The 144,179-nt window shown below is 38.4% G+C and overlaps 5 protein-coding genes and 1 pseudogene across 5 annotated transcripts; 2 read left to right on the forward strand and 4 right to left on the reverse strand.

Annotated features, from left to right (window-relative positions):
- The first annotated feature begins 23,437 nt into the window (after positions 1 to 23,437).
- Positions 23,438 to 30,246, forward strand: LOC149829105 (protein NRT1/ PTR FAMILY 2.13-like). The gene is made up of 4 exons (XM_090017900.1): positions 23,438 to 23,661; positions 24,089 to 24,306; positions 26,395 to 26,942; positions 29,168 to 30,246. Exons 1-4 carry the CDS (start codon positions 23,478 to 23,480, stop codon positions 30,060 to 30,062), a joined length of 1,845 nt encoding a protein of 614 aa, XP_089874026.1. The 5' UTR covers positions 23,438 to 23,477; the 3' UTR covers positions 30,063 to 30,246.
- A 19,118-nt stretch (positions 30,247 to 49,364) lies between these two features.
- Positions 49,365 to 53,340, reverse strand: LOC149829106 (uncharacterized). The gene is made up of 2 exons (XM_090017901.1): positions 52,785 to 53,340; positions 49,365 to 49,609 (listed from the first exon to the last, which is right to left on the reverse strand). Exons 1-2 carry the CDS (start codon positions 53,253 to 53,255, stop codon positions 49,604 to 49,606), a joined length of 477 nt encoding a protein of 158 aa, XP_089874027.1. The 5' UTR covers positions 53,256 to 53,340; the 3' UTR covers positions 49,365 to 49,603.
- A 4,405-nt stretch (positions 53,341 to 57,745) lies between these two features.
- Positions 57,746 to 59,216, forward strand: LOC149829107 (pentatricopeptide repeat-containing protein At5g03800 pseudogene; annotated as a pseudogene).
- Positions 59,217 to 62,495: 3,279 nt separating this feature from the next.
- On the reverse strand, positions 62,496 to 97,872 carry LOC149829108 (ARM repeat superfamily protein). The gene is made up of 10 exons (XM_090017902.1): positions 97,705 to 97,872; positions 95,770 to 96,225; positions 93,008 to 93,073; positions 68,566 to 68,705; positions 67,844 to 67,970; positions 66,023 to 66,171; positions 64,605 to 64,740; positions 63,417 to 63,501; positions 63,098 to 63,342; positions 62,496 to 62,744 (listed from the first exon to the last, which is right to left on the reverse strand). The coding sequence occupies exons 1-10, from the start codon at positions 97,801 to 97,803 to the stop codon at positions 62,622 to 62,624; spliced, it is 1,626 nt and encodes a 541-aa protein (XP_089874028.1). The 5' UTR covers positions 97,804 to 97,872; the 3' UTR covers positions 62,496 to 62,621.
- A 2,275-nt stretch (positions 97,873 to 100,147) lies between these two features.
- LOC149829109 (agmatine coumaroyltransferase-2-like) lies at positions 100,148 to 101,500 on the reverse strand. Its single transcript, XM_090017209.1, has one exon. The coding sequence runs from the start codon at positions 101,441 to 101,443 to the stop codon at positions 100,148 to 100,150; it is 1,296 nt and encodes a 431-aa protein (XP_089873335.1). The 5' UTR covers positions 101,444 to 101,500.
- A 16,904-nt stretch (positions 101,501 to 118,404) lies between these two features.
- LOC149829110 (agmatine coumaroyltransferase-2-like) lies at positions 118,405 to 119,700 on the reverse strand. Its single transcript, XM_090017210.1, has one exon. The coding sequence runs from the start codon at positions 119,698 to 119,700 to the stop codon at positions 118,405 to 118,407; it is 1,296 nt and encodes a 431-aa protein (XP_089873336.1).
- Between the last annotated feature and the right edge of the window lie 24,479 nt (positions 119,701 to 144,179).

Consider the following 144,179-nt stretch of genomic DNA (forward strand, 5'->3'; position numbering starts at 1 on the left):
AGCCAAAAAAAAGGGAAAAAAAACTAAACAGAAGGCGGAGCCATCTTCTGCAACCGATTATTGCTGCCATCGGTCTCGCCGGAGTCATTTTCTGCAACTGAGAAGGCGGCGGCTCTGTTTTCACAACATCAAAAGGGGATTTTTTTCTCTTTTGCTTCCGCTGGGAGGTCGGTGGTGGCTTATAGTGGTCGTCGTCGCTATCGATCGACCGTCAGGGCCAACTGCCCAAGTTGGCGACTGGCATCCATGATCTATCGTCGGTGGAGGGAGCAACCTCGACGAAAACAAAAAAAATGTGCTAACCCTTACCTTTGCTAGGATTTCTGTCATGGGTCATCCTTCGAACAGGGGGTGACCTTCATCGGGGGTCGTCGATTCACTGGCAGCCTAGCGTTTCGACAGACAGAGGGAGGGGGCGATCGACGGAGAGCGGCGTGAGAGAGAGAGAGAGAGAGAGAGAAAGGCGTGGGTGAGAGCAAAAAAAAAAGAATTTGTATCCTAGGGTGTTTTACATCAAGATTTAGTGATAAATGGGCGATGAAATATTTCCGTTGCAAACATCGTCGCTAACTAGCGACAAAAAACAATCTGCCGCTATATCTATTACTAAGTACGACGGATTTTGCGACATAAAACTTTGGTAACGAATCCGTCGCTACTTAGCGACAGAATGTTTTGTGTCGCTAATTTCGTAAATATTTACGAAATTAGCGACACATGGTTTGCTCTCGCTAATCCATCACAACGTTGTGATGAAAAAAATCCGTCGCAACGTTGCAACGAAAAAAATTCGTCGCAAAGTTTCGACGCTAATTAGCATTTTCTTGTAGTGTTGGGTTTTTATAAGTTTCAAAAAATCAACAATTCAAAATCTTGGCAAATTTTTGAGGCTTCAAATATCATTTTTTTCATCAAAAACACATGATCCAAGTGTAGATTCCTCGTAAATCAATCATGCCCAACACATTTATGGGGTCGAAACTGTGAAAAAATTACCAAAAGAGCAAAAAAAACCATTTACCATGGATCATTTAGCATCTACCCAATACTATATATAGGATAAATATTGGCTAATGATGAATAAGGTACAAAAGTAATGAGCTTGAACTCATAGGTACAAGTTGTACCAACTCAATCCAACCACATAGATGTTTTCAGCATGGTTTATTTGCTAAGGATCATGCCTTGGTTCATGCCTTTCTAACGTAAAAATATAATTTTTTGAGTAATAAAATTTTGGCACATTGTGTGCCATTGATTTTTGGACCCCCTTTAAAAACTTAATTATTTGTCATAATCACATGATTCAAAACAAGTTTTCTACTAAACTAACCATGTAGATCACATCCATAACATTTGATCTACAAAAACTTAAAACTTTTATAAAAAAAAAAGTGATTTCTACTCATTAGTTCACGACCTTCATTAGTAGCCAATATTAACCTATATATATATTGCCAATATGAGGTTTGTGTGACATGGATATTGGTATGGATACTGATACGGATATGAGATACGGGATGCAATACTTGATTTTATTTATTTGTATGAAATATAATGTGCAAGGACACTGATAAAAAATAATATTCTAATAAATACAGTGAATAGTAATCTTATTTATCAAAATCAGGCCCCATGAATTGAGAATGACCGGCTGGCCGGGGTCTTGTGAAAGGTGTACATGTAAAAGGTGCTGGGATTGATTTTCACTGTTGGTGTTGGTGTGAGAGTACCCCATTGCTTTATCAAGGTAAGCCCTTTTAAAGCTGGGAAGCAGGTTAGGGTTTCACTTCATGGAGCAGTGGACCCATATTAAACAACTTGGGAGGGGTTTGAAGATAGGGATGGCACAAGGGATGAGTGGAACCGATTTGCCCATTAATTAAGTGACCGGTGTTCTTACAGAAAGGTTTCCACATCAAGGGGGTTGAATGAGACAGCTGGATGGTTAAGCTGCACTATCATAACTGAGGGGTCTCAATTAGGAATCCCCACAAGAGTTGTCCCCAAGTTTACTTATATAAAGAAAATGAGATTTTAAAAAATATAAGTAGTGTCAAACACGTGTCCTTAATGTCCCTGAACTAGGGACTCAAATCAGGTGTCCTGTGACATAGGAGGAGGATCTTTTTTATCTTTTTGTGCTCATACTCCACTGATGAACATTTAGTCAATTGAATTCTGTCAAAAGTTTTTACCGGCGCTAACGGCACTTTTACGGACGCTAGTGTAGCGCCAGTAAAAGTTTGAATTCTTTGGATGCTGTCAGTAAACTAGCACTGTCAATACGAAGTCTAGCCACTTTTCTAAACTGGGTCCTTTGCCTTATTCTCTCTTATTCTAAGCCGAGTTGGTTTGAATAATTCATGGCAACCTGGCTTATTCATATAAATTACAGGGGAATTTTCTTTCCATTTTTTATGACGCAAAACCCACTAAGATTGAACCTTCGTGCCCTATAGTGGTAAACCCTGAGAGAGTGGACCAACCCCACAGACCTCAATGGGGCCCTCACACAGATCCAAGGCTTGTCAAACATTGTATTTCAGATCCCAAGTTTTTAGGGTCTGAAATACACATTATAAAGAGAAGAATTATTATAAGTTTTTTTAACCAACAAGTATCAAAAAGCTTAGGAATTTGTTAAAAATCCAACCACAACCTAACGCATATTAGCCAGCTTAATCCCCCTTGATCAGGTTAATTAAGGGGTAAGGTAAAGCAGTTATAAATGCCGAAGCCAATGAGAAACTATCTTCAGTGGGCAGAAACAAGGCTACGGTCAATGCAGCAGCTCTCAGCAAGTACACAGGGAGGATCAGATGCAATGTGATTGCATAGTTTTAGTGCAATGCCCGCCATCTTTAGGATACAGCTAAAGGTGTAGCTGGGTCGGGTTCAGGTCTAAAAGTAAGACCCAAACTCGAGCCAATCTAGTTTGGGTTCAGGTACAGCTACAAACTGTGGAGCTATATGGGTTAACGGGTTCATGTATACATAGGGTTGGGTCATTAGTAGACCCATTTTGATTCGGGTCAGGTTTGGGTCTGGGTATGGCTAAAAACACTAGACCTATATAGGTTAATGAGTTTGGGTATTAATGGGTCGGGTCTCAACGGTTTCAGATTTCAGCTCGAGTATTGATATGATCAGTATGCTAGACCTAATTACTTGCCAATAAAAAATATATAAATTAATGGAGTGAACTGTTTAATAAGAAGATTATATGCTAACAAAATAAAATCTTAATAACCAACAGGGGCCTCCACTTGTGTGGCAGTAGTAGTTACATGGAGTCACCTTGTGTTGGGACGTTGCAAGTTTGAATCTCAATGGTATAGTTGTATAACTGGTAGGGGTCTGCCTAACCCCAGCTTTCTTTGTCGAAAAATAAAAGCTTAATAACAATTTTAAAAAATGTCAAAATATGAATATAAAAAGAATATATCCATGCCAACCAAACATTTTAAGTTGAAACAAAAAAACCAATGATATATCATGTTCAAAATGTATCAAATTCAATGAGTTCTCCAGTATTATTCTGGTATTCACTCAAATATGACAATTTTCATCACAAAAGGGGCAATAAGAAGTATATGCAAAAATGAATTAAAGTTTAGATTATCAAAATACAATGCACATTAATTCTAAGTTTATCAACATCTTTAAATGTTTAACTGAATATATAATATTTACCAATTTAAAAATTTCTGATGGATTAGGGCTGGGGTTCAGGTATCGGTCGGTTCATGTATATAATCAGGTCGGGTAAAGGTCAGTTACACCCCTAGACATAGCCTAACAGCTGTGGGGCAGGGCCCAACAGCAGATAGTGGGTGATTAGTGTGCAGCAGCATACTTAAAGTGTGCAATCACATGACACCTAATCTTATTTTGCATGTAACAGGATGTTCAAACCAAAATAGCAGTTTATTCTTTGCAAGAAAGAAAAAAGGAAAAAATAAGAAGGAAAAAGAAAGGCAAAGCAGTTACAAAGCGGCCACCATCACCAACAACCCCTCTCTTTTATTTAGAAAAAACTTTCTATTTTTAACAGATCTTTAAGTTGAGCAGAGAGTAAGATTCAATTTTGGTCTTGGTAATTTTCTAATGGGAGGTTGATGCTTTTCATGAGTTTAGTCCTAAAACTTTTGCACCTTTGGTAAATTAAAAAGTTAGTGAGATGATTTGAATAAGCTCTAGCTGTTTCAAATATCAAATAACCATGGATCCCAAAAGTACAACTCTCAAGATGCAAACTTTCAATATTACAAGCAGAGGACCAAAGGTGTAATTCAGGGTAAGTATTGAAAAAATCTGATCCATTAACATCCCTACACCGGACCATCTATAACATAATCACATATTTTGATCTTGGAAAAATATTGGTAAGTAATTAAACTTTTTCCATCATTTTAAAAACCTAGTTTTTTTAGAAAATCTGAAAATATATGCACATATAAAAATATAAAATATCGACACCATTTATAAAGGCGCCATTAGGGGTAGTGTACAAAAAAAATCTTTCATTGCAAGGTTTTTAAAATGACATGATTGTTAGCAACAGTTTTATGATCATATTGATGTAATCAACATGATTTGTTTGCTAAGAATGAGATATTTGATTGTCTTTTCAATGTAATAATATGATTTTTTGAGTCATTAAATTTTGGTACATTGTGAGCCGATAAATTTTAAGTCTTTGATTGCTTATGTGACAAGCACATGATTCAAAACTTTTCTATTAAACAAGCCATGCGCATCAAAACCTCTCTCTCTCTCTCTCTCTCTCTCTCTCTCTCTCTCTCTCTCTATATATATATATATATATATATATATATATATATATATATATATATATATATATATATATATATATATATATATATATATATATATATATATATATATAATGTAAAAAAACTAGATGTGGTATGAGTTTTCACTGTTAGGATCCCAATCAGTTTAGTGAACATTGAATTAGTTGGTATGTTATCGGCTACATCGGACCCTAATCCAAACCGTTCACATCTATCCCTAGTACCCGGGTCCTGTGCTTTTGGTCATTTCACCTATGAATTGCCCATAATATCTCAGCTATTTTGTAAGTGAAAAGATCAGGTGCAATATGATTGCACAAATATTTGTGCATTAAGCACGATCACCCTCCATCTTGGGTACATGCCTGTCAGTTGTGGGACCCAAAAACTAATGGAGGGCGATCAAGTGCTTAATGCACAAATTTTGTGCCATGTGATTGCACCCAATCTGGACTAATTTTGTAACGCTTTGTACCAAGATGGTTCACTTGTCTTTTACCTGCCTATAAATGGAGCACAGATCATGTTCAATCACATTGGAGTTGCACAAATGCATTGTGGGTCAAGATGATACAGAGGCCATCATGAATTTTTCTCTGACAAGTAAGCTGCTAAGGAGAATTAATTGTATTAATATAGTTCTTATTTCAAAGTGTGACCCTATCAGAGTTTAAACTTACTGGTCTCATATCTAAGATAATGGTCAACAGAATGCATCCTATATTAAATCGGATCATCAGTAAAAATCAATAAGCTTTTATACAAAATGGAGCATCCATGACAGTATTCTTTTGGCCCATGAACTAGCCGACTCTATGTACAATAACAAAAAGAGAAGTGACATCTTCAAGACAGATCTGGTCAAGGCCTATGACAAGGTGAATTGGGCCTTTCTTCATTAATCCTTGAAATACTTTGGTTTTGATAGAAAATGAACCCAATTTATTATGGCCTGCGTGCAATCGTCATCTTATGTAATGATTGTTAGCAAGAAAAAAGTTTTGGGGTGGTAGGGAATCATACAAGGGGACCTTATCTCCTCCTATATATTCTTACTAGTTATAGAAAGGTTGACAAGGTATGTGAATCAGGAAGTTGAGAAGGAAAAATAGCAACCAGTCAAACTGGAAAGCCAACATCACCACTCCTTTTATACAAATGATTCATTATTCTTTCATCAAAGACTTCAACTTCTCCATCCAGGAGTTCATTCAAGCTATGGGCAATTTCGGAAAGGTGTCAGGTCTACAAATTAGTTAAAGAAAGTCGATCCTTATGTCCTTCAATCTATCCCATTAGAGAGAAGAATATATGTAGCAAGGACATGCGGTTGGAAAGCAAAGAAACTCTCAATCTCTTATCTAGGACTCTCTTTTTACAGATAGACTAAAGAAATATTTTTGTGAACCCATGTTGTCAAGGTTCAAAGATAGACTTTGACACTTGGTCTGGCAAACAGTGTTGTCAATGGCAGGTCAGATCATCCTTATTAAAGCAGTTCTCCAGTCTATCCCGTCTTACTGGCTAGGTGCATTTGCCTTACCTGCTTCCATCACTTCTACAACAACAACAACAACAACTACGCCTTCATCCCAAAACAATTGGGGTCAGCGATATGAACCAAAAAAGAAATTCATTTTGGGTCTTCCACATGAATCCTTTTCCTCCAATCATTTCTATCCAACGCCATGTCCTCGGTGAGGTTCAAAGCATTCATATCCTTTCCTATCATCTCCATCCAAGTCTTTCTAGGCCTACCCCGACCTCTTTTAACTAATATATTTTCCCATTTCTCCAACCTTCTAACTGGAGCATCATTAGGCCTTCGCCGAATATGTCCAAACCACCGTAAACGATTCTCTCGCATCTTATTTTCAATGGGTGCAACACCTACCTTCTTACGTATCTCTTCGTTCCGAATCTTATCTTTTATTGTATTTCCACACATCCATCTAAGCATCCGCATCTCAGCTACACTCATTTTTTGAATATGATGTCTCTTGGCAGCCCAGCATTCCGTACCATATAGTAAAGCGGGTCTAATAGTCGTCCTATAAAACTTTCCCTTCAACCGCAATGGCATTCTACGATCGCACAGCACTCCAGTAGCACTTTTCCATTTCATCCACCCAACCTTTATCCTATGATTTACATCTCCATCAATTTCTCCATACTTTTGAATGATAGATCCCAAATATTTGAAATAATCATTCACCGGTATATCTTGCTCACCAAGCTTCACTACACTCCCATCACTACTTCGTTGCTTACTAAACCGACATTCCATATATTCAGTCTTACTCTTACTCAACTTAAAACCTCTAGCTTTCAATGTCTGTCTCCATAATTCTAACTTAGCATTAACCCCAGCTCTAGACTCATCAATCAAAACAATATCATCAGCAAACAACATACACCGCGGTACATTATCTTGAATTGATCTCGTAAGCTCATCCATCACTATCGCAAATAGGAAAGGGCTTAAAGCAGATCCTTGATGTAACCCAACCGTTATCGGGAAATTGGTTGTCACCCCTCCACAAGTGCGGACATTGGTTACTACTCCTTCATACATATCTTTAATTATACTAATGTACTTGAGAGAAACACCTTTCTTCATCATTGTCCACCAGAGAACGTTCCTAGGTACTCTATCGTATGCCTTCTCTAAATCAATAAAAACCATATGCAAATCTTTGTTCCTCTCTCTATATCTTTCAATAAGTTGTCTAAGAAGATGTATAGCTTCCATAGTTGATCTTCCAGGCATAAAACCAAATTGATTCCCCGATATCATGACAACCTTCCTCAACCTAGACTCAATCACCCTCTTCCAAAGTTTCATAGTATGACTCATGAGTTTTATACCACGATAGTTTGTGCAATCTTGTATATCACCCTTATTCTTATATAAAGGCACCAAAGTACTTTTCCTCCACTCATTAGGCATCTTATTTGTTCGCCAAATCAAGTTAAAAAGATTTGTCAACCATTCTAAACCTTTCTCTCCCAAGCATTTCCAAGCCTCGATTGGTATACCATCCGGGCCAACTGCCCTTCTTGATTTCATTTTCTTCAAAGCCTCTGCAATTTCTTTCTTTTGAATCTTGCGCATGAAGTCACGATTTATCTCATGAAAAGGAATGGAGAAGTCTCCAAGATCTTGAGCATGACTATCATTAAATAGCTTATCAAAATAATCTTTCCATCTCTCCTTAATCTCCTCATCTTTGACTAAAACCCTTTGCGTTTCATCTTTGATACATCTAACCATACCCAAATCCTTCGATTTCCTATCTCTCATCTTTGCAAGCCTATAAATATCCTTCTCGCCTTCTTTGGTATCCAACTTGTCATAAACCTCCTTATATACCTTAGCCCTCGCGTTTCGAACAACTTTTTTAGCTGAAAAAATACATATGCAGATTTTTGTGGAAAGGTTCGTCTGATTCTCGACATCTTCATCTTATCGATTGGAGTGTTGTGTGTTAACCAAAAGAAAAAGATGGTATGGGGCTTCGTAACATGAGTGATCTTAATAGTGCATTTCTAGCCAAAACAATATAAAAAGTAGCATAAAACCTTCATTTTTCATGGGTGCGATTAGTCAAATAAAAATATTTAAAACATAAAGCTCTATGGGTCCCTCTTCTCCAAAACAAAGGCTCACATGGATGAAAGCACGTCAAAAGAGATGCCAATAACATTCGGGATCACATCTGATGGAGCATAGGAGCGGAAGATCAAGCAGAGTTTTGGTTTGATCCTTAGTGTAGCCAAGGTATTTTGATTTACCATTTACCATCTAATTCTAGCAAAGTGCTATACAACAACCTTATAGGTATATTAAAGTTTGGGATTGCATTGTCTCGTCCAGAAACCCCAAATGAATCTATAGGAGTTCTACGTTGGTCGTTCCAAGATCTATCATGAAGGTAGTGAACTCTGAGAATTGGGATCTAAACAAGGAAGTTGTTTAAGTTGACTTCTAAGTCAAATTTTTTTAATCAAAGCAGTATGGAATATATGATTCATTCTGCCATCACAAACTCCCGATTATGCAACTTATATGGACCAAACTCTATCACCCCATGTTGTTTTGACTCTTAGATGGGCTATTAACAGCAGACTGATGACACAAAATCGTTTGCAAAAGCTGGGGCATTATCTTCCCAATAGATGCCCCCTATGTGTTGCAAACAGTGAAGATGTCCACCACCTGTTCCTAAAGTGCAAGTTCAGCAGAAGAATGTGGTCTCAAGTGGTAGAGATGTTTGAAATTAGATGGTCCCCCTAGCAGTAATATCAGAGATTGTCTTGTGTCATGGTGCAGTCTCAAAATAATTGACAAACACGAAAAGTGGTGTTGGGAAAGGATTTTTCAGATCCTGGTTCACATGGACCTATCAAAATCAGGTCATCTTCAATAACAAAACACTTAATATGGCGAGTTATCAAACGAAAGGCAGACTCACTGTGAGAGAACAACTCCTGCATGTGCTTCACAACTCTACGAGTATCACTGCTTCTTGGTGGCACAAACTATCAACATGGCTCCCTCTCAGGCCGGACTGGTTACAGGTTAACTATTGCGGATTGTCACAATCAATGACATTTTGGATTCCATGACGTCAGGGATAATTCCGATTGGTTCATTTTCGCTGAATGCTTCTCCATAAATTAAAGCCTCTCTAGAGTATAGCGATCGAGTGGTGTAGATGGATACATTTTTTTTGAGAGGTTGGACCCAAACTCTAATATCAACATAAATTCAAGCAGATCTGTGGACATAGTATCCACTGCTGTCAACGTTATTGAGAGACGGTGAAGCTCAGGTACCATGTCTGCCCAACTGCGGGACACTTTGTATAGATTTAACAGACTTACAATGTTTAAAGTCAGATATACGTCAAATAGTATAGAATTTTTTTTGGCTAAATTAGCTAAGGGGTATCCACAAGTCATGGAAGGATCACTCCACTGGTCCCCTTTGAGGAATAATGAATAATCTTTTCTGTAATTAGCCCATTTTATGATTAATATAGCCTTGATAAGGGTTTGCCCAACCCCAACTTTGCCTTATTCAAAAAAAAAAAAAAAAGAAGCTACGACACGCTGCATGGAAGCCAACTAGTTTAGTGATTGGGGTTGAATGAAATAGTTTAGGTCGCACTATCATGGCCTGATATAAGCATTGGGGTGCTGATTACTTAGCAAAGTACTCAACTCTTATTGGACTAAGAGGGCACATCATTATGGGAGGTACGTAGGCTCAAGCTCAAAGATATGTGTCAACTGCTTGAGAGAGGGTGGAATAACATATAATCATTTACTTGATTGTATGCAATATGATTAGGGCTGGACACCAGGCCGGGTAGACCATGGACTCTCAGTTACCCAGACCGACTCGGATAGAGCTCAGACGCTCTTTTAACAGCCTGACAGTTGTCAGGCCGAGTCCAACCCGATATCTTATCAGGTCAGGCTCAGGCTCAGGCTCAGGTCAAAGTTCAAGTCGAGCTCTTATGGGGCCCATTATAAACTAATAAGAAAAATCCTTCATCAATTGGTTCACGCAACGGGTCATGTTTAACTAAATTCACAATCCAAACCTGTTTAATGGGTAACAAGTGTTAAAGTGGTGTTTTTGTTTTTTTTAGCCAATGGAGAGCTCTCCACTTCCTGCGAGCCATCAATATGGGACTATTCCCACACGAGCCATAAAACAAAAGTTGCCTTTAATGAGTATAGTGCAATTAATGTTCTCTTTCTCTTTCATATAAATGCATCTTCTCAAGAATGAAAATGAGTATTCATTCTTTTTTTTTTACCTTTTAAACATGACATTAAAGGCAAGTTCGAAAACAAGAAAAACTTTCATAGGAAAAGAAAGTTTTGCCTAAGAGAAGTTTTGATATGATAACTTTTCTAAATAAAAAGTTTTCTCTTTTTTGTGTAGTATTAGAAAAAAAATTCTGAATTGTGGATGGGTAGTGATGGTAAGATAGGTGGTGGATAGTGTAAATCACCATTTTCACTTGATAAAAAAACATTCCTCCACCCCTTTCTAAAGAATGTTTCTTATAAAAAAGTATACTTTAATTTAAAAAAAACTCTCGCAGCGAAAAAGTTTTTCTAGTTTGGAAGGGTTGAATTTTTCATTTTGCAACTTTCTCGCTTTCAAACAAGCCCTAAAAATATATGTTGTTGGGATTACTCTTACATCAACAAAGGAGAAGATATAAGACCTTTCCTAAATAAATAAATTGAGAGTTCCTAAAATATAGCTTTAGGTCTTTCACTACAAGAAAAATGTGTATTAGCGACAGACGCTATCCGTTGTGAATCCGTCGCTAACGACGGATTACTATATAATAGATACAAAATGTGGCATTTATGTTGATATTATGAAAATATATCATGTGTCCGATTTGGATTCTCCATTTAGTGCTTATTGTGTTGTCACTATTGCCAATCAGTTATACCCTGTAACTTCAGCATTTTGGAATTTACACTTGAGTAGCATACACTTTCAGCCAATTGTCTATAGAATCGTTAGTTCTGCTTACCTTTATTGCTTAATATGTTTGGTTTCATTTCAAAACATGAATTATTTCTCCTGGGCTTTTCAGGCCAGTCAAGCTATCAGTGGCTTATGTGCACAAAAGGAGTTGCAGAAGCAAGGATGCAACTAATTTAAGATGGGACAAACAGTATCACTATCCCGCAGCAAGATGGATTTCATAATGATTATCATGAAGATGTAAGTACTAACCTAAAGACTGTGCTAGTTGATTTTGGTTATTCTTGCTTGCACCTTGTTAAGTTGTTCTGTTTGCCTTCTGGTGAAGGGCTTTGTCAACGAAGACTACAATACTCCAACAGACCATGGTAAATTCCAAACTAGACTTAGGTACCTTAAATACATGGTTCTGACCTTTGCATGATTGAATCACCATGGTATTATACTATTTAGCAGTATCATATGTTTTCCTTACAAGAGGGGAGTCTGGGGTTCCCCCCGGCGCGGGTCCCTCGATCCTGCACCCAACCAAATTTTTTCTTGGGCTTATGTTTGAGACCCGGTTTCTTATGGATCATACCCGACCAAGGTTTTTTTTTTTTAAATTTTGCGAGCCACCGTCGTAGCCCCACACAGCTGCAGAGGAAGGAGCGCCTCGCTCGATCCTGCACCGTTCGGAGCAACATCGCTCTCATTCTCAACACTGGCTGCGTGACGGCTGAGCCCTCGTGGAAGCCACCGCCTGCCGTTAAGGAGGTACGCCTTGGCGCGCCTCAAGGCGTATGAGGTGCACGCCTCAGCTTAAGGTGTGCCTCGCCTCAAGGCGTGTGCCTTAAGGCGTATGAGGCGTATGCCTTGGGGCTCTTTTTTTTAATTTTTTTTAAAAAAAATTTGCGACGGATATTATCCGTCGCTAATATTCAACGATGAATATTTGATGTTTTGCGATAGATTATATTCTGTCGCAAATCCATCGCTAACTTGCCGACCAAAAGTTAGTGACGGTTTATATCCGGATATAATCTGTCGCTATGCCATCGCTAAGTAGCGACAGAAATAAGTCGTCGTTAATTAGCGACGAACTGATGATAGATAAATTTTGTCATAATTTAGCGATTAGGATTATGCGACGAACGCTATTTGTCGATAAACACGTTAGTGACGGAGTTTGCGATGGATTCGCGACGGATAGCATCTGTCGCTAATACGCATTTTTCTTGTAGTATAGGGTTGGACACCAGGCCAGGACCCAGGTAGCCCATGGGCTCTCTCAAGTACCCAACCTGACTCTGATCGAGCTCAGACCCTTCTTTTAACTGCCTGAAAGTTGTCAGGCTGAGTCCGACCCGATGTCTTATCAAGTCGGGTCAGGTCCAAGTCCAAGTCGAGCTCTTATGGGGCCTATTATAAACTAGTAAGGAAAATCCTTCAGCAATGGGTCATGTTTAACTAAATCCACAATCCAATACATGTGTTAAAGTGGTGGGAAGCTCTTTTTTTTTATAGCCAATGGAGAGGTCTACACTTCCTTCGAGCCATGACTATGTGAATATTCTCCCATGAGCTATTAATGTAAAGTTGGCTTTAACAAGTATATTGCTATTAATGTCCTCTTTCTCTCTCATATAAATGCATCTTCTCTCAGCTTTCTCAAGAAAGAAAGTAGTATTCATATGCTTTTTGACATTTTAAGCATAACATTTAAAATGTATGATGTTAGGATTATTCTCATTATCTATAAAGGAGGAGATGGAAGACCTTTCCTAAAACAATAAATTGAGGGTTTCCTAAAATATCGCTTTAGGTCTTTGGGGTTAACTTGCTCTAACCCAACCCAACTTGTTATCTTATATGGCACGTACCGGGTAGGGTACTAATACCCGAGCATGGATGATATCGAGCCAAGTTCAACCCAACAATTGTCGGGTAGGGCTCTCGGTGGACTGACATTTGTATTGGGTATGTTGGGCTCTAATAGGGTCTGGATCAGACTTGGCCTGATGTCCACCCATAAATATGACCATACCTAGTGTGGACACTTGAACAAAAATGGGTCTGAAGTTGGACATTTCAAGGAAACCAGAATACAAAAATCGAGGTTCTGTTGTGGAATCTTAGTGTGGAATGTGAGAGGTTTGCGAAGGATTCACGCCAGGAGCGAGATTGCATCTAGGGATGGCCGGGGGAAAACGGGACTCCCACCCCGCCTTGCCCCATCTGAACCGTGGATGGAGGACATGAGACAGGGAATGGACTGGGGATTGAGGTTAAAATCAAAACTCATGTAAAGATGGAGGCAGGGATGAACGCCCTACCTCACCCTGTCCCTGATCTTTGTTAAAAAAATTACTATTATATATATATATATATATATATATATATATATATATATATATATATATATATATATATATATATATAACCCCAACATAAAACCCTTTATCGAATCTCTTCTCTCTTCTTCCTCTAACGAGCTGCACGAGCTCTCATTTCTCATCTCTCTATATACACACACACACATATATATATATATATATATATATATATATAACCCTAACATAAAACCCTTTATCGAATCTCTTCTCTCTTCTTCCTCTAACGAGCTGCACGAGCTCTCATTTCTCATCTCTCCTTTCTCTAACGATGGAAGGTGGCATCAATTGAAGGACCGAAGAATGGGTCCCACCTCACCCCGTTTGAACTAGGGATGAAGGACATGAAACGAGATGAAGGGTATATATATATATATATATATATAACCCTAACATAAAACCCTTTATCGAATCTCTTCTCTCTTCTTCCTCTAAGGAGCTGCACGAGCTCTCATTTCTCATCTCTCCTTTCTCTTACGATGGAAGGTGGCATCAATTGAAGGACCGAAGAATGGGTCGCACCTCATCCCGTTTGGACTAGGGATGAAGGACATGAAACGAGATGAAGGGCAAAATTTTGAAACGAAGCTGGGGTGGAGACCTTGTACCCCGCCTCCTCCCCCGTCCACTGCCATACCTAATTGTGCATTAGTCAACCAAAACCAAAGGCTTTTGCCTGGAAACTTGCTCTTTTAACTACTCTAAGAAGAACTTGCACTCACAAGGATAAACCCTTGAACTGGTTTTGAATGGCGTCTAACACTTTTTTCATGATTTACTAATGAATTGTAGAGAGATGAGAATAAGGGGCTATAAAAAATGGAAATATATAAGAAAATTAAAAATATAATGTAAAAGATACGAAATATAGATACTTTTTATCTCACTGGATTAGGGGGGCACATGGGGATGTAGGCTCAAACCCCAAGATATGTGGCAACTACTTAAGAGAGGGTGGAGTACATATAGCCATTTATTTGATTGTATATAATATGACTAGGGTTGGACACCAGGCCGAGTAGCCCATGGTCTCTTAGGTACCCAGCCTGATTCGAATCGAGCTCATAACCCTTTTTAACCATAGTTGGCAAATTCGATGAGTCAACTCATGACTTAACCGAGTTGGCTCAGCCCTAACCGAGTAAGAAAAACCATATGACTCGGTTAGGACCAAACTCCGCCGAGTCAGTCAAGAATCCCTGAGTTTACCATTGACTCAATCGAGTCTTGCTTACTTTTTGTCAATATATCATGATATTTGGTAAATTTATATTTTGTAAATTTAGACTCACAAAATATCTTAAGTAAATATCAATATATAATGATATTTTTGTAAATGTAAAACATAAATATCTTAAGTAAATTTATATTTTGTCAAATATATCATGATATTTGGCAAATATCATGTCATTGTACAATTTAAAATAACGAACTAACATATTTTATTTTGTCATATTTTGAAAATATTTCCAATATTTGTCACCATAATTTTTTAAGTTATGTATATTATTATATGTAATAAATCACACTCATATATTAATTTAACAAATTTTGTTCTATAAAAAATATATTTTTTAATAAATTAAATAAAAAACTTTGACTCACCTGAGTCACCCAGTTGCTGAGTTGCACGATACCGAGTACTGAGAATGCCAACCATGCTTTTAACTGCCTAAAAGTTGTCAGGCTGAGTCCAACCCGATATTCTTTTAGGTCGAGCTCAGGTCCAGATCCAAGTCGAGCTCTTATGGGGCCCATTATAAACTAGTAAGAAAAATATAACGGGTCATGTCTAACTAAATCCAAAATCCAAACCCGATAAGATTTTAATGGGTTAATGGGTTAATGTGTTAAAGTGGTGGAAATCTCTTTTTTTTTTATAAGTCAATGGAAAGCTCTCCACTTCCTTTGAACCATCAATATGGGACTTTTCTCCCATGAGCTATGAATGTAAACTTGCCTTTAATAAATATATTGTTATTAATGTCCTCATTTTCTCTCTTATATAAATGCATATTCTCTATCTTTCTCAAGAAATAAAGGAGTATTCATATGTTTTTTTTATTTTTTATGCATAACATTAAAAATGTATGCTGTTGGGATTACTCCCCTATGGATAAAGGAGGAGATGGAAGACCTTTTCTAAAATAATAAATTGAGGGTTCCTAAAATAAATAAATTGTAAGTTATCTTTGGAATTTTGAGGCAAAAAAGGCAAAAGTGTCAAGTAAATAAATTTGCCATGTTTGTTATATTTTGAGTTTTTGCAAATTATTCGCCACCTTATCAGATCTTTGCAAATGGGTCATGCCCGCCGGGACCGCCGTGGGTCAGTTTTGGGCCATGACTTTAGGTCCGGGTTCGTTAGGTACAGAGCTGAAACCTGGCCCGTTACATACGTGGGCCTATGCCTGTCCCGAGCCAGCTTGATGGGATTGAGTTATTTATTAATTTTTAATAATATAAATTTTTTAAAATTTAACTGTTACATAGTAACTTGGATAACTAGTACTATTTACCTAATTAGTTGCATGACAACTTGCTATTTGTTAATTATTATTATGAGTATAATGCTACGGTATTCCTGGAGCACCTGCTGCCACATACTAGGAATAATAGTTGTAGGTTGTATCTTCTCAATTAGACTTTATAGATGTACTCAACATAGTTTATTTGATAAGAATCATGCTCTTGATAGTGTTTTCTGGACATATAAATAAGATTTTTTTAAGTCATAAAATTTTGATATATTGTGAGCCATTGATTTTTAAAGGTCTTTAAAAACCTACATGTATGCTATAATGACATGATCCAAAACTTATTTTATACTAAATAATGCTTGATCAACAAAAAAAAAAGTCCAAGAAATTTGAAAACTTAAAGCTTTTAATAGGTGGGAGTAGGTGTTTCGGGAGCACCCTATCATTACTATATTACTATTTAATTACCTAATTTGTTGCACTAATTAAGAATTAGGTTTTTGTGTCATGCAAATAAAGAAAAATAAATGGGTTTGAACCTGATTAGGCCAGACCTGACCTACTTCACATTGGCTCATTGGGCCAATGGGCCAGACCATGGGCTTCTCTTTAAACTCGAGTATGTTAAGAATTGAGCCAAAACCCGGGCCATTAATAAACGGCCCGGCCTGATGCTCACCCCTAACGTTAACCATACTAAAAAGTTAAACACGGTTAGCTATGGACTGACCATGCCCCTCCTCTCTCCCTCTTTCTCCGATGACCGGTGAGTCTCTCTCCCTCTCGGCAACTTTCTCTCCCTCCCCAATGACCGGTGAGTCTCTCTCCCTCTTTATGCTTCACACATCACCACTAAACCGTGGACTGGGAAGATCTAGGATCAAGAACAAGAGTGGCAATGCGTTAGGCAGCCGTTAATGGCTGAGCGTCCTTCCACGTAAGTGAGGAGCAGAGCATTTGATGGCGGAGAAATAGAAAGAAGAGGTTCAAGTAGAAGAATACCCAAGAAAAAGAAGACAAAATAAGGAAGGAGGAGAAGTGGTAGTTGATAAACGGAGGTAATGAGAGAGAGAAAATAGTCCTTGATGATAAGGATGCATACGGTCGGGATTGAATCAGGCTTGGCATATACAAGTTCAGCCCACCCAAAAAGAAAAGATGTAAAGGCTTGGTTCAAGCTCGTCTCGAGCCGAGCTTGAGTGAATGTTTTGCACTAAGCACACTAAACCAATTTGGTCAAGATTTAGTCCAGTCACAAAAGGCATAAAGAAAGAGAAAGAAAGATTGAGATCATACACACTAATGTTATGTTGAGCCACCACTGTCTTTTTTTTTTCTTTTTCCTTCTTCCTCTTTTTTTTTCTTATTCTTAGTCTTCCTCGTCCTTCTCCCTTCCCAAAGAGAAAAAGAAAAAAAGTAAAGAGAGATAGAGAAAAGGCAAAAAGGAAAGGAAAAGAAAGAGCGAACAAGAAAAGAATAGGTGATGCAGAGCATCATGAAAATTCGCACATTGAAGGCAAGTTGAAATCATACCCAACTCATCAGATCTAATTCGGGATGTGATCCGTGGCAGATCCAAACGTGCAGGACTATCTGGTTTCAATTGGATCTCCGCGTATCTAGAGCCACTTTGAATATCACGTTCCAATTTCTGAGATATTTTGTTTTTTTTTTAGAAATTACATTTTTATGTTTGATTCTATTTTATATGTCTGGAATCATTTAGACTTTTTTTGTATTTTATTTCTGTTATTTTTCTTTTTTTTAAGTGCTGGATCTGGATAGTTCTAATACCCTGTAAGATTATTTTTGTGGTATTAGTGGGTGTGTGGGGATCAAGGGTAATTTTTATTTTTTATTTGTATTTTATTTTAATGCAATTTTGTGCAGGGTATGTATTTCAACATTTTTTGGATCTAGGGCAAGATTCAAACCCTAAATAGACCCATGGGTGGCACCACCTTGTGTGGGCATCCATAGTCCTTAGTATGAAATCCAACTTTGACTCCAAAGTTAAGACAACTGTTGGAAATTTATTAAAGGCTGAAGTGTTATTTTTAGTGAAGTCAGTCTTGGGAGAGCCCTAAGCATCGGGAAGGGCTCTCTCTCTTTATGAGGCCCCTTCTCCATGTGTGTTTAAGGGGGGAGGTCGACCAGCTTGGAGGGAGCTTTTGCCTTTGAAGAAAAATTGAAATTGTGATGAGACGTGGAAAAAAGGTTGGAGACTTGAGGAGGAAAGATTTTTGTTTGATGGTGGAGTACTGAGCATGAGCCTCGATTGCATTTGTGGAGTGTTCTTCAATCATGTTGCTGGAAACAAGATAACATCTGCAAACTTAGTTTCCTTGGTGTTGTTTGCTTGTGTTCTGTCACTTTTCTGTTATACTGTGTATGAAGCTTATGAGGTTGTTGTTCAAGTGAATGTGATACAGTTATAAGTTGTTGATTATCCCAAATATCATTTTCGATTGATGCATATTTGAGTGTTTGCTTGAATCTCGTTTATGCAATAATCATGTTTTTTCTGTACTTGGGTCGGTCTGACACAGTCACAGTGGTTAGACTGTATCTCTCTGTATATCGGTCTGAATCATATGATCTTTAGCTTGTTGGAAAGCTAAGATATAGGTTGTCATCTTTGTTGTTTATGATTTTGCGTGAATCACCTTATTTAGTCCGCCAAAATTGTTGGCAAGTTTCTGATGAACAGACCAAATTCGAGCCTTGTCCGGTGCAGAACACCTCTGCAATTGTTCCGTATTTTCAGTATATCTCTTTGTCTACTAAACAAAAATTTACAAATTTTATTTTGTTAGAAAGTTAACACATAGGGCTACAAGTTTCATGTTTATGAGTTTTCTTGAATCACATTAGTTGTTAGCCTAAAATAGCCAACAACCTCTACCTGCAGAAAATTATTTCCCTGTGTTCTGTTTGTCTTATTTTTTAATAGATCTTCGTATTTGCTGGATAGTTCTATCATCTATGTTTAGTTTCTTGATCTAAAACCTATTCTGAATAGATATCGCTATATCAATTTTTTTTCATGTTTTGAGTTTCTATTGATTGTTTATTGCGTACAAATCCCGCTTTCTTTTTTGCATGCTTGAAACTTTGTTTTCTAATTTATTTATCTGAGAAATGAAGATACAAGAGTAAATTAATCATAAATCTCAAAATATTTGCCCCAAAATTACAATTTTTGGTGTTTTAGAAAGATCATGAGACGTGATCTACAATTCGTTAGTTTGGAGTTTTCTGAAACTCCTCTGTCAGAGGGCTCGAAGTCCCTCTATAAGTCGACTGATTGCTTGTTCAAGCAGCCTATCAAACACTAGTTTCGCTAGTTCAGACATTTGCCCGTGGATCGGATAATCCAAATCTGATTCTAGTGTTTTTGGATTCATCAGAAAGATGTGTGTGTTGCGCAACTTTATCGTGTTGGTCACTTCTGTCGAATCAGAGTACTCAGGCCCTGAATCTCTGCTTGTTAGAGTCGTGTTCGGATTCGCCATACTATTATTAGCTTCCGCGTATGTTGAGATCCAGTTAAATCTTGGATCGTGGATCGGCTCCTATACCGACTCTGTACATCAATAGGTAAGCAAGGTGGGACGGGTTCGAAATGCCTGATAAAGCTTAACTGATCCTTATTTTGGCTTATCGAGCTCAGTAGGACGATCAAACTTGGCTCCTTCGCTTGAGATAGAACAAGCTCGGTTCATTTACGGCACCAGCCTGACCTCAGCTCATTATACATCTCTATTTGACGAGGCCAGAATAGTAATGTTTACACATTTTTTGCAAATTGGTTTGACCTTAGTTGGTATTTTCAAAATAATTTTTATGAGGGCAAAACTATCAATTTACCTGCCCTCAACAGTTTTGATCAAGGAGAGAGGTGGCTGTTAACCACAGTGACCAATTTACAAGGGTAAACCAAAAGGCAACAACCAATTTGCAAATAACTAATAAGGCATAGACTAATTTGCAAAAACTCTTATGTTTGCTTGTGGTTAGTAATGGTATTTCTAACAAAAGCAAGGGTCATCTATGTAATTATCCGTTTTCAATAAAATAAGCTAATTGCTTATCATAGAAAGTACCACGTCACGTTCTTATTCATTGGCAGGGAACACGTCGATGTCCATCGCAGAAGAGAAAAGCAATTGCAGAATGTAATGTCATCATCATATGGTCTCTATCTCTACGTGGTCCAGTGATTCACAAATTCTTGATTGAGTGCTTTTGTTTTTTTGAAAGGCAAGCTAGACCCTACCAGTTATACAACTATACCATTGGGTTTTGAACCTGCAATGTCCCAACACACCATGACTTGCACTAGCTGCTCCTGCCAGATAAGCAGAACCTTCATTGGTTCTACGGCCATTGCTTGGTGCAATGATAAAATGACAAAGCAGTCCTGCTACCGATGAGAGATCATGGGTTCAAATCCTGGCACAACCACTTCTTGCAAAACGCAAGTTAGGTCAGTTTTCAGTCTGTCCCTCTTCAATACCTTGAAAAATAAGACTGCACTAAGTATGTTTTTCTTTTTTTATTTTTTATAATTTAGACTCAGCCATCATGAATTCATCAGGATAACTTAGGGCTGTCAACGGGTCGGGTTTCCCACCCACAGGGCATAGGTGGAGCTGGGGGGGGGGGAGTGCAGCCCAGTCCTGCCTCCCGAAACAGTTAATTTTTTTTTTTGTAAAAGCCCAGCCCTGATTCCATATGAAATAGATTTTTATCTATTTTTTTAGCCCAGCCCTGACTGCAGCAAATAGTTTGATTTGTCCATATGAAATAGATTTTTATTAATAATTGTAGCCATTTTTTATTTTATCTCAAAAAAAAAAATCGGGGGGGCGCTGCCCCCGAACCTCCGACTATCAAACCAGTTTTTTTTCCTACACCCCTGTTTGCCCCCCCCCCCCCCCCCCACATGAATCCTAGCTACGCCACTGCCACAGGGTATACCCAAACTCGCCCAAATAACACATCACCAGGTTCTGGTTTGGTCGGGTTACAAAAATGGAATCTCAAACTCGGATTGGGTACCGGGCAATGGAAACCCAGCTTGCATATTGCTTGGATAGGATTCGGGTCAAGTTGGGTACCGGGTACAAACATGACCTGTTGACAGGCCTAAAATAACCAAATGGAATTTCTAGAACCAACAAACGAAGATCATATCATAATAAAAATAACAACAATAATAAAGAAAAATTGAAGATAAAGGCATGCTGCATTGAACATCTTACCACATGGCGATTCTCTCGTAGTAACGATGAGTGATAAATCCAAAATAATAAAGACAATAATACAATCGTGTGGTTTTCATGGGATCATTGAATGCTTGGTTGATTATTCATGGGAGAGTGCTAACTGAGTTAAGGCTTCAATGGTGTGGTTTTCACCTGAGAATGACACTCATTCAGCTATGCCACATGGTTGCGGAGGTGTGTGGGGGTGGTGGGGCACTTTAAAAAACCTTGGGTGCAGGGGACAGAGATGCGGCAGGACAAAAATGTAAAAAATTATATATATATATAATTTTAAAGTTTTAAGAGTTGACATTGTTATATCATTCATCATCCTTGCAATATATCAATCAAATAAGTAAAACAATTACATAAATCAATCTAAATATCAATCAAATAAGTAATGCAGAAAAAAACTAAATTACATGCTAAAAGTATATCCTACAATATATATGACGATGAAGTAATGAATCTTAATAATTTTCTTCTTCATCATCAAATGCATCATTAAAATGAATATTGAGCTCCGATAAATTCATGTTTGCTATGTTGAAATCATGCTCTCACTCAAAGTCATACTCTTTTGAGTTTACAAAATTTTGTCCTAATCTTTTTCGTAGCTCCTTTTGATCGGGCAACAAAATTTTTTTATATTAAAAAATTGAACAAAAATGACCTTAACTGCATTGACTGTACCGAGTGCCGCACCCGCATGCGTACCCACATCATGTTGCATCAACATGGGTACAACACCTGCTTTGCCGAGTCCTTGTGACTTAGTCATTTAGCAACCTTAGGATGACCTTTAACATTTCTTGGCGTGGGAAGGTTTTGATTGCTGATTTCTTCCCATCTAGGGGTTTTGGGTGGTCGCTGGTCCCTGCTGGGTGTTTTCCTCACTTCCACTAAGGTTCTTAGTAAAAAAATATATTTTCTTTTTGTTGCTGCATTATTAATTTGCGTTTCATTTCATATATTTCAAAAATATATATATTAATACATTGACATAGCCCTATATAATACATGCTGTCAGTTGTACCAAGGGTATATTTCCATAAAAAAAAAACAAGGGTATTATTTGGACCTAGGAGATAAAATAAAGGAGTACTTGGACTGAAAAAATCTGTTAACATGATAAATACACTTTATATATATATACACGTATATATACGTGTATATATATACGTATATATTTTAATATCGACGTTACCTCAAACCCGCGTGCGTTGATACAAAATATGAGCTTTAGCGACCGCCGCTAAACATCTTTTTAACTACACTTGGACTAAATATCGACGTTACCTCAAAACTGCATCTGATTTTTGCCCGAAAGGGGGTTTGACGTTACCCCTTTTCGTATACATATAATGTATATTTTTATATTTAAATATATGCAGATATTTTCCAGTCTTTTTAAAAAATAACATACTATTTGTATTTACTGATATTTTCCTCAGAAGATGATTTATGATTATTTTGGGTGCCTGAGCTTTTAGTCATTTCACTTAGGTGTGTCAACGTTTTGGGCCCCCACTAAAATGGGTGGGTCCAAACCCGTATCCGACTCAGTAATACCAGTATCAGATTTGGATTTGGGTTTGACCAGATTTTTCTTATGAAAAGTCATACCCAGATCAAATAAAAACTACATAAATCAGACCCGGTTCATACCGGATAAAATAATATTTTTTAAGTTTTTTACATTGAAAGATTGAGGATCTTAACCTAAACTCATTCGGACAGAGGTTAATTTAATAAACCCACCTCATGGGTCTGAAGGAATAGTTAATTGGACCCTTTTTTTTTCTAACTAAACCCTGACCCGATAGGATCGGGTACGGATTATGATGTTGACACCCCTGAATTCACTAATGCACCCCAATACGGCAATACGTCAGCCATTTGCTAATGCCTCTTGTACATGCTTTGGTGGTTTCATGTATCGTTCACCCGTCCATAAATGCTCACGTTCACAGACAAAAAGCTTAAATGTGGAGAGAGAGAGAGAGAGAGAGATGGAGAAAATTAGGAACAGCCACAGACGTCTTCTCTGCGTTATGGGATGCTTTGCTGTTTCTCCTTCGTCGGCTACGATGGACTCATCAGAGAAAATGTTAGAAGAGAAACGAGGTGATGGAACGAGGGAAGAAGTGGACGTCAGAAAACATGGTGGTTGGAAAACCATGCCTTTCATTATAGGTCTTCTTTCTCTCTCTAAAACGTCTACTGTGAGCTAAATTGAGATCAGGGCTGCCCTCAAATTTCTTTTTTGGCTGCTTTTTTTTTTTGGATAATGAGGAAAAATCTGCCTCACTACCTGAGTTCATTGGCATAAAACCCTGTCCCCCTTACTCATCAACGAGTACACCCAGCCTCCTGGCAAATGACATACCTTTGGTTTCAAACTCATGATGTCTAGCACCTCAACTCGGTGATGTTCACGAGTTGCCTTTCTGGCTGCCAGAGATTTGCTAAGTTACGATTAGACTAGTTTAAGTCTCTCTTTCAATATATATTTAAAAGAGAAAAGTAAAATATGTAAACTAGTATAAACCTAGATTTTCATGGTGTGTATATGCTGAGCAAGTTCAACATGAAACTCTAACTTGTGTCCAGCACTTTTCAGGAAACGAGACGTTTGAGAAGCTTGGGACGTTGGGGCTGCTGGCAAACTTCATGGTGTATCTGCTGACAAAGTTCAACATGAAGCAAGTGCATGCCACCAACGTGCTCAACATATTCTCAGGAACCACAAGCTTTGCTCCTCTCTTGGGAGCCTACCTCTCTGATGCTTATCTCAGTCGCTTCCTAACTTTGGCCTTCGCCTCCGTGGCTTCTCTAGCAGTAAGTAATAAAAGGTTCCTAATTTTCCTTTAAAAAAAAAGTTAATTCCTGTTCTGAAATACAAAAATTGAGAGCAGACCATGTTCAAGGGATATTGGACGGTTTTTTGTCCAAGGTCTCTTGGATGCCATCCATCATCAAGATGAACCGCACCCAAAAGCTGTCAAAAATGATGGTCCCCACCTAGATGAGTCTCACAAAAATTTTGGATGCCGTTCAATTTGTAGATGGACAGCCTCAATGGATGAAAAATGGACGGCTGAAATTTGTACAATACCAGAAGGTTTGGATTGTTTCTGGGTGTCGTTCATTTTGATGAAAAATGGAATCCAAAACTAGAGTAGTGTTTTTGTCACTTCCCCTTGCTTCATATTTATTTTTTTGTGTTTTTCATATTATTGTTTATTTTTTGGCTTTCACCTTGCTTCATTCATCTATGCTTTCCACTAATTTCTTCATTTCCTATGCATTTCCCTTTTCTCTTCTCACACGCTTCGACAGTCACTTCCAAAACGAGTTACTGTTCATGCTTCATACTACTTTTTAACACTCACTTCTCATCATGGCTTCCCGTTTCATCCATTCCATTTAGCTTGACTTCAATGATTTTCACTGAGCAAATGCTATCTCATATAATTTTTTGCCTCTTTTAGGCCTTGGATGAAAACCCTTGGGGTTCTTCTGCCCACGAGGGTACACCCAACTTCAACTTTACAGTAAAGAATGCTTGGCTTTCTAAGAAACCATAGTTATCCCATGTCGACGGCAAACTACGGTCATCCCTAGCCAGGAAGATGGAGCACTTGAGCGTCTGGGTCGAACCGAATGACAAGATGTTCATCTTATTCCTATGGCAATGGAACGAATCAGCCCAAAAAACTATACCTGACCCATCCCGATACGATTGTAGCATCTGAATAAATCTTTTTTCGAACTTACAGATAAGACGTGATCGGAGTATCTACATTCCTGAGATTCGAGCGTTCCCTTTCGAAATATAAATGAACAGTATCTCATTACTCAACACATTTTTTGAGCAAAAACCTGATTGTATACCACAGAGGTGGTATCCCATGTGTTAAGCGGGGTCCTGTGTAAGGCTGAAGGCCCAGGATCGAATCCCTCTGTCACATGGGGCACATGGGACGGCTGTTGTTCTGGTAAGGGTCCGCCTATCCTAGCTTGCCTGTCAAAAAAAAAAAAAACTTATTGTATGGATAAATAAAGGTAAAATGAGCAGCTCTAATAACACCAAGATATAATTGTAAAAAAGTTCTTTCACATAAAAAAATGATAGATTAAAACAGGATGCATAATGATAAACAATGATAAACCCAACTGTAAGGTTCAATCTACTTGAAATGCATGAGGCTAAATTGAAGTATTTATTGATACTGTACGTTTTTTTCTTTGATGACAAGGAACCCTCGCTGAGAACCGGGTCACTTAATGGAACCACCTGTGAAGAAAACCCCGTGTGGGGTCACTGACCCCAAGCCCTAAAGGAGCCCACCAGTTAAAGGCACCTGCACGCATCCATTTTCCACATATGAGATGGGAAAGGTGATAAGGTGCCAGTTGGATATGGTTGTCAAATACAAAAATAATTTTTTTGTTTCCATCACAATGAAAAAAGTAAGGTTATTATGAAACAAGGTGTTATTAGCATGTTATCTTTTTTTGTGCTGAGTGGTGACCAAGTTCACTGACAATGGCTCTATCTGTTTAATTATCCACATTATTCTTTTTTGTGGGATGCTGTTGCTTCATGTTATGCTTCAGTTGTTTGATACATTAACCCCTTTAAAATGCATTCAGACAAACCTTTTTTATACAGTTTAATGCAATTTTAGAAAATGTTAAGGAAATTTATCCATATTTTCTATATTCCCGACTGTAGATTTTAAAAGTATGTGTTGCTTTGTAGCTAATTAACTCATTAAGAAGAACATGCAAAATTTTGCATGCATTAACTTAAAGATCTCTTGGTTGGCTGATATTCCAATACACCATCAAACCAGACTCCAAAATTTCTTTAAAAAAGAAAAGAAAACAGAGTCCAAAATGATCTCTCCTTTTCTATTGCAGGGGATGTCAATATTAACTCTAACTGCAATGCTTCCACAACTAAGACCTCCAGAGTGCACCAACTACAACAATGGCGCAGGCCAATGCGCCGGGCCGACTCTTATGCAGCTCAGCATCCTTTTCATGGCACTGGCTCTGCTGGCAGTTGGTGCTGGGGGCATCAGGCCCTGCAACTTAGCATTTGGACTGGACCAGTTTGATGCTGCAACTGAGAAGGGCAGGAGGGGAATCAACAGTTTCTTCAATTGGTACTACTTCACCTTCACAGTCTCTATGATGGTAACACTCACACTTGTGGTGTACATACAAGACTCTGTGAGTTGGACACTGGGGTTAGGAATCCCTACCCTTCTCATGATGTGTTCCATCATAGTCTTCTTCCTTGGAACCAAAATCTACGTCATTGTGAAACCTCAGGGCAGTGTGTTCACGGGCATCTTCCAGGCTGCTGTGGCCTCTTTCAGGAAACTCCATGTTCAGATGGAGAAAGTTGTCTACTTTGATCCACCCTCCCCCACATCCAAACTCCCACTCACTGACAAATTCAGGTATCAACTTTTTTTTTTGGCTTTTTAATTATTAACATTTATCAAGGAAAACCCACGGTTCAGGCAGTGGGGCTCGGGAGAGATTGACAGTTTGGTATATGGCCCATCCCCAAGTGGTTAAAATCCCATCACTGCCAATTTTTACTACTTGTACCAGGGAATCACTATGTGGTTTGCATGTATGCTGGTGGATTCTTTTAATCTCCCTTTGTTTCACTAAATTTACACATGAAAATGGGGGTTTACATAAACCCCCCATTTTCGTAATCAGGTGAAACAAACGTGACAACTCTATTTTCTTCTGAGTTCTACAGTCAACAAGGGTTTCCTTTAACATTGACCCTGCATTTGACATGAAAATCCATTCATACTACACTCTCCATGAATGGATTTACAAATAATTTTCTTTTTTCACACATGGGATGGCCTTCCCATCATGGGATGCTTTTGCCATGGGAGTCTTTTCTTGTTGGTGTGAATGAAACAAAAAGTGAGGGGACCAATATGCATGGTACTTGTATACCAGGCCGGGTTGCTTGAGTGGTATCAGACCTGGGGAGAAGGTGCTGAGCCTTTCATTCTAGGTTCGACTCCCACGCGGTTTAAGGGTGCCTTTCACTGGTGGGCTCCTTGGGTGTAGGTGACCACATACAAAGATTACCCACTTCTCTGGGAAACTTCGTCATCAAAATATGCATGGTACTCTTGTTGATGTGCTGGCTCCTTCTAGACCTATAAGTTGTACAAAAATCTGTATTCATTTCACCCATAATATATTATCTTCTTCTTTTTGAAAGATAAAATAGTATAAAATGTAGTTGTTCGTGAAAATCTGTGAGGAAAATTTCATGATATTTTGGAAAATATAGTTTCTCTCTGTACACTTTCGGGAAGAAACATAAATAATTAAAAAACTCAATGACTAAAAACCTGATATTTCAAAATATGCAATATATACATTTTGAAATATAGCATTTTTCAGTATAATCTCACTGTTTGAAATATTGCCATAAAATCACAATGTTTTCAAAATACAAGCAATATTCTTTTTTTGTTTTTTGATAGGCAAGCTGGAGTTAAGCAGACCCCTACCAGATATCTCTTAAGCCCCATGTGGCAGAGGAATTCGAACCTGGGCCTTCAGCTTGGCACAGGACCCAGCTTACCACATCGGTGGTAAAATTTAAGCAATATTCATGTCTATGAATTCACGAATTTTTTTTCTTTTAGAAAAAACATGCATTTCACCTACAATTGATTTTATAAAATAAACCCACCATAAATTTGGAGCTCTGGGTCCCATAAGAATGCAATGCATCTCTTGTGAAAATAATTAAGATGTTCCTGGGGGCAAGGGCGTAAGCTCACAGAGTTTTATGCTGCCAGGACATGGACCATAAGTAAGGCAGGCAGAGCCTAGGCGCGGTTAGGTCTCTGATCTTATGGGCGGTTTCTCCGTGTAAATATCAAAAAAAGTAAGAAGTTCTAAATTAACGGTGGTCCCAAATTAATGCACCAGATGAAAGATATATGTTTGTTCACTTTTCCCAAGTACTCATGCCAGCCACTTTTCAAGGGAACAATCCAAATTGTTGAGAACCGTTCATCTTATGTGTTTTGGACATGTTGATTTGGTCGCTTTAAAGATGTGATATATTTGTCGAGGATAGTGACCATTTTGTTCATACTATTCAATGGGATTGGTCTGTATTGTCTTCTATGAAAAGATACAATTCATGGGCATGTACGTATGGGTAGTTCGTGGAATACGGATCCCATCATTTGAAATGGGATGGGTTCGATCCTACATTCAATCCTATCCATCCAATCAAATGATGGGATCCGTGTTCCTTCGCCTTGTGCAGGCCAATGCACCGGAGAATTTTTTTTTGGTGGTGCAGTCGATTTCTGCACCAATAAATGCAACTTTACAATGGCGCTACCGCTGAGGTGCGCCAACAAAAGCTGGTTTTCTTGTAGTGAGGGCAAAGGGTGCCTGCATGAGGTCTAAAACTTGGGGTATGGAGGAAGCTCCCTATCATCAAGCCCGAGGCCATGTGGGCAACCCCTTGGGGTCTATAGCGTTTATAAAAATGTTATTGCACGCTAAAAAACATTTAACATGTATATTTTCTTTTTTTCAAAGTTTCTTAAATTGTTTCACTTTGCAAAGAGACATTTCACAAACAATGGAATTTTTGATCTCCTCTCAAATGCTTCTTCAGGTTCTTAAACAAAGGTGCCATGATAGTCTCGGAAGCCGAACTAACACCAGAAGGTTCACCAACTAATCCTTGGAAGCTTTGCTCAATACAAAATGTGGAAGAGCTGAAATGCTTAATTGGAGTGTTCCCCATATTGGTTTCAGCTATAGTTTGTTTCACTGCATTTAACCAACAGGGCACATTCTCAGTTCTCCAAGCCCTCAAAATGGACAGACACCTTGGTTCAGGGAGCTTCCAAATCCCTGCAGGATCACTTGGGGTCATCTCCGTTCTTACAATTACACTGTGGATACCCATTTATGACCAACTAATTGTCCCAATAGCCAGAAACGTTACAAAGCAAGAACAAGGAATAACTCAACTACAGAGGATGGGGGTGGGATTAGTGTTAGCCATTCTATCAATGTTGGTGTCAGGAATGGTAGAAAGCAAGAGAAGACATGCAGCTCTACTGCATCCAAACATCAATGGAATTGCACCCATCTCTGTTCTGTGGTTGGCTCCCCAGTTTGTGATACTTGGTCTGGCTGAGGCCTTCTATATGATAGGGCAAATTGAGTTTTACTACAAGGAATTCCCTGAACACATGAAGAGTATTGCTGGTTCAATACTTAGCTGTGCCTTTGGTTTGTCAAGCTACCTTACTAGCCTTATGGTAACAGTGGTTCATAGGACTACTGGAAAGAAAGCAGGAACCAGCTGGTTGGAAGATGATATCAACAAAGGTAGAGTTGATTACTTTTACTACCTGATTGCAGTCATGGGAGGCTTCAATCTCCTCTACTTTTTTATCGTTTCTAGTAGATACAAGTACAAGGCTACCACTCAAAACATGTACATGGATGTAGAAGAAGGGGATGCTAAAAATGTTGAGAAAAGTCCAGATAGAAATTGAAGATTTCTACCTTTTCCTACACATTAGAAGGATACCATGTTAGGAGGCACTCAACACCACCCATGATCAGTGCAATATATTGGTGTGCATATCTTCGTGTGCTTGTATATGTATAGCATGCACAAGGGAAGGAAAGGGAAAACTCATGCCAACTATATAAATAAAAACTTTAGATTTCTTAGTATACATTTACTCTCTCTCTCTCTCTCTCTCACACGTGATATTCAACAACAATCTGCCTTGAAGGATCACCAAGGCATGATCGAACCCTCAACTTTTCCTTATCTCCGATTCCGTTTGTTTGATGAAATTCCCTGTTCCTTTTCGGAGATGGATTTTGCGTCTGGAAATGGAGAAAAATTTGTTCATTTCTCCCTTGGGGCCATAGGGTTTTCCTTTTCTGTTCCAACATTTAGGGTTTGCTTTTATGTTCTCGTGCCTTCCACTAGATTCTTTGTTTAATTTGTGATTTATTTGTTTCTTAGAATTGGAATTATTACGTCATGAGGTTAGCTTAGGACATAGTTGTTTTGATTTATTGTGACCCTGTAGCCTATAGATGTGTTCAGCATAAACCATTTGTTAGGTATAAACCCTTGTGCCATGTTTTAAGTCATGAAAATTGAAGCATTTACAACCATTGATTCTTTTTTTCTATGAGTTTTTCACCGAAGCAGGTATTCTCTGAGTGGTTGTCAATGACACCCAAGCCCTTACAGAGCCCACTAGTTAAAGGCACCCTCACATCTAGTCGAACCTGGGAGGAAGGGGTTAGCACCTTCTCCAAGCCTACTACCAGACAGGCCAATTATCTATTTTTGAATCACCAAAAACCTACACCTTGAACAGCTTGGGGTCCTGCGTTTTGATAGATGCATAAACCACTGGTTTCCCTTTGAATGTAATTCGTAATTGATTGATTGATGTAACCGCTAGGGGTCTGCCTAATTAACACTAGTTTAAATATAAAAAAAAAACAAACTCTACACTTTTACTTAGGGCATGTTTGAAGGTGAAAAAGATGTAGATAAAGTGATGAAAAATGAAAAATCTGTATGAATTTTTTGACCCTTTCAAATTGCTGAGAGAATTTTTCTAAATAGTTAAGAAACATTCTCCCATGGGAGTTGGAGGAATGTTTTCAAAGAAGAGAAAATTTACTTTTACACTCCACACGACCTCATCTCTCCACCACCACCACTCACCATCACCACCACCACCACCACCCATCTCACCTTCGGCAAAAAAAATTCATATTTTTCTATATTGTTTTTTTCATGCTTCACAAAGAATTAAAAAAAAAATCTTTAGAAAACTTTTCATATTAAAACTTCTGGTAGGCAAAACTTTCTTTTTCTGTCTGCCTTCCAAGCTTTCCCTAAAAGAACCGTCAAAATCATATCTATGGAGCTGGATTCATGAAAGACACCAGTAAATAGGATATTCTACGTACAAGGACGAATGATAAAGTCAAAACAATAAAGACATTAATACACATCAGGCATGGAAAAGGACAGTGATGAAAATCATGGAAAATGACATTTTATTCCTGTGATTGCATTTGTACTTGGTATATTTCTACCAAAAAAGAAAAAGAAATCAAAAGTACATACAACTGGAATGAAATCTTTTCATCAAAAGGTCATCGATGACAAATTTGACTGACAACTCTTTTTTTTTAAAGGCAAGCTGGGGTTAGTCAGACCCCTGCGAGTTATACAACTATATCATTGGGTTTTGAACATGCAACCTGCACTACAAGAAAAATGCAATGTAGCGATGAATATTAGCGATGAATTTTTTCTGTCGCAAATTTGCGTCAGATTAGCGAGAGAATCTAATCTATCGCTAAAATTTATAATATTGACGGATGTAGCGACCAAAAACCTTATGTCGCTACGTAGCGACAGAGTAGCGACAACACGTTTTTGTTGCAATACACGCAACGATTAGCGTCGGATTTGGCGACGGAAGGTTTTCTGTCACTACTTAGCGACGAAAATATTTTGTCGCTAACGGCTCCTATAAATTTACGATGACTTGGCGACGAAATAATTCTGTCGCCAAAGCCGTCGCTAATTTTCGCGTAAATCCCTAACTAAAGCCCTTTCCTCTCTTTTTCTGTTTCCTCTCTCCCGCCCTCCCGACGCCGCTCGACGCCTTCCTCCATCGCCTGGCCCGTCGCCTCGCCGCCCAACGCCTTCCTCCATCGCCTGGCCCGTCGCCTCGCCGCCCGACGCACTCTCGGCCTGTCGCCCCTCGTTCTGCCCGGCCCGACGCCTTCCTCTGCCACCCGGCGCACTCCCTAGCCCGTCTCCCCTCGTTCCGCCCGGCCCGTCGCCCTGCCGACCGACGCACTCCCCGGCCTGCCGCCAGTCGCTCCCCGGTCCGCCGCCCGTCACCCCCCGTCCGCCTCCCGTCGCACCCCGCCCTCCGCAGGTAAAGTGTTCTTTTTTTTCAGCAGGGGGGTCGCCTCGCGCCTGTCCCTTCTATTTTTTTTCTGGCAGGGGGGTCACCCGTCGCACCCCGCCTGCCCCTTCTATTTTTTTTTCCGGCAGGGGGGTCGCCCCTTGCCGCATTCTATTTTTTTCGGCAGGGGGTCGTCCCCTGCCGCGTTCGTTCTATTTTTTTCAGCAGGGGGTCGCCCCCTGCCGCATTTGGTTTTTTCCGGCAGGGGGCCGACCCTCAGTCGCGTTCTATTTTTTCTGGTAGGGGGTCGCCCACTGCCGCATTTTGTTTTTTTCGACAGGGGGTTGACCCTCCTGCCTCATTTGTTTTTTTCCGGCAAGGGGGTGACCCCTGCCGCGTTTTGTTTTTCCCGGCAGGGGGTGTGGACCCCCTGACTCGTTGTTTTATTCGGGCAGGGGTTGAGCCCCCTGCCTCGTTGTTTTATTCGGGCAGGGGGTCGCCCTCCTGCCACTTTTTTTTTGGCACGGGGGAGACCCCTTGCCTCATTTTTTTATTCGGGCAGAGGGTCGCCCCTGTGCCTTCTTTTTTTTTCGGCAGGGGGTCGCCCCTGTGCCTTCTTTTTTTTTCGGCAGGGGGTCGCCCTCTGCCTTGTTTTTTTATTTGAGCAGAGGGTCGCCCACGTGCCTCTCTTTTTTTCGGTAGGGGTCGCTCTCATGCCACATTTTTTTATTTGGTAGAGGGACGCCCTCCTGTCATTTTTTTATTCGGGCAGGGGGTTGCCCCCCAACCCCCTGCTTTTTCGGCAGGAGGGCGACCTTGCCTCGGGGTTTTTTTTCGGCAGGTGATGACTTCATTTTAACACAGTGTCTCTTGCAGATTTCTCAATGGAACCCGCTTGTGCCTCGCCACTCATGGTAAGTAAGTGACAAAAACAATGCAAATCGGGTAAATACCCGTGGTGAGTAAGTGATGCAAGTGCATCACATGTTATTTAATTTATTGGATGTAACACTTTATTGTTCACACAGTCACTTAGTTGTTGATATCTAGAACTGCTTTGTTGGAGTTTGGAGAGCATGTTGAGCATGATTTTAATGTATGATAATAGAAGTGTTCTTATTTTTGGAGTACGGATTCCATGCTAGGCATGGTAGTAGTTAGCGGGATATTGAAGTGTGTTTGTTGCAGGTACATGTTTGACATTTGTTTGATATGAATGATTTCGATGTATTATAATGTTTGATGTGATTATATTCATGCTTGCATGTAGTTACTTTCAATTTGATTATGACTTTCATGTGAAATTGTATAATAAAAGCATGCTTCAAATGAATGTATCGTGTCATGAATAGTTTGCACATGAAAATATTAAGTTATCAATGCATGCATCATAATTCTTGTGATTGTATGACATCATATATTGCATGATAAATTTGATATTTTCTTCATCATAGCATTCTAATGGTTCTCTTTTAACTGGTTAGGATACTATTTGTAACATCATATGATAAAATGACTGCAAACCGTGAATAGATGTACCGTAGGATAGTTGACAATGAGTTATCACATGAATATATGGATGGTATTGAAAGTTTTATTGAATTTGCAATGGCAAGTGTCAGTACAGTGGATCTCACGGGTCGGATTAGGTGTCCCTACAAGATTTGTTAGAATAATTGATTTGTAGAACCTCATGGCGTTAGACATCACCTATACAGGAAGGGTTTTGTGAGTGATTATCAGAATTGAACGTTTCATGTAGAAAAATTTAGAAACAATTTTGATACACGGGTGAATATGGTGCACGATAATCCATATATGGATTTGATATTTGATGCCGCAGGAACAGAACTAGGTTCTGCTATGAGTCCTAGTGATGTAAGAACTGCAGTAGATAAAGAATCACCAAACGATGCAACTAGTAGATTTTATGATTTACTTAGAGATGTTGATGAGCCACTTTGGAACGGTTGCGAGAGTCACACTATCTTGTATGTAGTTCTTCAACTAATGAATTTGAAGTCCGAGTATAATTTGAGTCAATCATGTTTTGACCGTTTGTGCATGATTGTGAAGAGTATGTTGCCCAAAGATGAGAAATTGCCATAAAATTTCTATCGTGCGAAAGTTATGGTCAACGCTCTAGGTATGGGGTATAAAAAGATTTATGCTTGTCCAAATCACTGCATGTTATATTTCAAGGATCAGGAAAACAACATATCATGCCCGTCATGTGGGCATCCTCGGTTCAAGCCAAAGACAAGAGACAATGGTAGCATGAGATCAAAGAAAGTTTCATAAAAGTCGATTTGCTACTTTCCTATCACTCCTAGATTGCAACGATTGTATATGTCTTGAAGGACAGCTAAACATATGAGATGGCATGCAAATAAAGTTCAACACAATGAAAACAAGATTACGCATCCTGTTGACGCTGAAGCTTGGAAGCACTTTGATCGTACTCATCAGAACTTTGCAATGGAAGTGAGAAATGTTAGACTCGGTCTATGTACAGATGGATTTAATCCATTTGGGGATAGATCAACTCCATACTCATGTTGGTCCGTATTTATAACTCCATACAACCTTCTACCAAGCTTGTGTATGAAGCGTCCAAATCTTTTCTTGTCTCTATTGATCCCTGGTATGACCTCACCTGACCAAAATCTTGATGTATATTTAAGGTCATTGATTGATGAACTAAAAGTACTGTAGGATGACGGTGTTACCACGTATGATGCTCACAAAAAACAAAATTTCAATATGAAGGTCGCAGTTCTATGGACAATCAGTGACTTTCCTGCATATGGTATGTTATCTGGTTGGAGCACACATGAGAGGTTGGCATGTCTGTACTGCATGGAGGATACCAAAGCTTTTAGATTGATGCATGGAAGGAAGCATTGCTGGTTTAAGTGCCATCGTTGATTTCTACCCAGCGACCATTTGTTTCGACGACAAAGGAATGCGTTTAAAGCAGGTACAACTGAAATGGAAGGTTCATCCACAAGATTGTCTGACATAGAGATTTTAAAAAGATTACGATACTTTCTAGATGTATTAACAGATGCCCGCAGTCTGACACCCTTCCTTGGATTTCGGAAGGATCACAATTGGACAAAGAAATCTATTTTTTAAGAACTACCATATTGGTCGACCCTATTAATACTACATAATTTGGATATGATACATGTAGAGAAAAATGTGTTTGATAATGTGTTCAATGCAGTAATGAATGTTAAAGGGAAAATAAAGGATAATCCGAAGGCCTGTATGAATTTAAAAGTAATATGTAAATGACCAGAATTGGAACTCAAAGAGTATAATGGCAAAGTACTGAAACCAAAGGTAAAGTACGTGCTTGGACCTGTTCAAATAAAGCAGGTATGTCAATGGTTGAGACAATTGAGATTTTCAGATGGATATCTCTCTAACATTGCTCGGGCTGTGAAGATTGAAGATGGACAGTTATATGGGTTGAATAGCCATGATTGTCATATCTTTATACAACGATTGATACCCCTAGCATTCCATGATATCTTAGACAAACCTATATGGGGGGTATTGTCTGAGTTGAGTAGATTTTTTAGAACAATGTGTAGATCGAAAGTCGTAGTATCTGATATAAAGAATCTCGAGGACTCTGTCATCACTACTGTTTGTCTGCTAGAAAAGATTTTTCTACCAACATTTTTCAATGTTATAGAACATTTGATCATACATTTGCCATATTAACTAAGGGTTGGTGGTCCTGTGCAATATCGGTGGATGTACTCATTTGAAAGGTATATATTTTCTTATATTTGTCTCTTCAATGACAGATATTTCAAATTTGAAATGTTTATTTTTGACAGATGCATGTTTGACCTCAAAAAAAATGTTCGTAATAAAGCAAGAGTAGAAGGCTCTATTTGTGAGGCGTACACTTTAGAAGAGATTTCAAATTTTTCATCTATGTACTTTGAACCTCACATTCCAACACGTTACACATGCCCGCCTCGTAAGGATGATGGAGAACAATTTACTGTAGCTAACAAGCTGTCGATATTTCAACCACTTGAGCTTGGGCATGCATTTGGTAGTTGTCGATCAAGACTCTTGACAGATCGAGAGTAAGACGCAACACATATCTATATTCTTTTTAATTGCTCAGCGATCGACCCATACATCGAGTAAGTATATATAGATGCAACATAATTATAAATCCTTTTATGTTTTATACGTACATACATGGTTTGATAATATAAGTATTTGTGGTTTGCAGACGATTTGATTTGGAGTTGCGAAGAGAAGTTTCACATCTCACTGATGTAGAAGTACAAAAAGAACGTAAAACTAAGTTTATGGAGTCGTTGAAACAGTTGGTAATGACGCTAACATAAATTGTGTACTTGTAAACAACATTAAGTTACTTAATTGATCGTGATCACAATCATTGTTTATGTTTGTGTGTAGGTCCGCCATGGTGATGTTAAAGATCAAGGAATATGTGATTTAGAAAATGGTCTGACCAAAGTTGTGAAATGTTACAATGGGTACATCGTAAATGGTTATCGATTCCATACAAAAGATTACGGTATAAACAAATCAACGATGAATAGTAGTGTGTGTGTCAAGGGTAGCAGCTACGGTGAAAATGAACATGATTACTATGGTGTTATAGAGGAAATAATGAAGTTGACTTACTTAGGCATAAATAATATGGTAACTTTATTCAAGTGTCATTGGTTTAATCCAACTACAATAAGACTCGACAAAGCCTCAGGCATTGTGGAGGTGAATCATAAATCAAGGTTTGGAACATATGAACCATTCATATTAGCCTCATAAGCTCAACAAGTTTATTATACTTCATATCCGAGTACAAAAAAGTCAAATAGAAATGAATGGTGGGTAGTTTGCAAGGTAAAGTCCAAACTATACCCTGAGTATGACCAGTTACAGGAAGATAAGTTAGCTTAAGACAGTGATTACTATCAATCAGATGATATCTATGACTTCTCTTATGGTCACGATATTGCGCATGATATGCATGTCATATCTCTATTGGTCGATGAAACATTCATAGAAGAATATGATCCAAATGATATACCAAGTGGATGGGCAAACAATGAAGAAGAAGAAGAAGAAGAATATGAAAGTCAAACAAGTGATAAGAAAGAATTCTCAAGCTAGTAAGCAAAATCTTGTAATACAAACATCTATTTAAATGTATTGCAATACTCGATGTGAATGATTTGGATTATTTGAATGTATTGTAATACTTAATGCGAATGAATGGGTTGTATTGCAATACTTGACGTGAATGATTTCAATTATTTGAATGTATTGTAATACTTGATGTGAATGATTTGAATGTATTGCAATACTTGATGTGAATGATTTGAATTATTTGAATGTATTGTAATACTTGATGTGAATGATTTGAATGTATTGCAATACTTGATGTGAATGGTTTGAATATATTGGAATGATGTGAATGATTTGCAAGTATTCCAATGATTTGAATTATTTGAATGTATTGTAATACTTGATGCGAATTATTTGAATGTATTGTATGACATTTTTTATTTGTTAAAATATGGTTTGTGGAGCTTACAATGGTCGTTCATCCAGTAGTAGCCAGGCCCAGCCTTCATCTTCACGGGCTCTTGTGATAGGTATATCATTTAACTAATTGGATGCTTGATTAGTTGAAATGCGCATTATGAAAATTTCTAACATATTTTTTTACAGATGATGTTTCGCCTGTACATGACCTACCTACACCAGTTGATCATACAAGTCAGAAGCCAACACAGGATGCAGTGTCTTCTCAGTCTGGCACAAGAAGACTCATTCGAATAGTGTATATCGATAATCGACCGTAAGTATTTCGTTTTCACTTATTGCATATCTTATAAATATTTTATATTGATATTTACTGTGTATCAATTCATGTGTAGCACGAGGTTTGGGCCATAAGAAGTGGTACGCGAGATTAGGAATTCACTTCTTCAACATCTACTAGGATCGGTCGCTTAATGAAAAGAGTATCCAAAAGAGGTGATAGACAGATTGTGGTCCTCATTCACGGTATACAGATGTTTGTCATAGTTAATGTGTTTCATATTTACTTTTTTTTAATAGTCATGTCTACTAACTTTCTGAAAATATACATAGGTTTCAAATCGCTTTGCGACTACGGTGGAGGAACATGATGCAAGGAAGGTGTGGCAGAGGGTGACTGCCAATCGATTTGCAGACATGCTGCACAATATGAAGACTGTAGCAAAAAAAGTATCTAGCGGAATAGATGATCCACTACAGTGGAAGGGCCATGCCCCTATTACTATTAAGAGAGATTATTGGGAGGGAATATACGACAAGTGGGTTGGGGATGCATTTTGAAATCGCTCTGAGAAGGCTGCACAAAATCAAGCGAAAATGCCCAAAGCCCATCTACACACAGGTGGATCTAAGACTTTTGTGAGTCACCTGAAGAAAATGGTAACTCATCAATATATATATTATCAATTTTATAAGTATTGTTGCAAACCTGTTAACTAAATCTTTTATCATTTAACTTCGCAGGAAGCAGGAAAATGAGGCATTGTACCATATAAGGATGTGTTTGTTGAAATACATAAACGGAAGACCACGGAAGACTTCATATCAGAGAAGGCGAGAATGACAATGGTATGTATTTATTCTATTAATAACCATTATAATATACAAGTTATCATAAACATTGTAATTCTTAATTATTAATGCATACTGTAAACATTATTTTGTAGGAGGCATATGAGCAACAGATGGTAGAGTGATATGACGATGACTCTACTCAGTATCCATCATTTGATCCTGCAACATGGGTGACTGCAGCAGGTGAACCCAAAAAGGGTTGTGTGTTCGGGTTTGGGAGTAATATGAATACCTCACCTATCGTTGCTTCCTCCAGTCACGGCTCACAGACTTCTTCCGTCGACATAAGCTCCAAGCATCCTATTTTTTCCGGTGATGATGTACGCCAGATCGTTAAGGACACAATGCATGACTACTTTCATGAAACCATCGTCGACGTTCTCCGAGCTGAGTTCAACAGTTTTTTGCTGAACAGAGAAACTTTGATTACAGGTGCCTCTCAGATATGAAAGTTCCATGCGATATATTGCATGTCGTTAGATTTCATATAACTTTGATTGCCTTAACTTAGGTGTATTGGATATAATTTATTTCAGTATAATATTTTTACTGCCTTTGAACACATATACAACACGAGCATGGTAGAATCACATATACAACTTTTTACCGCCTTAGAGCACATATGAGCATGGTAGAATCACATATAAAGTTTTTATAACTGCTTTAAAACACATATGAGCATGATATAATCACATATACAGTTTTTTGCCTGCCTTAGAACAATATGAGCATGATAGAATCACATATAAAATTTTTGCTTGCCTTAGAGCACATATGAGCATGATAGAATCACATATACAGTTTTTTTGACTACCTTAGAACACATATGAGCTTGATATAATCACATATTCAGTTTTTTGACTGCCTTAGAACATATATGAGTATGACAGAATCACATATACAACGTTTTCCTGCCTTAGAGCACATATGAGCATGGTAGAATCACATATAAAGTTTTTTTTACTGCCTTAGAACACATATAAGCATGATATAATCACATATAGAATTTTTTTACTGCCTTAGAACACATATGAGCATGATAGAATCACATATAAAGTTTTTTGTCTGCCTTAGAGCACATATGAGCATGATAGAATCACATATAAAGTTTTTTTGACTGCCTTAGAACACATATGAGCATGCTATAATCACATATTCAGTTTTTTGACTGCCTTAGAACACATATGAGTATGATAGAATCACATATACAGTTTTTTGCCTGCTTTAGAGCACATATGAGCATGGTAGAATCACATATAGAGTTTTTTTGACTGCCTTAGAATACATATGAGCACGATTGAATCACATATATAGCTTTTTTTACTGCCTTAGAACACATATGAGCATGAAAGAATCACATATACAGTTTTTTGCCTGCCTTAGAGCACATATGAGCATGGTAGAATCACATATATAGTTTTTTTGACTGCCTTAGAACACATATGAGCATGATATAATCACATATTCAGTTTTTTGACTGCCTTAGAACACATGTGAGCATGATAGAATCACATATACAGCTTTTTGCCTGCCTTAGAGCATATATGAGCGTGGTAGAATCACATATAGAGTTTTTTTTACTGCCTTAGAACACATATGATCATAATATAATCACATATTCAATTTTTTGACTACCTTAGAACACATATGAGCATGATAGAATCACATATAAAGTTTTTTGCCTGCCTTAGAGTACATATGAGCATGATAGAGTCACATATAAAGTTTTTTTGACTGCCTTATAATACATATGAGCATACTATAATCACATATTCAATTTTTTGACTGCCTTAGAACACATATGAGCATGATATAATCACATATACAGCTTTTTGCCTGCCTTAAAGCACATATGAGCATGGTAGAATCACATATAGAGTTTTTCTGACTGCCTTAGAACACATATGAGCATGATATAATCACATATAGAGTTTTCTTACTGCCTTAGAACACATATCATTCATGATAGAATCACATATAGTGTATAATTTATTTCAATATATTTTGTTTATCAATACTGACCTTTCTTTTCTTGTGTAGGTTGCTAGCGATAATCAGCGTAGTGGAGCTGAAGGGACAGATCAACGCAATGAACAAAAAGACGCACAAAATCTTGGCGATGATTAGATTAATGTATTGAATTTGTTTTACTTTCTTTTTGTTTCGAAAATGTAAATATTGAATTGTAAATAATTAAAACTTGCGAATTTTAAAGTGGAACGATTAATTGTTTTAGTTTCCTTTTATATGTATTTTTATGTGTACTTTGTTTTTTATTCATAGAAAATATAAATTGTACAAGAAATATAAATTATAGCACAAGAAATTTTTTCTCGATATTTAATTTTTAAATATTTTTTTTATTTTTTTCCTTATTTGCGACGGATATATCCGTCGCTATTTATTATTACCATTAAAGTTAGCGACGAATTAGTGACGGCAGTAAATCTGTCGCCAAACCGAAGTTGCCATTTAGTAACAACGACCTTGCGATGGAAGTTGTTATTCGTTATTTCGTCGCAACTTAGCGACGGAACTGGCGACAGATACAGTATGTCGCTACTTAGCGACGGAACGGGCGACGGAACGGGCGACAGATATATGTCGTCGCTTATTAGCATCGAAAAAATCGCGATAGAAGATATCCATCGCTACTTCGATGCTAAGTCATCGCTAATCTGGTTAGTGACGGATTAGCGGCAGATTAGCGACGGATTTAGGTCATCGCTAATTCAGCGGTTTGTTGTAGTGGTGTGACGTGCAATAGCTGCTCCTACCAGACTAGCGGAGCTCCGTTGGTGACTGAAAGCTTTGATGAGTATACTTGGCAGCCTGGGACTTTAACAAAGATATCATCTTTTTTAACGGTGGAAAACCACCTCATTCATTTCGTGTAAAAAATCCAAGTCCTCCTTGTCTACCTACCAGTGAGTGCACCCAGATTCAGCCCACTGAATTCTCTCACAACGGGGTTATGCTTGTTTGGTAGGAGCAGTGAGTGCACATCATCTTATGTTGGGACGTTGTAAGTTCAAAACTCAATGGCAGGTTGTATAACTGGTGGGTGTCTGACTAATTAACCCCAGCTTGCCTGTCTAAAAAAAATGTAAGTCTACATCATAGCGACAAAAGTTTTTATGGGCAAAAATCTCTTTTTTCAAAAACTTGTGAGAAATTGAAAAATTTTCATAAAATCTTGCATTTTTTTGGCAAAAATAAATAAATAAATATAAAAATTATTTCTTATAATATTAATAAAATTATTTAAAAATAAAAATACACATTTTTTCACGATAAATAACTATTTAAAACATAAATATCACATTTAAATTGCGGTATTTATGTTTTTTTCATAAATCTTGCGATATTTTGAAAATCTTGCAAGAATTTGCCATTTTAAACTTTCAGGCAATTTCTCGCGATATTATGGCAAGATTTTCATAAATCTCGTGATATTTGTCACTATGGTCTACAGACATAGTTGGTGGGAAACCGTATCTTCAAATACTTAATTATCTAGAACTTGCAGAAGCGGAGGTGTAACCAAGTCTAGACCAATCACAATATATTTTAAAATGTTCGGACATTTACGTGATAAAGAGCACTTTTTGCATAGTCCATTTTATATATGTTTATATATTATACATATAGTTTATATATATATAAATAATTTTCAAATTTTATAAAAAAAACTAAATTTTTAAAAATACTGCAAGATTTTTACCAATTAATATTATCGATCCCAAGAACAAAATTTGTGATTATAGTGTAGAATGGTCCTGGGAGCCTTGAAAAAAGGACACACTATGCTGCGATCCTAGCTGTCCAATATGCATCCTAGCCATCATTACTCTCACTCATTTGTGCATATAATCCTAGTCGTTCAAATGATGTGATTTAGGGGGTGATATGAGGTACTTCTAAAACCTTTTCTTATGTGTATCGTTGCATGGAATAATATGGGGTTGGGGGAGAGAACAAATAAACCTTATTTGCGAATCTTATAAAACAAAATAAAGTAGATGTTTGCATTGCGAAAACAAAGATGGAATCTTTCGATGCGAGGTTCCTTGCCCAGATTTGGCAAGGGTGCCAATTTGAGTTTATCCCATCTATCAGAAGGTCGGGGAGTATGATCATGGTAGCTTGAAAGGGAAGCTTGAGCAGTAGTACTCTAGTGAACAGGAGCCGGTTTTCAATCTCAATTGCCTTTGAAAGAACAACATTGGGAGATGTTTTCACGCTCACATCAGTATATAGCCCAGCTACTGTCACGGGCCTATTTCTTCAATAAACCAGTGTGGCGCGACGGTCCTTCCTTACATTGCATTTGAAAAGGTCTTTTTGGAAGGAGTTGGATGCATTCATTTGGTTAATTGGTGCATTGGAGGGAATTTTAATTGCCTTTTTCTCACCTATGAATCCAATTGAGAACAAAGGTATACTAGCAGTATGAGGAGATTTGTCAATTTTTATCAAGAAATGGGACTTTGGTGGACCTACATATCTCGTGTGGCCTTTTCTCATGATCGAATAGAAGAAGAGACCCTTGTATGAAAAAATAGGATAAATTTATCATAAAAAGAGAATGGTAAGAGAGATTACATGATGGAAGAGTGCCTACTACGGGGCCTATATCTATATCGGTCCATGCTTCAATTATGCTTGAATGAGGAGTTAACTGGGCTAGTAGTCAAAGGTTCAAATTCGAATTATGGTGGTTGAGGGATCTGATATGAAGGTGGTGTTGGCCAACATTGTAAGCTGGTGGGCTCACCTGCAATAAGTTGGTGAAGAAAATGAAAGACATACGAGCCCATTTAATTGAATGGGACAAAGTGGAAGGGGCTGCCAGAGATTTTACGAAGTAAAGGCTTGGGAGGAGGAGTTATGTGTTCTGCAAAGGAAAATGGCATTGCGATGAAATGACACCCTTGAGGCATAGTGACAAACATTTTTATTGGCAATTTCTCGTTTTTCAAAAACTCATGAGAAATTGAAAAAATTTCATAAATTTTGCATTTTTTTGCGATAAATAGCCGTTTAAAACGTAAATATTGTGTTTAAATCATGGTATTTATGTTTTTTCATAAATCGCGCGATATTTTGAAAATCTCGAGAGAAATTGACGTTTTAAACTTTCAGGCAATTTCTTGCGATATTATCAAGAGATTTTCATAAATTTCACGATATTTGTCACTGTGACTTGAGGTGGAGGGAGAAAGCGAGAGGCCTAAAGTTTTTTATTGGCATCTCTGAGTGGAGGGCAAGGCAGGAAATTAAATGGTCTACAGGAATTTTTGCTTATTAGGAAGATGGGGGTGAGTTCATATCGACGACCCCAATTGTTTTGGGATGAAGGCGTAGTTGTTGTTGTTGTTTTGTTGTTGTAGGAAGATGGGGGTGAATCCCTTTTGATGTTGTTGGTCCCCAAGGAACAAGTGGTGGACGAGATCAAAATGTTTAGGCCAATCTCCCTAATGGGCACCCCGCTAAAAATAATAACATGAGTACTAATCGTTTTCCCAGGGAAGCCAATTCATGAGGGTTGCCTTCTAGCTCGTGAGGTGGGGCATTCGATGCATGATGCATCACAGAAGAAATATTTTTTTCTTAGATTGGACTTTCCTAAGGCTTTTAACTCTTTTAAGTTGGAATTTCCTTTTGAAAGTTCTAAGAAAGGTTGGAGCAAGTCAATGATGGGTAAGGAGGGTGAAAGTCATTGTTGAGTCTTATATTTTTGTATGTATCAAGCAATGAACATTTATTTGTAAACATTAGCTGATTCAGGAAACTACACACCAGATATTGGGAGAGAGCGATACCAGGCCAACATGTTAGCCCAAGGGACTTGTTTCTCTCTTATTGACATGACGACCGGAGGGGTTTTGAATGGCTGGATATTGGTTACCTGGTGGCAGATATGGCTGCACAGAAACAAAATTGCATTTGAGGGTGTCACATTTAATCTGCAAACCATTCAGAGCAGGATGTGCTCTGTGAAGCATCTTTGGATGTAGTTCAATCATATTGTAATTTAGCTCGATATATCTACTGTTTGGCCAGAAAATCGGTTGGTTCTTTGGCCACCTAATGTACTCTGTAATTTTAGTATAACAACACTGTAAATCAGTCTATTTGTACATTTTAACAAAAATATAAAATGTTTGCCTTTTCTCTTAACAAAAAAAGATTTGCTATAAGGAGTTCCCTGAACACATGAAGAGTATCGCTGGTTCAATAATTTTCTTGAAGTAGGTTTACACACTCTTTCTCTCAGGCCTAAACAAGACCTTTAGGTTATATAAGCAATCTACCTGCAGCCAAGGGAAACCCTCCGTCTCATCAGCAACTGCATATTGGCAGGCCTCCAGTTGATACACACTTGAGGTCCTCGTTGTCCACCAATGAGCATACCCACCTTCAACCTTACAGCAAAGGACATTCCATGTGGGTTCCAAACCTTGGTCGTCCCAATTCAGGTGTCAAACCACAATCATGCATCTTTTGCTTGCATGATAAGAAAAAAGGGGAGCTTCCTCTACCGCGGGGTGCATTTCATTACCTCGGATCTATGAGGAGAATCGAGGTTTCGTGGATCGAGACATGGGGCCCACACCTTGATCCAACCTCCATGTTGAGTTGTATTTTATTTTGTGAAGTATGTTTATTGATGTTTAAATGAGATAATAAACTGATATACATGTTAACTTAATGCATCTCATTATTGATATGCATTCGATTATAATATCTACCACAAAATCAATACAATAACACAAATAAAACCTCGAAGATCCTTAAATTTGTAGTATTTAAAGAACATCGAGAGTTCGATACTTGTGTGCATCCATTGCTGCAAGGCTGAAGTCAGTGAAAAACTATTCATTGATAGGCAGGGAGTACTCATGGAGCTTTACAGTTCGGACATCAAAACGAGGCCACTGTCTTCTTAGCTTATAACGGGATATCCAGACCAAAGTGGTGGTTTCTACCACAATCAGTTCTACTCATCCCCTATGTCGTCCCTATCTTCATACCCCTTCTTGGGATTTCATTGATGCAAGTTGTTTTGATCAAATCGGACTCCATATATGTGATCTGTGAGAAAATTAACATTTAAATCCCCGAAATCCGACCTATGTGCAACATTTTTTGGCAATTCAAAAATCAACAGTTGACAAAATACAAAATTGTGTTATTTAAAAAAAAAATATTTTTTCATCCAAAGAATTTGATCCTAAGGATCCATTTTTATTAAATCGACCATGGTGAATCCATCTATAAGGTCAGATTTGATCAAAACAACTTGTATCATAAGATATAAGAAGGGTATGAAGATGGGCGTTGACATAGGGGATGAGTGGAACTTATTGAAAAAAAATAAAAGCACAAAGTTATCAATCTCGTTGCTAGTGTTTTGACTACACTTTTATAGGTTACCTGCCGTGAGATTGCTCTTCCATTAGACTAGACAAGTAAAAAGGTGAAATTTTGGTTCAGGCTCCTGACGATCATCTTTTTTTTTTTTTTGATAGGCAAGCTGGGGGTTAGGCTGACCCCTACAAGATATCTCTTAAGCCCCATGTGGATACGGTGGTGCCTGACGATCATCTTCCTTGTTAGGATACTATCACCTAGAGAGGGGAAATGAGCTCAGGTGCATTTTTCGAGTGAAACCAGTCTCAGGCTAATCCAACATTATGGGCATGTTTGCGTGCCACGGAAACAGGGGGGTTTCCGCAAAAACACTCAAAGAGTTTCTACGGGTCCCACCGTGGCTACACAAACACTTCCCTCTCTCATGCATTTCTCAAGCCTTTCCCTTTTGTGGAATACATGTTTCTCATGTTTGGTAAGTTTTTTATACTAGTAAACATTTCTCAGTCATTTTTCAGTTGTTTCCCTTTCCCGGTTCACATGCACCTGAACACTTCCATTTCATAAGATGTTTCTCAATTTTGTTTCCCTTTCTGGCAACCTTGGTTGAGACCATTTTAAACAATATTATCTAATTATTTGTTTAGGCGCTGATTGAGAGAGCCTTGAATTGGAAGTGCATTGCTTGTAAGAGGCATGCTGTGGTTTCCCCAACACCCTCTGTTTTTTTTGTCACATTGTTGCCAAAACACTTGCATTCAAGATGGAGTTGCCAACCCTAACACCATATTGCAACACTATGTACAAGAGAATGATTTTGGCAATTCCATGATCATCAACACCACATTAACCATATGCTGGCAACATCAAATTTTGGCAAGACCATATTTTGGCAACTTATGGAAACAGAGATTCCATCCCAATGCAAGGCTCTCAAATAAGGCCCTATTGATAGTAATCCTACGCATTTTACGATATATAATTTCTAAACTTTATCACTTTTCGTAACTCTGCATCCCCCTTAACATACGCATTTCCATGACATTCAGTCTCCCTTGTCCAATACTCCAGGAGTTTTGATCTTATATCATTCTTGCAAAATTGTCTTTTAAATGCAGATGCACTCGCCGATCACATAACATTTTACAGCTCCCTTGCAAGAAAAGAAAATTGAAGAACACGAGAAGGTGGCAGTTGAAAAGGTCTATTGTAGAAAGACCATGAATATGAACCATTGGTGGAAGATTGATTGGAGAGTTGTGGATTATTAAAAAGGAAGGAACAATTGAAAAATTATTATCCATAATAGTCTGTATCCATTTTTTTCTCCCTTATCTTTTTTATTTAATTTTATTTTTTGAATATAAGACGTCTAATAGTAATCATAATATCCATATCAATTTTTATTTGTATTCAAATGATAACTTGAATTTAGCATTAGATTGATTTTAATGCTAAATTAGAAGTTAAACATTAAATGCTAAAAAGTTCTGTACTGGAATCTTAGAGAGTATTCTGATTTAAAACCAGAACTTGAAGAAAAGATAAAAGGAAATAAGACAGTTTAATTTTAAAAAAGATAGACGACTAACAAAGAGACTAAATGAGATTCAAAAGGTTGGTCTATTGCAGATCAACACTGGATCTAAAACAAGGAAATTCAATCAAGAAACTAAATAATGGATAAGAAAGAAGATGAAGAAAATGATCAGAATTAGAAAGAAAGAAGGAATAGGAACAAAATAAATGGGAAATAATAAAAGGAACAGAAAAGGAAAAATGATAGACTAACAGAAGAAGAGTGCAATCAAGGATAAATAAGCTCAGAAGGGTGCAGATCAGACTTGGAATCAAAGTAAGAACTCGTCTCACCTTGCTGATACCATAATAATGCATGGTCAGAAAAGAAGATGGAATCACGTTGGAGAGATGCTCTTGGCCCCTGTTGACCACGTGTGAGGCAACATAAGAAAAACTTATTTATATCAGAACCATAAATAAGGATAAATACAGACGTATTACATTTAAAGTTCTGCCTCTCATAAGTGGCATGAAACCTGGAGAGAGAGAGAGAGAGATGGTTCGTGCAAGATGACAAAGAGGAAGAAGATGATATTCAATAAGAATATGATGATATAATGATGATGATTTAGAGATGTGACTTAGCTGTATTAGTCAACAGTTAACTAGATATCAAATCAAATCCTAAAGCTTCTGCTTCCCCGTGCTCGAGTTATTAACTTATTACCCATCTCGCCTGTTACAGCTAAACTGTTTTAAGAGTCTAAATTAAATGTTAGGTGCTACACAAAAGAGGATGATGAAGAGGAAGAAGATGATGATAATGCTGTTCAATAAGAATATGATGATACAATAATATGCTGATTTAGGGATGAAATTTACCTGGATGAATCAACAGTTAACTAGGTACCGAACCCAGTACCAGGGCTTCAGCTTCCTGGAGCTAGAGTTCTCACCCATCAGGTCTATTACAGCTAATTGTTTTAGAGTTTAAAAATGTTAGATGCTACACAAAAAATAATTCCTTTCAGGTGCACTAATGTAATGTCTAGATAGTGTGAAAAAAGTGAGACAGGGTATGATTATTTTTATATGAAAAGCATCAGACCCACAGCTGGCAAAACTGTACAGGTGTACAAAATTGTCAAATTTTCACCTCTACCTGGAGAAAATTTTGCCATGTATGGCTATGAAAATCATGCAGAAAATATAAAAAACAATTTCTCTTGTTTGGAATAACATGGGAAGGTCCCAATAATCCCTAATAGCATGATTTTCATAATATAGAATATACCAGCTTCAAAAGCAACATTGACGGCTATCAACCAACCAATATAATATAAGAGTATTGGATTCATTTAACAGTCTATGATTGCTTCCGTTCACGAACCGACATTCCAGTAGCAGTGAAGATATCACAAATTATACAATATATACTATGACTGCAGTAAGAACATCTGCATGTAACATATATAAAGATGTAGATACACAATTTATTGACAGATCCTGAACAAAGCTCATCTCCAGACTGCACCATTTTCACCACTCTTTTATACCTGAAACAGAAGGAAAAGTACAGATCATCAAACAATTCTTTAAATGAAGAAAAACTTTTGTGCAATAAAACAATGTCTCGTTCACCACTTCAAAGATTACCTCAGTGTTGAAAACCAACAATAAATTTCAGACAAAATTAACCATTAAAAGTAGGCCACACCACTAGCACACCAACAGCCAAAATAGAAGTTTCTTGACATAACCAACAGGTAAGAATTAAAAAGGCAACTCCACAAATTCAAATAATTGAAAGGATAAATACAGATCTATATGCACAAGCTCTTTTCAGCACCTGTTAACTTGTGGAGAAGATCACTGAGACAAAAAAAATCCATCTCACTTTGTAACCATGCAAATCTTAATTGAATTTACAAATCGCATTCATATACATCGAAGAGTAGTGATTATGCAACAGAACCAAGGTGATAAAAATCCACATATTACCTACCTTGGCATACTGAGAAGTGCTTTTCATTCTCCAAAAGAACATCATATATAATCTAGGTATATGATTCAGATTCAGATTTCATGGAAATCCTCTCCCATTCAGTAACTTGCCAAGAAAAGTGAGATTGAGTACCTGATAATGATATAGTGATCTCCTAAATGAGAAGCATTCTTAATGAAACTTAAACAAAACAAGGTCTTTACCAAACTGTAACCACCAAAGTGCTACAAATGCAAGGGTACATAACAAGATGAATGTTCAATCTGACAAATAGTTATGAAGAAGCCAAACCACCTGAGCTCCAAGAATACGACTCTTTCCTCTAGAAGAATGCTTTTGCTAACACTCATGCTAATCATTCAGCTATGTCACACAAACACAGACATGGTGTAGGACATCACACGGTAATGAGTGGTATGACATCAGATTTTATAAAAATAAGATGTAGATAATAATATTACACATAGATATATGATGCATGAGCAATTTTGTATATGAGGAAACTGACCATCTAAAGTAACCAAGCACAATATAATCTAAAAAGTGCTGAGTTTTTAACTATTGTAAGCCATTAATATACACTAAATAATAAATCCTAGTTGAAGATTGAAATGAAATGAGTAACGACAAACTTTAAAATAAAAAAGACTACAAACTAAAGAATGAAAAACATAAAAAGACCACAACAAGCTCAGAGACACAATGTTAACAGTTGTCAAGTTAGGTTTGACCGTCCATTAAATGCCATGATCAGTATTGGCATCATGTTGTGTCAACACAGTACACAGATATTATCCCTCTGACACAGTAGTTCAAGGTATATCAAAAGCTCCAAATTTGAATCAAATGGATCCAACATAACAAACTTAGAGCACAACTGAACTGATCACAACACTCCTTAGAGAGAGGTGGCACCATAAGATTCATGCTGTACAAATAATTTTGAGATACATGTTTAGCATGCTAACGATAGATGTTACAGTCAGAAATATAAGAATCTTATTATCACAATAAAGTAGTGGTTGAGAATGAGATAAATCTGACATCCTTATGACACAGTCAAGGCCATGTACGACAAGCATTTACATACATACATACATACATACATACATACATACATACATATATATATATATATATATATATATATATATATATATATATATATATATATATATATATATATATACATACCATAGTCACCGTTATTGCTGATATTGTTGGTATTTCAAGATCAGCAGATATTTTCCCAAGATTTTCAAAATATCGCCAGAACATAAGGTATCACAATATTTTCTTAAGATATTCCTGAGATTTTCAAAAACATCTTTTTTGATATATTTTAAGTATCTTTTTTGTTTCTTTTATATTTTAAAATTTTTCTATTTCTTCCTTTATATCTTTGAACGATATTGGTGACTATGATCCATAACTACATATGTACATACCTCAAGCTTTGTGAACATCAGATTTGTTAATGTGCTGAAGCCTTCGGGCCACTATGACATAAAGAATCAAAATACCATTTTTTCAGTTTTTTTGGCAGATTGGATCCTACAGATGTGACCTACAAGGTTTATTTAGTAGGAAACCGATGGACCACATGACAGAAGGCATGATCCACTGTCCAAGGTTTAATTCATCCCATGAGAAAATGTTTCATGTATTAACAAAACTACAATCAAATAACACTATATTTGTTTCAGGTTTGAATCAAATCTGAATCCAGCTGTCCTAAATTTATATATGATAAATTATTTGGTCACTAAATTTCAAATATGCTCCAAAAGCCTACAGATTTCAGTTGGGCAACATCATTATATCCTAACCATTTTAGAGCAAAAAAAAAACGGATCAGCTCAGACATGGCCAAAGCAGAAGTTGAGCCAACCAAGACCAAGCTCAATCAATTACCATAAGATCATATTTATTGCCCACCACCAGAACTTCCACTATGGATTGTACACCGAGAATCTCATTGTGATTATTGACAATCCAGCACTCGTCAAGAAGAAACTACATACAAACTGATAAACATGCACTGATTTCAGGTCTGCATGTACCAAATTCACTACAATTTTTTTCACGATTAACCTAGATCATCGAAAATGCATATTGAAGTTAAAGTGAAGGAAGGAAATTACCATCAATTTTCAAGATCATAAAATCAATTGTTCACAATCTGTTTTTTATAATTACCATATCCATAAGGGAAAACAGAGACCCCCTACACAAAAAAATCATCTTTTTATTGGTTTCCACCATGAACAACATGAAACCCAAATAAATAATTTCCTCCATCAATATACTGCCATCGGGGCATGGGTTACAGGTGGATAGGTAATATGTCCCTCTAGTGATCCCAGTATAACACACCCGACAAGAAAATGGATTCTCTGATTTCAGAAAACCAGTCCAGTCATAGGTCTCTAACATGGTGCGTGGTTAATCATCTGGATGATTAAGTAGTGGATGACCAATGTTTTGTTGTGTTCTCATCAAGGTTCACTCACTGTTGGTGCTTTTGAAGACTATCATTGCAGGTATCCAATTCGTGATAGGGACTGTTTGCCGGAGAAATTTGTCAGGAGGGTGAAGAACAATTCTGTATAAATTTGCCTCGGGAACAAACAAAATATAGAAGTTGGTGATCTTTCCTTGATTGAATGACATCATAATCTAGAGTTTCTTTAAAAAAAAAATCATAATCTAGAGAGAGAGAGAACCTCGGCTACGGTGGTGGCCGGTCCTTCATCCTCGTGAACACATCCCCTGTTCTTGCAGGTGGGAACGGTCTGGAACTGCGCGATGGGGAGCTTTTCGGATAGAGGGCCGACCTCGAACTCGATAAAATCAGGTGGGTACATCTTCATTCCGGAGACGCTCACCCATATGAACAGCTTCTTAGCTTGGATGCCGGAGAGGTCAGAGATGGCGCCGTACGAGAGCTTTCCCTTGATCTTCCTCTCGTAATAAACGAGATCCTCGAACTGGACGTAGCAGGGCCTCTGCAACTCGATCTCGAAGGTCCCATCGTCCGAGAGAGAGTAGCTCTTCACGGAATCGGGCACCAACCCCTTGGGGAGGCCATACTGGGGAAGAAGGTCTTGTACGGAAGCCGCCAATGAGGATGAGCTTGCAGAGAGGGAGAGGAACAAGGCAGAGATCAACAGAAATTTGAGGTGCCCACCTGACATTTCTCAGAAAAGATGAACAAAAGGCAAGGTGACTTCAGAGTTAAGTCACCCTTATCCAAGGAGGAACGCCTATTTAAGGGAGTGGATATTTCTGCGCAGTAGTCGGTAGGTGGAAGGGATTAGGATTGACCCTCAAGTAGAGGAAAGTGTTCCCCTGTTTCCTGTTGTTTTATACAAGCAGCCGAATTTTCACACAGAAGAGGTCTTGTTTTTCTGTATAATTTATTGACTTTTGAGTGGCACAAGAAAATTACGTAATTGGCTGGTTGGTGATCTTGGAAAATTATTTTTTTTTAATATCTATCAACCGGCACTAAACATTTGAGAATTGACTTTAATATTTAGCCGCATAGATTAGAAAACACCGAGAGGGAACGGTCTTTGTTTTTCGCAAGTAATTTTTTATCTGAACCGTTAAATGTGTTTATTGTTGTTTACTTAGGAGAGAACGTGTATTTGATTAAGATTTTTTATTTTCAGAAGAAAGAAGTAAAAAAAATCAATGGTTGATATTATATTAAATTTTAATAATAAAATATTTATATTTTCATATCAGATCAATTTTGAAAAAACTTGCTTTTTAAGTAAATGAGCAGTGGTAAACGGTTAAAATCGAGCAAAAATCACTTGAAAAGATGTAGTTGCCTCAAGTAGAGCAAAAACACACTTAGAATCTGTCGGGCAGTCAATATATATATATATATATATATATATATATATATAGAGAGAGAGAGAGAGAGAGAGCCGAAAGTAATTCAACATTACCACTCATGAAGATCAACAAAATGTTGAACCCATGAGCTGAACAAGAGCAAAAGCCGAAAGCACAAGAGAAAAGAACATAGAGAGAGAGAGAGAGTAATGGGCGGTTTTTTATAACGATTGAAAAATCAATGTCCAAAATCTTTATAAATTTTTTAGGCTCCAAATATCATTTTTTTATTGAAAACACATGATCCAGATGTAGATTCCTCTTAAATCGACCATGCCCAGCACATTTATGAGGTTAAAACTATGAAAAAAACAGAAAAACTCATTTAGCATATTTCATTTTGCATGGACGTGTTTCTATATATACATACATGAGAGAGAACTAAAAATATTAGGTCTGATTTCTCATTATGCCCATAGTTTTGAAATATTTTATGATAGATCTGAACCATTGGATGTGTTTAGCATGCTCCATTTAGTGCGAATCAACTCTTGGATCATGTTTTTTCAACTAAAAATATATTTTTATGAGCCAGAAAATTTGTTACCTTCGTAGCCATTAATTTTAGATAACTTAAAAAACATTTATTTAGGTCAGATTCGGATGATCCAAACGCTAGTTTTCACTAAACAAAACCTATAGATCACATCTACGGTATTAGGGTATTGGATGTGAGAAAAAATACTAAAAACAAATATTTTTGAAAGGACAGAACAAGAAGGTGGGCGGGCTGAAGGAGCACATTACACTCTCTCTCCCTATACACACACTCGGATCATGCATTTTGGATGAAAAAATGGTATTTAGAGCTTTAAAAATTTATAAAATTTATAGGCTAATGATTTTTGAAATATTATAAAAACCTATCCATGCATCAAAATCAAATGTTTCAAGAAATGATTCTTGTAAAAACAAGTTAAAAAAATATCAAAAATTTATGAAAATCCAATAGCATGTTTCATTTAGTAGGTTTTAAATTTTGTAAGTTTATATTTTCTTATATATATATATATATTCTGAAAAATGTGCTTTTTCAAAATATCACGAGGTTTACTGTCTGCGTTATTATTCCAATAAGAATATTTGTGACTATGACATAGAGGACCATCACGACTTTTGACCCTTTTAAAAAGACCACTCAAACGGGCTGTGTTTTCACCTCGGATCAGATAATTGGCGCCCAACCATAAATAGGTCGCACATAAGTAACTTTGGGGCCAATCATCCGGTGTTTGAGGATGCCTACATAGAAAGTGGATCAAATATGGTTTGTACCATGACTGATAGAAACATGGATCCAAATCAATAAGTCAAAACAAACCCAAAATAGATCTGATGAAGTAGACCCAAAAGTAAATCTCACTCTTATATGGCAATATCAGGATTAGTAAAAATAATAAGTTGAGAACATGTATTTGAAATGTAAAACGTACAAACAGATTAGATTTGGTCCATATCCAATTGCACTTTTTTTTTTTCATGTCAAGTTCCCCACCGCGGGTAATCTCCAGTTGGGGTCACCCACACCCAAGACTTTATGGAGCCTACAGGTGAAAGACACCCACACACCAAGTAAGAGTTGAACCTGTTTTTTTTATATTTACACCAAGAAACCACCCCCATGATCAGAGACCTGGCTGTACTGGCTTTGCCTGCGGTCCTTACGGTCGCTGTTCTAGCAGCGTAAAACTCAGTGGGCTTACCCCTTGCCCACAGAGAGTCACTACGCTTTGGCTTGTGCAAGGGGTGACGGCCATGGGATTTGAAACTAGACAACCTGCTAGCAGCCCAAGTCCCATCCCACTACGCCAAACCCCTTTGAGGAGTAGGAGTTGAACCTGCAGGGATGAAACCTTTGTCATTGACTTGAATTTGAACCCAAGTCCGACCTTGTAAGTGTAAACCATGCTCCTAATATGGCGGTTATTTTGAAATATCATGATTTTATTGTTATATTTTCAAGATATTATACCCAAAGAAGATATTTTTAAAAAACATTACGTTTCTACCACAACACTAATATAATAAAAACACTTTTGAAACGTTTTCTTATATTAATGTTTATGTTTTCATTTATGTTTATATATTTTATGTTTTTATATCTTCCAATATTTTTTAAAAGAAAAACTAATTTTGTTAAAATATGACGAGATTTGTTATAGCTGTTATGTTTTAAAAAAACGAGAATTGTGGCTATGGTCTAAATCTGATAGCAGATTCTTTTTGAAGCCAAGCACTAGATAACCCCGAGCTGTTCAAGTCATAGTTGGCAAACTCATGACTTGGGCTTGGAACCCCTTTTGGGTCACTGAGTTAGTGGATTAACTTGGCGACTGGGATGAGTCAGGATTCTATACTTTATAGTGTAAGCACATGAATAGCTAAGTTACAAAAATATATAATTATATTAACTTTTTTTATTGAACAATATTAAATTATTCATAACAAGTAACTTTATATAAAAATTATGTATTAAAATGATAAAATATATGATAAAAATTTTTATTTAATGGGTTGGATCGGCAATCCTAAATCGTGACTCAGTTGGGGTTTAATCCGAGTCAACTTAGGTGATTCCCGAGTCGACTCACCGAGTTTGTCAACTATGGTTATTTTCGATTCAGTTAGATATCCAACCCAAATCCAAATCATTACTAACATTTCTATCTGAAGATCTATATCCGAAAATAATGTAACATGATCCGATCCATCTAAAGCACTAGTAGGCACAAAAGAACCTGACCCAAGAGGGAAGGCAGCAACCAAATGCAAGAGCCTCATGTGGGCTAATCCAAAGAGGGAAGAGCCATGCGCGCCATTCTCCTTCCCTCCTCCTCTGCCCCTCCTCCCCTTCTCAATCTCTCTCCCCTCCTCCCCCATCTTCTCCAAGCACCCAGACCCCCACCATTACCAGAACCAGAAGGAGGCTCCTCACTCTCCGACCCCTTCCCCTGAACCCAACCCATCACTCGGAGCCACCACTACCACCATGCAGATTCCGACGAGTTGCTCGCCGCCCATTACTGCACTCTGCTGCAGCGCTCCATCTCCGCCGAAGAAGCAAGTCCGTTCACGCCATCGTCCTCAAAACCGTCCCCCAAGACCACCAACTCCTCGCCAACAACCTCATCACCATGTACACCAAACTCGGCTCCCTCCCGTATGCGGTCGCCGTCTTCAAGTCGATGGACTCCCCAAATCCCGTCTCTTGAACGGCCATGATTTGCAGGTATTCCAATTTTGGGAAGCCAGTGAGTCTGTGAAGGTTTTCTTTCGGATGAGAGACGCCGGATTTGAGCCGAACGAGTTCGGCTTCGTCGGCATCCTTGTCGCTTGATGGCTGTAGGATTGGCAATGCAGGTTCATGGGTTGATCTTGAAGCTGGGGTTTATGTCGTGCGTCTATGTACCCGATGCGTTGATGGCGGTTTATGCGAAATGTGGGTGTTCGGAGTACGCGCACCAAGTGTTGGATGAAATGCCTCACAGAGATGCTGTATCGTATAATACTATGATTTCGAGTTCGGGAAGCGGTTCGCGTTGCGAGGGAGCGTTTGAGATGTTGGGGGAGATGCGGGATAGAGGTTACCGGGTTGACCAGTACACGCTCTCTAGTGTTGTTTCGGCTGCTGCCTGTGAGTCCGCCGTTGAGGAAGGAAAGCAGCTTCATGCCCATGCAATTAGAGCGGGATTGGAGTAATGTTGCTGTGAACAATGCCTTGATCAGTTTCTACACTAAATGTGGTGGGATTAAAGATTTGGAAAATCTGTTTGGGATGATGTGCATTCGTGATGTGGTATCTTGGACTGGAATGATTACCGGCTCTGCCCAGCATGGATTAATCAAATTAGCTGTTCCTGTATTTGATGAGATGCCTGAGAGAAATGATGTTTCTTATAGTGCTCTGTTGGCTGGTTATGTGCAGAATGGGGAAGCATTGGAAGTACGTCAGTTGTTTGAAGATATGCTGAAGAATGTTTTAGGTCTGTCGAGTTTCACTCTAACAAGTGCTGTGAATACCTGCTCGTTGGTATCGGGAGCTGTGGAGGGCCAGCAGATCCATGTGTTTGCTACCAAGACTAGTGTTTGGATGGATTCTTATATCGAGGGTGCATTCGTTGATATGTATGCAAAATGTGGGCGAATGGAAGATGCAAGAAAACTGTTTGATGGTGCTCCTAATCCAACTTCAATTGAGTGGACGTCGATAATTTCGGGTTATGCTCGAAATGGGTTGCCTGACGAAGTACTTTTCCAATTCCTGAAAACAGTGGAAGAGGGAGATATATATATTATGAGTGTGATTTCTGCAATTCTAGGTGTGTGTGGGGCTTTAGGATTTCAAGAGACGGGGAGCCAACTACATTCTTATGCCATCAAGATGGGTTTAGTTGCTGATGTTTCGGTTGATAATTCTGTTCTTAGCATGTATTCGAAATGTGGTTCAATGGATATGGGGAAGAGGATGTTTGATCTCATGCCTGAGCATGGGCTACAATCTTCACCGGTCAGGCGATCTGGCTTTGGACGTTTTCAAAGAGATGGAAATCTCAGGAGTGAAGCCAGATGGTATAATATTCATTGTTACTCTTTCAGCTCGCAGATATACTTACTCTAACTCTGCCGATAGATGCCAACGTTTGTTTGATTCAATGAGTGACCAATATGGAATTAATTCCAGTGATGAGCATTATGGTTGTGTCATCGATGTTTTGGGTCATGCGGCTCTTTTTGGGGAAGCAGAGGAGTTCATCAAACAGATACCAGATGGGCCAGGTGTGCCAGGTTGGCGAGCTTTGCTAGATGCCAGTAGGCTTCACCACAACCCACGGTTAGGAAGGCTAGCTGCACAACATCTACTTGCGATGCAACCTCGAGATCCTGCTACATATATACTGATATCTAACCTTTATTCTGCTTCTGGTAGATGGGATTGCTCTGAAAAGGTTAAAGAGGAGATGAGAAATAAAGGGATGCAAAAGCATCCCACTCGAAGCTGGACAATTATCCAGAACCAAGTACACTCTTTTTATGCTAGAGATAGATCACATTTGCAGGCCAAGGATATTTATAGTGGATTAGAGATACCGATCCTGGAGTGTAGAAAGGCTGGCTATGTTCCTGATACAAGCTTTGTTCTACATGAAGTAGAAGAATATCAGAAAGAGAACTTTCTGTATCATCATAGCTCTAAGCTGGCTTTGACATGGTCTTCTAATGACAGCCAGGAAAGCCAGTTCAAGTTGTGAAGAATGTTCTTTGTGGCGACTGCATCCAAAGTAACACAAAGGAACATCTATATGAGGGATTCCACAGGTTTTCATTATTTCAATGGTGGCAATTGCTCATGCAGAGATTGTTGGTGATGTCCTTGTATATAAACCAACCTGAGAAATTGATATTAGACCAAAGTGCAGCAGCACCGGAACCTTGAATGGTTGAAGTTTCTACTAGGTTGCTAACATGTTTTGATTGCACCAGCTGCAGGCTGGCTGTACTTTTGTTTCAGATGGCCCACACAAAGATTGCTGTGTTGTATATTCCATTATTAATATGACCAAAAGTTATAGTTGCACAGATTAAATTGATGTTGTAAGGGGTAACATCTTCTTCCTTTTTATGGATTCAATTCTATTTGGTTGCATGCCATTTTCTACTGTGTTCCTTGCTTTGAAAATTTCCAAAATCATGTGCCTTGAGACATTCTTGAGGGTGCCTCTTGCTGCTATATTTGAAGCTAACGTGGAGAGCGAACTGTTTTCTGCTTTCAGCTCTGCTATTACTAACCTACTCATTCTCCGCAGCCTTCCATCACATATCTCACATTTGAAAGGGTCTCTGTATGTGAACTGCGATGAGAATACTATTCCAATAATATTTGTGTTGTTTCCTGAAACTAAATCTGTATGCATGACAGTACTCTAGTGGCTGCTGATTGAGGATTCAAATTATTACCTGTGGCTGTTTGCTATGGAAGCTTGGATTCTTTACCTAAACATATACTCAAATATCTCATACAGGTGTATAGGACACGCTAGTTTGGGATCTATAACTAGCTTGTTCCACAAGTGGAACACGGAAGAAGGCGAAGCTGGGGGAGAGACTGGGCCAGCTTACTGCTTACTGGCGGTTAAGGCCTTTGAGCGGGGAGGACAACACTGGGCACCGTCGGTGGGGTGCCATGCTTAACAAAAGCAAAACACACGACACAAATAAAAAAGCAAAAAAAAGAAAACACAGCAGTGAACAAAAGTGATGTAGTGCAATGAAATGGGCAAATGGATCAATTCATTTGGAGGATAAATATCCTCTTATCTTTTTGAATAATCTATGCTTGACTTGGAACAACAACATTCAAGTATCCAGGCCTCCACTCGTGGGACCGACCTATCTCTTGTAATGTTGTAGGCCTGGGTTTTACTTGGATCCCTTGATGATGGGCATTCACATTCAGACCTGATGACGTGTCCTGCAGGACGGTGCTGCCATCATACACTGGACAAGGCAGAAGCCTGTTACACTCGTAGAATGGTGCCCCCCTGTTACGTTGGGAACAGGACGTGGGGAACAATAAAAAAAATAAAAAATTGGGCGGGCTTGAGGGTTTGCTTCCTCCCGTCCCGTCTCCTCCTTCCCGACCCCCCTTTCTCTCTCCTTTCCTTCCCTCTCTTTTCCTTTTTCTACGTTGCTCTCTTTCTTCTTCTTTTTTTCTTTGATTAGGACTCTAAATCAAATATTTTTAATTGGGGCTTTTGATATTTAATTTGATTAGAACTTTTCTTTGATTTGATTAAGGTTTTGAATCAAATATCTTTAATTAGGGTTTTTGCTATTTAATTTGATTAAAACTTTTCTTTGATTTGATTAGAGTTTTTTTTTCTTTGTTTAAGGTTTTGAATCAAATATCTTTAATTAAGGTTTTTTTTTATTGATTTTCTTTTATTAGGGTCCCCTTTCTCTCCTAGGCAGCGGCCCTCTCCTTCCTCTCATTCTTGGTCGATTTCTAGCAGCAAGTCCCCTTTCTCTCCTCTCCTTCCTCCAGCGGTGGAAGGCAGCATTGGCACCGGCAGAAGGCGGCAGTGGCCCTCTCCTTCCTCTTTTCTCGATCAATTTGGTAGCACAAGTATGCTTTATTATCCATTTTTTTTGGAAGAGGAATGCTGCAACTGTCAGGAAGCATTTCAGGCGAGGTAGAGCTCACCAGAAATGGTTATCTAGCAAGCTCCACTACCCTCCTTGTGGACCCTATTTCCCTTCTGTATTTTGCAACCACCAAGGGGTTCCATTGCCCTCTCTGCAACTCAAACAAGGGGTTGTATTGGTGAGAAACTGGTAAAACATAAAGGTTTAATTTGGCTTTAACCTTATAAAACAAGGTCTTAGAAAAAAACACACATTCTTATATCCATGGAGGGGGACGGTAATTTTGAGATGGGATAGTGGTGGAGATGGAGAGCAAAATTTTGAGACCGGGTGGGGTGGAGAGCTTGTCCCCTGCACCCGTTGTTACGGAATATGTGTTCTGTCTATCATTTTCAGTTGTTCCGTTCAATCTTAGACAAGCAATCAAACACACCTTTAGGAACGGACCTGGGCTGTGACCCTGGTCTGTTTCATAATATAATGGTGCAATCCAACAGAAGTCACTGACGTGGGTATACTTGGCTCAGGCTCAATTACTACTACAAACCAAAATGTGAGTCACCACAAGATTTATGCAATCCACTGTAAGCAGCAGTCCGAACTTCATAGACTGCAATCGTCTCCATCTGCCTTCATCGATAAGGATAGAGGTTAAGATTTGTTTCTCCAGTTCTTGCCTTCTTTTCCTAACATGAATTTTAGGTTTTGTTTTGTCCTTCTCAGTCTGTAGCTCTGTTTAAGCAAATCCTGGTTCATATTGCTAGCCAATCATTGGAAGCACAGAGACCCAAGGAACCAAATAACATTCTCGTGTACCTCCTGTACTCCGAAGGAGTCCATGCCAAGTCATAGATATTGTCCAGGGATAAACTAGAAGAAAGTTGTGCATGTGATGGAAGATATCTGCAATCTGCAATTATAGTCTCTGCCTGGAACACTAGCAATAAAGAAAAATGATAACTGCTTATGGCAGATTATGTTTGTTTTTATTAAAAGGGGAAACCGGTGTTGGGCTGGGAGACCTGCCATTGTTGGAAAGTGTTGGAAAGCAACCATAGCGGCAAGTCTTGCTGAGCTATGGTTGCCGTGCCCAACGGCATAAAACCCCGAGGTCACACCCCTTGCCCACCAAGGAGCCTGCAGCTTCAGGCTTGCAACAAGGAATGCACATCCCAGGTATCCAACTCTTAATGACGTTCAGCTTGAACGTCTTAAGTCAACATGCCTAGCTAGGTGTGCAGACCCTTTGTGGCAGGGGCCACGTAAATTTAAAAACTCAAGGTTTCACTTAACCATAATATCATACACCATAATATGACCCAGAATGCATGTGTGCAGGCACATGCATGAAAAAAAAAGGAAAAACTTGAGCTAAATGAACAAAATACACACAATGAACTGTTAAATTACTCAAGCAAATCTAGTTAGACAAAATATAACAGAAGATAAATGACTATCAACACCAACATAAGAGTACATTTAAAAAGTGTGGTAGCAAGGAGTCAGCAACATTATTTGTTCCTTTGGTAACAGTCTTTAAGCAACTTGTGAGCTTTGATGAGATTACCAGAAACTTGCTGATCTTGAAAGCATTCATCCATGTATTTTTCTAATATGACGATGATCCCGTGAAGCTGAGAAAGAGTGAAGGAAGAGCGGGCTGGAGGTTTGACAAGCAACACAAGAAGAAATCAAGAAATGAAAGTACCAGAAGCACCTTATTTTTCTCCAGAGTCAGGAATGCAACACTGAAGATAAAATTGATGTCTTGATCTGATCGACTGTCCCATTGCTTTAACGTAAAAATCAATCATACCTCATATTTCATTTTTCATTACAAGGAGACATCCATTAACAAGGAGAATTTGAATAATTTGCTTGTGTTTCAATAAAGGATGTGTTAATAATGTGGGGGGAAAGATGGTTCTACAAAATTCACGGAAATATCAGCTAATATATAAGAAATCCTGCCTGATTGAAAGGATACAGATGCTGTTTTTGCATTTGAACTCTTACAGCTGTCTGCATCTTCTAGATGATTCTCAAATGCTTCTGCAATATGAACAGATTTCTCCACAAAAAGAGAGGCATACTGTCCTAAAGTTGATGAACTCACCAGTTCTGGAACTCTGATCAACAACCGGGCAAATAGACTCCAGAAAGCATTGGAAGCCTCAGAATCATCCGAAACAAATGACAAAATGTCCATCAGTCCGTGCAGAAATGTGAAGTCTGCATGGGTACCATGTCACATTTCTTCATTATATTCCATTAAAAAACATTCCAGACAACAAAAATCACATTACCTTTTGAAATTTCTTCCGCAAGATTTGGTTCATCTGATATGAGATTAGCAATTAAGACAATAGCTGTGACACAAGAACTACCAATCTGCATCATAGAAATGTTCAAGAGGTAATAAACAAAGGTGCAAGTAAATTCAACCTTTGAGCTTTCATCACATAAAGTTGATCATCCATTTGTCACATGGATGCAAACTTCTCTTATGCTGAACAGTATACTCATCTACCACCACTACCAATACAAACAATGAAATCAATGTTCATCCTATTGTGTCAAACTTGCTGGACATTACCATACAAAGAAAGGTTAAAAAATGACAGCGTTTGATGTTTTCAATACTTTACTACTACTGTTGCTACTGCTACAACTACTATTACTGTTAGCGCATTGACTTGTTCTAATAACAGTAAAACACAATAATATTATTTTTGAAAAAGCATGATAATGAGAATTTGTCATCTTTTCTTTCTGAAAGAAGGCAAAATGATAAACTAAAAAGAAATAAAAGCATTGTGACAACATTGACCAAGTGGTGAGCAATCACCCATTAACATAAGGAAAACAGGAAATACAGGCATGTTAGTGATGTTACTTTTAGTTGACATTTAATAAGGACACATTAGTCATGCTTAGGAGGCTTAGGACATTATTTGCTAACCTCAGTAACAGAGGTATGCAAGCTTCTCCAGATAAAGATCATGGAGCATTTATGACTGCTGGAATGTCACAAATTTGGCATCCGAATTGATTATTAACAATGTCAACTTTCTTGTCATTTTTATGAGGATGGCTATGAGTACCTATTGAGAACCGCATAAAACACCCATGAAAAAAAGGATGTCCAACTCCTACATACAAAAGGCATCTAGACACTTGCTATATTCTGGAAGCCTAAAGATATCCTGCTTCACATCTCGTGTGAGATCTTGGACCCTCGCAAACAAACAAAAAAATCAGTAAACCTTTTCTTGTTTGTCTTGGGGGCTCTTTTAGGTCTCGTATGATATGCATAGGCATCATGTTTGCCTAAGGACGGGCTAGGCCTCATAGGGTTTTCATATAGAAGCCTTAAGAGATTGTACGCCAGAACCATAAAATAAGTTATCACCTGATGCAGTGTATAAAAAATTCTTAATTTGCACACAAAGATATTATACAGGAACAAATATTGATGTCTGTGTGGTACGTACCTCATCTTTATCAGAATGTTTCAACACAGCACATGCATGGTGAAATATTTTCTTGTTCGAGAAAAGAACTGCTGAATAGCTATCCACAAGTGAAAGCACTTCACATACTCGAAGAATCATATCAAGAATATTATCCCTGCAAGAGGAGATTACAGTTGAAAGTGTGCAAAGCTTTAGCTTTTTGCTTTTCCAATCAGCATAGTCATTATGCTGGCTTTAGACTTGAATAGAGTTTGAAATAAAATATAGAATTTGTGATGAGATCCATCAACTTGTTAATAAGTACCTTAAAGATCAAGGTCTGTGTCAAATGGACTCAAGACATTAATAACACATTCATATGTGTGACAACATTGCAGTTTTATGAAGAGTAGGACAAGGTATGTGCCTGTCGAGAGAAAAATGATCCTGTACACCGAATGTATCATGCATGTGATACATGTGTTTTCATGTAACATCTAGCATCAGGTTGGTTGGGAGCTAGGGTGGTCCCAATATATATATAAGGGAAATGAAAACCTTCCCAATGGAAAACCCTCCCAAACCTCCCCAATGGATATTTTATTAGATTTTGGTGTGTTTTTTCAAAATTCTGACCGTACAGATGTGATCTATATGCTTGTTTTTATAGGATCAGTTCTTGGAGCATTTGATTCCGATGCACGGATAGGTTTTTATAAGTTTCAAAATCAACGGCGTACAATTTTCATAAATTTTTGAGGCTCCAAATACCATTTTTTCTATCCAAAATTCATGATCCAAGTGTTGATTTATGGTAAATCAATCATGCTGAACACATCTGTACGGTTAGAATTTTGAAAAAAACATCAAAAATTTTCCATTGGGGAGGTTTGGGAGGGTTTTCATTGGGGAGGTTTTCATTCCCCTATATATATATATATATATATATATATATATATATATATATATATATATATATATATATATATATATATTGCTACAGTGCTCCCAAAGTACCCTATCATACTATATATATATATAATGTGAATTGACGAGAAAGACAAAACCAAAAAAAGAGTTTTAGCGGCTGGACTCCTTTCACGAAATGGTCAGAGTGACTGTTCCTAAAAGTGATCTTTAGCAGCAGCAGCTTGCCTAGGGGTGGGCAATGGGCTGGCCCGGTAACGGACTGGGCCGACCCGCTGGGAAAACCCCAGCCCACGACCTGCCCGCTAGGCCCATGGGCCTGGTTTGGGCTGGGCCGGGCCAAAAGCCCAGTTCGGGCCGAGATTGGGCCTAATTTATAGGCCTAAGCCCAGCCTGCACCTTTAAGCTTGCCTGCTGTTAAAGGAATTTTTATTTTTTTCATTATAGAAGACTGAATAGTAATGTTTATAGCATTTTAGCAACATTAGCTAATCAAGCCATTAAGAAATTCATAGTGCCTCCAAACATACCTACCACATGCATTCCCATTAGTCATCTGCATGACCTCACTTTCCAAGATATCAACCAAGAGACTTGGCAAGCCTAAATGCATTAAAGAGGGAAGGAGAACATCTGCTACTTGCTGACTGTCAACTATTGATAAGAGCAACTCGATACTCTGCACAAAATGAAGTTGGAAAAAAGACCATCGTGACTTTACTTTATAATATAACTATCAGTTTTGATAAAAAACTATATTACCCAGAAAAACCTGAACAAGAGTTTACTGACAAAGCCATGAAACAGAATAAATCTTTTCATCATTCTATACATGATACAAAGTATATAGAACAAACAAGACATGACAAACTATGGTTGATAACAAACAAGCATTTGTTAGGAAAAAGTCAGTGTAAAACATATAATAAATGGCAGAATGTATGAGTAACCATGCTAATCCCGTAATTTTAAGAATGGGAAAATTTCTCTCTTTGCATCTCTGTATTTCAGGAAACATGTAAATGGCAGGAAGTATGGCTAATTATGCCAATCCCGTCACCTTAAGAGTGTGAAAGGTTCTCTACACCATGTGTATTTCAGGGCAGTTTTGCCTTCTCTTTCCTACAGAGTATTTTATGATCTTGCAGAAGGAATTCCTGTCTTTTTCCCAAACCATCCAGTTGTATTGAAATACGTATTATGTAACTAAAACAATAGTGTATTCTCACAAATGATAATGCATTTCACATGGTTCTCAAAACCCAAGATTTTTGTTAAGGATTTTGCACTATTTTCTATCACCTATTATTAATTCTGGCGTGGAATTGATCTTTCAGATAACTTTTACTGTTCATTCCAACTGTTAATACCACCAACACTTATGGCTTACTCACACAAAGAAAAGATAAGTAGTGACAGACTACAAAATCTTCCATAGATTCCAGCCAAGCTGCCAGCTTTTAGGCTGATCAATTGTTTGCCTCAATTTATACCTTTTCATTTGAAAACCAAAATTTAGCCATCCTTCAAATTTGCATGCTGGATCTTCATTCAGCCTGCAACTAGATATATACATTGTTTCACATGGAGGGATTCCCTGTGTCCCTAAGAACTTTGAAATTTGTGAAATCTAGTTTACATAAGTTATAGAATGTGGAGTGAAGCGAGTAGGTGATTGGTAAGCTAAGTCACACGGACTCGGCTATAAGGTCGCCGCACCCGCGTTGACACGCCCCGACACGGGTGCGGACACGGGTGTGGCTTCGGATACGGTCAACCAAGTGTCGGACTCGGTCAACGCACCGGGGCTGAATCCGTCCACATTTTGGACTCGGTCAACTTTGACCGAGTCTATTTTTTTCCATTTTTAGCGCAAAAAACTAAAAAAAATCAATCTTTTTATATATTTAAAATATATATATATATATAGCCGTGTCCCCTAATGGGCACAACTTTGACCGAGTCTTATTATTGTTATATATATATATTTTTAAAAATATATATACATATATATAGCCGTGTCCCCGTGTCCAAAAATTTTGAAATTGCTCTGCACCCGTGTCGCACCCGTACCCGCACCCATGTGACATAGTTGGTAAGGGGAGCACAAAAGTACATGTCAAAAGTACAAGGTTTGAGTAAAAGTATTTGTGCATCTATTTTTTATATGTATATGCACATACACGTGGGTTTGTGTAGATAATTTTGACCTTCAAATGTCAAACATGATGCAGATGATTGCAGAAAAGTAGAAGCACTGCACTTGCAACTATGAAAACATAAATAGAAAAGCAAGCAGGGCATGTGAGCATTGAATAATTGGCACGGGTTACATGGATGAGTTATTGCACCTTCTCAAGTAGTTTTGGGTTAAGTGTGTTGCTAGCAATGGACAAAATCTGCTGCAATATATGTACAGGTTCCAAAGCTCTGGCCCAAGTAATAGCATCAGTACTTTGAAGAACGCTATTTAACAATCTGCATTAAAACACCTTTTGTAAGCATTTGATCTTTTTCTGCAATGAGTAATGAATATGGAAACAAGTCAATGGATTTGGGAAAAAAAGTTGCTTCACAATTGATGTGATAATGTTGGAGAAACTTGTTCAGCATTAAACAAACAGAACCAAATGATGATATGAATTTGGCTTATAATGCATATGAAAATTCAATAAATAGGAAAAATTGGTAAAGATATGGAACATGAACAAAGTGTTAAGACAACTACAAAGATGCCTTATATCACATGAGAAAAAGGATAAATTATTGGAACAATTTTCATATTTCAACATCTATGCAACTGCCCTAACCATTAAAATTTTGATCCATTGGCTTACATAAACAAACTGATATAGTGCTTTTGCCAACACTAAAAACAAAAATTCTTACAACAATGTAAGGATAAATTATTGGAATAATTTTCATATTTCAACATCAATGCAACTTCCCTAACCATTAAAAAATCCATTGGCTTACATAAACAAGCTGGTATAGCGTTTTTTGCCAACACTGAAAATAAGGATTCTTATAACAATGTAGATTTTACAACAGCCACAGCAAAGTGCTCTCTTACCGGAATGCTTCATAAAGGCATGGAGAATCAGTTGTAAATAACTGTTCAACAACTGCATTAATTAACCCCTTGGTAGATATCATAAAATTTCTCGGAACTTCATGGCATGCTAAGTTAGCCAGAATTCCCAAGCAAATCTCCTGTAGAAGTATTCTAGTGAGAACCAATGCATTTCCACCAGCTACATGTCCCAATTTGAAATAAGTACAAAACAAGCATAAAACTAAGTATCTGAGAAGAATTATAGATCACAAAGTCAATGTGGATAGCCTTTGAAATTTGAAATCAATAATTACTGCCATCAATACCACTGCCACATGAAAAAACCTACCACTATGAGTACTGCTGCAGATTGGGTGGAATGCAAACATGTTAAACTTTATTGATTTACATTCCTTTTGCCGCTCAATGATGATATTAAATGAAAATCTCCTTGTATTTAAGTGATTAAGGCAACAGTCTTGAACATAGCCCCTTAGTAATCACTTCAGCTTTTTTTGCACTACCCCTCAAATTTTGCCTAATCCAGTTATCCTTGAAAACCTGACACAATGTCTTTCACCCCATGTTTGGGAATTGTTGAGGATCCAAGTTATTCACAAATTATATCAAGTTAGTAGCAATGGATTTTTCAGTTCTGGTACCTGCTCCTTGAAGTATAACTCAAGCTATAAAAAGGAGTGAACAAGCCCAAGAAATAAATAAATTGAGGTTAATATTAAAACACTAAAGAGGTACATATTTTCAAGTACAGCATTGTGCCTCAGAAGTAGAGGTATGGTCACGAGCAAGTTGAGATGGAACCATATTGTCATGGTCGGGTCACTGCATGGACCTAAAAGAGTTAGTCATAAATTAGATTAATTATTTATATGATTGGATTATTGAGAGGTCCGAATTAATAAAATGGAGAATACATGAAAATGTTGGTAATCGGCCCAAAGATCCATGAATTAGAGAAAATAAATAGTTTAACATGAGTGAGACTCAAGGATTAGTGCAATGATAGTCCTGGCTAGCCCATCCCGTTCATAAGAGACTTAGCACACTGATGCAGGGCAGGACCCGATTGGGCCCATCGTGCCACAAAGGACAGAGGAGCGACTTCGCGTGTATGACCCACTTGCAGGGATGGAGCCGCGACGCAGGGAGGTACCCCTGCGCACCTATTCCAGGCGTGGTGGAGTTCGCACGTCCCACCCGGATCGCAGTTCGGATCCAAGTCTGGACCCGCGACCCGGGTCCAGTAAATAGCCTTTAAAAGGCTCACGCCTAGGGTTACGTGGGGCAAACTGTTTGGAAAGCTTCAGCCGTCATTCTCTTTCAGCACTTTTGTCTCTTCTTTATTACTTGCATCCTGTTTTCCCTAATTTCTTTACTGTTGGTTGTTTTCCCCATTGTTTATTGAAACTTATTGAGATTAATAAAGAGATTGAGCCTCACCGATTTACGGTGGGCTTCTGTTTTCACTCCTCCTCCGACGTGGGCTGCATCAAAGTGGTATCAGAGCCTGCGCCCATCTTTATCAGGGAGATGGCTCTTGAAGCAGGGACCGATCTGGTGCGAGGCAAGGAACGTGAGGAGGCTGGCAGCGAAGACCCCTTACTGCGCGTAATGGACGTGTTGACGAAAATCCAAGAGAACATTCTGCGAATGAGCAGGGATATTGTCGGTCTGTCAAAGAGGATGGATGGGTTTGAAGACCGCGTAACAACACTCGAATCACCCAAAGAGCCGTGCGCAACACCAGGCGCAGACCTCGTCGAGGGCGCAGCCGCAGGTTTGATTCCCAGCGCTACCGCACCCCTGCAGCCGACGCAACTCCAGCAGGGTCGCGTCACTGCGTTCCTGCCGGCGACAGCCATCGCCTCTGATCTGGGCAACTTGCAGCAACACCAGGGAGCCCCGATGAGCAGTAACTCCCTGGTAACGGCCCCTCGCCCCAAACAGCGTCCTCCTGTGTTGGGATCACAGGTGGGACTGAGCCTGCAGGACCCCAGCAGTGCGCTTGGGCCACCTGCAGGTCCAAGCTCGTGGTCACGTGTACCTGTGGCTACGCCGCAGGTCGACCCTATCCTGCAGGGCCCCAGCCTTGCGCTGGGCCCACCTGCAGGCCCTTGCTCATGGCAGGGCACCACGCAAGGGGCGCTGCAGATGGAGCTGGGTCGGCAGGGCCCCAGCGTCACGCTGGGCCCTGTTGTAGACCCGGGTTCGTCTGCCCGAATCAGGAGAGATCCATCTCTCCCTCCCGATCCCGCGCGGGGAGGCTCCGAGATTGCACCTCTACGAGCGGGAGCGGGCCAAACCCATTGGGGTGGATCTGACCCAAGAGGGTCCAGCCCAGTGTTCGTTACAGCAGGTCACGGGCCCGTTTCATTGGGACCAACCGTTGGGTCTCAGGGAGCGGGTTTGGGTCTAGACACCCCTTACCCAACCTACCTAGTTGGTTCAGGTTCACGGGCAGCCCCGAACCAGAACCAACCCAGTAATTTTGACCCTCAAATTAGACCCCATGCCGACCCTAACCCATATCGGACCCGGACGGAGCTCCAGTTTGAATTTGAGCCGGGTCAAAACCAGACCCATAATCTTATGGATCGGGAATCGAGTTCAAACCAAGCCTATTATCCCCACAACTCGAACCTCGATCCAGCCCATCCATATCTGGGTCCGACGAGTAGTGTAGGAATGGGCCTGATCCATATCCCATCGGGCGAGTCAACCCATCAATATACCCACCAGACCCCGTACCCAAACCCACCTGTCTACCCAACCCTGACCCAGAACCCAATACAGCATCCGACCCAACACCACACTCCTAACCCTGACCCATATTATACCAACTCTACCCGCCAGGAACCCGAACCCCACCTGAATCCTCCACCCTACCTTGGACTTCCCGTCATTCCAGTACCACAATACCGACCGCAGATGGTGTCCGCCCATGGGCAAACCAGACCGAGGCAATGTCAGCAGGAACCGGCGCACCCCGACCGCCGACCACCTATCGGTAGAGTTCGACAACACCAGCATCCCGGCGAGCAATACCGCACTATGGACAATGCAGCAGAATGGGACGACGATATTTTCTGGAACGAGCATACTGCAGGAATGGTGGAGCCGCGACAACAGAGAGCACCAGACCACTCTTCCACTTACGGGGTGAAACTGGATCTTCCGAAGTTTGCGGGGCGATTCAACGCAGAGCAGTTCTTCGACTGGTCTTATGCTGTGCAATTCTTCTTCGACTATCACACCGTCGCTGAACATCGCCGTGTCTCTCTGGCGTCTACTCGTTTGAGAGGCCTAGCACAGACATGGTGGGTGGAGCTACAACGATCGCGAGAGCGGCAGGGACTAGAGCGCGTACAGTCATGGGAAGAAATGCAAAGATTGATGCAGTCAAAATTTGTGCCTTCGGATCACGCCGAGCGAGCCTACAAGGAATACCTGACCCTGCGTCAAGGCTCCCGAACTGTAGCAGAGTACACTGCGGAGTTCCATCGTCTTTCCCTGCGTGTGCAGATCGAGGAAACAGCTCGCCAGCAGGTCACGAGGTACATTTCGGGTCTCCGTCCTGCTATCTCTGATGATTTTAGTTGTGTCACAGTTGAGACCATAGATCAGGCCAGCAGTTACGCCATGAACATCGAGGACAAGCTGAAGAGGAGGCAAGAATATAGGACTTCCCGTAGTGAACCCACCAGTCGACCTAAGTCGGGTTTCCCAACCAGGGGAGCAAGCTCCCCTACTGATTCAAAGCCTAGAGCAGACTTTAGCAAACCTGACCAGTCAGGCCCAGCTTTCCACACCCGGTCCAAAGCCAAACCTAGTGAGTCGACCCTTCGTTATTTTAGATGTCAGGAGTTAGGGCATGTCGCGTCCAAGTGTCCCACCGTGAGCAAGAACACCCATCTTGTTGAAGGAATTGTAGAGTCTGCATCAACAAGTGAGAGTGAGAGTGACAACAAGTCATTAGATGACGACGAGGGTGAGAGGGAAGTTATAGAGTTCGACGGTAACGTCGAAAATTTGTTGTTCATCCGTCATGTGTTGACCACACCCCGAGAATCGGCCCCATCGAAATGGTTAAGGAATAACATTTTTAGGACCCGGTGCAACTGTGAGGGTCACGCTTGTGATGTTATCATTGACACCGGAGCATGCAAGAACATGGTGTCTGAAAGTGTGGTTTCTACCTTGAAACTCAACACCGAGAAGTTGTCCCAACCCTATAAGATGGCCTGGTTCAAGAAAGAAAACGAAGTTCCCATCACTCAGCGATGCCTAGTCCGGTTCTCCACGGGGGAACACTACCACAATGAGGTGTGGTGTGATGTAGCCCCTATGCATGCGTGTCACATTCTTTTGGGACGTCCCTGGCAGTTTGATCGCCAGACAACTCACGATGGCCTCAAGAACACGTACTCTTTTATCTTTAATGGCCATAAGATAGTCCTACCTATTAAGGAGACCGGTTTTCCCACTGTGGACAAACCTGAGCGAGTCCCCCGACTAGCAGGCCTCTCGTATCGGCTTTTCTTGAACCATTGTCAGGAAGATGGCTATTGTTATGCCCTGGTGGCAAAGCCCGTGATGAGTTCGTCAGTGTCCATTCTCACAGACGTGGCCCCTCTTCTAGAGGAGTTTCGCGACATTATGCCGGATGACCTACCTGATGGATTACCTTCAACAAGGGTAGTCCAGCATGCCATTGATTTTGTGCCAGGGTCGAGTCTACCCAACCTTCCCGCATATCGCATGAACCCCTCCGAGCACACCAAGTTATTAAGGCAGGTTCAGGAATTACTCCAAAAGGGTTTCATTCGCGAGAGTGTTAGCCCTTGTGCAGTGCCCGCCTTACTCACTCCTAAGAAAGATGGGTCCATGCGCATGTGTGTGGATAGCCGCGCGATCAATCGCATCACAGTCAAGTACTGTTTTCTCATTCCCCGTTTGGACGATATGTTTGATATGTTATCTGGTGCCTCCATTTTCTCTAAAATAGATTTAAAAAGCGGGTATCACCAGATTCGTATACGAGAAGGGGATGAGTGGAAAACGGCATTCAAGACACGTGATGGATTGTACGAGTGGTTAGTCATGCCGTTTGGGTTATCTAATGCCCCAAGTACCTTCATGAACATGATGACCCAAGTCTTGCGTCCGTGTATTGGGAAGTTTGTTGTTGTCTACTTTGACGATATTTTGATTTATAGTTCGTCATTGTCCGATCATCTGAGTCACCTGCGTCAAGTCCTAGGAATTTTGAGGAGGGAAAAATTGTATGCCAATGCAAAAAAGTGTGAGTTTATGACGTCCAGTGTCGTGTTCTTAGGTTTTATTGTGTCATCTGATGGAGTCAAGGCCGACCCCGCAAAAAGTCTGCGCGATTGTCGATTGACCTACCCCAAAGACTATAGGAGAGATCCGTAGCTTCCACGGGTTAGCCACTTTTTACCGACGTTTCGTGAGAAATTTTAGTACCCTCATGGCCCCCATCACGGAGTGCCTAAAAGGTACTAGTTTTCATTGGACGCCCGCGGCTGGAAAAGCCTTTACGATCATCAAAGAAAAAATGACCAGTGCTCCTGTCTTAGCCCTCCCTGATTTTAGTGCAGTCTTTGAGGTTGAGTGTGATGCCTCCAAAGTGGGGATTGGCGCTGTCTTGAGTCAGAACCGTAGACCCGTTGCCTTCTTTAGTGAGAAGCTGACTCAGGCCAGGTGCCAATACTCCACTTACGATGTTGAGTTTTATGTCGTGGTACAAGCCCTCCATTATTGGAGACATTATCTCATTTATAAGGAATTTGTCTTGTACACGGACCATGAGGCATTGAAGTATCTGAATAGTCAGAAGAAGTTGAGCGCTTGCCATGCCAAATGGGTTAGCTTCTTGCAAGAGTACACATTTTCGCTTCGCCATCAATCTGGCACCCTGAACAAGGTGGCTGACGCTCTTAGTAGGAAGAACAACCTTCTAATGACTATGTCAGTGCAGGTCATTGGTTTCGAACAATGCAAGGAATTATACCCCACGGACCCTGGTTTTCACCAAGTCTGGGAAGGGTGCATCTCTTTAGATCGCACCCTCGACCCCCGTTTTTGTATTCATAATGGGTACCTCTTCCGTGGGAACAAATTATGTGTGCCCGATTTCTCCCTTAGGCTTCAGTTGATTTCTGAATTACATGAAGGAGGGTTAGCAAGTCATTTTGGGCATGATAAGACGTTCGCTCTCTTAGATGAACGATACTTTTGGCCCAAAATGCGCAAAGATGTAGTCAGGTTCATCCAAGGGTGTCATTGTTAAAATATGTTGTACATATATATATTTATATATATAGATCACGACACATACATATATATATTAATTATATATATGTCTATGTGTCTATCTACATATATAAATATATATATTTATATCTTTTGTAAATAAACCCATATAGGGGTAAAACAGTCTTTTTACTTCTTACCGCATATTGTAATTTTTCTCCTTTTCTTTTATTTCCTTTTTTCTTTCTTTTTTATTTTCTTTTATTCTTTTCTTTTTTCCACCTTGGAATGGGCCCCACCTAGGGGGACGTTGGAGCATCCAACGGTCATATTTATGACCGTTGGAAGGGCTCCAACGTCCCTCTAGGAGCCCTTCCAAGGCCTCCTCTTTTGTCTATAAATAAAGGGGTTTCTCCCCATTGTAAAGTATGCTTCTTTGAAGCCTTTTGAGTGGAATATATATTTTTTCCTCTTCTTTTGGGTGTCTTACCACTTTAAGTGGTTGTGTTGTTCTTTTGCCCATTAGTGGCTATTTGTGTATGTGTGTGCTCTCTTGTTTTGCTCTTGGAGACTTCATCCGGCACTTCATTTCATGGTATCAGAGCCTTGGTTGATAAAGCTTCATCGGATCTTCTTTTGACAAGTAATATCCTTCTCTTTCGTGCATTTATATTCCTCTTCTACAAATGGCCAACAAGGATGCAAAAATCGACCTCTCATTCAAATTGGATGGGACCAATTATCGCATGTGGGCGGCCGCCATGGAAAACAATCTCAAAGGTAAAAAACTTTGGGGTTATGTATGTGGAACCATTCCGGAACCACAATTGAAGTTGACTAAATTTGAAGGTAATGAGGAAAAAGCTTTGAACGAAGAGGAAAAAGAGAAGGCTATTCTTGATTACTCTTCTAAATTAGAAGATTGGGAAAGTGAGCATGCTAAAATTTTAGCATGGTTCATGAACAATGTTGAATTAAAGATTTGTGCAAATCTCGCCAAATTCAAGAAGGCTAATGAAGCTTGGTTCTTTATGAAAGGCATGTACACTCAAAGAGACCTTGCTAGGCATTTCTTCCTACAAGAAAAGGTAAGAGCTACCAAACAAGGTGATATGAGTATTAGGGACTACTATAGTGCCCTATCTTCTTTATGGGATGAACTTGTCCTTCTCGAACCCCAATGGGAAGGAAGTGCTATTGCTATGAGGCAAGAGCAAATGGAAAAAGAAAGATTTTTCCAATTTATTCATGGGCTTCGCCCCGAATTTGAGCAACTTAGAGGATCCCTTCTCCATAGGGCCTCTACTCCTCTAAGTGATATTTTGGCCGACTTATGTCAAGAAGAGACTCGTTTGGCATTAAAACGAGATGTTGATGAAGTTCATACCGTATCTAGACCCGGCAACAATGTAAGGCCATACAAACCACCTCATTTCTTCAAAAATAATGGTGGTGGAGGAAGGAAAATCATTTGCCATAATTGTAATGAACCGGGCCATATTCGTCCGGATTGCCCAAGATTTAAAAAGAAGGTGGCCTCCGTTGGTGAAGCTCCTCCAAATGAAGACTCAAAGAAAGATGGTGACATAAAAGAGTCTCTTGCTCATCTTACCGAAACTCTTCAACAATTCATGAAGATGAGCTCCTCTCAGTTTTCTTCTACACCATCCACTTCCGGTGCCGCTATCTCCTCCTTCCCAGGTATGACCTCTTGGATTCTTGATTCGGGTGCCTCCTTTCATATGACTCCGAATGCATCACTCTTATCAAAAACAAGTCTCAACAAATTTAAATCTTTTGTCTCCACTGCCGATGGAACATCCTTGGATGTTGAAGGCATTGAGAATCTTGAGAAAACTTATAATGAAAACAAAGAATTTTTTGTTCCCAAAATTCGAATTATTCCAAAACTTAATTTAAATCTATTTTCCGTTTCCCAAATTACCGATTTTGAATGTAATATCACTTTTTCACCTACCCATTGCTATGTGCAGGATCTCCGGTCCGGGAAGCGGATTGGCCAAGGCCATAGAAGAGGGGATCTTTATTATATGGATTTTTTGTCATTGCCAACCAAATCATTTTGTAATCATGTTCAATCCAAAGATATTGAGACTTGGCATAAAAGACTTGGACATCCTAGTGTTTCTAAATTGTATCTCTTTCCTTTTTTGGAAAAATTTTGTAATACAAATACATTCAAATGCAATGATTGTATCCTTAGAAAAATTCATTCGCTTCCGTATTCTCATAGTAATTTTGTGTCAAAAAGACCTTTTGAACTTGTGCATTCCGATGTATGGGGACCGGCACCCGTTCTGTCCAAGGGAGGCTACTCTTACTATGTTAGTTTTGTTGATGACTTTACTAGATATACATGGGTATACATTATTAAAAATAAATCCGATGTCTTTAATAATTTTAAAGAATTTCATATTCTTATTCAAAACCAATTTCAAAACAATATAGCTATATTTAGATCCGACTCTGGAGGAGAATACATGTCTAAAGATTTTCAAAATTATTTCAAAACAAATGGAATTTTACATCAACGATCTTGTCCTAAAACCCCACAACAAAATGGTCTTGCGGAAAGAAAACATAGACATTTAATTGAAACTACAAGAACACTTCTTGTTTCTAAAAATGTTCCTAAAAACTTTTGGGCTGAAGCTCTTCTTACCGCAACATATTTAATCAATCGTATGCCCTCTGCTTCATTAAAAAATGTATCACCTTTTGAAAAATTATTCAAAATTACTCCAGATTTTAATAGATTAAGGATATTCGGATGTAAATGTTTTGTGCTTGTTCAAGGACAAGATAAACTATCACCTAAAGCTATTGAATGTGCATTCATTGGATATGGTGAAAATCAAAAAGGTTATAGATGCTATGACACTCGAAATAATAAACTCTATATATCAAGAAATGTAAACTTTCTTGAAGAACAAAATGGATTTGATGTTCACACATCTAGAGAAAACCTTGACTATTCCTTCCTATTTGATCTTGCTCCTAGAATTGAAACACCAGATACAAGTACTTGCGATAATACTTGTGATGGCATCTCCCATCATAATGATATACTTCAGCATGGTAATAACTCTCAAGTTGAGAATCTTAATGAAATGAATGTATATACCCGGCGGTCAGGAATTGAACATCAACCTGCTCTTGAAAGATATTCTCAAGATCTCTCATTAGAAGAACCTATTAATGCACCTAGGAGATCTTCTCGTAATAGTAGACCTCCACAAAAATTTGTATCTTATGAATCTTTCTCACCTAATTATAGGGCTTGTCTTATGTTAATTCATTCATATCATGAGCCTACTTCCTTTAAAGAAGCTAAAGATCATCCACATTGGATTGAAGCAATGAAAGTTGAATTAGAGGCTCTTAACAAAGCTCAAACTTGGAGTATTATTCCCCAACCATTAGGAAAAAAGGCAATTGGGTGTAGATGGGTATATAAAGTTAAAACCAAGTGTGATGGATCTCTTGAGAGATACAAAACTCGTTTGGTTGCAAAAGGCTATGCCCAAGAATATGGAATTGATTATGAGGAAACATTTGCTCCCGTAGCTAGGATGACTAGTGTGCGAACTTTAATTGCCTTAGCCTCCATTAAACAATGGCCTATATATCAACTTGACGTTAAAAACGCTTTTTTAAATGGAAATTTATATGAAGAAGTGCTTATGGATCCTCCGCCAGGTCTTGAAATTGGTAAAGGAAATATTCTAAAGTTAAATAAAGCTCTCTATGGTCTTAAACAAGCACCTAAAGCTTGGTATGATCTTTTTAGCAAAGTAGTTCTTGATAATGGTTTCTCCTCATGTTATACTGATACTGCTTTGTTTGTTAAAAATTCTAATGATCACATTACAATTCTGTTATTATATGTTGATGACATGATTATCACAGGTAATGATAAGAGAGGTATTAACCTTATTAAGAATATTCTCAAAGAAAATTTTGATATGTCTGATCTTGGTTATCTAAGATATTTTTTAGGTATTGAAGTTGCATACTCTCCCAAAGGATATGTCCTCTCTCAAATGAAGCTTGCCTCCGACATTATTGACAAATCTGGACTGACTGATGACAAGAAGGTGGAGACGCCAGAAATTATCAATGCCAAGATGAGAGCTAGTGATGGCACTCCTTTAACTGATCCCACACCTTATCGTCAATTAATTGGGTCGCTCACATACTTATCCATCACTAGGCCCGATATTTCTCATGCAGTTCATAGTGCAAGTCAATTTCAGAATGCTCCCTCCACCATTCACATGGCTGCTGTCATGAGAATTATCAGATATTTGAAAGGCACCATAACAAAAGGATTATTCTTACCCTCTTCTTCACCTCTTACTTTACTTGCTTATACTGACTCTGATTGGGGTGGTAACCCCGATGATCGTATTTCTACCACAGGGTATTGTGTGTTTCTTGGAGAGTCACTTATCTCTTGGAGGTGTAAGAAGCAACAGAAAGTTTCACTCTCTTCTACTGAAGCAGAGTATCGTGCGATGGCCACTACCACCACAGAGATCGTATGGTTAAGAAGTTTGCTCAAAGATATGGGAGTCTCATTCTCAACTCCCTCAAAGCTGTGCTGCGACAACAAGAGTTCTATCTACATTGCCAGCAATCACACCTTTCATGAAAGAACAAAGCACATTGAGATGGATTGCCATTATGTTCGTAATGAGTTCCTACGAGGCACCATTCAATTGCCTTATGTTCCAACCGAGTACCAGTTGGTGGACTTCTTCACCAAAGCTTTGCCATCGCCTCGTTTCTTCTTTCTCCTTAGCAAACTCTCGGTGATCTCACCGTGTGTTTGAGGGGGGGTGTTAAAATATGTTGTACATATATATATTTATATATATAGATCACGACACATACATATATATATATTAATTATATATATGTCTATGTGTCTATCTACATATATAAATATATATATATTTATATCTTTTGTAAATAAACCCATATAGGGGTAAAACAGTCTTTTTACTTCTTACCGCATATTGTAATTTTTCTCCTTTTCTTTTATTTCCTTTTTTCTTTCTTTTTTATTTTCTTTTATTCTTTTCTTTTTTCCACCTTGGAATGGGCCCCACCTAGGGGGACGTTGGAGCATCCAACGGTCATATTTATGACCGTTGGAAGGGCTCCAACGTCCCTCTAGGAGCCCTTCCAAGGCCTCCTCTTTTGTCTATAAATAAAGGGGTTTCTCCCCATTGTAAAGTATGCTTCTTTGAAGCCTTTTGAGTGGAATATATATTTTTTCCTCTTCTTTTGGGTGTCTTACCACTTTAAGTGGTTGTGTTGTTCTTTTGCCCATTAGTGGCTATTTGTGTATGTGCGTGCTCTCTTGTTTTGCTCTTGGAGACTTCATCCGGCACTTCATTTCAGTCATGTGTGTCAAGTGTCCAAGGGTCATCGTCAGAATAGTGGTCTGTATACTCCGTTACCCATTACTGAACGGCCGTGGGAGCACGTATCCATGGATTTTATTGTGGGCCTTCCCCGAACACGACGTCGTTTTGATTCAATTTTAGTGGTTGTTGACCGGTTCTCCAAAATGGCTATCTTTGTCCCGTGTAAGCGAACCACCGATGCCTCTTTAGTCGCCTCATATTATTTCAAGGACGTCGCTCGTTTCCATGGTCTACCCCACACAATCACTTATGATCGTGACACGCGTTTTATGAGTCACTTTTGGAAATCGTTATGGGCCCTGTTGAAGACTAAGCTTCAGTTCAGTAGTGCGTATTGTTAAAATATATGTAATAATACCATAATACCCGATAGGGGTATTATGGTCATTTCACAAAGTACCCCATAGGGGTACTTATTTTGTTTCTCTTATTTTACTATTTTTTATTTTTAAAATTGTATTTTTTGGATACCGAAAAGGGGCCCCACAATGGAGTCGTTGGGGCCCCCAATGGTCACATATGTGACCGTTGGGGGCTCCCAACGACTCTATTGGGAGCCCCTTTGGTCTCCTTTTCTTATAAATAGGGGGAACCCCCCATGTATGTTGTATTGCTCTTGAGAGCTCCTCTTCAATAATAGTGATATTATTTTTCATGTGTGTAGCCTTTTTATAAGGCCCTTTGTATATCCCTTAGTGGATTTCCTCTCTTGTGCTTGTTGCACTTGTCCGTGTGGGACATTGTGAATGCTTTAGCATTCTTGGTTTCTTCCGCTTATTTCATTACATGGTATCAGAGTCATACGATCTTCTAAAGGTAAAATCTTGTCTCTCTCTACTTCCTTTCTTTCTCACATCTTCATTGTGTAGCAATGGAAGTCAAGATCGATCTATCATTCAAACTCAATGGAAAAAATTACATGATGTGGGCATCCGCAATGGAGAATAATCTCAAAGGCAAGAAGCTTTGGGGTTATGTCATGGGAACCGTTCCGGAACCCCAACTTAAGCTCACAAAGATGGAAGGAGATCAAGAGAAAGCACTTGAAGGCGATGCTCGTCTCAAGGCCATTGAAGACTATAATCATCAAATGGAAGATTGGGAGAGCAACCATGCAAAAATCCTAGCATGGTTTATGAATAATGTCGAACTCAAGGTATGTGCAAATATTGCAAAATTCCGTCGGGCAAATGAAGCTTGGTTTTTTATGAAGGGTATGTTTACCCAAAAGGATCTTGCAAGAGCCTATTTCTTGCAAGAAAAAGTTAGAACCACAAAACAAGGTGACATGAGCATACAAGATTACTATAGTGCTCTAAATCCTTTGTGGGATGAATTGGCTCTTTTAGAGCCTAAATGGGTATCTATGGAGGATGTGGTTCTAAGACAAAAACAAATGGAACAAGATAGATTGTTTCAATTTTTATTTGGGCTTCGTCCCGAATTTGAACAAGTGAGATCCTCACTTCTCCATAGATCCACGTTTCCTCCCTTAGAAGAGGCTATTGCCGAGATTACTCAAGAAGAGACTAGGCATAGCATGGGTAAAAGCATAGAGGAAGTTCTTGCCGTATCTAAACCCGGCAATCATGTTAAAACATACAAACCACCTCATTTTGGTAAGCAAGGGAGTGGTGGAAGAAAAATGATTATATGTCACCATTGTTATGAGCCGGGACATATTAAACCCGTTTGCCCAAAGCTAAATGGGGCATTCAAGCCAAAGGTGGCTTCCGTTGAAGAATCCACCACCAAAGAAGATGACGGCAAGAACGGGGATCTCAAAGATACTCTTGGACAAATCTCCTTGGCTCTTCAACAAATTCTAAAGGTCACTTCTTCCACCTCCGATGCCGCCATTGCCTCATCATCACCTCCCGGTACGTACTCTTGGATTTTAGATTCCGGAGCCTCTTTTCACATGACTCCTCATGAAAATGCATTGACCAATGTGCACGCCAATTCAAAATTATCTTGTGTCTCTACGGCCGATGGAACTTTTCTCAAAATAAATGGTATTGGAACTCTTGATTCTAAAAATACTCAAAATTTTCTTGTTCCAAAAGTTAGAATAGTTCCTAAATTAAATCTTAACCTCTTTTCCGTTTCTCAAATAGCCGACCATGGATGTGAAATATCTTTCTCATCCCAAGGGTGCTTTGTGCAGGATCTCCGGTCCGGGAAGCGGATTGGGCAAGGCCATAGGAAGGGAGACCTTTATTTTATGGATGACTTAACACTTCCAAATACCTCATTTTGTACTTATGTCCAAGACAAAAATATTGAAACTTGGCATAAAAGACTTGGACATCCAAGTTACTCAAAAATGTATCTTTTTCCTTTTGGAAACAAGTTTTGTAAAGAAAAAGATATCAATTGCAAAGATTGCATTTTTGGAAAAATGAAGTCTACTCCTTTTCCTATTAGAACCTTTGTGACAACAAGACCTTTTGAATTGGTGCATTCCGATGTATGGGGACCATCTCCGGTTTTATCCAAAGGTGGTTATTCGTATTATGTTACGTTTATTGATGATTATACTAGATACGTATGGATTTATTTTCTTAATGCTAAATCGGAAGTTTTTAACTTCTTCAAAGAATTTCATGCAAAAGTTCAAAATCAATTTCAAAGTCAAATATCCATTCTTAGATCCGATTCGGGTGGAGAGTATTTATCAAATGATTTTCAATCATATCTAAAATAACATGGCATTTGTCATAAAAAATCTTGCCCAAGGACTCCTCAACAAAACGGTCTAGCGGAGAGAAAACATAGACATATTTTAGAAACCACTAGATCCTTACTCATTTCTAAAAATATTCCTAAAAATTTTTGGGCCGAAGCCGTGTTGACCTCCACCTATTTAATCAATAGGATGCCATCTTCAAAATTGCATAACATCTCCCCTTATGAAAAACTTTTCAATATGACACCCGACTACAATCGTCTTCGTATTTTCGGGTGTAAATGCTTTGTTCTTTTGCATAAAAGAGATAAATTGTCACCTAAAGCAATAGAATGCGTATTTTTAGGATATGGTGAAAATCAAAAAGGCTATAGATGCTTTGATCATAAAAACAATAAGTTATTTGTCTCCAAAGATGTAACCTTTTTAGAAGATGAAAATGGATTTGACATATTGGAAAAATCAAATGAAATTGATTATATGTTTATCAATGATCTTTTAGAAGATTCAAATGACGACTCTTTGAGTCATCCGGAAGTTTTAGAAAATACTCATGATTCTCATGATAATGATGTATCACCAACTAATGGTGATAATCTCCAAGTATACACTCGGCGTGAGGAAGCCCAACCTATTAGTGCTTTAGAAAAATTCTTGCGGCTTAATGAACCCCTAGAAGAAACCTCCCTTAGGCGTTCTTCTAGAGAATCAATTCCACCTAATAGGTTTGTCTCATATGAAACTCTTTCACCTAAATATAGAGCTTGTCTAATAGCCTTGCATTCTTACTATGAACCCTCCCATTATAATCAAGCAAAAAGTATACCTCATTGGGTTGAAGCAATGAAAGTTGAACTAGATGCTTTAAATAAAGCTAAAACTTGGGAAATAGTTCACCTTCCTCCAAATAAGAAAGCTATAGGATGTCGATGGGTCTACAAAGTCAAAACAAAAAGTGATGGTTCCCTAGAGCGTTATAAAGCTAGATTAGTTGCTAAGGGATACTCACAAGAATATGGCATCGATTATGAGGAGACTTTTGCTCCCGTGGCTCGCATGACAAGCGTTAGAACTTTAATTGCGGTAGCATCATCTAAGAAATGGCCTATATTCCAATTAGATGTTAAAAATGCCTTTCTTAATGGTCAGTTGAATGAAGAAGTATATATGGACCCTCCGCCGGGAATCAGTGTTAACCAAGGTCAAACCCTTCGGTTATTAAAAGCCTTATATGGTCTTAAACAAGCCCCTAAGGCTTGGTATGATAGATTTAGTGCTATCATGTTACAATTGGGATTTCGCTCATGTTATACTGACACTGCTCTTTTTGTTAAACATGCAGGTAATAGTATCATCATCCTTCTGCTTTATGTTGATGATATGATCATCACTGGCAATGATGAAAGTGGTATTCTTAAAGTTAAAAATATGTTAAAACATAATTTTGATATGTCTGATCTGGGTTTTCTCAGGTACTTTCTTGGTATAGAAGTTGCATACTCTCCTCGAGGGTATATATTGTCACAGATGAAGCTTGCTGCAGACATATGTTCCAAATCTGGGATTTCAGATGATAAAAAGGTGGAGACTCCCGAGGTTATCAATGCTAAACTACGACTGGAGGATGGAGTTCTGCTGGATGATCCTACGCCCTACAGGCAACTCATAGGCTCCCTCACCTATCTGACTATCACCAGGCCCGATATCGCTCATGCTGTGCACTCTGCAAGCCAATTTCAGCATGCTCCTACATCTGTGCATATGAGTGCTGTGCTCCGGATCATTCGATATATTAAAAATACTTTGACTAAAGGGCTATTCCTATCCTCAATCTCTTCCTTAGATTTACTAGCTTATACTGATGCTGACTGGGGAGGAAACCCAAATGATCGAATCTCAACTACTGGCTTTTGTGTGTTTCTAGGAGATTCGCTAATTGCTTGGAGGTGCAAGAAACAGCAGAAAGTCTCATTGTCTTCTACTGAAGCAGAATATAGGGCTATGGCAACCACTACAATGGAGCTTGTGTGGCTTCGAAGTTTTCTTCAAGATATGGGAGTCGAAATTACCGGTGCTTCGAAACTTTGTTGCGACAACAAAAGTGCCATCTATATTGCCAGCAACCACACCGTTCATGAAAGGACTAAACATATTGAGATGGACTGTCATTATGTACGTGATGAATATCTTCGTGGGACAGTTACACTGCCATATGTCACTTCAGAATATCAACTTGCAGATTTCTTTACCAAAGCCCTGCCTGCTCCTCGCTTCTTGTTCCTTCTTGGCAAACTTTCGGTCATTCCCCCGTAAAGTTTGAGGGGGGTGTTAAAACATAGGTAATAATACCATAATACCTGATAGGGGTATTATGGTCATTTCACAAAGTACCCCATAGGGGTACTTATTTTGTTTCTCTTATTTTACTATTTTTTTTTTTTTTTTTTTTTTTTAAAATTGTATTTTTTGGATACCGAAAAGGGGCCCCACAATGGAGTCGTTGGGGGCTCCCAACGACTCTATTGGGAGCCCCTTTGGTCTCCTTTTCTTATAAATAGGGGGAACCCCCCATGTATGTTGTATTGCTCTTGAGAGCTCCTCTTCAATAATAGTGATATTATTTTTCATGTGTGTAGCCTTTTTATAAGGCCCTTTGTATATCCCTTAGTGGATTTCCTCTCTTGTGCTTGTTGCACTTGTCCGTGTGGGACATTGTGAATGCTTTAGCATTCTTGGTTTCTTTCGCTTATTTCATTACACGTATCACCCCCAGACCGATGGCCAAACCGAAGTTGTGAACCGCACCTTAGGAAATTTGTTACGGAGCCTAGTGGGGGAAAATGTCAAAACTTGGGACCTCGTATTTCCCCAAGCCGAGTTCGCCTATAACAACTCCATTAACCGTTCTACTGGTAAATCTCTGTTCCAAGTAGTGTATGGTCGGTCACCCACCCATGTCTTCGACCTAGCCCCTGTGTCAGATCTCTCAGCTCCAGCTCCGGATGCCTTTGATGCCGTTGAATATATGTGTGACATTCACAGACAAGTCCGTGCCAAACTTGTTGAAAGCTACGAGGCTTACAAAGCTTTCGTAGATCAGGGTCGTCGTGATGTCCATTTCCAGGTCAGTCAACTCGTCTGGGTGTATCTGCGTCCAGAGCGTTTTCCTGTAGGCACCTATAGCAAATTAAGTCCTAAGAAGTATGGCCCTTTTAGGATCCTTCAGCGATTGGGTTCGAATGCCTACCTCCTTGAGCTGCCCGACGATTGGCATATTTCCCCTATTTTCAACGTGGTTGATCTATATGCTTACTGTGGCAATAACAAGTCGTCAGAGCCGACTTCTTCCCAACCAGTGGAGAATGATGCAGGGCAGGACCCGATTGGGCCCATCGTGCCACAAAGGACAGAGGAGCGACTTCGCGTGTATGACCCACTTGCAGGGATGGAGCCGCGACGCAAGGAGGTACCCCTGCGCACATATTCCAGGCGTGGTGGAGTTCGCACGTCCCACCCGGATCGCGGTTCGGATCCAAGTCTGGACCCGCGACCCGGGTCCAGTAAATAGCCTTTAAAAGGCTCACGCCTAGGGTTACGTGGGGCAAACTGTTTGGAAAGCTTCAGCCGTCATTCTCTTTCAGCACTTTTGTCTCTTCTTTATTACTTGCATCCTGTTTTCCCTAATTTCTTTATTGTTGGTTGTTTTCCCCATTGTTTATTGAAACTTATTGAGATTAATAAAGAGATTGAGCCTCACCGATTTACGGTGGGCTTCTGTTTTCACTCCTCCTCCGACGTGGGCTGCATCACACACCAAGTACAATAAAAGGCAAACAAAGGATAAAACATGAAGAACAGCAAAGAAGTCTTTCCATGACAGCTAAATCATGGTGGACATAAAATTTATTTGCAAATGTTACAACCTACTAGAATAACATTCTAAACCAAAATCCTTGTGTAGATATTGACAATAGCAAAATCCAGCTGTCTCCTCCAATGATCAGTATGTGTTTTTTAAAGTACTGGCTACGCTAACCTTCAATGACAAGTATGTGTTTTTCTTAAGTACTGGCTAAGTACAAGCTAAGCTGTTAGCCAGGAGAAAGGTGGAACAATTCAGGCTAAAAAGCATGCCCCATAAGGAAGCAATGTTGAACCCCACTTTAAAGTGGCAAACACCCAATACATAGGCAATGTGACAGAGAAGATGGACTTCATATCACCTGTATTTGCTGCTAATTGCCTTTATACTTACCTAGCAATGTCCATGTAAGTTTTCCTTCACCCCTGTATTGAGAAAGAGAAGAGAGAGAGAGAGAGATCAATTGCGGCTGTCACGATTTCTGTAAAAGAAATCGTGACCTAAATGTGTATTTAAGTTTACATTACACTATGGGTCCGGGCCTGGAGTATCCAGACCCGATAACTAAAAAGAGAGTTACATGGATTTTCTTTACATGGATCGGGTTCGGATCCTGCACCTTTTTCACCCCCCTCAAGTTCATCATGGTTTTGGACCATGAACAACTTGCTTTTAAGCATCCAAAAGCGATCATTGGTTAACCCTTTGGTAAATATGTCTGCAACCTGTCTTTTAGTACTGACAAACTCAGGCTCAATCTCTTTTTCTTCAACCTTCTGTCTCACAAAGTGTTGGTCGATCTCAATGTGCTTGGCACGACTGTGATGTACTGGATTGAATGACATATTGATAGCACTTTGATTATCACAGAGCAAGGCAGTGTGGGAGATCTTTTCTCCTACTTCAGTTAGAAGATGCTTGATCCATGTGACTTCGGCAGTGGCAGCAGCCATGGATCTATATTCAGCCTCAGTGCTTGATCTAGCGATAGCTTTTTGTTTTCTACTGCTCCAAGAGACTAAATTTCTTCCAATGAAGGCACAATATCCTGATGTAGATCTTCTTTCGTCAGGATCTCCTGCCCCGTCTGCATCACAATATACAGTAATTTCGTGCTCGTTTTGGCCATATGACTGTGGTAAATATATCAATCCATCCCCAATAGTCCCTTTCAGATATCTAAGGATCCTATTGACCGCTTCCATATGTCCAGTACATGGCGCATGCATAAATTGAGACACTTGATTGACTGAATAAACAATATCAGGTCTAGTGAATGTGAGGTATTGTAACATTCCTATTATGCTGCGATACCTAGTGGGGTCATCACACAGATCCCCATCATGAGCGCTAAGTTTTTGATGAAGTACACTCGGAGTTTCTAGAGGTTTGCAGTCTTTCATGCCTGCCTTGCTGAGAACATCTACGGTGTACTTATGTTGAGTGAGTGTCAATCCATGAGCCTGGTTATCAACTTCTACACCAAGGAAATAGCGTAGAACTCCAAGATCTTTCATTTTGAACCTTTGACCTAATAAGTCTTTTATTTCTTGGATGTGGTCCGCAGAGTTTCCTGTGATGATAATATCATCAACATAAATTAATAATAAAGTGGTCATCGACTGGCTTTTAAAGATAAATAATGAGTGGTCCAGCATGGAACGTGAGAATCTATGTTTCTGAATCTCTGATGAGAAGCTATCAAACCAAGAGCGAGATGCTTGCTTCAGACCGTAGATGGTTCTTTTTAGTCTGCATACATGGGTTTTACAATTTTGTTCTTGATATCCAGGAGGTTGTTCCATGTATACTTCCTCCTTCAAATCCCCAATGCATTTTTTACATCAAGCTGACTCAACTTCCATCCATGTTCGACAGTCAGGGAAATGATAATTCGAATCGTTCTCATTCTTACAACCGGACTAAAGGTCTCATCATAGTCTTGCCCTGCTTCTTGAGTGAATCCTTTTGCTACAAGCCTTGCCTTATATCGTTCAATGGTTCTATCTGGCTTGTACTTGATTTTGTAGACCCATTTGCATCCGGCAACATTTTTGTCAGGTGGTCTGGGAACAACTTCCCATGTTCCACATTCATGCAAGGCTTGCATTTCATCATTCATGGCTTCTACCCATTTCATAGAAGTTGCTGCCTGATAATACATGATGGGCTCTTCGTCCTTATTGATGGTAGTTAAAAACAGTTGAAAATCCAAGGAGAAGTTGTTATAACTAACCCACCTGTCAATAGGATGTCGTATGCGGTTTGATTTTCTGACTGCAAGGGTATGAGAAGAAGTAGGATTGGCGACTGAGACATGATCTGAATGGCTTGATGTTGTCGGTCTCTGTCTGGAATAGACAATGCCTTTGTATCTGTAAGTCTCTGTCTGGAATAGACAATGCCTTTGTATCTGTCTGATACTTCCTCTGCATGCTGTGACCCCGACGTCCCAGTGTTCTCAAATACCTCTTCTTCTTGTTGCACGCAATCTGAGGAACATGTTTCATTGGAGCCAGCAAAAAGTTCTGAGCTCAGCCAAGGATAGTAAATTTCAGTTGACATATTTGTTGTGTCAGCTCCGTGGTCAAAATTTTGTTCATCAAAGACAACATTTCTTGAGGTTCTGATGCGTTTGTTGGTGGGATCATAACACCTATATCCTTTGTAGTCATCTGCATATCCCACAAATCTGCACTTTTGGGCCTTGTCTTGAAACTTGTTTCTCAGGGACTGATCGATATGCACATAGCAAACAATTCCAAAAACACGTAGATCATAATAACTAGGATGAGTTCCAAAAAGACAGTGATAAGGAGACTTATTTTCCAGAATAACCATAGGCAATCTATTTATCACATGCACGGCAGAATGGAAAGCTTTTGTCCATAGGTTGATGGGAAGATTGCTGTCATGAAGCATACTCATGGCACTTTCAACGATATGCCTGTGTTTTCGTTCAGCAATTCCATTTTGTTGAGGGGTGTGAGGGCAGGACACCCTTCTTCCTATTCCGTTATTTTGAAGAAAAGAAATAAAATCACGGGATGAGAATTCCCCACTTCCATCACATTGAAAAAATTGAATGGACTCAGAAAATTGATTTTTGACAAGGGAAAGAAAATTTTGAAACAAAGAGAAGACTTCCGACTTATTTTTTATGAAATATATCCAAGTGTATCGAGTATAGCTATTAACAAATATTAGATAGTATTTGCTCCCAGATCCAGAGGCAACTGGGGCGGGTCCCCATACATCAGAACAGATTATCTCAAAAGGTTTTGAAGCTCTCTTATTAATGGAATAAAAAGGCAATACATGACTCTTGCAGGAAAGACAACTGGAACATTTGTGACTGTTCTCATCCCTATTTAGACTTTCTTTTGGAATGAGATTATTAGATACAAGTTTCTCAATGAAATGACTCCCACAATGTCCTAATCGACTATGCCATAAGAATGGCTTATTACATTCAGAAATACTAAAAACATTAGCAGAAGAGGATGAACACGACTCTAATGAAGGCGACTTTGAATTCAGGTGAACAGGGCGAACAGCATGACAAGGAGCTTTTTCAAAGACATACATATTGCCTCGTCTCTTTCCTTCAGCGAATGTTTTCCTCGTGCGTAGGTCCTTGACCTGCACAGAGAAGGGAGTGAATTCAACTGAAGCATTATTATCATCAATAAGTTTGGAAACAGAGACAATATTTTTCTTAATGTCAGGAGCATGAAGAACGTCAGAAAGAGTAAGAGTGGAATATGACATGGGAATGACAGTTTTTCCAACATGAGAAACAGGATGGTGGGATCCATCTCCAGTGACAATCTTACTTTTTCCAAAATAAGGAATGGGATTAGAAATCTTACCTGCATCACCTATCACAAGAGTCGCTGCCCCTGAGTCGACAAACCAGGTGCCTTCATCACTCTGCTTCAATTTCAACTCTGACAAGGCAGATATCAGCAGATCTTTAATCTCTCCACTACTTGAGAACTTCTTTTTGTTTTCTGTCTGTGGACCCTTTCCTTTATTCTCTGGATTATGCCAACAATTCGCCTTGATATGCCCCTTTTTGTTACAAAGGAAGCAGGTAGGAATGGATCTTGACCCCTGCGCATGAGCTAACATATTTGGAGTGGGAAGCAGACCACGCCCTCCGTGTCCACTTCGCCCTTGTCCTCCTCGTCCTCGTCCTCTACCATAAGTCACTCCTGTGGCAAAAACTTCCTGAGAATTTGTGTGAATGTGAGATTCCTCAAAGAACTCTTTCAGAGTCATCTCATACTGAATCAATTTTGCTCGCAACTCATCAAAGGTAGGAAGGGCAGGGAGACACAATAGTGAAGTGACGATCATATTGTAGTCGGATCCCAATCCACTCAGAGTCTGTCACTCACCGCGCATCCTATAACTGCAAGTTGGTCTGTGATAGTCTTCATCTTGTTCAGATATTCCATGATGGTCATGGAATCTTTTCTCAACATCTGAAATTCCCTCTTGAGAAAAACCATTCTCGCCTGCGAAACTTGTGAGTATGTTTGAACCAATTTTTTCCAAAGTTGTAGAGCAGTACAATTGTCGGGAATTGCAACAAGGACCTCTTGGGACAAGGTGGAAGTGATGTATGCAACCACTGACTGATCTTTCCTTTCCCAGTTGAGGTACTCTACATTCTTGACATACACAATTGAACTTACTCCTTTGTCGTCTTTTTCTTCTCTCGTAACAAATTCGAGTGGGGTGGGAGTGGTCCAATCAAGGTGACCTAAGAGACCTTGACTCCTTATAAAAGGAATGATTTGTCTCTTCCAAATCAAGAAGTTTGAGGTAGTTCACTTTTCAGAAACGAGTTGAGTGAGAAAACTTGAAGAAAGATTGGATGAAGAAGAATGAAGATCCATGAAAAATGAGTTTTAACAAGAAAAGGAACCCCTTTTGTGTTTGTTTTTTTTGCGCTGAGTAACTCAAAATTTGACGACCAGAAGCTGTCAGAAGAAGGACTGAGTTTTAATGTGGATCCCACTCGTAACAGTCAGAACAAATATGATACGAGAAAGGGCAAATGAGAACAAAGAATGAAAGTCGAATCAAAATGAATCCCAGACAGATTTTATGTCGCACAGCAGTCCAAATGAAGAAAGGATACGCAGGAGAAAAATATTTGAATAAAGGAACAGTTTGAATAAAGAAACAGGAGATTAAAAAAAAAACAGATTTGAATAAAAACAGGAGATTCACGTGAAATGCACGATCTTTATAATTTGATCTTTGTGTTTCACGTGAAACAGGAGATTCACGTGAAACAAGCCTTTCCCTTCTAACAGTTTAGGGATTCACGTGAGACGTGAATCCACTAAAAGAAGAAAAGAAAAGGTTGGGAAAACATAAAGGGGGAAACGAGAGATGGGGATTAGGAATGGAGGTAGAGAAAGAATAAATCTGAAGGAAAGAAAGAAAGGATGGACGAAACCTCAAACCTTTGATCTGCCGCACCTTTGGAATCCTCTTCAACCCTTAGCTGGATCTTGGCTCTGATACCATGTAAGTTTTCCTTCACCCCTGTATTGAGAAAGAGAAGAGAGAGAGAGAGAGAGAGAGAGAGAGAGAGAGAGAGAGAGATCGATTGCGGCTGTCACGATTTCTGTAAAAGAAATCGTGACCTAAATGTGTATTTAAGTTTACATTACACTATGGGTCCGGGTCTGGAGTATCCAGACCCGATAACTAAAAAGAAAGTTACATGGATTTTCTTTACATGGATCGGGTTCGGATCCTGCACCTTTTTCAGTCCCTTGTTTAACTGACAGTTATGCATATGTTATACAACCGTAGGAGTGACTCTATACACTCTAAGGCTATTAGGATTTGAGCAACTGAAGAAAAAGAAGTAGATTGTGTGCTTGATACTTATATTTATGTAAGTAAATAAATAGTTATTCTAGTCACTTACATGTGGACATGAATGATAAGATACTATAATTGTATGATTTCATTGTTTGCATCAAAGAAGCAACTAAACTTAATTTTTCCATGTACTTTAGCCCCAAAAATGTCATATATTAAAAAAGGAAAGAACAAAAAATTATGTAGTGTAGTTATAAAGAAAAAAACTGATGAAAAACTAATTTCTACTTGGTGTAAATGAAAGCTTACCCTCTTTCTAACTGAAGTGGAAACAGAAAGATTTCCAAGAACTACATCCAATAAAAAGTTCTCTACCTGTAAAGGAAAAAATAATGGAAACATCAAGCAGTAACATTCAAAAAGTTCACTAAAAAGTTCTATATTAGAAAGCTTTGCTAACTTTTTTTTTATTTACAGCTGATAGATGACAAAATATCAGGCACTGGAAAAGAAAATTTAACATCTGATACTGATACATGAGTGTTGGAACAGAACAAAAAAACTTTATCTCTTTTACCATGTAAATAGAATTCCTTAAGATCCATATAATAAGATTTTATGAAATACAAGGCAGCTAGTTCTCAAGTGCCCAAGGAGATGTGAGAAGGATCTCCAGTAACTGGAAGGACAAAAAAAAAGTTTTCATACTTTGCTTCCAGAGAAAATGCTTGCCGTTCACCATTGATGAATCTACATTTTCAGGTGGACTACAATACACTTTATGCACATTAATTACTAAAAGTATTTCAAGATTTTCCTGTACTAATCAGTTACTGCATCTACATTTTGTTCGCTGAGACACTTCAGTGATCCTTTATGGGTATAAAAGGTGATAACTTATTGAATAGTGGGCATCACTATGTTTCTTACCAAGCTTGAACCAAGGTAATTAGCTGTCTTTTTTCAATAGGTGTACTGTGTTCATTATCCACACATTTCTTGAAAGCCAATTATACATTTCATAAGAGCAAAAAACATTTGAGAATTATGTTTCTCTATAAAATTCATTTCCATGAAGCAGAAGAACTGAGTTCATTTCAACTAACTTACCGATCCTTTGCTTAAAAATTCTGCATTACTAGATTCCCAATGCCATGAACATGACTGCCTCACGATGGAGCACATACAGATCTAGTTATACTAGAATCAGTCTGAATATGCCTTTTTCCAAGGAGACACTCTTAATAGAGACCGTACCGAACACTTTATAGGTAAGGACAAGCAAGAAAATGCCAATGAGTAGGTAAACCATTTTCCTAAAAACAGCAATTTAGAAAGGCATTCTTTATATGTAGAAGGTGCCAATTCCATGCTATGATGCTAATGCCAGTTCCAACTATAGTTAGAGCAGCCACACAGAATAATGTCTTTATTATACCCAGAAAATGTCTCATAGACCAAAAGCTTATAAAATGAAGGGCTTTCATAACTTCTGGGATACTTGTTTAAGCAAGTATTCATGTTTAACATTTATGAATCAATCACAGGTTGAAACTCACAAGGGAAGCAAACCTGTATGTATGTGTCAAGTACCAGCATCCCTTTTGTCATGCACTACTAGAAATAAATATATCTACTTTAGTAAATAGGTCATGAGTGAAATACAGTACAAGCTCAAAGAATTCATGAAGAATGAAATGTTTGACAATTGAGGAATATAAACACAACCTAGGAGAAAGGTAACATCTTGAATAATACAATTTGCAAAAACCTACCAATGAACATAAAGCAAGCACCATTCTGCTACAGAGAGAATAATACAATAGAAAGTGAAAAGAAAAAGGAAAAGTTCATGCTTGCTTATGTTCTATTTATGAGAATTAGTATATCCATGCCTCTGCAATATTTTGTAGTCCTTATTTCAAACAGCCGAACACAGACTCTACATAATGCTTCCACACACATGCTACTGACTTCATAAAGCAATGATGGACTAGAATAGATTGCAGTAATATCATCAAAGAACAAAAATCAATAAATACATAGTATGGAATCATCTTTAGAAGCAGTTGATTGTGATCCAGCTGTATGGACTGTCCCCAGAATTCAGTTCATACAATATTGGCTTTAAATAGATAACTAGCGAACAGCCTAAGTGATATCTGGAAGCTGCACAGATTATTTACTCACAGATGGAAGAAGCCAAAAGACCAAAAGACATAAGATAATAAGAAAAAAGTGTGCCCAAATAATTATATTTTCCAATAGAAAAGTAAGCTGATTATCACATGATGTACTAGATGAAATACATGGCATTCCATGAATTAATGCATAATGATACAAAAGCTCCTGACCTAAGCATTTACAGTGAGAATTCAAAATGGAAATTTTGATTATTAAATTCAAGGAAGATGCACTTAGATACTGAAAATTCAAATTTGAAGCTGCCAAGAATCACACCATCAATACATTGTTGCGATTACAATAATAATAAACTTTTAAATTATAATTTAAAAGAGAAAATTATCCAATTATGTAAAAGAATGCAATTGAAGACAATGATAGAACATAAAAGGACTAAAAGACATGAGAACTTCCGAGATACATTGAGAGATCGGATATGAGATAAAAATAACAACCAGAAGTATGCATAAATTTCTTCCTGATTTATACAATATCCAAAGAATTTATTGTCAATATCTGTAAAAGATGGAACATTTGAGCCACAAACCATTAAAAAAAAAGACATGGTACAATGCCAACAAGGATCCCATCCAAATGAAATTATTTTGCCTGGCCAAACCAAAACAACAGTATGACAAATAGTTGTACCTTCATCAGCGTAATTGACTTGTTCATTCACAATCATCAAGTGAGACCTAGGTTATTCACTACCAAACATGAGTGCCATTTTGAATCTAATTGCAGTGAAGTAAAATGTGATATGCAAATATCAAAAAAGTAAGAAATGGTTGGCTTTGGCTCATCTTTAACATCAATTTGCACAAATAAATCATCAAAAATTAGCTAACTGATTTCAGTGCATAACACATTATGTAAAATGCAGATACCATGAGTTCTGCATGGGATTTATCTGTAGAAAGATCCCACAAAATACAGCCAGATTCCTCCCAAAGGTCCTCCTGTGCTGAAGCAATAGAATCTTTGGAACCATCAAGGCAACCTTCCTTTTGTTCATCATGATTAAATTCGCTCATCATAGCATCATCTACTGCAATACCATTCCCACTGTTGAACTGACAATTCTTACATTCATCATATTCTTCATTTGCGCATTGGAAGGAAAGCCTATTACTCTGATTGAGTGACTCACTTGGGTAATTTGAATCTCCACTCCAAGAACCACCAGTTGTATCACATGTAGTCTGTGAACGTGAATCCTGAATAGAGTTCCTAAAATTGCTTGATCGTTGGGAATCATCCTCATATCGGTTGGAACAAGGCAGAAGTTGCCTTATGAGGTGGATTATATAGCTGGGATCAATGGTAGTTGTGCTATCGACTACCTGCAAAGCACAAGAAGGATTTGTCAACCACTCATATATCAGATACTGCTGCAACTTGAAAAAATCACAACTACATCACAAAACTAGAGTTTTCAAGAGATATGATTAACTAACAAGCTAACATATGCATGATGATTACGTTGTCTAATAAAAGAAATTCTACAGAGGTTATGTGAACATCATAGCATGCCCATATGCACATTTATCATAATTATAGTTGTAGCTTAGATGCCCTGTTCTTGAATTATCCTCAAGAATGTAACAAAAAGTGTGGAGTTCAAACGGCACAAAATTATTAAATACAAAAAATACATGGCAATGAGTATGGATAAGCCTAAAAGTAAGAATATAGTGACAGACGTAAAAAAAGTAGGTGCTACTTGTTAGCTTATTAAATGCATTTAGGAACCAACAAAATGGCTAGCAACAACAATTACTTTCCAAGTTATTCAGTCCTATCTGAATACATCCAATGTGAAAATAAATTCTTGGGTTATCAGATATGATACCAAATGAAATCAATTGAATTCTTAAAATTCACGAAAGAGACAAATAGATGCAATACAACTATTATAGCAAAGTAGTGGATAAGAAAATATGCCCATGGCACATGCCCAGGACTGGACTGGAAATGCATATTACAGGCCCAATTCTGAGACCCAGACTGAGTCTGGACTATGTCCCTGGGCTACTAAAGCTTCCTGAGCCATCATTAGAGTCTTAATATGGAGTGCTAGCCCAGCTTGAGTGTGACCCAGAAATACGCGATAATTAAATTATTATTTCCTTTTGATTGGCAATTAAAATATTATTTCTTAACAAGAGATAAGAAAAAACTGTCTAAGCTTCATTAGACAGCAGTCCATGATGTGTTTAAACTTTTTTTCACAACCAATTTGGTACAACATGTTAATCTCAACTTGATATAGTCAAGACTACAGGTGAAAGCATGTGAATGGTTAATTACAAAATATAATGGAAAAATAGGCTATTGCTTGTCAATGACAGGGAGATGCTCGGAGGAAATTCTTTGCTCATTGCAACCTGCCACTCACTTATTCAAGACTTACAGGGTGAAACCATGTACAAGTTAATTCCATAAAACAATTAGTTGGAGAGTATCATTCTTTGTTAACAATAGAAAAAGGATAAAGGTCAAACAACAAACTTTCACGACTCAGCTAAGTTATTGAATGTAATAAGTTTTGCTAGTCACTTGCCTTAAATCGGACCTTACAAACAAATTCACATGTTTGTTAATACTTAATAAGAGAAAGTGAATAATGTTTCTGGCCTTACTTCATAGAAGATAAAGGGCAATTATGCATTCTAGAGAGGGGAACTATCAAGATTTTGTCATACCCACGAGAGCAACTTCGAATTTAGGCAAAAAGTCGATGACCCAAAATTTTGAAAGAGGCGGAAAGTGATGAAAAGTTCATGAATTAAGCGTCAGGAAGGTGGAAGACGTATACCAACCTGAGAGGAAGGGGCGTAGGGGAGATGGGTGGGAGAAACAGTTTTTTCTCGTCTTTTTCCTCCTTCTTCTTCCTCGTCTTCGCTATTGGAGAATGCCATGGTCCTTTGCTGCTGAATTCCGTCACACCCTTTTCGTATTGCACCCTCTTTCCCACCAAAACCAATGACCCAAAGATTGGTTTCCTCAAGCAGAGGCGGTTTCGCCCTTTGTGTTCTCTTAGTCCTCCAGGGTTGCAAACGGATCGATTCTACACCATATTTTCAGATACGGATCTTTAATATAAGATCCGAATGTGTGTTTGGATTAGATTCGGATCTAGTTAATAGATTTGGATCACTCTTTAATTTCTATCTGATCTATGTTTCAGATTCGGATCAAATATGATTTGCACTTTTTCAAGTTTACATGTAAAAAGCTTGACTTTTAGTTCTTTTTTTACTGGATCCAGTATTACCATTTTATTTTGGATCCAGATTCGACTTCATGTCATTGGATATCATTCGGATCTGGATTTAGATTTGGATTCATACATGCATTTGAAATTTGGATTCAGTTCTAGCATGATCTGGTTCAAACCAAATCCATTTGCAGCCCTAGCCAAGAACACAAGCGGTTCGGGATCTGGGTTGGATGTGGGCATTACTGTATCTTAGAAAGTATGATTGCAGCCTAAACGGATATGGTTTGGGTTGAGAAACTGATTAGGAGAGCCGCACATTATGAGGTCCCGATTCATTATTAAAACCTATCAAATACGATTTTGCATACAGTCTCATTTTGTACTAATTTTATTTATTTAATATTTGGACATAAAATAGAGTCTAAAGTGTTAGAATACTTTTTATGGATGATAGTGGATTGAAGAAAAATAGAGTCTCGCTCCGTTTGGAACCAAAATGGAGGACATGAAACGGGGATGGAAGCAAGGATGAAGGTCAAAATCAAAACCCGTGCGGGGATGGAGGGCAGAAATTTGTGGGGGTGGAGACCTTGTCCCCGCCCCTGCCCCGGTCCACTGCCATCCCTACTTATCAAATGGTGGTTTATAGCTCGATCAATCGGGATTTAAGTGCGGCCCGGGCTGAAGATGACTTAGTTAGAAGAACAGCCCATGATATGGCTTATTGGCCCAATGGGCCAGTGTGATGCGGGCCCGGCCCGGTTCAAACCCAACTAATTAGTGCAACTAGTTAAGTAAATAGTAAATAAGTAACAAGTTCTCATGTGCCCAACTAATTATCTTTCTAGTTTTTATGAAATTAATACAACTAATTAGGTAAATAATAATAGTCACCAGGTTACTATGCAATTAATTGTTTTTTTATTTTTATTTTATTATTATTAAAAATAATAATAAATTGCTCAAGCCCGTTGGGTCAGGCCGATTGATCCCAGCCCCAACCCAAGTATATAATGGGCCTGGTGTAAGTAATGGGCTCGGGCCTAAAATATTGACCCAAACCCAGCCCATGGTGAGCTGGGTCGGCTTGGCATATCGGGCCACCCGGCCCTTTTTCTCACCCCCCATTAAGAGCGCTTCTAGGTATGATTGCATGACAACTTCGCCAAAGATGCAGGCTGAAATGGCTGGGGACTGATCTCAGTTGGATCGGTTCCCAGATAATTGGATGTCGCACCATTGGTAATCATTGGTACGTTCTACTCAATGTTGTCAGTATCAGTGTCGGCCCTGAATAGTTGGGCTGCCTGTATCGGCCGATGCCGATACTCATCCGAATCGTTCTGTATCGGCCTCAAAATAATAATAAATTATTATGTGTCAATCATTACGTGACACATGTTAAAAACCATTAAAATAATATTAAAAATTTGTTTTTGGTAATTTTTTACATTTATTAAAAATTAACCGTATCGGAATTCTGCCGATACTCACTGATACTGATAACATTGGTTCTACTACTTTTCTTAATTTTGGCTTCAGGGTGACATCTGCTCCCCTATTCTGAATTGTAATGTTATATCTTTTGCCAGTTAAATGAAATCTGTTTTCCTTAAAAAAAAAATCAGACACTTTGTTGGAGGGCCCCACGTATTTCCACACGATAATGGAGAAGGGTTGATCATGGACGCCAATAAACGTGAGCAAATTTAGTTTTTTAGGGTGATCTTGAAATCCAATGGCCGGACTCAATTGGTAGTCGGATCAGTTGATCATGTGAAGTGCCATAAAAAAATGGCCTCTTTAAATAGTTTGTAATAAAAAACATTAACTTGATTTCTTATTAATAGAGTATATTAATTTTTCATTTATGTTTTTAATCAATAAATAAAGAAAACAATATCGCATTGGGCATTTACAAACCCATTCACCACAGCTTGCTTACATACATGTAAACATTAATACATACTCCCGTCTTGATGTAAAAAACCCTAAATCTTGGGCACCGTTTAATAAACATAAACACTCTGATTTTCTGAGCACTAATCTAGTGAATAACAGTTATCTTTGAAGGAGTCCATGTTCTTCTCAAAGAGGGACACAAAGGCATCGATGTCTCCATTAACAGTGAAGGAAGGGACGATTATGAGCTGCCCTTCAATTGGCAAGTACGAAGGCACAAAGAGATAAGGGCACCCTGCACCAAAATCCAAGTCATAGAAAGGGAACCTCAACCAACAATCCACCTGCAAGTCTGGACTCAGCACCATCTCACTCTCATCCGCGCTGGTCACCAGTCCGTCCATCTTCTCCTTCGAGCTTGAGAAGTCGATAAATGACCGGAAGTAATCGTCGTTGATGCGCGCAACCGCATCGTGTATGAGCCTAGCTGCATGGCTCAGTGGCTTGATCAGAAGGGCTTCCACTTTAGATTCAGGCAAAGCCCACAGCACCACGTTGCCAAAGTACCTCTTAGGCACAGGAGGATTGGTCATCCTTGCACGTCCATTCACTGCAATCCTTATCTTGATGGTCTCCTTCCCATCAAGACCTCTTGCTCTGGTGATCTTCCTCCATAGGTGAGCCATAAGGCACTCAAAGGTAGTGTAAGGCTTGGTATAATGTCTGTTAACAGAAGCTTCGGTCTTGAGTTTCAGTAGAAACTCTGAAGGGAAATGTGCCTTGTGCACCACGATGGTGTCTTCAATTGTGGAGTGGTGTTTGCGACTGCGGCGGTCATCGTATTCGACACCACGGTGTTCGAATTGGAAGTTTGGAGGATTGCGAGGGACAAAGATGGAGCGGTCGTGCAAGGAAAGAGGTTGCATGGGGAGGTCGCGGGTGGCTCGGCCCCATGCAACGAGGAAATTGCTGGTAGAGAAGCCATCGGCGATGACATGGTGGGAGGTGAAGCCCACTACAAGCGAGCCACAAGCGAACCTTGTGAGTTGCACCTGGACCAGCTCGTGTATGCCGTCGATGGGTGGGTGCAAGTCCAGGTAGTCAGGAGAAGGTTTGTCCAAGCTGCCAAGAGGGTACTCAGAGGTGGCTTCGACGAAGCGGACGCCTTGGTCGTTAAGGAGGATACACCGCCGGCCTGCATCGTCGCAGACGAGTCGGCCGGCCCATTCTCTGTACTCGGCTAGAGCTTTGCGCAGGCCTTGCTCGATGAGCTTGTTTGGAGGATTGGGTGGTCTGTAGGTATACAAGATTGCTATGTGGGTGTCGAAGCTGACCGTATCAAATGGGCTGAGAGGGAGTAAGATGTCTGTAGGAGGGTGGGTTGGGGTGTGGTAGCTTGGCTTCAAAAGCCTACAGCTCTCTATCATGATATTCATTTTAGCTGTTAACTTTACTTGGTGAGAGAAGACGAGGGATATGTGTGGTGTGACGATGAGACTCGAAGGTGTTTAAATAATGTGGGGGGTTGGGGGGAGGACGATAAGGTCGGTAGTGGGGCCGTGGGGTGGAGGGGGAAGCTTCTGTAATTGTACTACTCATTGGATTTGTTTGGCCACGCAGTTGTACAGGAGGATAGGGTTGGTGGTGGCGGTGGAGACCTCAGTTGGTTTAGTTTGACCACGCAGTTGTACAGTCCTGCGTTGCTTGTTTCATTCTATAGTCCTTTTGGGCGTGCTTGACTGAGGATAAAAGCTACTCACGGAAAATCACAACTTTAGTGTTTACATTTTATGCAGCGTCGCTGCTTGGTGTGCATGAACTCTTATATCTTGAACCAACCAAGTTGTTTTTTTTTTTGTTTTTGTTTTAAAGAAAAATAATCAGTTTTGTTTTATATTACTGGTGATGGCAATTTACATGAGGAATGACGAGAAGTGTCTTTTCTAATATACAATTATAATTCAGAAATGAAGGAGAAAGTTTTTCTCTTCCATTAAGCTTGCCCTTATATCTTGAACCAACCAAGATGTTTATTGAAACCTTTACCGTACTCACTAGCAAGAGTCAGTTTTGTATCGATATTCATATATATATATATATATATATATATAGGGGTGGCAATCGGGTCATCTCGGCGGGTTGGTGGGTCAGCATACCTCAACACGAACCCGACCCGTTTATTAAATGGGTCGGCTGTGGCAAACACGAACCCGACCCATTTATTAAACAGGTAACCCGACACAGCACGGTTAACCCGTTTAATAAACGGGTTGGGTCAGGTAAACGGGTTGGCGGTTCGGGTTCGGGTAAATGAGTAAACGGGTTGGCGGGCGGGTCAAGGTCGGGTAAATGGGTTGGCGGGAGGATTGGAGGGTCAGGTTCGGGTAAACGGGTTGGCAGGCGGGTCGGGTCGGGTAAACGGGTTGGCAAGCGGTTTGGCGGGTCGGGTTAGGGTAAACTGGTTGACACGCCCGCCTAACCTGTTTATTAAACGGGTCAGACGGGTTGGTGGGTTGGCATACCCCTAACACGAACCCGACCCGTTTAAGCCAAACCCAAACCTGGCTAAGAAGCGGGTTGGTGGGTCGTGTCAGATTTTGCCACCCCTATATATATATATATATATATATATATATATATATATATATATATATATATATATATATAACCACTTGGTGAGAAATTTAATACTTTGATAACAAGAAAATAAATGAGCTGCCCAAGATCCTTAATATAGAAGGCCACACCAAGACAAGAAATGAGGTGAGAGATCTCCATGAAAGAGTTGGTGGTGATTATGATGTCGTCCACATAAACTAAAATATAAATAATAAGACCACCTTGTTGAAAAATAAAAAGAGAAGCATCTGATTGAGAGATAATAAAGCTATGAGAGACCAAGTAGGAGCTCAAGCGCTGCTACCAGGCCCGCAAAGCCTACTTGAGACCATAGATTGCGCGATCAAGCTTACAAACACGATGAGGAAAGTGAGAATTCACAAAACCAAGCGGTTGACTCATATAAACGTCCTCATCCAGGAAGCCATTAAGAAAGGCATTGTTGAAGTCCAGTTGATGGATGTGCCACTTGAATGAGACTGCAAGAGACAAAACCACGCGAATGCAGGTTGGTTTAACAACAAGATTGTAGGTCTCAAAGAAATCAACCCCTTTCTCCATATGAAAACATTTGGCCACAAAACGAGCAATATACCCATCTACATGTCGTTTGTTGCGGTACACCCACTTAGAACCGACAACATTGAACTATGACTGTGGAAAAATAAGATGCCAGGTGCAATTTTGCAAGAGAACATTATATTCAGCTTCCATGGCAGAGCGCCAATGGGGTTGTAAGGAGATGTGAAACTTTATAAAGATATAAGGAGATGTGAAACTTAAACAACCAAAGTATATTCTCTAAAAAATTGACATAATAAAATAAATCTAAATTTAACTTATTCAGAAGAGTTTCTATCACCCCGCAAGGGCGACTTGTGAATATCATCAAGTTAACTTTAAAAGGGTGTCTATTGCTTCAAGCTCAAAACTAGGTGCCATATCTGGTATCAACGTTTGTATTCACTAGCGCATCATTTTTCTGTGCCAAAGATAGCTGGCTTTCACTGGCGATGTTTTAGGCATATCAGTGAAAATCGAACACTTCTTGTGCAGGACCTGCCAATATACGGTTGGTGATGGGATCAAACTGTAATAATCATGAATTTTATAAGATAAATAAACTTGAATTTCACATTCAGAAGTTGCTACAAGGATACTTTCATTGTTTTATTTTTATAACTTATTGGATCTCGGATGTTCTATTCGGATCTTCGATGACAGATCCTTAAAATAGTAATTGGATCTTCGATAATTATATCCAGATAAATACCTAATAGTAGATTTTAATTTTTGGTTCGAATCCTTAATATTACCTCGATATCATGGTTAGATTTGATTTTTGGATCCAAAACTTATTATGTGGATCTGCGAATTTATAATCAAATCTTAAACGACAAAACTTTATTTAGGATCCATAATAGTTTATTTTGGAGCCATATTCATCTACTGAAGGTTTGGATCCAAATTATATCATTTGGATCCATAGTTTCAATCGTGAAATAAAGAGAAAAGTTTCGGATCCAGGATCCATATATGATCTCTCTCTATATATAGGTACAATACCTTATATATATACACTTATAAAATAAATAAATAATATATATATATGTACATCGACGGATCCGCGATTGGATCCATTCAGATTGCGAGGCATTGAGCCCATGCTAGAGAGCCCCCATGTTCTAGTATCGATTTGTGAGATATTGTTTTGGTTGTTAATATCGATTTGTAATATATTATGTTGAATTGCCGTATATCGATTTGTAAGATATTATGCTGAATTGTTTAATATCGATTTTTAATACATTATGTTGAATTGCAGTATATCGATTTATAAGATAATATGTGTTTTCTAGTATCGATTTGTGAGATATGGTTTTGTTTGTTAATATCGGTCTGTAAGCTATTATGTTGAATTTTCGTATCGAATTATAATATATTATGTTCAATTGCTGTATACCGATTTATAAGGTATTATGTGTTTTCTAGTATCGATTTTTATGATATTTGTAGTATGATTTCTATTGTAGAATTACAACAAAGAATTATAACATTACAACAAAAAATTATCGATTTACAACAAAGAATTATAGAATTACAATAAATAATTATTGATTTACAACAAAGAATTATCGATATGACAAGCAAAAATAAGATGTTGATGCTAAACATGGGGGCTCCTGCAATCTCACAGGCTGCCTTCTAGGAGGCTCCTGTAACATGGGTCTCCTCGACAATGAGGCTTCATGGTACTGCAATCTTGGAGGAGAAGACTGAAGTGGGGAAGATAGTGGCTCCAATTTCAACTGCAACTGCCTTCTTAGTGGGGTTGGCTCCTCCAGCATGGGTTTCTTTGATGATGTTGGTGTATCGCGATAAGACAACAACGAAACAGAGGGTGAAAAAGATGGAGGTTTCTTGATTCTTACCCGCGGTCATGTCAATGGCACTTCGTATTCAAAATTATCATCTTCCCTCTGTCTCAAACTGAACATTAGTTAAAGCAAAAGATAGAAACGGTTGACGATATACTACAAACTAAAAACCATGTAGATGAACAAATGCATTGAGCAGACCACGTTCCAATTTACTATATCTCACATGCATTGTCATTGTCGTCCTCATTTTCACCTCACAAGTTAGTTATTGATAAGTTGCACGTAATACAATTTACATGGGAAGCAATATACTGTATTACATACATGTCCATGCGAAGGGCTTGGATGCTTATGGGTTGGTTGTTTCTTAGACATTTTCTTGTAAACCAATTCCAGTGCACCCATATATCGATTTGTAGGATATTATGCTGAATTGCCGTATACCGATTTATAATATATTTTGTTGAATTATCGTATATCGTTTTGTAAGATATTATATATTTTTTAGTATCGATTTGTGAGATATGGTTTCATTTGTTAATATTGATTTGTAAGCTATTGTATTGAATTTCTGTATCGATTTATAATATATTATGCTCAATTGTTGTATATCGATTTGTAAGATATTATGTATTTTTTAGTGTCGATTTTATGATATTTATAGTATGATTTTCATTATAGAATTACAATAAAGAATTATAACATTACAACAAAGAATTATCGATTTACAATAAAGAATTATAGATTTACAATAAAAAATTATCGATTTACAACAAAGAATTATAGAATTACAACAAAGAATTATCGATTTACAATAAAGAATTATAGAATGCTAAACATTATAACGATTTGTAAGATATGAAAGTTAAATGCTACAACTATTTTATAGCTGAAGAATCCACATATGATTCTTGTGTTGCACACTTTTGAATTGAACTGAGTCTGTCATGAAACAGAATAATATCAGACACTACATTAAGTTCAATAAGAAATGCAAACATCCTCTCAAAATTGTTACATATCAAAAGACTTGTGAAACTCATGCCATCGTTTCACTCAAACAGGTCGGGTGGATTACAGGTTCCAACATTGTAGTTCACGTCTATATGGTATTATTGTATATTGAAAATTACACAAGTTAGATATTGATAGATTGCACATAATATAATTTACATGGGAAGCAATATACTGTATTACATACATGTTCATGCGAAGGGCTTGGTTGCTTAAGGGTTGGTTGTTTCTTAAACATTTTCTTGCCAACCAATTCAAGTGCACCCTTTGTCCTCCGACTACTGCGATCAGAGGTAAGTTTCATTTTGATACCCTTCGCTAGGTGAATATTTCTATCATAATCTACAACGTTTACTCCTGAATTGTCGAAGATGATGTCTACGCTTCGGTGTAACTTCTCACAAGGGTCAGGGAAAGCATGATTTTCACCTACGTTGTTCGATCTTGTTTTCTTAGATTGGTCTTCATGAGCTGCAATGGACTCATGGTGAATTAACTGCACTTTTTCAAGTAATTTCCTTGACACTTTTCTCATACATACATAGGCTTCTTCACTTTTCGATGTCAAATCTGCAACATGCATAAGTGATTTACATAGTTGTTGGTAATGGGAGGCTATGTGGCACTTCTCATCAACACTAAATGGACTGACATTATTTGTATCCAGCAGTTCAATCTTTGTTTGTCTCGTCCATCTTTGTATTATATATGACTCAGGTATTTCTTGTATCTTCTCTTGATTAAGTGCCTTTAATGCATGACGACATAAAATACCTTTGAATTCAAACATTTTGCACGTACATTCAATTGTTCTGTTGTCAACATTGTATGTAACATGTGCTTTTTGCCTTTTTGGATGCTCTTTGCCCTCTCATACAATATGGTATTTGTGCATATTCTCATATTGCATACGTCCTTCTATGTTGCAATTCATGAACTGTATAACCTCTTTCTTAGTTCATTCAAATATAGTTAGTGTATACAAATATGTAGGTCACGTCAATATTTTCATGCCCAAAGTTACATGGCGGGTGTTGAAGTATTTTACATCTTGTTCAAGTTTATTCTATCTAAGACCGTCTACAAATAATTCATATTATTCCATGAAGCCAAACATTGTTAAACATGAATACAAGGTTTTTTTTAGTGTGGCATACATAGATTCAGCTCTTTGTGTGCTTATCATACCTGCACAAAAGTATTGTCTTCCATATGCCAATGCCCACTTCTTTTTGTCTGCATATAAATGTTGTAACCGCACACACAGTCTTCAAGGTTGTACATCTGAATCATTTGCTCCCAATCAGACATAAAGGTGACCTCGTCTATCTCTCAAGTACACACTGTCTAAACTTTTTATCAAACTTTGTCTTCTGATTAAAAATGTGTTTGATGTTCTTTGCTGTATTTTGAAAGATATGCCACAAACATAAGCGATGATGTGCATATGGCCATACATGAGACACTGCAGCCGCAATTGCATGATCACCATCTGTAAGTATAACTTCAGGGTGCTTCTCATTCATTGCCTGTGTAAATACTCTGAACAACCACTCAAAGGTTTCTTTGGTCTGGTTATACAAAAAAGTGCCGCCTAATATGCAACTTTGTGAGTGATGGTTCACTCCGACAAAGTGCATAAATGACCACTGTTTCGTATTAATCTTCACTGTCGTATAAAAAACAAGCATATCATTGAAGCATTCATAATCCACTCTTGACTTTGAATCTGCCCAAAACATATTCACACCATACTCATCTTTATCCAGTTACATTGCACTAAAGAAACCAGGGTCAATGTTTGATTTTTTCTGTAGGTAATCAACCAAAGAACATATTCATCCATTCTTCATATTTTTTGACCTCTTTCTTCTCAAGTGGTTTCTTGGATCCATAGGTGTGAATGGTACATTCTCGCGACCACCATCTACGTGCACGCATAAATTGTATGTCTTTCTTGGTGCAATGTCGACGCTATTAGCTATTTCAGCAATTGCAGCATGCACTTTAGTTACTTTACAATGTGACCTTAATATAGGAGTCATAAATGAAGTGGCTAATTCATGGTTATGATCATTGATTAAAGTACGAACTACATATTTTTTATTCGAAAGTCTTCTTAACACCATTCTCGCTGGACAACCGCATCTTAAATCTGGCTTGCTCCTTGTTGGATTTTCACTTGACTTCTTCCAACCTTGCTTAGAACAAACATATGTCTTTCTCACCACGACACCCTGTGCATTTTTCGCCTAAGAATACCTTCTAACACTGAAGCCAAGTTTTAAGGCATAATCATTGTAAAATTTGTATGCAGCTTCCTCATTATTAAATTGCATCCCCTCTACATGAACAGAGTCAAGTGTACTATCATGTAGACTTGAGGAGCCTGCACCTTTGTCAAGTGCAGTGTCATGATCGTCTACCTCATTATCGAATTGCATTTTGTCTGCTGGAATATTCAAGTCAAGAATGAATCCAATGCCTGCACCCTTCTCATCATGTGCATCATTAGTGCACATATTTAATTCTTCAGGTGCATCGATAGTATGGATGTTCGTTGCTCCATGACTTCTCAATGATTGAGATACATCATCTTCACTGCAACTAGTTGATATGCTCAACACTGTCATGAGCAAAATATCAATTTGTGTTAGCCAGCACATACATTTACTACGATTTACTCAAGATGTATATAACAACGGCTACCGATTAGTTAAGCAAGTCAAAGAAACAATTGAATGAATCACAGTATCAAAGATTCAACATAATAGCTTACAAATCGATATTAACAAACAAAATCATATCTCACAATTCGACACTAGAAAACACATAATATCTTACAAATCGATATATGACAATTCAACATAATATATTACAAATCGGTATATGACAATTCAGCATAATATCTTACAAATCGATATACGACAATTAAGCAAAATATATTACAAATCGATAGTAACAAACAAAACAATATCTCACAAATCGATACTAGAAAATACATAATATCTTACAAATTGATATACGATAATTCAACATAATATATTACAAATCGATATTAACAAACAAAACAATATCTCACAAATCGATAATAGAAAACACATAATATCTTACAAATCGATATACGATAATTCAGAATAATATATTATAAATTGATAGTAACAAACAAAACAATATCTCACAAATCAACACTAGAAAACACATAATATCTTACAAATCGATATACGACAATTCAGCATAATATATTACAAATCGATATTAACAAACAAAATAATATCTCACAAATCGACAATAGAAAACACATAATATCTTACAAATCTATATACGACAATTCAACATAATATATTACAAATCAGTATACGGTAATTCAGCATAATATCTTACAAATCAATATACAACAATTCAGCATAATATATTACAAATCGATATTAACAAACAAAACAATATCTCATAAATCGATACTAGAAAACACAATATCTTACAAATCGATATACGGCAATTCAATATAATATATTATAAATCGATATTAACAAACAAAACAATATCTTACAAATTAACACTAGAAAATGCATAATATCTTACAATTCGATATACGGTAATTCAACATACTATATTACAAATCGATATAAATAAACAAAACAATATCTCACAAATCGATGATAGAAAACACATAATATCTTACAAATCGATATACGGCAATTCAACATAATATATTACAAATCGATAGTAACAAATAAAATAATAGCTCACAAATCGACACTAGAAAACACATAATATCTTACAAATCGATATACGGCAATTCAACATAATATATTACAAATCGATATTAACAAACAAAACAATATCTCACAAATCGACAATAGAGAACACATAATATCTTACAAATCAATATATGGTAATTCAGCATAATATATTACAAATCGATATTAACAAACAAAACAATATCTCATAAATCGACACTAGAAAACACACAATATCTTACAAATCGATATACGGCAATTCAACATAATATATTACAAATTGATATCAACAAACAAAACAATACCTCACAAATCGACACTAGAAAACACATAATATCTTACAAATCGATATACGGCAATTCAGCATAATATATTACAAAACAATATTAACAAACAAAACAATATCTCACAAATCGATATACATGTTACTACAATCGTGATTTGGTTACATTGCATATACTGAGTGAATGGACGATACTGGATGGGGTAGAGGCCCTTGCTTGCATCTGTAACCAAGCATTCTTGTCAGAAGATCCCACCGCCTTACAAATATCTTCAAGTTTCCAACCGTCAAAATGATAAAATCTACCTACAATAACAAAATAACGCCTTAATGACACTCATGACGACATACGTTCTTCAACAATAGCATGATGACATGGAAAGGTACTCACCACGCTTTAATGGCACTTGTTGGAATGTTTGTGCGTCATTGCTTTTTTTCATACTGCCTAACGAAAATGAAGAAGAAGGAAAAGACTGTAAAAAGAGATGGCTGACAAATCCCCTTTTGACGCCCACCAATGATCGAACCAGTCGTTCGATTTATAGTTATCTCCACAAGGTAGGAACGAATCCAGAAAAGTTTTCTATCTAACACAAGGCAGGAACAAGAAGGCGAACATGTGTTGTAGCACAAGCTAAAAACAAAGGCGGAACGTGCAAATCTATATACGGAGAGCGGGAGGACATTTTAGTCCAACGCATATCTATCTTACGGGAGGACATTTTCGTCAAAAGCATATCTATCTTTTTTATATGTTATTTTATTATAAAGTCATCATGGGCAACATTGGCATATGAATTATTGTGGGTCCCAAGATATTCCTCCGTACACACCGGAACACACGAATTTGTGTTCCGGGGAGAACACACAACACCCTCCCATACATTAAGGCATTGAGCCCATGCTAGAGAGCCAAAAACACTGCAGGCCAAAATGCAATCCCCCCTCACCAGCACCTATATCCAGATACTTCAATTTACTCTCATGTCGTGTCTCTTTATATATTATTCTTAACAGAATGTTACACAAGAATAACGTCGCCTATGTCCTTTTGGCCATGTTCATGTGACACGCTCTCTGAATGAAGGTGTGTCTTGCAGGATGTTGCTTTTGATCATCTAGCGAATAACATTTGTTGTGGGTTGCATCTTTGGATTGGTAACCACCTCGGTTTGCACCAAGGTTTCTCTACAAGGTCTAATCAACACGTGATCAACCTGCTGTTAGGGATGTAAACACTCTGGATTTGAGCCGGATGTGACTAATACTGTATCAACTAATTGGATGTTCAACAAAATGGATTTGGATTTAGATTTGGATTTGGATTTGGATTTGGATTCAAATTCAAATTCAAATGGTGAAAGGTACGTAGAATATTTGGTTTTATTTGGTTTTTTACATGTAATTGGATTTGGATATCAATTAAATCTGGATATCTATCATATTCATTAGCAAAAAGTTAAATTAGTGATTAGAGTTAAATTAGAGTAGCCTTCCACCACAGCTTGCCGGGTGCGTCATTAATTCAAGACCATGGAAGAGAGAAGAGCCATGAGATGGATCAAATTAGTGATTTGAATTTTTGTACCCTAGTGGTAGTGGGTATTTGACTGTTGGGGTAAAATAACTTTACTAGAGGAAAACAAACCCAACTTCTTTACTCTAACAAAGAGAAGGAAGAAAAGTTTTCTCTCAATGCACTAAAAAAGCGAGGAGATTTTTTCTTCCTTGTTTGATGGTGTATGTGGGTCCTGTACAAAAAGCAGTTTGGCCAACCAAGACGATGTTTTTTTTTAACTTTACTGTACTCGCTTGTAAGAGCCACCTGCTTGGGAATCAAACCTTATAGATGTAATTTACATGATTTATCTAGTATGACACATAATTAAAATCATTTGATTGCATATATTGTATAAGCAAGGGTTTTAAAAGCTTCAAAATCAACGGCAAACAATGCATCAAAGTTTCACCATAGAGAAATTTGTTTTTTCACATAAATATCGCTTACTCTAAAGTGCAATTCGTAATAAATGAGTAATGTAGAACATTTGTAAGATTACATTGACCCTATAAAGCTTGCACTGTTGTCATGAGCAGCTCAATCGTAGAGGGTATATATATATATAGGAAAATTAGAATATATAAACTAGTAAAATATGTAAACTGGTATGAAGCAAGATTTTCAAAGGTTTTTTGCAAATTTAATCCTACAAATGCATTCAGCATGGTCCAATTGCTTGGAATCAACTATTGGATCATCGTACTCGGATCAAGAAATGTTATTTTTTATGCTTGTATATTTACAAAAATTCTGTTTTTATAAAACCATGCATCTAGAACACAACCGTACAGTGAAATTTAAAAAATAAAATAAAAAAACTATGAAAATCTTGGTTCATATCAGTTTACATATTTTAGTTTATATATATATATATATATATATATATATATATATATATATATATATATATATATAAACACTTGCTAATGTTGACCTGACCACATTGCAAGGATTGAAGGAAATATTGGAGGAAAAAGGCAACTTCCAAAAATGAAAGGAAATATATATAACATTTGCTAATTTTTCTTCCTTGTTTGATGGTGTATGTGGGTCCTATACAAAATGTAGTTTGGCCAACCAAGACGATGTTTTTTATCAACTTTACTGTACTCACTTCTAAGAGCCTCCTGCTTGGGAATCAAACCTTATAGATGTAATTTACATTATTTATCTAGTATGACACATAATTTAAATCATTTGATTGTATATGTTGTATAAGCAAGGGTTTTAAAAGCTTCAAAATCAATGGCTAACAATGCATCAAAGTTTCACCATCCAGAAATTTGTTTTTTCACATCAATATTGATTAATCTAAAGTGCATTTCATAATAAATGAGTAATGTAGAACATTTGAAGGATTAGATTGACCCTATAAAGCTTGCACCATTGTCATGAGCCGCTCAATCTGAGAAGGTATATATATATATATCACTACAAGAAGAATATTATTTAGCGACGAAAATTTACGACAAAAATAATCCATCGTAAAGTTGCAACGGATTAGCGAGAGAAAACTATCTGTCCCTAAAATTAGAATTAGTTGCTGAATTTGCGACAAAAAAAATCCGTCACAAACATCGTCGCAAATTTGCAACGGATTAGTGACAGAAGAATTATGTCTCACATTTCGTCGCTACTCCATCACAAATTTGCAACGACGTTTGCAACAGAATTTTGCCATCGCTAAAATTCTCGTAAAACTCTAATGCGAGCCCCCTTTCTATTTCATTCATCCCTTTCTCACACCCCGTTGCTCTCCCTTCCTTCTCCTCCTTCCAGTGACTGCCTCCCTCTCCGGCGACCTCCTCCCTTCCCTTCTTCTTTCCCCTCATCTCTCTCTCAGCAATGCTCCTCTCCTCCTCTTGCTCGCTCTTCTTGTGTTGGCGCCCCCTTCTCGCAACCCAAGAAGCGACAGTGGCTGACCACCTCACCGGTACGCTCGCATCTCTTTTGTACCTTATGCACGACAATGCCGACCGACGTCGATCCCCTCCCAGGTACGCTCTTTCCCCTCTTCTCTTCTTCTTCTGTTGCAGGAAGGCCGACAGGATGCCGTCGGCCCTGTACCACGCCTCTCCCTTCTCCTCCTCTCCCCCATCTTCTGGTTCTTCTCTGCCTCTTCCCTCTCTATGTTGTCCTGATGGGAGGTCGGCAGGAGGCCGATGGCCCCTGTCGTGCCCTCCCTCTTCCCCCTTTTTTTTTCTGTTGGCTCACCGGGAGGTCGGTAGGAGGCCCACGACCCCTGCCACACCCCCCTCACTCCCCTATCTTTGTGGGCTCATCGAGAGGTCGACATGAGGCCAACGACCCCTTGTCGCGTCCTGCCTGTCCCTCTGTTATGTCGTTGGGAGGTTGGCAGGAGGCCAACGGCCCCCTGCTGCGCCCTCCCGCTCACTTTGTTATGTCGCTGGGAGGACGACAGCCCCTGACGTGCCCTCCCGCTCCCTATGTGCCCGTCGGAGGGCCGACAGGTGCCCCCCCCCTCCCTATCGTCTCCCTCTCTCTATTGTGGTTTGCCAGATAACTGGCAGGGGGCGGTGGCGAAATTGTTTGATTGCCTTAGAACACATATATGCATGATTGAATCACTATGAAAGTTTTTTGACAACCTTAGAACATATATATGCATAATTGAATCACTATGAGAGTCTTTTTGACAACATTAGAACACATATAAGCATGATTGTGATAAAGAAGACATTTATTTGACAACCTTATAACACATATATGCATGATTGAATCACTATGATATTTTTTTGACAACCTTAGAACACATATCTACATGATTGAATCACTATGAATTTTTTTCTGTCAGCCTTGGAACACATATTTGAATTCTGTTAATGTCCTTCACTTTATTGCTAGCTAGTCTACATGTAATTCATTCATGTTACTTTGATTGCCTTACATTAGGTGCATTGCATATAATTTATTTTATTATTTTTTGTTTATCAATACTAACCTTTCCTTTTTCTTATAGGATGCTGGAGATAATCCATGTAGAGGAGCTGATGAAGGCATGGATGAAGGGGCAGATCGAGACAACGAAGAAGATAATGCTCAGAATCTTGGCGATGATTAGATTCATATGTTGAATTTGTTGTACCTTCTTGTTGTTTCAAAAGAAACTCTTTATAAATGTTCACTTGTAAATAATTAGAACTTGGCAAGGATTATAGTTGATTGATAAATTTTGTCACCTTGTATCTTGTGTTAAATTTGTTTCAGCTGCTTTGTATATGTATTTTTTATGTGTACTTTGTTTTTTATACATAGGATATATAAATTATATAATGAGAAAAATTTTCTCAATATTTATATTTCAAACAATTTTTAATTTTTTTTTTGCGATAGATTAGCGACGGATAATATCCGTCGCTAATTAGTATTGACCTTCAATTTAGTGACGGATTAGGGATGGATATTTATTCGTCAAAAAACTGAATCGGCCGATGTTTTGCGACAGATTGTAATCCATCATTAATTATGTCGCTAATGTAAAGATGAAATTAGCAACAGATATGTAGCTGTCGCAAAACCAAATCTCTGCGGATTAACGATGACCTTACGATGAATCATGGCATTCGCTAATTCATCACAAATTAGCGACGAAAGTAGCGACATATATTTTCTGTCGCTAATTAGCGACTAGAAAATTGTGATGAAAGTTACCCGTCGCTAAACTGTTTAGCGACGGATTTACGATGGATTACGATCGTCGCTAATCCACAAATTTCTTGTTGTGTGTGTATATATATATATTGGAATATGTAAATTAGCAAAATATGTAAATTGGTATGAACTGAGATTTTCATAGGTTATTTCGCAAATCTAACTCTGGAGATGCATTTGGCATGGTCCTTTTGCTTGGAATCGACTAGTGGATCATCCAGATCAAGAAATGCAATTTTTATGCTTGTATATTTATAAAAATTCTGAGCCATTGATTTTCAAGTCTTAAAATATCCTTCTTATACATCGTAATAGGATGATCCAAGAGTCTATTTTTATAAAACCATGCATCTAGAACAAAGCCATACGGTAAAATTTTAGAAAAAAATAAAAAAAACCTATGAAAATCTCAGTTCATATTAGTTTACATATTTGATATATATATATATATATATATATATATATATATATATATATATATATATATATATATATATATAGAGAGAGAGAGAGAGAGAGAGAGAGAGAGAGAGAGAGAGAGAGAGAGAGAGAGAGAGGGTAACATTTGCTAATGTTGACCTGACCACATTGCAAGGATCGAAGGAAATATTGGAGGAAGAAAAAGGCAACTTCCAAAAATGAAAAGAAGGCCTAGTTTGGCTCTGTGTGGGTGCCTTTCACTGGTCGGTTCCTTAAGGGCTTGGTGAGGAACTGTTCCATTTTATTACTTCTTTGTTGTGACTGCTGAACTTGGTTTCCCATTTTTCTTTCTTTTTTTTTCTTAAAAGAAGAGTTGGCTTACTGGTTAATATAGTGACCAAGCCCTGTGTAAATGAAAAATCTTCTGAATTTGGCTTACTGGTTGATAGCAATATCCAATTAAAAAAATTCACCCATTTAGGCACGTCCATCATATTTCTTTTAGAATAACAAGATCATTATAATTGGCCGCAAAGGAAGGGTTGGCGTAGTGGGGTGGGGCCTTGGCTGCTAGATGGGCAGTCAACAATCAATTTGCATGGGTGTCACCCCTCTGCGCAAGCCAATGCGTAGCGTAGGCCTTGGAGCAGGTGTCATAGCCCTGGCATGATTATCATAGGTATGGCAGGCTGAGCCAGCACGACCAGGTTTTTGTGTTGGGTGTGCTTTCTTGGGGTTATAAATTAAAAAAAAAAATCATTATAATTGACTCAATCCAGTTCACCACCTTAGAACACAACTAAAATTTGCCCTTCAAAGGTACTCCTTACCCGACTTTCTTTTTATTTTAATTTAAAAAGAAAACAAATCAAATCCATGTTCTAGAAGAAGATTTGAAAATAGGTTCCACAATAATTAGGAAATAATAAAGTGAAACACAAAATTTAGGAAATATGAAGATAGGATTCAACTATTAGAATACTAGTTAAAACAGTAAATACCTAATTAGGTTTGTTTAATTACAAATAAGATAAGCACGTATTGAATGAAGCTCATTAAATGATAATTAATTAAATAGTTAATGTATTGGTATTGATTTGATAAAGAATTAGCTCTTACCTAATTAATAACGCCGTATATAGTGCACTTGGATCCTATCTTATTTAATAAAAGGAAATAAGGATATATACATCACCACTATATTGGGCCCTATTGTTTGCACAATGAATGGCAGTGTGGATGAAGGTCGTGGTGGTGGTGCTTCCAAAACACAAAAAGTTTGTGTTTTGACATATCACGGTGTTTATCTTGCTACAAGGTTTTGATACCATAGGATCATATGTCTATGAGTCCGGATGACGTGCAATCACATGGCACAAAATTTGTGCATTAAGTACCGGATCCTCCATCAAGCCTTGGGCCCCACAACTGACAGGCCCTATCCTCAAGATGGAGGGTGATTAAGTGCTTATTGCACAAATATTTGTGCAATTATATTGCACTTGATCTTTTCACTATGTCTATCATGCTGGTCAACCCATGCTCTGAAGGTTAGTATTACTCCAGTCCAGATTCTAGACTATGAACTAATCGTAGCCATTAGTTAGATGGCTAGGATCAGCATAGGATGGATCGCATCATACATCGCACACTGCAGGCCACCTTTGAGTGAAAAGATCAGGTGCAATATGATTGCACAGTGCATTAAGCACGTGATCACCCTCCATTTTTGAGACAGGGCCTATCAGTTGTGGGGCCCAAGGCCAGATGGAGGGCCATCAGGTGCTCAATGCACAAATTTTTGTGCCATGTGATTGCATTCGGGGACTTCACCTTTTGTCTCTTTTTTCCTTTTTCGTATCGGCCCATTCACCTGAATCTTTGGCCAAACCCGATACCGATACTGACAACATTGGGATGACATCAGGGAGAATATTTTCTGCAATAATGTAGATTCTTGTAGGTGGAGGAGGGCTAGCTAGGTGTTGAGTGATACAGCCCAAGGTGGGGGCAGGCATTAAGCCTAAGGAAGGTTCGCCCAGTTAAAGCATAAGCAATCTCACAAGTTCATATACACCAATTACAAGGTGCTGATTTAAGTTGGACCCGCATCCAATTGTTATACTGCCACTGCAGTGCTGTCATGTGATTCGTCGTTATGATATTGCTTACGCGGCCATCTGGGTGGTTTTGCTGTCACTCAGGTGTGTCCGTAGCTTTCAATGGTGGGCCACACCACACGCGGCCACGTATGTTTCATTTGTGCGTTTGTGGACTCGCGATCACGATATACGCTTTGTTGGAGGGCCCCACTATTTCCACACGATAATGGAGAAGGGTTGATCATGGACACCAATAAACGTGAGCAAATTTAGTTTTTTAGGGTGATCTTGAAATCCAATGGCCGGACTCAATTGGTAGTCGGATCAGTTGATCATGTGAAGTGCCATAAAAAAAATGGCCTCTTTAAATAGTTTGTAATCTAAACATTAACTTGATTTCTTATTAATAGAGTATATTAATTTTTCATTTATGTTTTTAATCAATAAATAAAGAAAACAATATCGCATTGGGCAATTACAAACCCATTCACCACAGCTTGCTTACATACATGTAAACATTAATACATACTCCCGTCTTGATGTAAAAAACCCTAAATCTTGGGCACCGTTTAATAAACATAAACACTCTGATTTTCTGAGCACTAATCTAGTGAATAACAGTTATCTTTGAAGGAGTCCATGTTCTTCTCAAAGAGGGGCACAAAGGCATCGATGTCTCCATTACCAGTGAAGGAAGGGACGATTATGAGCAGCCCTTCAATTGGCAAGTACGAAGGCACAAAGAGATAAGGGCACCCTGCACCAAAATCCAAGTCATAGAAAGGAAACCTCAACCAACAATCCACCTCCAAGTCTGGACTCAGCACCATCTCACTCTCATCCGCGCTGGTCACCAGTCCCTCCATCTTCTCCTTCGAGCTCGAGAAGTCGATAAATGACCGGAAGTAATCGTCGTTGATGCGCGCAACCGCATCGTGTATGAGCCTAGCTGCATGGCTCAGTGGCTTGATCAGAAGGGCTTCCACTTTAGATTCAGGCAAAGCCCACAGCACCACGTTGCCAAAGTACCTCTTAGGCACAGGAGGATTGGTCATCCTTGCACGTCCATTCACTGCAATCCTTATCTTGATGGTCTCCTTCCCATCAAGACCTCTTGCTCGGGTGATCTTCCTCCATAGGTGAGCCATAAGGCACTCAAAGGTAGTGTAAGGCTTGGTATAAGGGCTGTTAACAGAAGCTTCGGTCTTGAGTTTCAGTAGAAACTCTGAAGGGAAGTGTGCCTTGTGCACCACGATGCTGTCTTCAATTGTGGAGTGGTGTTTGCGACTGCGGCGGTAGTCGTATTCGACGCCACGGTGTTCGAATTGGAAGTTTGGAGAATTGCGGGGGACAAAGATGGAGCGGTCGTGCAAGGGAAGAGGTTGCATGGGGAGGTCGCGGGTGGCTCGGCCCCATGCAACGAGGAAATTGCTGGTAGAGAAGCCATCGGCAATGACATGGTGGGAGGTGAAGCCCACTACAAGCGAGCCACAAGCGAACCTTGTGAGTTGCACCTGGACCAGCTCGTGTATGCCATCGATGGGTGGGTGCAAGTCCAGGTAGTCAGGAGAAGGCTTGTCCAAGCTGCCAAGAGGGTACTCAGAGGTGGCTTCGACGAAGCGGACGCCTTGGTCGTTAAGGAGGATACACCGCCGGCCTGCATCATCGCAGACGAGTCGGCCGGCCCATTCTCTGTACTCGGCTAGAGCTTTGCGCAGGCCTTGCTCGATGAGCTTGTTTGGAGGATTGGGTGGTCTGTAGGCATACAAGGTAGCTACGTGGGTGTCGAAGCTGACCGTATCAAAGGGGCTGAGAGGGAGTAAGATGTCTGTAGGAGGGTGGGTTGGGGTGTGGTAGCTTGGCTTCAAGAGCCTACAGCGCTCTATCATGATATTCATTTTAGCTGTTAACTTTACTTGGTGAGAGAAGACGAGGGATATGTGTGGTGTGACGATGAGACTCGACGCGGTGTTTAATAAATAATGTGGGGGTTGGGGGGAGGAGGCTAGAGGGGGGGGGGGGGGGGGAAGCTTCTGTAATTGTACTACTCGTTGGTTTTGTTTGGCCACGCAGTTGTACAGGAGGATAGGGTTGGTGGTGGGGGTGGAGGTGGGGGACCTCGTCGGTTTACTTTGACAACGCCGTGCGTTGCTTGTTTCATCCTATAGTCGTTTTGGGTGTGCTTGACTGCGGGTAAAAGCTACTCACGGAAAATCACAACTTTAGTGTTTACATTTTATGCACCTGGATTGGGATAATGATTTGACACGTCTATGACTTGTTGTTTGAAGGAGGACGTCTGACTGTGTTTGCTTAGTTAATTACAATTATGATTCAGAGAGCAGTTACTGTCATGTTGTATATAACCACTGACCGGTTAGATTCAATCTCCACCGCACATCTCCCTTGAGATATGTGAGAAGGGTTCACGTGCACTTTCATCAGGTGAGATGTGCGGTGGTGATGGAATATAAATAACGTAGTAGTAAATGAGAAGCGTACATTGAGGCATTGAGCCCATGCTAGAGAGTCAAAAAACACTGCAGGCCAAAATGCAATCCCCCCTCACCATCACCTATATTCAGATACTCCAATTTACTCTCGTGTCGTGTCTCTTTATAACAGAAAGTTACACAAGAATAACGTCGCCCGTGTCCTTTTGACCATGTTCATGTGATAGGCTCTCGGAAGCAAGGTGTCTCTTGCAGGATGCTGCTTCTGATCATCTAGCGAATAACATTTGTTGTGGGCTGCATCTTCGGATTGGTAACCACCTGGGTTTGCACCAAGGTTTCTCTACAAGGTCTAATCCATATACGTGACCAACCTGCTGTTAGGGATGTAAACACTCTGGATTTGGGCCGGATGTGACTAATACCGTATCAACTAATTGGATGTTCAGCAAAATGGATTTGGATTTGGATTCAAATTCGAATGGTGAAAGATCCGTAAAATATTTGGTTTTTTACATGTAATTGGATTTGGATATCAATTAAATCTGGATATCCATCATATTCATTAGCAAAAAGTTAAATTAGTGATTAGAGTTAAATTAGAGTAGCCTTCCACTACAGCTTGCCGGGTGCGTCATTAATTTAAGACCATGGAAGAGAGAAGAGCCATGAGATGGATCAAATTAGTGATTTGAATTTTTGTACCCTAGTGGTAGTGGGTATTTGACTGTTGGGGTAAAATAACTTTACTAGAGGAAAACAAACCCAACTTCTTTACTCTATCAAAGAGAAGGAAGAAAAGCTTTCTGTCAACGCACTAAAAACGCGAGGAGATTTTTTCTTCCTTGTTTGATGGTGTATGTGGGTCCTGTACAAAAAGCAGTTTGGCCAACCAAGACTATGTTTTTTTTTAAAACTTTAGCCACCTGCTTGGGAATCAAACCTTATAGATGTAATTTACATGCTTTATCTAGTATGACACATAATTTAAATCATTTGATTAATTGTATATATTGTATAAGCAAGTGTTTTAAAAGCTTCCAAATCAATGACTAACAATGCATCAAAGTTTCACTATCGAGAAATTTGTTTTTTCACATCAATATTGCTTAATCTAAAGTGCAATTCGTAATAAGCGAGTAATGTAGAACATTTGTAGGATTAGATTGACCCTGTAAAGCTTGCACCGTTGTCATGAGCCACTCAATCTGAGAGGTGTGATCATTGCAAAAATTTTCCTCTCGTAATGTTCTCTCTCTTCCTTCTCTTTTCCTTTCTAACCCCTTATTTCCTCCTTTTTGAAGGGAGAAAAATAAAAGGGGCAGAAACAAAGAGAGAAGAGAAAAGAAAAGAAGAGAAGATGAATTCTTTTGCGGATCTTACTTGACCTTAATTTTGAAAATATTTGAAATAACTCGCCTCCGTTTTGAAATATTTGTGGGAAAACTGGGAGACGGGATCCGCTCGTCGGTACGAGGTTCGACCGTTCCTGGCGCCTTTACCAGGGGTAATCGAACCAAGGGTCGAATTCATGCCTTTTGCTTTGCTAAGAAATTATCTAAGAATTTATTCTAAGTCTAAATGCACAAAGAATCATGCTTGTGCAAATGCAAAGATGTATGCTCTTTTGAAAATGTTTTGAAGAATTTCCCAAGTGTTTCTAAGATGAATCTGATGATAGAGTGAAGAAATGGTTTCTAACTTAGAACTTAAGATTTAAAGTTCTAAGTTTTTGGAGTAATCAAGAGCTTGGGGAAATGAATCTGATCTTTGAAAGAGATGATTTTGAAGTTTGAGATAAAAAGAAGAAAAAGGAGATTTCAAAGTCATAAATGAACTTTGAATTAGAATAAAGATGAAATGGAATTGAATTCTAACTTTTGAAGTTTGAAATCAGAATGAAACGTGGGAAAAATAGAATTGAGAAATGGGATTGATTCGAAAGTTGGAGTTCAAGATGAAATTTGAATCCAAAGTCTGGATTCTAAATAGAGTTGGAGATTTAAAATTGAATTCTGGATTTTAGAACCTGAAAAATAGGAATTGGATTTGAAATCTGAAATGAAAGTGGAATTGGATTTTGGAATTTGAGATCTGAGATGGAATTGGATATTGAAACCTAGAAATAGATTTTGGATCTGAAATCTGAGATCCAAGATGAGATTGGATTCTGGATCCTAAAATGGATTTGGATCTGAAGTCTAAGATCCAAAGTGAAATTGGGTTCTGGATCCTAGAATGGATTTGGATCTGAAGTTTGAGATCCAAAGTAGAATTGGGTTCTGGATCCTAGAATAGATTTGGATCTTGAAATGAAATTAGATCTGAAGTCTGAGATCCAAAGGTGGAATTGGGTCCTGGATCCTAAATGGAGTTTGGATCTGTAATCTGAGATCCAATGTAGAATTGGGATCTAGATCCTAAAATGGAATTTGGATCTTAAGCCTGAGATCCAAAGTGGAAGTGGAATTCTTGGATCCTAGAATAGATTTGCTCCAAGATTTGGAATCTAAGATGAAATGTGGATCTGAAGTCTAAGATCCAAAGTGGAATTGAATTCATACTTGGAAATCTGGATCCTAAGTGGAATTTTGGATATGTAATCTGAGATCCAAAGGTGGATTTCAACTCTGGATCCTAAAGAATGGATTTTTGGATCTGTAATCTAAGATCCAAAGTAGAATTGGATTCTGGATCCTAAAATTGATTTGGATCTGAAGTCTGAGATCCAATGTAGAATTGGGTTTTGGATCCTAAAAATGGAATTGGATCTGAAGTCTGAGATCCGATATAAATGTTGAATCCTGGATCCTAGAATGGGTTTTGGATCTGAATTTGAGATCCAAAAAGTGGAGATTTGTACTTTGAAATCAGGATCCAAGTCGGATTTAGGATCTAACTTTGGATTTGGAATTTCAAAAATTGATTTTGAATATGAATTTCAAAGTCAAATTGGACTTTGAATTTGAAGTTTGAATCTGGAATTTAGAAGATGAATCAAGAATTCCTAAGTTTGAGTTTAAATTTGGAAAAATGAATTTTAGAAATTTAATCTTGAATATACAAATGAATTTCAAAGTTAAATTGGACTTTGAATTTGAGATAGAATTTGGAATTTGAAATACAAGATGATTCTGAAGTTTTCAAAGTCAAATGGGATTTTGAAATTGAATTCTTGAATCTTTTTGAAAAATAGAGTTGAATTTGAATAGGTTTTGATCTGAGAAATGAAGGAAAGAACCACTTGGATTTATGAAAAAGGATTCGGAATATATGATGCGATTCTATCCTAAATGATGAATGAAAAGAGTTTGAATTTAGATTTTGAAAAGCTATCTTATTCTTGAAATGAATTAAAATAAGATTGAAGGTATAATACATCCCTGACTATGGTCACTGAATGTATTATATAATAATCTATATTTAAATTAAAGAGAAGAATGAAATACATTTTGGTGCTTTTATAGAATTTAAAATGAAATTAACCCTTAATATACCTTGACTATGGCCATTAGTATATATTTTGAGTTAATTTTAAGTTAAATTCTAATAAAAGAAGAATTTTTTTAAGGAAAATATGATAAATTTTGAAAGTGGATCCAGTGTGGATCCAGTGTTATTTTGTAAAAGATAAAAATGCTAAGTTTTGTCCACACCCTGACTATGGCCATTGATGTGGATCATCAACTTAGTATCAATTACCTCTTACGAAATGGTGTACGTGCCATTCGTATTTCCCCATTGTGAGAATTTGAGAAATAAAGGCAAAAATGCATGAGAACAAGAAATTTATGATGTTTTACAATGCTCATTCATTCTAATCTAGAACCAGGAATGTAAATTCTTATTTAAAATCTAACTATTACAATACATGAAAATTTCACAACTCCAAGTAGGGATATTTTTCACATGTTCCCTGCAAAAGATGGAGTTAGCCATAAAGCCAAATTGCCTGAATATAAATAATGATGGGAGATACCAAGTAAAAATTCAAAATATCATGGTCATGCCATATAAGAGATGCACACATGAATCTAGCCATCTAAATGTATATGAAGATGTCATGGGAACACATGATGATGTTCAATGATACATAGATAAATGATAGGGTAGGGTTGCAGAAATACAAGTGATTAACATGCATGTGCCATTACGACAAATGATGGAATTGAAGGATAGCTGTGCTAACATAATACAGTAGGTATGAAAGTAGGACATCAAACGGAAATGTAATACATAAATGACAAACAGGATATAAAGATGCTGCAAATGATATGGCACAGGTTTGGAAGTGGTGTGTGTTGGCAGGTAATATGGTTTGGGAAGTGCAGCGTTATGTTGTGAAAGGAAAGGAGTGCCACAACAAGACTATTGTATTTCAACTGAGTTTTGACTTACCAATTCCCACGATTTTGAATCGAGGTCGCCTTATCAGATTCTGAGTCTTTCTGCAATATGTTCAAATGACGTAGAGGGCTGCTGGCTTCATGCCATGAAAATTTTGTTTGCAATATGGTGATATGAAGCACCACAAGTTTCAGCTGTCCTGGATCCAATTCGATTGGACTCCGAATGTGTTTTCTGATCCGCAACCCAAACCCTTTACACCCGTGATCACAACATCCTCAGCAACTTGAGTAGGACTCGAACTGTAACTCAACAAGTAATAACTGTCACCAAACAGTTACAATCTGAAGTAGCTAGTTATCCATTCAATGGTGAAGAGAAGAGATATATGAATAGCAGCAAGTTCAATTATATTCCACAGTGACTGTTCTGAGGTCATCCGGATGACCTTTACACCCAGATGGGGACAAGATTTTGGACAAGACCCGATGACAGGCAGGCTGCGCTCTAAGACATCTTCCAAGAACCAGAGTTCAGCTAGTCAAGACAGCTCTTACATGGATTTGTAACTCTCACCATTTGCGATTCACATTCACATTCTTTCGTGAACAACCAAAATATGGAACTGGCAGCTCCCTTGAATAAGACTAACAATGGAGCAACTAATCATACATTATATGAAATAATTACCGAAAAACATAGCTAAATGCAGAAATAATCTTAATGGCATAATGAACTCTGAAAGGAAAAGACAACATAATAACAAGAGTTTGGCTTAAAGGGGTAACATATGCATGCTCATTCATAGATATTTGGCGAGGCAAGTCTGCCATGCAAGCACTTCATGATGATTTTACCAAATTGCAGATAAAATATGCAGGTGGGCTGAGAGACTCCATTGACTTCTTGCAGGGTGATATCCTTTCCTCCAGTGATGTTGTACATGACACCAGTAGCAGATTCAATAGATGATTTTGTTTGCTCAACGGATTCTTCAGCATGATTCTTACTAGAAGAAACACCAATCCCAAGCATTGCGGTTCCTGAGTTTTTCATAACAGCCTTGATGTCAACAGTCAAATAGCCAGCATCCTTTGACATCTGTGCAGCATCTGAACCAGTACCCCTACCCACACTAATCTTTGAGTCAAACGTTTGTCCAATTTGAAGTGGATTCTCGGCAGTTGGATGCTTAAGTGCTTGAGCATCTGTATTAATCGCAAAGAGCCTGACACCATTGGAAACAGTTGATGCAACTGTCTCAGACCTTAGTCACTCCACCCGCCAGTTTGAGAATGCCAAGGCACGTGTGGACATTGCAACTTACAACCTGCAATCACAACAGGTAGGGCGAACAAGAATTTGACTCCAGAGCAACCGAGCAGTGCATCATCTTGACAGGTACTGATATCTGCAAAATACTGGAGCTTAGCTGTTTCCAAATTGTATTCAAATCAAATGTAAACATCATATTGTTCTTGATATGAGTAAACTTCATGCTGGAAGGCAGTAGAACATGATATCAAACTGTCGCAAAACAGAAACAACGAGATTATGTAAGCTTACTTTCGAACATCGATCTGGAATCCAGACCATCAATTACCTTGTGATAAAGCATTTCGGAAGCCATTGAGAAAGTATCCTCACCTGCTGGTCTTGAACAATACTTGACTGCTAGAAGCCTAGTGAAGTTTCAAAACTTCGATGATAAGGCGTTCCCTAAAATGATCCCGAGATTGATGACCCAGTATTCAAAATAGATCCATCGATCAAACTGTTTAACTATGACTTACCGGGAACCAAATCACAATCAATCAAATACCCAAATGCTTAGAGTCGATCCAGAAATATAATCAATGTCACTATGAAACAGGAAATCAAATACCCAAATGAAATCGAAAATACCCATGCACTATGAAACAGTAAATTCTATTATTTAACGAAGAGATGTAACGACTAACAAAAATTGGAAACAAAATTCCGAGAACAAAGATAATAAACAACTCTCAAAAAAATCCAAAATGAAAGCAAGAATCAATCAAAAAAAAGAAAAAAAAACTAAGGAATAGGCTTGGGCTTAGATGAAACCCGTAAGGGGATTGAGCTTGATAGTCATAAACGAAAACTGAAGTAAAAAAAATAATACAGATCAATGAAACAAACGAGGCATGAAGAAGAAAGAAAAAAAGAAAAGGAAAAAAGAAAAGAAAAGGGAAACTATTGTTGGAACACTATTGCTCCTTTTACTGTAGCATAAGGACGGGTTGGTGTTACACAGGCAACCCAATACCACCGCTGATGCGTAAATCGACCAAAATAAGGAAAACAAAGAGAAGAAATTAGAAACGTAGAGGGAAGAAGGACTATTTACCACGACTGAATTCAGAAGATACTGAAATCGGAAGAGATAATTCTTCTACCCATTGTTGCTGGGTGGAGTTTTCTTCACTGATTGGTGGGAAAAATCACACCAGTGGCGAAAAAGAGAATAAGGAGGATAATGGGGGAGGTGAGAATGCGATTGAAAGAAAACGAAGAGGGAAACATGCTGGGGTGAGGGCGGATCGTTTAGGGTTTCCTCATCGTCCCCTTCTTAAGGAGAGAGGACGATGGTTCGGGAAGGGTAGGTAGTTGAGGATGAAGGGCCAAGGTGACGGCCGCTGGTGATGGAAGGTGGAGAAGGAGAAGCCATCTGAGAAGAGGGGTTTCAAGGGCTTCGTAAAAGGGAAACCGAAAAAGGGAGAAAAAGGAGAAGATGGAAGAAAGGGTTTATTCGTAAAAAAAAAAAATTTGGTTTTTCCAAAAAGAGGCTCCTTCAAAAATTGTTTTCATAAAAAATGTTTTTAAAATGATTTTTTAGCAAAATTGATTTAAAAGTTTTAAACTCATTCGTTTTTCTCATAATTTTCCTATTTTTTTTGGTTTTTGCACTATCTTTCCATTTTTTTGCATTTTTAGAATAAAGTCCTAAAGCTTGTGAGAAAACAAAGATTAAAACTAATTTTTTGGTGTTTTTGCAAAAATATTTACAAAAGGGAATTTTTCTAAGAATTTAAAAGCTATTTTGAGAAAATTTCTTCAGAAATGGGTTTTGATCCGGATTTTTGGAGGAAATATGGATTTAAAGTACTGGATTTGGATCCAGAATTAATTTTGAATATAGCTTTATGGAATTTAATTCAGAAAATCTGAAGAAATGACTTGATTTTCTCAGAAAATGGGGTTAGGGGCAAAAGGGTCATTTTTACAAAATTTTGAAAAATTTGGGGTGTTCACAGATGCCCCTCTTTGCTACTAAGCCAGTTGAAAGCCGAGCTTAGTGGCAAAGATAACACTCCAAATTTTAAAAATGCCCCAGTCAGCAGGTCTGAACTGGGTGTGGAAGAATTATTTTGAAAATATGGCTTTTCAGGATTGAAACCTTATCTTGAATGGTTTCGGGGGGATGAAATCCTCGAAAATGATATGATTGAGTAAAGAATGAGGAAATCGTGATGGGACTTTGGATGAAAATCCCGAAATGGTGGAAAATCAGAATTTTGATCAGGTCTCATGGGTGAGACGAGATACTCTTTTTGGGAATGATTCAGGTTTAGCCCTTAACCTGGATGGGACGAAGATATATCATAAATGAACTGAATAAGGAAAGGATTATGCGAAGACCGTTGATGGGACATTTTTTGGAAAATGTTTTGTGAAATGAAGCTCAAGTGGGATCCTTTCTTAAATGGATATATGAAACATGGATTCTTCGATGGGAAGAACCATGATGGGACTGGGAGAAATCATCTCGTTAAAATGAGGAATTTCATTGGAACGAGATTCAGGTTTAACCCAAACCTGCAAGGAAGATACCTTGCGAAGCGAGGTTCCGGGTTAACTCTTAACCTGGATAGGAAATCTACCATACGGGTTTCTCAAATGGAGAAACCATAATGGGACCTTCGGAATTTGGACGAACAAATTTGAAAGGGGTTTTTGCGAAAGGAGGAAATATAGGGTTCCCTAAAGCTTTAAAAAGGGGAAAAAATTGGGCGTCTCATTGCTGAGACTGAAATAGCTTTTGAAGTAAACAACCTCTCGCAAATGGTTCAGGTTTGACCCTTATCCTGAGTGGGGAAATCTACCATACAAGTTTCTCAAAAATGGAGAAAGCACGATGAGACCTTCAGAATTTGGACGAACAAATCCGAGAGGGGTTTTTGCGAAAGGAGGAAATATAGGGTTCCCTAAATCTTTTGAAAAGGGGAAGAAATTGGGCGTCTCATTACTGAGACTGAAATAACTTTTGAAGTAAATGATCTCTCGCAAATGGTTCAGGTTTGACCCTTATCCTGAGTGGGGAAATCTACCATACAAGTTTCTCAAAAATGGAGAAAGCACGATGGGACCTTCAGAATTTGGACGAACAAATCCGAGAGGAGTTTTTGCGAAAGGAGAAAATATAGGGTTCCCTAAAGCTTTTGAAAAGGGAAGAAATTGGGCGTCTCATTGCTGAGACTGAAATAGCTTTTGAAGTAAATGACCTCTCGCAAATGGTTCAGGTTTGACCCTTATCCTGAGTGGGGAAATCTACCATACAAGTTTCTCAAAAATGGAGAAAGCACGATGGGACCTTCGGAATTTGGACGAACAAATCCGAGAGGGGTTTTTGCGAAAGGAGGAAATATAGGGTTCCCTAAAGCTTTTGAAAAGGGGAAGAATTTGGGCGTCTCATTGCTGAGACTGAAATAGCTTTTGAAGTAAATAACCTCTCGCAAATGGTTCAGGTTTGACCCTTATCCTGAGTGGGGAAATCTACCATACAAGTTTCTCAAAAATGGAGAAAGCACGATGGGACCTTCAGAATTTGGACGAACAAATCCGAGAGGGGTTTTTGCGAAAGGAGGAAATATAGGGTTCCCTAAAGCTTTTGAAAAGGAGAAGAAATTGGGCGTCTCATTGCTGAGACTGAAATAACTTTTAAAGTAAATGACCTCTCGCAAATGGTTCAGGTTTGACCCTTATCCTGAGTGGGGAAATCTACCATACAAGTTTCTCAAAAATGGAGAAAGCACGATGGGACCTTCGGAATTTGGACGAACAAATCCGAGAGGGGTTTTTGCGAAAGGAGGAAATATAGGGTTCCCTAAAGCTTTTGAAAAGGGGATGAAATTGGGCGTCTCATTGCTGAGACTGAAATAGCTTTTGAAGTAAATGACCTCTCGCAAATGGTTCAGGTTTGACCCTTATCCTGAGTGGGGCGTCCATACAGAATTCTTTAATGAGAAAACCGTGATGGGACAGGAAGAGATACTTCCTTCAGAGGCAACTCTTTTGGAAAATATAAACAACGCTAGGTTGCATCAAAATGGATATTGAATGTTTATTTTATTCTTGGAATAGCTAGAAAATTTTGCCAATAAGATAAAATTATGGCTGATTCAAATGCTTGGAAATGTGCACGTATGTGCGAAAGTATTCTCTCTTTTACCTAGAGTATTTCCTCCAACGAGGTTAACTCCTCAGTTCTAAGAGTCAAATTCAAAATTTTAGTACTGATGATTTTCTTCAAGGAAGCTATCCATTTCCCTGATATGAGAATAGAAGAAATATTCTTAATTTTATAAAAGCAGAAAATGAAAAGATATTGATAAAAGAATTTTGCATGAGAAAAGATGACTTCTGGCAACTTTGGCAGTTTGATATCTGGGTGTTTTCCCACGATGATCTTTTTGCACTCTTTTTGAGTCATCGCACTTTCTCGGGCTTTTTACATCATCCTTCATTTGGATGGGTCCTGACTTTTCTCTCTTTTTTCAGGGAAGGGTACGTCACAAACTCCTTCATCTTGGAGATGCTTTGATCCTTCTTTTATCTCAAAGATTCTATTGATGATATTGGCTCAAAAGGTCATTAGATATAGCTGGAATCAAATATCTTTTAGGGTTTGTCGGTAGGTTCATCGCACTCGCCTTCATCTTGACGGTGATCTGAACTTTCCCTGGAAGGATCCGTCACAAACTCCGTCATCTTGGAGATGTTTCCAATCTTCTTTGGCTCCGGAGGTCTGCTCGCCTATTCGCCTTCATCTTGGCGACAGTTGAGAGATCCCTTTTGCGGATATTTGATTACAACTTTAAATAAATGAGAAGATATGGGTTGAGTGGATTCTTTTTATCGCTCAGAATATTTCCACTGCCTGATTGCCAGAAAGTCATTTTTTAAATATGCGCCATAGCCAAGATCAATATCAATTCGTCTCTGACTTTTCAACATCATCGAAGATTTCTTTTACTGATCATATCGAGGACATTTCTTACCTCCTTTTGGTTGATCAATCAGGAAAAGATTTGAATTTTACCTCTTTTCGCAAAAAGTTTTACCTTTTTTGGAAAGAAATAATAGAGGTAATATGAAAAAACTCTTTTTGTGTAGTCAGATTTTTAGAATCAACAAATGCTTTTAGCAAATTGGCAAAGTTTTCACGAATTCTTTGTGAAATAATCACTCAATATAGATTTTGATGAGACATTGAGTTGCAATCTTCGATTTTGGAAATACATGACCAGCAAAAAGCTGGAACCTTTGAAATACATGACCAGCGAAAACTGGAACCTTTGAAATACATGACCAGCGAAAGCTGAAACCTTTAAAATACATGACCAGCGAAAGCTGAAACCTTTGAAATATATGACCAGCAGAAGCTGGAACCTCCTTGAAATACATGACCAACGAAAGCTGGAACCTTTTGAAATATATGACCAATAGGTTTTTTTGAAATCTTTTGAAATGCAATTGGGAGATTATAACCCGAGGGTTTGAAAAAAATGATGAAATTTTGAAAACGTTGTACCCAGAGGTTTGGGGAATTGATAGAATTAAGAGATTTAGAGATATGAGGGTTAGGAAATGACATATTTGAGAGATTGAAACCCGAAGGTTTGGAAATGAGAGAATGGAGGAATCGCACCCTGAAGGTTTGATTTGGGGAAATAGATTGATTTGGGAGCTCGACAATTGTGAGCTGGGACTTTTTGAAATATATGACCAGCGAGAGCTGGGTCCTTTGGAAATACATGACCAAAAGCTGAGTCCTTTTTGGGAATACATGACCAGCAAAGCTGGAACGTTTGAAATGCCCGACCAGCGAAAAGCTGGAACGTTTGAAATACATGATCAGCGAAAAGCTGGAACGTTTTGAAATACATGACCAGCGAAGAGCTGGAACATTTGAAATACATGACCAACGAGTGTTGGATCTTTTTTGGAAATACCTGACCAGCAAAAAGCTGGAACGTTTGAAATACCTGACCAGCAAAAGCTGGAACGTTTGAAATACATGCCCAATGAGTGTTGGATCTTTTTTGGAAATACCTGACCAGCAAAAGCTGGAACATTTGAAATACATGACCAGCGAAAAGCTGGAACGTTTGAAATACATAACCAACGAGTGTTGGATCTGACCAGCAAAAAGCTGGAACGTTTGAAATACCTGACCAGCAAGACGCTGGAACGTTTGAAATACATGCCCAACGAGTGTTGGATCTTTTGAAATACCTGACCAGCAAAAGCTGGGATGTTTGAAATACCTGACCAGCGAGAAGCTGGGACGTTTGAAATATATGACCAACGAGTGTTGGATCTGACCAGCAAGAAGCTGGAACGTTTGAAATACATGCCCAACGAGTGTTGGATCTTTTGAAATACCTGACCAGCAAAAGCTGGGACGTTTGAAATACCTGACCAGCAAGAAGCTGGAACGTTTGAAATATATGACCAACGAGGAGCTGGATCTTTTTGGAAATACCTGACCAGCAAAAGGCTGGAACGTTTTGAAATACCTGACCAGCAAGAAGCTGAAACGTTTGAAATATATGACCAACGAGTGTTGGATCTTTTTGGAAATACCTGACCAGTAAAAAGCTGGAACGTTTCGAGACATATGACCAACGAGTGTTGGATCTTTTGAAATATATCAAATTTTGAGAGATTTAAGTTAGAACTTAAATTTTGTAAAAGGAAAGAATTTGATCAGAACACTGAATTTAGAAGGTTACCGGTGCGAGAACCAGATTTTCCAAATGAGCTCAACATATGATTGAAAATTTTGAGAAATAACCAGTGCGAGGACTGGGTTGTGAAGATGAGCTAGGAAAGTAAAATTTGATGAGAGATTCTGAATTTAATGGACCATCACATCCTAACTGCATGTGGTCTGTTTTCAGGATTTATCCCCTTATCCTGAACTGTGAAGGAAGGAAAGAAATACCTCGTTAGCAGGAGGCATCAGGTTTATCCCTTAACCTGAAGGGGAAGGCAACAATTGGTTCCAACGTGAGCATTGGATTCAAAAGGAAGTCCTGGTCGGAACTCAGAACTTCGAATGAAAAATAATAGAGGAAAAACCCGAGCTGGAACTCGGATAAAAGATAAAGAGAAACCCAAGTTTTTGAAAAACTTGAATTTCTAAAGAAATGACTGATTTCCAATGCGAGGATTGGATTCAAAAGGAAGTCCTGATCGAAACTCAGAACTCTGAACGAAAATAAAAGAGGAAAAGCCCGAGCTGGAACTCGGATAAAAGATAAAGAGAAACCCGAGTTTTTGAAAAACTTGAATTTCTAAAGAAATGACTGATTTCCAATGCGAGGATTGGATTCAAAAGGAAGTCCTGGTCGGAACTCAGAACTTCGAACGAAAATAATAGAGGAAAAACCTGAGCTTGAGCTCGGATTTATAAAGAAATGATTGATTTCCAATGCGAGGATTGGATTCAAAAGGAAGTCCTGGTCGGAACTCAGAACTTCGAACGAAAAATAATAGAGGAAAAACCCGAGCTCGAACTCGGATTTATAAAGAAATGATGGATTTCCAATGCGAGGATTGGATTCAAAAGGAAGTCCTGGTCGAAATTGAGAACTTCAAATGAAAGAATAGAGGGAGAAGCCCGAGTGGAAACTCGGGTTTCTGACAGAAAGTTTTTAATCAAAAATTTGCCAGTGCGAGGACCGGACCTGTGATTGAGAATGACCATTTAGAGGACTGAATTTATTTCCATGTGATCTGATTGCCCCCTTATCTTGACTAAGGAGAAAATAAAATTTGAGAAGAACTGATGAGAAGAGATAGAAATTGTTGGAAGATTTGACAAAAGAGAAGAATCAAGGAAATTTTATGAAAATTATCTTTTAAAAAGAATTCTCACAGGTAGCATTGTTGTTCCTATGAGGGGTTTCAGGATTATCCCTTATCCTGAATGGGAAAGGAATAAAATTTAGGCAAAAGTTGATGAAAAGCTTTGATAAAGAATTGGAAGAATTACAAGTTAATTAAGAAATGAAATTGATAAAATTGGATGAAGAAAAAGATTTAGCAGAGATTAATGAAGCTTAAAAAGAGAAAGACATTCAGGACTATCCTTTATCCTGAAGAAAGAAGGACCTCGTAGGATGAGGTTTCAGGTTTATCCCTTAACCTGAAGGGGGGGAGAAAGAAAGAAAAAGAAGGAAAAGAAATACCTCATGGGAAAGAGGCATCAGGTTTATCCCTTATCCTGAAAGGGTAATCTTTGAAAATAAGAATGAAGAAGAATTAATAAAATGGATGAATAATAATAAAAATGAATAAAATTGATAAAAATGATAGAGATGGATAAGCAAAAGGTTGATAAAAGTTGAGAAAAAGAGTTTGATCCTGCCTGCATGTGGGATCTTTAAAATGAGAAAACTCATTTTTGGAAAGAAAGATTGACCGCGAGAGCTAATCTTTGAAAGGGGATCATTCATGAGAGATCATCATGAGGGTTAATTTTTTGAAGCAATGATTTGAAAATCGATTTGTAGAAAATATGATCAACACGCGGGTTGATATTTGAATGCAATGATTCAAAATCAATTTTTAGAAAGTATGATCAACACAAGGGTTGATCTTTGAATGTAATGATTTGAAATCAATTTTTAGAAAACATAATCAACACCAGGATTGATCTTTGAATGCAATGATTTGAAATCAATTTTTTAGAAAATATGATCGACTCTAGGGTTGATGTTTGAATGTAATGAAATCAATTTTTGGAAAATGAGATCAACACAAGGGTTGATCTTTGAAGGCAATGGTTCGAAACCAATCTTTAGAAAATATGATCAACACAAGGGTTGATCTTTGAATGTAATGATTCGAAGTCAATTTTTGGGAAATATAGTCAACACAAGGGTTGATCTTTGAAATGCAATAATTCGAAATCAATTTTCAAAAAATATGATCAACACAAGGGTTGATCTTTGAAATGCAATGATTCGAAATCAATATGATCAACACAAGGGTTGATCTTTGAAATGCAATAGTTTGAAAACCAAATTTTTAGAAAATATGATCAACACAAGGGTTGATCTTTGAAATGCAATAATTCGAAATCAATTTTCAGAAAATATGATCAACACAAGGGTTGATCTTTGAAATGCAATGATTCGAAATCAATATGATCAACACAAGGGTTGATCTTTGAAATGCAATGGTTTGAAAAAAAAAAATTTAGAAAATATGATCAACACAAGGGTTTGATCTTTGAATGCAATGGTTCGAAAGACCAATTTTGGAAGATATGATCAACACAAGGGTTGATTTTTGAAATACAATAATTCAAAATCAATATGATCAACACAGGGGTTGATCTTTGAAATGCAATGATTCAAAATCAATTTGCAGAAAAATATGATCAACACAAGGGTTGATCTTTGAAAAAGGTTGTAATAAAATATTTGAACTAAAAATTTTCATGATTTCTGAAAAACCCTCATAGGTAATATCATTTCTCTCATGAATGATGTCAGGATTGTCCCGTATTTTTGAAAAAGAAAAAGAATTTAATGCCCCAAAAAAGAAGGAAGTATTGAATATCAAAGATATAAAGAAAATTGACATTTCATTGATAAACGAAAGTTGATAACAAAACTGAATATTTACAAGTATTTTAACTAAAAGAAGTCATAAAGACTGGGCTGACTTGCCCCTATGAAGTGACTGTTAAAAGAAAGGGATGAAAGCGAAAAACTCTTGGTATTTTCAACTCTCTGAGTAGTATGGAAATGGTTCGGGCGGAACTGCAGTCTGCTCTTCTCCTTCCTCTGGTACCAGAAGCTCTTTATCAATGTAGTCCTGCACAATGTTTTTGAGGACGAAGCAGCGCTCCGTGTCATGCCCCCTTGCTCGATGAAACATGCAAAAGCGATTCTTCCATTTTCCTTTGGTGACAGAGGGATCATTCTGCTTTGGGAGTTTGATCATTTCTTTCTCGAGTAGGTATTGGAGAACTTCTTCGATCGGCTGACCTAAAGGGGTAAGCTGACGATCATAACCCCAACCCTCATGCTTTGCTTTCTTCGGCTTGCTTGGCTTCTGCTGAGCACTGACCCCTATCTGGTAACTGGACTGAGCTTGCATGTTTAGGAGATCTGGACGCCTTTCTTCTTCGTTTTTGACAAAGAGATTCTTATCAAGGCAGTCTTGAACTATATTCTTAAAGATGAAGCAATGCTCAGTGTCATGTCCTATTGCTTGATGGTACCCACAGAATTGATCTATATACTTTCCCATGATTGTGGAAGGGTTGGCAGCTTTTGGGAGCCTGAGTTATCCGCTAGACAACATGTATTCGAGGACTTTGTCGAGCGGTTCATCTAAAGGAGTGAAATCTCGATCCTTGCTCCAATCCTTACGCCTTGGTTCTTCCTGCTTCTTGTCCTTTTGCTGAGGATTGTATTGAGGAAGTCTATCATGGCTTTCACAGTATTTCCCAATCTGGCCTTTACGCTCTCCCAAGTTGCTGCCTTGGTTGCCCTGGTTGCCTTGGTTGCTGCCCCTGCTGGCTTTAGAGTTTCTTGCACTGATATGGCTGCGTTCATTTATGGGGAAGGTGACAGGCGCCTTTCCTTTTGTGGGAGCTTTTCCACAACTGGCTTCAGCCTGTTCAGACAATATCTCAACCATCATCCTTTTGAATAATTGATATATCGCGGGATCGATCTCACTTTTGTTGTCCGGAACTTCCTCTCTGACAAACTTTTGAGAATTCATTCTTTGCTCTCTCTGCTTGTGACTGGGACGTTAGAGTAGTGCAATCTTTGATCTTCGCCCCAAATCAACTGATAATGTCAAAGCTCTTTCTATAGAGTATAAATGGGTCTTTTTAGAAAAGATCTAGGAAGAAATTTTAATAAAGGAGGAAATCATAATCTGAAAATGAAAACATCCCATTACGAGGGATCGGGTTGTCACCAAAATTTGCGACAACCGCACTGTTTTTCTGAAAAAGGATAAATAAGTAAAATATGAACAAAGATTAATTTTGAAAAGGACATCTCCTGACAAAAGATGTTTTATTGTAAATAAGGGTAAGGAATAGAATATAGAAAAGAATTTCAAGGATTTTAAAATTTTGAAGAATTGCAGGCAGGATCAAAAAAGAATTAAAAGAATTTAAGAGAAGAAAAGGAAAATACACCTGGGTTTTAAAACAAAGAGGAAATTTTAAATAATATATACCCAGGGTTGTTAGGAAAATATATAAGGGAAACATAAAATATTACACAATCACAAATAGACAAATAAGGATGCACAAATAGCACTCCCTAAAGCTGACTCTAAATGCAATGTTTTGAAATGGCTGATAGGATCTTAACCCTAACTCTAGGGTTCAGATCATCTGATTTCAATCAAGATACGCCGATATACTCAAGCCGAAGCTCGAAGTACGTGGCATAGAAATATTCCTCTGGTTCTAAGGTAATGGTTTCCCAACATCCTTGAGCACCTACCGATATACCTCGGACTATGGCCCTTAGGTACGTGGTAGGGGGGCGCGAACCCAAATAAGTGGTCCAGTTGTGAGGCTCTCTCCCGAACTATGGTTCAGTGAGACAGCCCAGCAACGTGAAGACCGGGACAATGTAGGTAAGGAGGTTTTCAAAATATGCTCAACATGCAAGAAATCAGATGGCTCTAATGCAAGTCCTAAAGAGATAGATTTAAATGAAAAGAAGCATACACTTGCATACATTGTTTTGCATTTAATCCCAAAAATTGAGGAGAGTTGTATTTCAGACCTAAGTCTAATGTGAGCATGGAATAATCTCCTCAATATGGTCCTACCAAACCATACTTAAATCCTATATGCACTGATGTCAGCTTAGGACAAAATCTAGGCTTCTAAGGTTTGCATGGAAATAAAGCTGACATATGTAGAATAAAAACTTAGAAAATATCAAAGCAAAGAAAAAGGCATTAAATTCGACCGGACGAAGACGAGTCCCATCACGGTCGCCAAAACTGTGATCATTGCAAAAATTTTCCTCTCGTAATGTTCTCTCTCTTTCTTCTCTTTTTCTTTCTAACCCCTTATTTCCTCCTTTTTGAAGAGAGAAAAATAAAAGGGGCAGAAAGAAAGAGAGAAGAGAAAAGAAAAGAAAAGAAGAGAAGAGGAATTCTTTTGCGGATCTCACTTGACCTTAATTTTGAAAATATTTGAATTAACTCACCTCCGTTTTGAAATATTTGCGGGAAAACTGAGAGACGGGATCCGCTCGTCGGTACGAGGTTCGACCGTTCCTGGCGCCTTTACCAGGGGTAATCGAACCAAGGGTCGAATTCATGCCTTTTGCTTTGCTAAGAAATTATCTAAGAATTTATCCTAAGTCTAAATGCACAAAGAATCATGCTTGTGCAAATGCAAAGATGTATGCTCTTTTGAAAATGTTTTGAAGAATTTTCCAAGTGTTTCTGAGATGAATCTGATGATAGAGTGAAGAAATGGTTTCTAACTTAGAACTTAAGATTTAAAGTTCTAAGTTTTTGGAGTAACCAAGAGCTTGGGGAAATGAATCTGATCTTTGAAAGAGATGATTTTGAAGTTTGAGATAAAAAGAAGAAAAAGGAGATTTCAAAGTCATAAATGAACTTTGAATTAGAATAAAGATGAAATGGAATTGAATTCTAACTTTTGAAGTTTGAAATTAGAATGAAATGTGGGAAAAATAGAATTGAGAAATGAGATTGATTCAAAAGTTGGAGTTCAAGATGAAATTTGAATCCAAAGTCTGGATTCTAAATAGAGTTGGAGATTTAAAATTGAATTCTGGATTTTAGAACCTGAAAAATAGGAATTGGATTTGAAATCTGAAATGAAAGTGGAATTGGATTTTGGAATTTGAGATCTGAGATGGAATTGGATATTGAAACCTAGAAATAGATTTTGGATCTGAAATCTGAGATCCAAGATGAGATTGGATTCTGGATCCTAGAATGGATTTGGATCTGAAGTCTAAGATCCAAAGTGGAATTGTGTTTTGGATCCTAGAATGGATTTGGATCTGAAGTTTGAGATCCAAAGTAGAATTGGGTTCTGGATCCTAGAATAGATTTGGATCTTGAAATGGAATTAGATCTGAAGTCTGAGATCCAAAGGTGGAATTGGGTCCTAGATCCTAAATGGAGTTTGGATCTGTAATCTGAGATCCAATGTAGAATTGGGATCTAGATCCTAAAATGGAATTTGGATCTTAAGACTGAGATCCAAAGTGGAAGTGGAATTCTTGGATCCTAGAATGGATTTGATCCAAGATTTGGAATCTAAGATGAAATGTGGATCTGAAGTCTAAGATCTAAAGTGGAATTGAATTCATACTTGAAAATCTGGATCCTAAGTGGAATTTTGGATCTGTAATCTGATATCCAAAGGTGGATTTGAACTCTGGATCCTAAAGAATGGATTTTTGGATCTGTAATCTAAGATCCAAAGTGGAATTGGATTCTGGATCCTAAAATTGATTTGGATCTGAAGTCTGAGATCCAATGTAGAATTGGGTTTTGGATCCTAAAAATGGAATTGGATCTGAAGTCTGAGATCCGATATAAATGTTGAATCCTGGATCCTAGAATGGGTTTTGGATCTGAATTTGAGATCCAAAAAGTGGAGATTTGTACTTTGAAATCAGGATCCAAGTCGGATTTAGGATCTAACTTTGGATTTGGAATTTCAAAAATTGATTTTGAATATGAATTTCAAAGTCAAATTGGACTTTGAATTTGAAGTTTGAATCTGGAATTTAGAAGATGAATCAAGAATTCCTAAGTTTGAGTTTAAATTTGGAAAAATGAATTTTAGAAATTTAATCTTGAATATACAAATGAATTTCAAAGTTAAATTGGACTTTGAATTTGAGATAGAATTTGGAATTTGAAATACAAGATGATTCTGAACTTTTCAAAGTCAAATGGGATTTTGAAATTGAATTCTTGAATCTTTTTGAAAAATAGAGTTGAATTTGAATAGGTTTTGATCTGAGAAATGAAGGAAAGAACCACTTGGATTTATGAAAAAGGATTCGAAATATATGATGCGATTCTATCCTAAATGATGAATGAAAAGAGTTTGAATTTAGATTTTGAAAAGCTATCTTATTCTTGAAATGAATTAAAATAAGATTGAAGGTATAATACATCCCTGACTATGGTCACTGAATGTATTATATAATAATCTATATTTAAATTAAAGAGAAGAATGAAATACATTTTGGTGCTTTTATAGAATTTAAAATGAAATTAACCCTCAATATACCCTGACTATGGCCATTGGTATATATTTTGAGTTAATTTTAAGTTAAATTCTAATAAAAGAAGAATTTTTTTAAGGAAAATATGATGAATTTTCAAAGTGGATCCAGTGTGGATCCAGTGTTATTTTGTAAAAGATAAAAATGCTAAGTTTTGTCCACACCCTGACTTTGGCCATTGATGTGGATCATCAACTTAGTATCAATTACCTCTTACGAAATGGTGTACGTGCCATTCGTATTTCCCCATTGTAAGAATTTGAGAAATAAAGGCAAAAATGCATGAGAACAAGAAATTTATGATGTTTTACAATGCTCATTCATTCTAATCTAGAACCAGGAATGTAAATTCTTATTTAAAATCTAACTATTACAATATATGAAAATTTCACAACTCCAAGTAGGGATATTTTTCACATGTTCCCTGCAAAAGATGGAGTTAGCCATAAAGCCGAATTGCCTGAATATAAATAATGATGGGAGATACCAAGTAAAAATTCAAAATATCATGGTCATGCCATATAAGAGATGCACACATGAATCTAGCCATCTAAATGTATATGAAGATGTCATGGGAACACATGATGATGTTCAATGATACATAGATAAATGATAGGGTAGGGTTGCAGAAATACAAGTGATTAACATGCGTGTGCCATTACGACAGATGATGGAATTGAAGGATAGCTGTGCTAACATAATACAGTAGGTATGAAAGTAGGACATCAAACGGAAATGTAATACATAAATGACAAACATGATATAAAGATGCTGCAAATGATATGGCACAGGTTTGGAAGTGGTGTGTGTTGGCAGGTAATATGGTTTGGGAAGTGCAGCGTTATGTTGTGAAAGGAAAGGAGTGCCACAACAAGACTATTGTATTTCAACTGAGTTTTGACTTACCAATTCCCACGATTTTGAATCGAGGTCGCCTTATCAGATTCTGAGTCTTTCTGTATATGTTCAAATGACGTAGAGGGCTGCTGGCTTCATGCCATGAAAATTTTGTTTGCAATATGGTGATATGAAGCACCACAAGTTTCAGCTGTCCTGGATCCAATTCGATTGGACTTCGAATGTGTTTTCTGATCCGCAACCCAAACCCTTTACATCCGTGATCACAACATCCTCAGCAACTTGAGTAGGACTCGAACTGTAACTCAACAAGTAATAACTGTCACCAAACAGTTACAATCTGAAGTAGCTAGTTATCCATTCAATGGTGAAGAGAAGAGATATATGAATAGCAGCAAGTTCAATTATATTCCACAGTGACTGTTCTGAGGTCATCCGGATGACCTTTACACCCAGATGGGGACAAGATTTTGGACAAGACCCGATGACAGGCAGGTTGCGCTCTAAGACATCTTCCAAGAACCAGAGTTCAGCTAGTCAAGACAGCTCTTACATGGATTTGTAACTCTCACCATTTGTGATTCACATTCACATTCTTTCGTGAACAACCAAAATATGGAACTGGCAGCTCCCTTGAATAAGACTAACAATGGAGCAACTAATCATACATTATATGAAATAATTACCGAAAAACATAGCTAAATGCAGAAATAATCTTAATGGCATAATGAACTCTGAAAGGAAAAGACATCGTAATAACAAGAGTTTGGCTTAAAGGGGTAACGTATGCATGCTCATTCATAGAGATTTGGCGAGGCAAGTCTGCCATGCAAGCACTTCATGATGATTTTAGCAAATTCCAGATAAAATATGCAGGTGGGCTGAGAGACTCCATTGACTTCTTGCAGGGTGATATCCTTTCCTCCAGTGATGTTGTACATGACACCAGTAGCAGATTCAATAGATGATTTTGTTTGCTCAACGGATTCTTCAGCATGATTCTTACTAGAAGAAACACCAATCCCAAGCATTGCGGTTCCTGAGTTTTTCATAACAGCCTTGATGTCAACAGTCAAATAGCCAACATCCTTTGACATCTGTGCAGCATCTGAACCAGTACCCCTACCCACACTAATCTTTGAGTCAAACGTTTGTCCAATTTGAAGTGGATTCTCGGCAGTTGGATGCTTAAGTGCTTGAGCATCTGTATTAATCGCAAAGAGCCTGACACCATTGGAAACAATTGCTGCAACTGTCTCAGACCTTAGTCACTCCACCCGCCAGTTTGAGAATGCCAAGGCACGTGTGGACATTGCAACTTACAACCTGCAATCACAACAGGTAGGGCGAACAAGAATTTGACTCCAGAGCAACCGAGCAGTGCATCATCTTGACAGGTACTAATATCTGCAAAATACTGGAGCTTAGCTATTTCCAAATTGTATTCAAATCAAATGTAAACATCATATTGTTCTTGATATGAGTAAACTTCATGCTAGAAGGCAGTAGAACATGATATCAAACTGTCGCAAAACAGAAACAACGAGATTATGTAAGCTTACTTTTGAACATCGATCTGGAATCCAGACCATCAATTACCTTGTGATAAAGCATTTCGGAAGCCATTGAGAAGGTATCCTCACCTGCTGGTCTTGAACAATACTTGACTGCCAGAAGCCTAGTGAAGTTTCAAAACTTCGATGATAAGGCGATCCCTAAAATGATCCCGAGATTGATGACCCAGTATTCAAAACAGATCCATCGATCAAACTGTTTAACTATGACTTACCGGGAACCAAATCACAATCAATCAAATACCCAAATGCTTAGAGTCGATCCAGAAATATAATCAATGTCACTATGAAACAGGAAATCAAATACCCAAATGAAATAAAAAATACCCATGCACTATGAAACAGTAAATTCTATTATTTAACGAAGAGATGTAACGACCAACAAAAATTGGATACAAAATTCCGAGAACAGAGATAATAAACAACTCTCAGAAAAATCCAAAATGAAAGCAAGAATCAATAAAAAAAAAAAACTAAGGAATAGGCTTGGGCTTAGATGAAACCCGTAAGGGGATTGAGCTTGATAGTCATAAACGAAAACTGAAGTAAAAAAAATAATACAGATCAATGAAACAAACGAGGCATGAAGAAGAAAGAAAAAAAGAAAAGGAAAAAAAAAGAAAAGAAAAGAAAAGGGAAACTATTGTTGGAACACTATTGCTCCTTTTACTGTAGCATAAGGACGGGTTGGTGTTACACAGGCAACCCAATACCATCGCTGATGCGTAAATCGGCCAAAATAAGGAAAACAAAGAGAAGAAATTAGAAATGTAGAGGGAAGAAGGACTATTTACCATGACTGGATTCAGAAGATACTGAAATCGGAAGAGATAATTCTTCTACCCATTGTTGCTGGGTGGAGTTTTCTTCACTGATTGGTGGGAAAAATCACACCAGTGGCGAAAAAGAGAATAAGGAGGATAATGGGGGAGGTGAGAATGCGATTGAAAGAAAACAAAGAGGGAAACATGCGGGGGTGAGGGCAGATCGTTTAGGGTTTCCTCATCGTCCCCTTTTTAAGGAGAGGGGACGATGGTTCGGGAAGGGTAGGTAGTTGAGGATGAAGGGCCAAGGTGACGGCCGTTGATGATGGAAGGTGGAGAAGGAGAAGCCATCTGAGAAGAGGGGTTTCAAGGGCTTCGTAAAAGGGAAACCGAAAAAGGGAGAAAAAGGAGAAGATGGAAGAAAGGGTTTATTCGTAAAAAAAAAAATGGTTTTTCCAAAAAGAGGCTCCTTCAAAAATTGTTTTCATAAAAAATGTTTTTAAAATGATTTTTTTAGCAAAATTGATTTAAAAGTTTTAAACTCATTCGTTTTTCTCATAATTTTCCTATTTTTTTTGTTTTTGCACTATCTTTCCATTTTTTGCATTTTTAGAATAAAGTCTTAAAGCTTGTGAGAAAACAAAGATTAAAACTAATTTTTTGGTGTTTTGCAAAAATATTTACAAAAGGGAATTTTTCTGAGAATTTAAAAGCTATTTTGAGAAAATTTCTTCAGAAATGGGTTTTGATCCAGATTTTTGGAGGAAATATGGATTTAAAGTACTGGATTCGGA

The sequence above is a fragment of the Nuphar pumila genome, chromosome 9 (genome assembly GCF_984573655.1).
Source record: "Nuphar pumila chromosome 9, dmNupPumi1.hap1.1, whole genome shotgun sequence".
Taxonomy (NCBI): domain Eukaryota; kingdom Viridiplantae; phylum Streptophyta; class Magnoliopsida; order Nymphaeales; family Nymphaeaceae; genus Nuphar; species Nuphar pumila.

Excerpts from the sequence above, each read along its gene's own strand:
- LOC149829105 (XM_090017900.1), top strand. The coding sequence starts at position 23,478 with ATGGAGAAAATTAGGAACAGCCACAGACGTCTTCTCTGCGTTATGGGA. Across the intron at positions 23,662-24,088 it reads AACCATGCCTTTCATTATAG|GAAACGAGACGTTTGAGAAG; the intron begins GTCTTCTTTCTC and ends AGCACTTTTCAG. Across the intron at positions 24,307-26,394 it reads CCTCCGTGGCTTCTCTAGCA|GGGATGTCAATATTAACTCT; the intron begins GTAAGTAATAAA and ends TTTCTATTGCAG.
- LOC149829106 (XM_090017901.1), bottom strand. The coding sequence starts at position 53,255 with ATGTCAGGTGGGCACCTCAAATTTCTGTTGATCTCTGCCTTGTTCCTC.
- LOC149829108 (XM_090017902.1), bottom strand. The coding sequence starts at position 97,803 with ATGGCATTCTCCAATAGCGAAGACGAGGAAGAAGAAGGAGGAAAAAGA. Across the intron at positions 66,172-67,843 it reads ACCCAAAACTACTTGAGAAG|AGTATCGAGTTGCTCTTATC; the intron begins GTGCAATAACTC and ends CATTTTGTGCAG. Across the intron at positions 62,745-63,097 it reads CAAATGCAAAAACAGCATCT|CTTCACGGGATCATCGTCAT; the intron begins GTATCCTTTCAA and ends ACTCTTTCTCAG.
- LOC149829109 (XM_090017209.1), bottom strand. The coding sequence starts at position 101,443 with ATGAATATCATGATAGAGAGCTGTAGGCTTTTGAAGCCAAGCTACCAC.
- LOC149829110 (XM_090017210.1), bottom strand. The coding sequence starts at position 119,700 with ATGAATATCATGATAGAGCGCTGTAGGCTCTTGAAGCCAAGCTACCAC.